Raw genomic sequence first — 101,749 nt, 5'->3', positions numbered from 1 at the left:
TTAGTCTGCTTGAGATCAAAACCAAATGAAGTCTCTGATAGAAGTGGAGCAAAATTTATACCCTCTCCCCCTCATCATTTACATACATGTACATTTTTTTGTAGCTGAGGAAAATGTTATCTTTAAAGGACCCAATCTTCTTCCTACTGTACAGTCATCTTTTGGCTTGTGAAGCAACAGTGGAGGAAGTTTAAAAAGTTATTGTTCATGCAGTTTCAACAGTTTGCAGTGATGCAGTACTATTACAGTGATATTGTGCAAACAGCAACCCGCCTGCTCCTTTCACTGACCCGTCAGGTCAGCCGGACAGTTTGTGTGTAAGATTAATTGAAACAAAAGTGGTAGGTAGTGGGTAAACATCAATTCTTCATTACTCGATTAAGATGTCAGAAAGCAGTGGGAGTGTAGCTGTAGTGGATCGATCTTCAAATGGCAAAACGCTGATACCAAATCAAAACATGGATTTTTTTTATTGTGTTCCCCAAAGTTTTAGGGATTGTGGTATTTTGGAAGGATTTCTGACAACTATTTATCAAATCTCAAGTGTTCAAAAATGGTTACATTTAGCACCAAATCTGTTTTAACTAATTATTGGATAACAAAAGTATCAACCCAAAAACTGATGCGACAAGCAAATATATAATAGGGCATGGGAATGGGCATCATATACTTCCATCATAATGTTCTGGACGTGCTGGATGCTGTGACCTTTTGTAGCAACACGACATATTGTTTTCGCCTATCTCATCATTTTTTCACATTTTTTGTAGCTGAGGAGAATAAAGGATTGCTCAAATCCATTTATCTTTAAAGGCGTCAATCTTCTTCCTACTGTACAGTCACCTTTTGGCTTGTGAAGCAACAGTGGAGGAAGTTTAAAAAGTTATTGTTCATGCAGTTTCAAGTTTTGCAGTAATGCAATACTATTACAGTGATATTGTGCAAACAGCAACGCGACTGCTCCTTTCACTGACCCGTCAGGTCAGCCGGACAGTTTGAGTACAAGATTAATTGAAACAAAAGGGAACAAGTCCATCTTAATATTTTACTCCTTTAATCTCATGATCACCCTGTTTGTCTGAGTCAAAGTTCTGCTCTTCATGGACCGAGCCCAAGACGATATTAACAGATAGACGGCCTCTCCTTTGTCTCTCTGGCAAAGTGTAGAAATTAAACATACATATTTTACCTAGGTAGACATAGACCACAGTCTCTACAAAGAGTTCCCCAAAGTTGGTCAAGAGACATTCAATCTCTCTGTATTCATTTTGTTTGAGCAAGGAGCCCAGCATTTACTGCAATAAAGGAATTTGTTCTAGGTGTATGAGGAGACTCCGGACCCCATTTACAAAATTTACAAAAGTGTAAATTGCACAAAAGAAGCGTCAACGCAGGTTAAAAGAAGTTGGTCTGAGAAACATTGTAGCCAGGCAGATGTTATGAAGTTGTAAATGCATCTGCCTACTACATAGTTAAGCACATATTTGAGATACTTAGAATTTGAGTATTTTCTTCTCCTGCCACTTCATGCTTCTATCGCCAACTTTGGTCATTTTTCATGCAAAAACATTTTATGGTTCCAGTTTCCAAAATGTGCTACTTTTCATTTGAATAATTAGAATTTATATTGTACTACTGTTCTGACAAAACATGTGTGAAGGCGTCACCTTGAGCTCTGGGTAATTGTGATGGCATTTATCAGCATGTTTACAAACTAAACAACCAATTAATTGAGAAAATAATCAGCATGTGAATCATCAAAATTATCATTAGTTGCAGTCCAAACAAAATAGTAATAAAAAAACGCCCCCACCTCAACCAAATACAGTAGCAAAGTCTGGTAAACAACCTTTAAACACCTTGGATGCAGTAACTAGAACACTAAGTTAAAACAAGGCAGCTATATTTCTATAGCACATTTCAGCAACAATTCAAAGTGCTTTACACAAAACCAGTTATAAAAAATAAAAACAGATAAAACAAGAATAAAAATTACAGTGCAGTACAAGAAATGAAACAATAAAGAAATTAACAACCATTTAAAGAAAGGCAACATCAAAAAGAAAGGTCTTGCCTTGATTTAAAAGAACTGAGTTGTTGTGGACCTGCAGTTTTCTGGGAGTTTGTTCCAGATATGAGGAGAATAGAAACTGAACGCTGCTTCCCCTTGTTTAGTTCTGACTCTCGGGACAGAAAGCAGACCTGTCCTACATGACCTGAGAGGTCTGGGTGGGTCATAGTGGAGTATCAGATCAGAAATGTATTTTGTCCCTAAACCGTTTAGTGATTTATAAAAAGCACACCTGTCCTACATGACCTGAGAGGTCGGGGGGGGGAGTTGTATTCATGAATAACACGTACACCTGAACTCACAGATTTCATACTGAGAAGGTGCATTCTAACTTTGAGTGCACCGGTCACACATGCACTTTATGTAACTACTACTGCTTTCTCACAGTAGAAATAATCAGAGGATGAGAGTTCCTCTCGTTTTGTTTAAGATGTGGACTGAAATATGGGAGAATCTCACCGGTGAACGAACACTCGGTGAACGAGTAGATGTGAGATTGAGCCGTCACATTGTAAAAGGACACTAGACCTTCATCATAATCCACAAACACCCCCACCGTCTGAGGTTTCTCCGTCAGTGCGAGGCTGGTGGGCGGTTCGGTCAGGGCTGCGTACTTCTTATCTTCGTAATGCACCGTAACCCAGTAACCGTCATCTGGGCTCAGCGAGAGTTCCCCCTTGCGGTTTGCATCATGTCTCGCCACGCCCAGGTCCCACCCTGTTTTGTTGCCGACCTCCACCTCCCAGTACGACTTCCCAGATGTCAACCTGTTGAGCCCCAGGATACTGCCGAACATGTCAAACCTCTGTGGAGCGTCAGGAACTATCTGGTTCCTTCCTCCATCTCTCACTGTCTTCAAATCAGGGGAAAGAACAAGGCACCGGTGTGCTGAGGCTGGATCCAGCTTCACATCCACTGCAGCGGAGGAAAGAAATAGAAACAGAAGGATGATTCACATAATTTGGGTAAAACTGCAAAACTGCACAAACTGTACGTTGATGCTTAAGCATTTTAGTTTCAATTAATAAACTACAGCAGTCTTTAGATTCAACTGAGCCTCAACTAGTGCAGATTACCCATCATTCTTCTGTGATACAATAATCACTTTGTAGTGGGATAGTGAAGGTACAGCATTAACTATTCGGTGTTGGAAGGTATATTCCTTTTAGGTCATTTTTATAACACAATCAAAACTTACACACAATATCAATGCTCTACATGTAGAAACATTGTTTGGGAAGCAAGATCACAGCTTTTTGATAGTTGCCCCCAAGAAAAAAACACAGAATCAGTTGTTTCAGGATAAACGCCCTAAAGAAACGTGTTTATGTTCAAGTGACACAGTGGATGGTTTGGTAAAGAAACTGTGAGACTTGTTGCCTGGTTACAACCACTTGTCAGTGTGGTCCAAAACATAATGGCGTGCTCACTGGGATTAAACTTAAATTGCACTCAAATGTTGGTGCTCTTGCAGAAAAAGAGTTTAAGAACTTAAAATCTTCAAACCTGCAAAAGAGGAAAATATTCAGGCACACGGGGGTAGAGGAGCAAGAGTATTTGGGAGTTTTTATTTAAAACAAAAGCCTTTTAAGGGTTATGTGGCTTGTTTGTAACAATTTAAAAACACAAGTGTTAACACGCAGGTCTTCTTCCTGACGCTGAGTCATGCAACTCGCCGACCGAAGGTTGCAAGGGTGACGGCCACTATTCAGCTCAAAAAAAGTCAGAAAACCATTCCAATGAATCTAAAGCTGTTCACTTCAGGTAAATTAAGCTAAAAAAAACTGCATATCTCCCCTTTAAAGGTGCCTTCTCAGCTTCTTTAGCCACATACACACTCTGTGTGCTGAAAGATAACTTTGTGCTAATATTTATTTTATGGTTGGGGCTCATCTATAAGAGATGAGGGAGAAAGTTGTTCCTAAATTGTTGTCACTTTAAAAAAAAAAAAAAAACATTTGGAATGAATAATGAATCTATTTGTTTGTTTGCTGTACTGTGTGTGTGTGTGTGTATACATAGATGTTACAGACATGTTTGAGTCTTATATAATCAACCACTTCAGTTGATATCATGTAATTTATTGGCTCTATCTTTGAGTCCATGTGAGGACTATCAGCCTCTCGCTCAAAGTCTTCTGTATCACATATTTGCCTTCATCTTTGAAACTGCCTGGTATATTTCTTTTTAAATGGGGAGGATGAAAGGAATGTGGAGGTATAGTGTTGTGCACACTTCTTTCAGATTTTCAGAACTTAACGCAACAGTATATCCTAAATAAAAAAATTGTTTTCAGACCTTTTTTGTGGATTAATTGAAATACAAGTTTAATCAGCAAATACTCATGTTTCGCCCTATTTACTCTATTTATTTATTCTTAATTGTCGTGAACAAGGCATGCAACCTACATATATATATATATATATACAGTACATATATTTTTTTTAAGGAACGACTGTTCCTTAACCAAATGTTAAGGAACAGTCTTCCTGTAGGTCAACATTTTAATGTTTTGAGTCACACACCTGCAAATGTAGGAATCCTCTTGAGTTCTGTGGAAAGACAATTTGTATTCAAACAATTGACTATGAACTAAATACAGACATCAATATAAATCTATTGAAAAAAACCTTGATAAACTTAAGGCGTTCTCACCAACAGATGAGAGTTTTTCCAGTTTCCGGTGAATTTCTTCCATCATGTTTGATGTTGCAGTTCTTAGCGACCCAAAGCAGAATGAAGTGTCAACATTGACATTTTTCCAATCTTGACAGTCATTCAGGCCTGGAGAAACCTGTGTGACAAATTTTTAATCAGTATAAAATCATGTGAATGAGTCAGAAATACAAAACAGGTCATAAAATACTTGAGCAGAGAGTGAATATTGGTTTAGCTTCCCCCTATCTGGATTTTATCCTCAGATACGGTCCTCTAGCAGAATAAAAACATAAGTACTTACTCAAATTTTAAAAAGGCTGAAGGCTTGGTGTCTCACCTGCAAGTCTGGCTTTTTGTCCAACTCATCAATGGTCTTTTTGAGTTTGTCAATTTCATTTTGCAGCTTCTGGACTAAATCTTGTGCCTCTTTCTTCACTCTCTTTCTCCTGAAAATAGCATGCAGCACGTCAGACATCGGTTAGATGTACTCACTGATTACTCCCCCAACTGCGGCGTTCATATCGTATATTACTGGTTTATATTCTGAGCAACATGTGACTGACCTCTCGTCCAGAGGTTGAAGGGCTTTCTGCCGCGTGTCCTCCACGACTCTCATCACCTCTGAGAACACGTTGTTGATCTCCAGCCATTCAGCATCCAAGCTGCCCTGAAAAGAGTAGCGGACGGTCAGGATGTTGAAGAAACATGGATCAAAACTAAAAAAGTAAATAATCAGCTACGGCTCACCTTGCAGGTTTTTACAGAAGATCTGACTTTAGTCATCTTTTGTTCTCTTGTCTGAATTTCCAGCTCTAAATCAGCCCTCATCCTGTCTTGCCTCGCCTTGAATGAAGAGAAAAAACTACTTATTGGTATGCACACATTGTCGTGACCACTTGCACATACACACACAAGTACAATAACAGCATTAACGCAAGAATTGGGATTTATGAAAAACAAACTTGCTGGGTAAATGAGCAGTCCTCCACGGACCCTCGGACCCAGGCGTACGCACAGAAACAGGTGAAATAAGAAATGCCAACTTGGGCGGCAGATGGATGAAACGATTATTGTGTAAAATAAATCAAAATATTTCCTCTCATTGATGATATGGCACCTTGTATCGAAGCCTCGGCCACAGTGGATTTAATATGTAAAAGTGTTTTAAGTAGTCATTGAGACTACAAAAGCGCTCTTTACGTATCAGAGCAGTTGTAGTGCCAGTCCCTCTTTAAGACGGGTCAGCTCTGGTGTCTCAGTAGAATCTCAGTACCTTTTGCAGTTGTTGAGCCTTTCTCTCCATCTCCCTCTCCTTCTCTCTCTCCTCCTTTTCTGTGTCATTTGGTGGGACTGCTATTTCCTGAACTGTGGTTGTTGGAAGACCCCAGGCCAGTTGCCCCACCTAAAGGATGAAAGCACTCAATGCAAGCCGGACCAAATGATAATAAAATAGCTTCTCAGTCTGCAATGGCTCAATTAAAGTAACTATGTTGGAAAACGGTGCATGGTTACAAAACACAATTCTATAAAATTATATCAGGTAAAAAATAGTAATTTGCAAATGCATCTGTACAAAAGAAGTGGTTCACAGGGTGAAACTGGATTTGCTCTCAAGCGCGACATTGAAACAAGTTGAGAATGCGCTGTACCTGCTGCGCACTGGTGGAGAAATCAAGCGCTCGACGAGCGTTGGCGGTGGTCTGATGTGTTGCGCTGAAATGCTGTGGAGTTTCAAACACTGCAGAGAAAGAAGTTGGTGACCGTCAAACAAAGCTACTTGGAAACGTCTCTATATGTTGTTCCAGTTCTGAGTGAACTACAGTGATGGAGCATACGTGATTTGTTGGTCTGCTGCACTGTGACATCTGCGGCTGTGGGGTTTGTTTGGGTGCTAAAGATCTGAGACACCGGCATCAGCAAAGGCTGTCAGAGAAAAGTGGAAGACAAGATTTCATGGGTCTTACTCGACAAAGCATTTTTAACTTTTTCTGATCACTCAATATTTCCACATCACATCAACCTGCTTGTAAATAAATCTCTATCCTGTACCTGTGCACCGTTGGCGAAATCCAGAGTTTGATGAGTTTTGTCCGAGTATGTGAACGTTTGCAGAGATCGCTCTTGATTTTCCATCACTGTAGGGAAAGAGGACGGGTGATTGTTAAACACAGCTGCATTGTGTAACTCCCAGTGATGTATAAACTATTATTAAAATGCATACTTGATTTGATCATCTTTAGTGGAGCTTCTGTGTCAGCAGGCATCTTTATGGTGGCACGGTTTGAAGACGTAATCTGTGCCAGAGAGGTGGGAAACAATTTGTTGCATGTATCAACTTAATTTGTTAAAAAAAAAATACTGGTAAATTAATTTGTTCATTCAACATTCCATGCCACTCTCATCTGTGTTTTATCAACCTTGCTGTCTTGAATTCAATTATCCTAATTAACTATCTATTACACATAATGATTTATTTCATATAACAGAACAAGCTTTGTCCTCAATTGATATTGGCAATTGTTTGCTTGCACATACCTCCTTCTTGACTGGAGTAATCCAGTTAATTGGTGTACTCTGTTCACTCTCTTGGATCCTTATTCCCTTTGGCGTGCATCCCATCATCCCCTGGTGAGTTCTCAGGCCATGGTAAGACGTCATTTTGGACCAACCACAGTGGCAAACCTGGAGGCTTACGTCTGATGAAAAGTGTGTTTAAGACAGCGTTGAAGAATCACTTTCCACAACACCACATAAAGCCTACTGAATATCTCTTTTGGAGAAAAGACATATTTCCATAGATTCCATAGAAAATCGTTCCTTTTTCCAAGTAAATGCTGTGTTTAAAGCTGCAAACACACAGTATTTAGGAGAAAATGGGGAAAAACAATCTGTGGTTCATTGTACTTTGAAGTAAAATGGGGTTAACACTGACATGGCGGGGTGAAAGTAATGACTACAGTTCCTTTCATAGTTTCTTAAATCCAACAGCTGTCCAACAAAGAAGATTGTCATTGCAGAGCAGAAATTTCTTTAAATGTGTTTTTTTGTTGGCCCACTCTTTTTCCTACATTTGTCCATTTGGAGCAGGTACATTAGAGACACTGGTGATAAAGATAGTACATAACTAAGGACCATAGATGAATTCAAAGAAGAATCACTCGCGTCCCACTCACCAGTCTCGAAAGAAGGGGTGATGATGTTCATAAAAGGGTCTTCTACTTTGATCGGAGGTGCCACGAAGGTCAATTTAGGAATGTAACTGTTAAATCTGAATTGGTCACTCTCAGGGATACTCAATCCCTTCGGTGTACATCCCATCTTCCCCTGGTGGGTTCTCAGGCCGTGGTAGGTCGTAACTTTGGACCAGCCGCAGCAGTTGCAAACCTGGAGGCTCATGTCTGATGTGTTGAGTACCTGTAGAAGTTAAATGTACAGTTTTTATCCATCAATGATGGGTTTCTTTTTAATGCATTCTTCTATGATTTAACAGCTTTGGATGGAATGATGGAAACTATTTTTTTTGCCACAGTTATTTTTTTTTGTGGCAGAAAGATTTTTTACCATTGTCCATCTGAGACTTTTTTGATGCATCAAGTCAGTTTGCTTTCCAGTGCATACCTTTACACATTGATAGATCGATAGATCGATAGAAAGATATTTGAAAGTAAGTACACATATTTGAGTGTGAACAAACTCTGTTTTGACTCCTGTCTCAAAGAATAATTCCCACGGAGGGATATTTTGATAAGAAATAAAACCCAATTTGAATCGTTTAATGCTTAAGTGACAAAGCACCCATACCTTTTTATTTTAGATCTACTGTAGAATGCCTGTCTACATTAATTCATTTCTTTCATATCAGTTTTTTTTGTCTGTGTTGTTTGCAACCCAGATGTGGAGGCCTGAGATTAGACAGTGTTTAGTCGCCCTCTACTGGTACTCTGGAGTATTGTACATACTACACAAGAGTACCGCTTTCCCACTGCTGTGCCAGACACAACCAGGAAACAAAAAAGGAATAGAATAAATTTTTCTGCAGAAAGTTTTTGAAATGGGATTAAATCAAGTTTAACTAATGGGAGAAAATCTTGAAATAAAATGAGATAAGATCTAACTGTATTGAACCCAGGAGGGACATGTTGCACTGCAGAAGGACAAGAAGAAGAACTACAGCTGAATTGACAAATGAACTGAAAAAAAGTACAGAAAAAAAGATAAACCAAAGTGGCTTGGCGATTTGAGACAATTATGTATGTATCAGTATGCTTTGCATAATAAATGCCATCAATCAATGTGAAAAATAGTTAAATTAAACATTGTGTGTAGGCTATAGTGTTAATGCATGCATGAATAAAGAATACAACACTAAAAAGCATGTAATGAGAACGCTACATAATATAAATTTGATATAATACAAACAGCAATACTAATAGATTGTGTGTACATATTCCCTATATACTAATTATTTAACAAATACTATCTGTGTTAGATAAATTGGCACAAAGTCAAACCATCAGAAATCTCTAGAACACCAGCTAAATATAACTTTTATCAAAAGAAACTTTATTGCTACTACTGTAAAGAGCCCATTAAACAATTAGCCAAGGCCACGTCACACACACACACTCCCCACTATGTTCCGAGTATTTTGTACACACCCTGAAAGTGTATTTGCATTGGTGTCCTGTCAGTTCTAATGTCTTTACTGGCAGCCACTATCTGTCTGAGTTGTTTGCAGTGTTGAGGTTATACAACCTGGGCTGTAGACTTCATGGGATTCAATTCAATTCAATTTTATTTATAGCATCAATTCATAACAAGAGTTATCTCAAGACACTATACAGATAGACCACACTCCAGAATTTACAAGGACCCAACAGTTCTAGTAGTCTCCTCCAGAGCAAGCAACAGTGCGACAGTGGCGAGGAAAAACTTCAGGGATGCACATCTCATATTGCTCTTTTTGACAAAAACAACCAAATAAACTGCCCTCTAATAACTTTTATAAACACGTGTTAGTCAAATTCCTTTGAGGCATAAACGAATTTTAATATTAGGCCTATTGCCATTTTCAACCGACATTATATTTTGCAAAACAGGAATATATAGCGTGTTAGGTTTTATTTTTTTCATGTTGCATCCTAATTCTAGTAAACATCGCCAGGTGCTTTAGAGTAAAATAGAAGACAAAGCTGTCCAGCAGCAGCTTACCTTGATCTCTGTAACCTAGACGCTCCTCTGTGTGATCTGTCTCTCTTTCCCGTCTCTTTCTATCCGTTCATCCTCAACGGTTTCAGTTTCGATTTAGCCCAAAAAATCCTAAAGCTTTCCTGTAATCGTCCCACGCGCAACTTGCAACAAAAAATGCCGTGTTATTAAGCAACACTCATCTATAGGATTTAAATGGTAAATGGTGGACAAGGAATCTTGATTTGGTGTGCACTGACTAAAAAGGTAGTAGACCAATATGCCATACTATTGGTCAAATACTCTGAGCTGACACAGGAGCTAATTCAGCATCTCTAACATGTTTATCTGAACACATTTAAACATGTACTGTATAAGGAGTTCAGGAGTACATTTCAGTGGTGGGAAAAGTACTCATATCTTGTGTGAAAGCAGCAAACGGGGGGCAAAAAAGACAAGAAAAACAAAAAAGGGGCAAACAGAAATCAAAAACCAAAAATAAAAAACTCATTTTGCAAAAGGTTAAATTTTCCCAAAAAAAAAAAACAAATTTTTTTAATCCAGTTGAATTCTACAAAATAAAAAAACTAACAAAACAAAAGAAAGGGGGTTTTTACAATTTTGCCCTTCAAGGAAAGGAAAAGGCAAAAAGAAAAAATAAAGAAAGAGCAGTACCAAAAATGTATTTTGGGGGACAAGACAGTTTCCCCACCTGGAAATTGGGGTTTCAGAGTTTAAAGACCACACAGCCCCAAACAAACAACCAAAGAGGGAGGGGAGGGGGGGAGACAGGAGACAAAAGAGCGATATGATTTTTATTAAATGTTAAATTGGGACTTTCATTGGTTTGGCATAAGCAAACCCGGGGGGGCTCATTAGCAAAAAAACAAAACGAAAAAATTAAGGGGCGCTTTACCCAAAAGGTCAACCTAGCCGTTGCAATAGGAATGGGATTCCTTTTAGAGCTTGGGAAAGACACCACCAGAAAAGGGGCGGGGCAAAGCAAATGACAAACGCGAAAATAATTTTAAACCCCATTAAGGGGGGAGCACAAACTGAAGCTCCGGCCGGGGGAGGAGGCTCAGTGCACCGCCTGAAGAACAGAGCCGCCCAAAAACGGTTTCCCGTACTTCTAATACTCCAGGTAAGAAAAGGAGGGGACGGCGCTTCGATTTTGGCTTTTATCTGTCTCTTTTGCGGAACAAAGCTTTAAAAAAAATGCTGACATCACCTAAAATAAAAACTAACATTAAAAAATGAAAAAGTAAACGTGCAAAAAAAAGGGGGGCGGCGTGCACGCCCGCACGCGCCCGCACCGCACACACACACAACACCACACACCACACACACAACCACACACCCACACACACACACCAAAAACACACACCACCACACACACAACCTCCTTTTCTAACATACTAAATTTTTGGGGATATATTTTAGATCACAGGGTTCCCCTTTTATGCTCCCTTTAAATCAAAATGAAAAGGGTAGACTCCCTGAACCAAAACTCAGTAAACTGAATTGAATTCAGCCGGACATCATGAAGGCCCGACTTTCCCCGAACTCAACCTCCAACCTTTTTTGTTTCTCTTTCGGAAAGACAACTGGTGTAGCTGTCAGGGTGCGTCATGTTTTCATAAATTCCAACCACCCCTAACCTTTTTGGGTTTCACGAAGGTTCCCCTTGCGGTTTTCACCGCCCCTTTCCACGCCCAAATTCCACCGTTTGGGTGAAACAAACCCCCCGTCGACTTCCCAGAGGTCAACCTTTTGGGCCCAGGACGCTGCCAAAGCCCCCGGGGCATCCGTTTCCACCGCCTACCCCTTTCTTCCCACAAAAAGAAACAAGGGGATCTGTGTGCGTGGCTGGGTCCAGCTTCACATCCACGCAGTTAAATAAAAAAAATAAAAAATGTAAAGTGCGAGGATTCAGTTCCCCCATATTTATTATTTATTATGGCGGAAAGTTTTAAAAAATTGTCCATGAGTCACCAATCAAACCCAAAACAATGAGCTCAGAGGTTTTTTTTATATTATTGTTGGGTTATTTGGTTACAAACTGTTAGCCCATTCAATGACGTTAGTCCTTTGACTGATACTTTGCAAACATAATACACAGCACATATAGAAATATAACATTATCTATTTGCTAAGAACACTTTCTTCAATGTCTCTAGAACTTAAAGAACACATTTTTGTATTTTTAGAATTTCAAATACCCACCTGCAAACTTAGAAATCCATTTAAGTTCTGTTGGGAAACACATTATTTTGTTAGCGACTGTAAATTACAACTATTGGAACACATAATACAAGACAAATGAGATGTAACGATTGGTAAGTGCATGGACTCACCAATAGTGGAGAGTTTATCGAGATTCTGTTGAATTTGTTCCATCATGGTTGATGTTGTAGTTCTCAGAGTGGACAATGAAAGGCCAAGGGACTTCTGCTTAGCATCCTCTGCAAGTCTCACCACTTCTGAGAAGACGCAGGTGATCTCCTGCCACTCAGCTTTTGAGCTGCCCTGAAAAGGCCAACGTAGTGTTTGATTTAGGTATCAAATCATCTTTGGGGGAAATAAAAAACTTAGAAGTTCAAAAGGTTTCCACTCACCTTACGGGCTTTTACAGATGATCTGCCTTCAGCCACGTTTTGGTCACTCGTCTGGATTTTCTCCTTTACAGCTGTGTCAGCGGTATTTCTGTTTGGCCTTACCTTGATTTATTTTAAATAAAAAGGCTTTTGAATATGGTATGTCACCCATACAATCACATGAAGTTGAAATATATCTGCCTATGGTTTATTAGTTTTAATAGTTATATTAGAAAAATTGCTTTCCTAATTGAATAGGATCAGGTTATAGTAATGTCTGAGTGATACCAATAGCATGACTATTTTAGGATGCTAGTATAAATTACTACTAAACAAAACCAACATTGCCATCCCTCGAGTAACATTGTACTGTAGGCGAGTGTTTTTTTCCCAGAATGCCGAACCCTAACCCTAACCCTGACCCTAACCCTAGCTCTACTCTGCCTCCGATTGGCTGACCCTGACATTCTTACCCTGACCCTAACCAATCCCACTCCTCTTGCCTAAACCTAACAAACCAAACCAATGAAGACAATGCGTGCTAGCCAATCAGAGGGGGAGTAGGGTTGGTCATGCCTTCCTCAGACCTTTGCCATTCTGTGAAATGAAATAGAAGTTATGAACAGAACTAAAGAGGCACTGGTGTCGTACCTGTGTTAGGTTTTGGACCTCCTTGTCTTTCTCCTTTGGGTGGACTGCTGTCTCCTGGGCTGTGCCAGCTGAAAGCTTCTGAGCAAATAGTTTCACCTGAAATTGAAAATAAGTATCCAACTAATTAATGACCCTAGCAACCACCTAGTTACCTCATCAATGTATTATCATTATTATTACTTGAATTATCACATTATCACATGAAACATTGGCATAAGAAGAGTTAAGTTGGCCTGCATGTGATTAACTTTTAGTGGTCAACAGAATTACCTAATTCATACTGAATTAAATCCCATGGTGCATTATGTTTCCTGCTTTCTAGTGACCTACCTCAGTGACGTGTTTTAAAGACGGGTCTAACCTGTGACAGTTTTGGTTCCTCTCTGTGTTTCCCCTTAAGACGGTCTGCTGTTTCCTCTCTTGTTGTAGCTGAAAACATCCGGGCCAGTTCCTTCACACTCAACGCAAGCTGTACACAAATAAGGGTTACACTTTTCTTGATGTCATGAAACATAAACAGGTCATAAATAGTTATGACATAATGCTTTAAAGTCGATTGATCTACAGGCAAGACATTCCAGCAAGTAAAAATTAAACTGTACCTCTGTGCCAGTGGATGAATCGATTTTAGGATCCTCAGTTGTGGTTTCTCCTGAAGCAGGATTCATTTGGGTGGTGGCACCTCTGGTATCTGGTAAATTCTGTAAAAGAAAGGTGGAGGGGTTATGATGTTTGAGGCATTTGGTACAAAATGTCCCAAAATGAATTTGTGTATTCAGCTGCACAGACTTGTATTATTTTGTATCATTTTATATATATTCTATGGCTGCAACTAAGTAAGTAAGCATGGATGGAGAACGAAAAGAATACTGGGGGAATCACTTTTGATTTTTGATAGTCCAAATAGTCGAAAGCTCATTTTGACCGATTTTTGATTTAAAATAGAAAAGGTGACAGTCCTAACAGAGGCACTAGTCCTGTACCTGAGGTAGTTTTGGATCCTCCCTGTCTTTCTCCCTTGGCTGGACTTCTGATATCTGGGCTGTGGTGGATGCTGAAAACTTCTGAGCTAATAGCTTTACCTGAAAGATATTTAGCACTCACATATCCAACAAATATACACCGACACACCCCGGTCTCACACTGTTTGAACTACTGCTGTCAGCCAGGAAATATAGGACTCATGAAAACGAGAACAAACTGACTACAAAACAGCTTTTATCCAACAGCCGTAAGTGCATTGAATCATGCTGCTAAATTATAGTTCTCACCACTGATCTACCTTAATAGGGCTAAGTACAATTTGTAAGTGTGGATGCCTGTACGAGTGTTTCTCCCATGTGTTTTATCATTAATATAATATGTATGCAAAAGTAGCATTTTTTATTTATGTATTTAATTAGGTATATATTACCTTTAGAGATGTTTGGCACTGACAAGGACATATCATTTCATTCTGTTACAATGACAATAAAAATATTGTATTCTAATATGATAACATATGATGACAAATAATACTACTGTATGAAAGGTAACACATCACAGCCCAGAAACAAGGTCACAAAAAATGTAGTCTTGCATTGCCAGACCACGACTGCTGTGTGTAAATAGCAACATCATATTGATCATTTGCTGTATTTTAGCAAATCTGGCACCTCAGTGAGGTAAAAAAAAAAGATTTACAGAGATGTACAGACTACCTGTGACAGTTGTTGTTCCTCTCTGTGTTTCTTCATTGGTCGGACTGCTGTTTCATGGGTTGTGGTGGCTGAAAACATCCCGGCCAGCTCCTTCAACTGAAACATGATAAACACTCAATGCAAGCTGGGCCTCTTGACATCACAACCTTTGTGGTGAAATTAGTTTTGCGCACACACACAGACACACAGACACACAGACACACACACACACACACACACACACACACACACACACAGACACACACACTTTTGTCTTAGACAACATGCTGAAGACAAAGCAAAAGGTGCAGGATGTGTCTGTCACAGGTAGGACTAAAAATGCTCATTAGCTGTTTTAAATATGCTTTCTTTCTCATATGTCATATTTGAGCTTGAAGTTAGGAAAATATAGAGATGTTGCAATCACAGGACACCCTACTGAGCAAATGGAAAATTGTAACATAGGCTAATAAACAGTAAATGGCTTGACTATCATAGTGTGATACCAGTGACTGTGTGTGGTCCTCCCTGTCCTTCTCCTTAGGCTGCACTGCTGTGGGCCAAGGTGAAGGTCTTGGATGCTCCCCTACCGATCTATTCACCTTTAAAAAAAAAGTTCATGAAATTTACATAAAAGAAAGGAAAGTACTTAATTTGCTTATTTTCACAGTCAGATAATTCCAACAAATCTTCTTTACCTGTACATCAGTGGAGAAATCCTGCAGATGATGGCCTGGTGTTGAGTTTGTCCCGTTTTGGAAAGGCCGTGGAGTTGTAAAAGCTGTAATAAAAGGAGATGGTCAGTCTCAGCCTTTGCTGCTTTATTTTTCAGATTGTCACACTTTGGGGCCTATTTCAACAATCTAAGCGCACTGCGTGAAGCGTCTTCCGCAGGTGCGTTTAGGGCATGTCCAAATCCATTTTTGCTAGTTTTATGGCAGAAGATGAGGTCTGTGTGCCAGGTGCATGTTCCAACAGGGTTGTACTAACTGTCTTAATTAATCCTAGGTGTGTTTTGGGCGTAACATGCAATAAACCAGGCAATGTAATTCAGTGTCAAAACCAGAGTGTCATCTCCAATTCCCTTTAAAAGCCAGGCGTGCTTGTACCTCGGCGCAATGCTATTATGATGGCGGATTTGCACCATAATATTTTTATTTTTAATCTTTTGTATGTTTGTGTGCTGCTGCGCGTCCCTGTGTGTGTAACAAGCATGGTGTGGGCGCACTGTGCATGAGCCAAGGTTTACATTTGCTAGGTTTACATTTTACTAATGTTAAAATAACAATGAAATGCTGCTTATGGACTTTGGACCAGGTTTTTGTTGGTCAAGGGTGCAATCACTTTACACTGCCTCAAGATAGCAATGTGCCAATAATGCACCTGAACACACCACAATGTAAGACCAGCACACACATGGGCGTACAGATGCGATAGGTGCATTTGCTATTTAAACAACATGGGCGCTGGATAGGAAACTGACTGACTGCGTTGATCTTAAACTAGCAAAGACACTTTGTGTCGCGCTGGATGCCAGATAGGGTCCAAAATCTAGTTTTGACTGAATTATAATCCTGTACGTAAGTGATTTGGGCTCCTCCTCGTTTGTGGAACTGGCACATGCAGGTTTAGGTTATCCAAATGTGTCTAAAGGTTGTAAAAGTGAATACTTCTCAGGGTTTTACATGCCTAGAGGAATTGTAGCGCCCCCCAAAGATGTTTTAGCCAGCCCCAAAATAAAATCACCAGCACCAAAATAACAAGAGTTGAGAATAAAAATTGCAATTCAAAGCCTCTCTAATCCTCTATGTGTTTAAGAGCAATTTACCAAACAACCATCGAACAAGCAGAACATAAACTTGAAAATGAGAGCTAATCACAGTTTTATCTCCAGAGTCGGACTCTCCCGGTGATTTGTTTAAATATTATTTTTTAAAGCAGTTTTGTTAATTGAGTTATAATAACTCAAGCATAATATGCCTTTTTGTTTATCAAATTGTCAGAAATAACAGGAAAATGCATAGATTATTGTCAACTTAGGTAACAGACTCATTGCTTTTACTGCACAAGGACCAATCATGCTTATTGCCATGTGTAGCCCCCCCGGTCGACTTGTAAAAAACAAATAATTCAATATAAGCCCTTGTGCTGTACTAGGCTTACTAAGGCAACATACAGTACAGTGAGACATCTCTTGAGTAGGGCTCAAATCTGTTGGCATTGAATATTGGGTAAAAATTAAAAAAACACTGTCAGTGAAGTCAAAAATGACTAATTACTTTCCCATCCTGAACCTGGAAAGGTTAAAAATGAATTATAGAGCCTTAAACCCTCAAGAGTTTTGTACCTTTGCCAATGTCGGATCCTCTCCCTTTAGGTTGGACTACTGTTGCTGGGTCTGCGGTGGTTGGATGCTCTCTGACCAAACTCTTCACCTGGAAGATGTTAAGCACTCAGTACTAATACAATACTGATGGAATCCATTAGCCCATTAAAACAGCGGTGCACATCACAATTAACAAAAGGAAAAAACAAGGCAGATATAAGGATAAAATACATAAAAAGGTGCCTAAAATACTTTAATTACTCATATTCTTTAATAAATTAATAATTTGAATATGTTTGATAAAAATGATGACATATCTATCTATGTCAGACTAAAGTTACCCGGGGTGGAACAGGTGGACGCTCCCTGACCGATCTATTGACCTGAGAGATAAAACAGAATAAGATGTAAATTAGAGCAATACCATATGAGGAATAAATGCTCTTAAATGTTCTTAAATATCGCAAGTACTTGCAATTATGTGACAGATTATACAACACATTGAATGTTGAATATAAAAAATAAAGAAAACTACTTCAATATTGTTTTTTGGAACACTAAACTGAACACAAAAGGCACCAGCCCCTGGGTGCAATATCGTAGTCTTTCCTGATGCATTTATTGTTGCGTTTGGATGACTCACTATAAAAATACGATACACTGTGTAGCGCTAATGTAAATTTGATTTAGATTGTAACACTCAGCAATTAAATAATAAACTATGGTAAGGTAAAAAAGCTAAAAACCAACTTGGTTTCATTTCACAGAATTTCACCAAATCTGCTTTACCTGCACACCAGTGGAGGGATCCTGCAGCTTTGAGTTTGAGGCTGCATGGAAAGACTGCTGTGGAATTGCTAACGCTGTGGTGAAAGGAGATGGTCAGTTTTTTTTCTTCAGATTGTTACATAAAATCTAGTTTTGAATGAATTATAAATCCTGTACATACGTGACATGGGCTCCTCCTTGATTGTGGCTGCTGTTGCAGAGTCGGAACTGTTGATGCTCCAACTTCCTGGCATCTCTCTACGGTCAGATTTCTAATAAAGGAAAAAAAAAACTTAAAATAATAAAACTAAAATCTAATTTAAAATGTGTGTTCAAAGCTACAGTGCACATGTTCTGTCTCCCCCATGACAATTTCAATGTAATGAACACTGTTGGCACGTCCATATTATACAAGCATTACGTTATCGCTATATCGATTTATTTACAGTGGCTGATTGAATTTTTTTTTTTTTTTTAAATATGACCAAGAAATTATTATGATAAATGAATATTTAAAAAATAAAAACGGACCGTCAACCATGTTATGAGCGTTGGTGTTGCATAGTTTGTCCACCAGAGGGCGCTCTATAACGTCCCTGTAGCTCAAGTTTGTATTTTTATACATTTTATTTATCAGAACTTTAATATATTTTGATGTTCCACTCTTCTGTTTTGACAATAAAATATTATCATATTATTTTTTCTTTTATTATTTTATAACTACTAATAAGTAATGTTAGGGAAATGTGTTTATGTTTTGCAATGCTTTTTTGGATTTTTTTTTTTTTTTAATATATATTGGCTGATATATCGGCATTTTGGATTTTTTAATGACCAAATATTCGTTTCGGTATCACCCTTAAAAATCCTTTATTGGTCGGACTCTATTCATTAATATCAAAAAGTTATGCAATAAAGCATTAAAGGTGCACGCCACCGTTTGTTGAAATAGTGCCTATCAGGGTCCCCCCCTTGGCTCAATTTTTCTCACAACATGCTAACCGGCAAGGTTAGAATTCCATTCACTACGCTAAGTTAACTAGCGGCAGCGCTGCCGTTGGTGCACTGTGCATGCACGCACTGTGACAAAAAATGCGTAAGCTCACCTATCTACAGCTAGGGGGGGGCTGTGATGAGCCCTATTTCAACAAACAGTGGTGTGTTCCTTTAAAACAAACAGTTAAGTACCTGTGATAATGTTTGGTCCTTCCACTCTTTTTTCTTAGGTCTGACTACTGCCAACGGGTTTGTTGCGGTCGGATGCTCCCCGTCTGATGCGTTCACCTGAAAGATGTTAGTTTCATGTTATTTTTAATACTTTGAATTTGGAAGAATGTGTACTATTCATATAGATGTTTTACTTGTGGATGGGTGGAGGAATCCTGCATCCGATGGCCTGCCATTGAGTTTGTGGCTCTTTGGGAAGAGCGTGGTAGAGTCGCTGTAATTAATGAAGAATCACACTGTGTCTCAGCCGCTTTAATTTTCTGATTGTTATGGAAAATCTGGTTTTGATTCATTATAAGCATACGTACGTGTTTTGGGCTCCTGCTTGAATGCGGCTGCTGTTGCAGAGTCAGTATGGCTGCAATATCCTGCCGTGGCTCTACTATCTTCTCTCTAATAAAGGCAAAAAGTCAGTACCAAATACTAGTATAGCATCAAAATACTATACAAATACTGTTCATACTTTGACACTTCCCAGTCAGAGAATTTGAGATGTTCAGGAAGCTGTTTTACCTGTGGATGGGTGGAGGAATCCTGCAGCTGATGGCTTGCCTTTGGGTGCGTGGCTCTTTGGGATGAGCGTTGTGGAGTTGCAAAAGCTGCAGTGACAGAATATATTTCATTCTCTATCGCAACTGTTTAATAGTTCAGATTGTTATGCAAAATATTGTGTTGGCTGCTGAACTACTGTATAATCCTGTACATACATAATTTGTTTTCCATCTTGATTGGGCCTGTTTTTTCTGTTGAGATGGTACAGCTCTTGGTGCTTGGCCGCAATGGCGCATTCTGTCAGGTTAAGGTGGAAAGTTACATGTCCTTTGATATTGTTTGACACAATAATGATCTAGCACTGTACAGTTGTTCCAATAACTGCAATACTGTTTTGAAACTTGCTTGGAGGACTCATCTGGTTGGCTCATCAATCCAGGTCCACCTATTGGATCAGTAGTGGTTGTATTTTTTCTGACTTACCTTGCAGCTCTGAAGAGATGCATTAGTCTCATCCACCCATGACTTTCTCCACACAATTATTTCCTGTAACTCTGCCTTTGTGTTTTCAAGCTTTGTCTGTATTAAACAAAAAAGCAGATCAATACTAACTTCAACCCTCATGTCATTTGCGTACCTTTTTGATAAGTTTGCAACCCTGTTATTTTGTCCAACATATCACAATGGATTAAAGTAAATCTAGACTACTGTCAAGACTATATACAAAAATATATTAGGCCTTCCAGATGCTTATTCACCTTTGTTTTGGGGCATCCATGCTTCAGACAGGCCCTCTCATCCAGGTTCTCCACAGGTTCCACCAACTTGTGGCCCTTCAACCTTTTATTTGAAGAATGGTTCTCCAGGTGGGTCGAACAATACGAGGCAAGACACACAAGGCAGGACTTCTTAGCCTTTATCTTCCGCTCTGTGCAAATGTCACAGGCCACCTCACCGGGCGCCAAAGTGGACTTATCGTTTTCCTCCTGGGTCTTTTTCACCTGTTCGGCAATGCTTCTCAAAACGATGTTCACCTCTGGTATTTTCCTCAGAATCTGTTTGCATAGGGGGCACAACCTGTCATTTTGCTTGCAACAGCGGTCCAAACATTCCTTACAGAAGGAGTGGCCACAAGATGTAGTGACAGGATCCACAAACAGACTCATGCAGATGGAGCATTCCAGATGTGTCTCCATTGAGACAGTCTCGCTGGGTGATGGTCCAGCGGACGCCGTATCTGTATAAAAAGAAAATCATCAGTGAACAAATGTGATCAAAATCAGACTGAACTGAATTTGTGTGTACTGAATTAAGCAAGCTTGCAATTATTGCTTAATTCAACTTATTTGTAAGAGGAATAATGTCTTAGTTCTTTTAAAAGTTGCATAGTTTTGCTTTTAATTGTAATTTGTCAACTGAGCAACTTATGTTTAACATATGTGTGCTTTATGCTAAGTACAAGCTAATTTGGAAAAATCTGCAAAATGTCAGCACATCTTATCAACCTACTCTTTTTTTTAAAGATTATTTTTTTGGCATTATTTTAGGCCTTTATTGACAGGACAACTAAAAAAATGAAAGGGGAGAGAGTGGGGGAATGACACACAGCAAAGGGCCGCAGGTTGGAGTCAAATCTGGGCACCCTGTGTTGAGACGTAAATCTCTCTCTCTCTTTTAGATCACATCTATTATTGGAAAATTTAAGGTGAAATAAATAAGAGTAAATAATAATGTCAGTTTAGAGTGCACTGGAATCACACGTGTACTCAGGAATCTCTGTGCAAAACTCACCAGCCTTGATAGAAGTGTAGACATCCGGCCGGAAGTCTTTCTGATTGTCTGTGAGTCCCACATGTGCCCACATGTACTGCTGCTCACTCTCCTCCACCTTCACACCCCTGGAGGTGCATCCCATCTTCCCCTGGTGGTTTCTCAAGCCGTGGTAGGTCGTAACTTTGGACCAGCCACAGTGACAGACCTGGAGGCTCATGTCTGAATAGTGGTCTGTTGCGTCAGTTTGAAATATACTTAATAGTAGAGTTTATTTTTTAGATCACATCTATTATTGGAACATTTAAGATGAAATAAATAAGACTAAATAATAATGTCAGTTTAGAGTGCACTGGAATCACACGTGTACTCAGGAATCTCTGTGCAAAACTCACCAGCCTTGATAGAAGTGTAGACATCCGGCCGGAAGTCTTTCTGATTGTCTGTGAGTCCCACATGTGCCCACATGTACTGCTGCTCACTCTCCTCCACCTTCACACCCCTGGAGGTGCATCCCATCTTCCCCTGGTGGGTTCTCAGGCCGTGGTAGGTCGTAACTTTGGACCAGCCACAGTGACAGACCTGGAGGCTCATGTCTGAATAGTGGTCTGTTGCGTCAGTTTGAAATATACTTAATAGTAGAGTTTATTTTTTAGATCACATCTATTATTGGAACATTTAAGATGAAATAAATAAGACTAAATAATAATGTCAGTTTAGAGTGCACTGGAATCACACGTGTACTCAGGAACTGTGTGCAAAACTCACCAGCCTTGATAGAAGTGTAGACATCCGGCCGGAAGTCTTTCTGATTGTCTGTGAGTCCCACATGTGCCCACATGTACTGCTGCTCACTCTCCTCCACCTTCACACCCCTGGAGGTGCATCCCATCTTCCCCTGGTGGGTTCTCAGGCCGTGGTAGGTCGTAACTTTGGACCAGCCACAGTGACAAACCTGGAGGCTCATGTCTGGTTTGTTGAGTGATTTTTTTGTTTATGCAATCTACAGATTTAGAAGTAGAAGCGACAACATTTTAGACACAATTGCTTTTCATTCATTCATTGTTTTTAAGTCTTTTCTGAATGTACAATTTTTCTCTCCAGTTTCTCTAATGTGAGGACTTCTGTTAGGTGTTATTTTTATATATATATATATATATATATATATATAATATATATATATATATATATATATATATATAACACCTAAGAGTTTTGGAATGCAATGTCTATTTTGTGACTCAACATTTCAATGACCATTAGAGGTTGCGGTACATGGAAGTAAGAGAATTAGGATCCATTGAAAATTATTTAAGACCTAGAACACAATACTTAAGGGAATTTAAGACATTTTAAGGCCTAAAATTTGTATTTGGTAATTATAGACCCCGTGGTGGGAAACCCAGATAAAAAGGCATGTGCATGCATGGAGAAAATGATCATAATTTTGCACCACCAAGAGGTTTAGGGTCATGTTGCAACAGCTGCCGACTCCTCCTCTCTGCTGCTGTACTTTCCATACTCAAGGAATCACTTCCATCTATGCAGAGCAAATACTAGACAGCCCTCCTCAGATGGACTGGACATCCAGGCCTTTACTTTCTTATATGACTTACTGACGTTGGATGCAGAGCTACTAAACAACTTTAAAGTCAATTTTATAAGTTACTTTGCCATTAATTCTCTTGTGAGTTTTGCCTAGAAGAGTAAATATGATTATCTATATAGCAATAACAGTAATCCTGATTTGCTCTGATTTACTGTTAAGTCATAATGCATTTCTTTGTACAGTTCTCAATTTTATTCCAAGGGCCATACCACTTGACTGCTACGGTCTCTGCAGCAGGAAACTTGTTTTAAGCAAACTATTTGTCCTTTCAATAAAAAAAAATAAAAAAAGGAAATTCTCTCCTCTGGACTAAAAAGCTGAGTCGTGAAAAATAACCATATGCAACTCCTTTCTTGATTTTAAAGATTGTATCACATCTATTACAATGCATGGTAGTTCAGTAAAAGAAGCTAATGGAAGGCTGTTATTACAGGATGGGTAAGACTACTTACCAAAACGAATAAAAACTAATAACATTTCCATTGGCTTCTTAATCTGGCCGTGGCAATTTAACGGATTTAATTTTCAACATGACGAAGACCAAATATTGACAACTTTTCCGTTATTTTTGAATTAGCTTACCTGTTAAAAAGCCCTTAAAAAAGCTTGTCCTCAGCTCGTTAAATAGCATGTAAAAGAAAATGTGTTGTATACCCTGTGGTCCTCTTCTGTTGTCTCCTCTCCACAGCTGTGAGAACCGCGCTTTTTCCTGCTTTAAGTTTCATTTCTGGGTAAGAAAAGTGACAAAAAACCCGCCAACAGCGCTTCTTCACTCTGCGGCAAGAAGCCCTGCAGCCGTGACTCATCCAAAATGTTGCACAATAAAAAACTATTCAAGTGGTTGATTAAAAAACTTACGGAGAACAAAAAACTTAATTACGTTGGAAAATTGATATTGTTATTTTTATTTAGAGGTTCAAAATAATGTGAAATGACAGCACATTTTGTAAATCAGGATACATTGAATGTAGAGTGCAGCACCCCACCCCCAAGACTAATTAAATGCACGTGTAGACTACTAACATTCCTAAAGTTACCGCATAGGTAGCCTACATTTGACACATTTGCTTTTACAAATTGTTTGCATCATCTATCATAAGTCTTATAAGTATTGTATTCATCACGTTATAGGAGGCACCATTTGGTCATGCATTATAGTATAGCCTACTGTAACTGGAACAATGAATGAACTGACCGTTATGGGGCTGCATGTACTAATCACAATGTTTCACACCACAAATAATCAAAGGTTCAGTGTTTTTGTCATCTTGTTTTACATGTGGACTGAAATATGGGAAGACCTCGACATTAAAGGAACACTCAGTAAAGGAGTAGATGTGAGATTGAGCTGTCACATCGTAGAAGGACACGAGACCTTCCTCGTAGTCCACGAACACCCCAACTTTCTTAGGTTTGTCTTTCAGGGAAAGACGAACTGGCGGTGCTGTCAGGGCTGCGTACTTATCATCTTCATAATGTACGGTAACCCAGTAACCGTTATCTGGGTTCAGGGAGAGTTTCCCCTTGCGGTTTGCGTCGCCTCTTGCCACGCCCAGGTCCCAGCCCGTCTTGCTGCTGACCTCCACCTCCCAGTAGGACTTCCCAGAGTTCAACCTGTTGAGCCCCAGGATGCTGGCAAACAGATCATACCTCTCCGGGGCATCATCTACTTCTTGGTCCTCCCCTTCATCTTTCACTTCTTTCCCATCATCAGAAAGAATGAGGCGTCGGTGCGCCGTGGATGGATCCAGCTTCACGTCCACTGTTAATTACAAGTTGAAGATAATTATTTAACGTGAGGGTTCTATATGTGGTGGTTGTATCACTCTAAAAAAGAAGAAACAGCTGGATGGAGACTGATAACTTTGTTAAGCAGCACTTTACTGTTCATCTCACTGCACCAGATCCACAACAACACTTCCTTCCAATCAGACACTTGCAGAACTTAGACTCAAAAAATGTAATAAACTCAAGGAAATCCACAGAAGTAGATTCTTAACTGACCGTTTAAACACAAATATGTAAAAAGTAAACTGTATAAACATTTTAAATACATTTTTGTAGATTTAAAGTCAAATATAGAAATAATTAGTATATCGTACAGTTATAAGACCCCAAAAAGTGTTTTTGAAAGGTAGTCACAGGACAAAACTGATTAAATCGCATACCTGTAAACTTTGGAACTCTCTGAAGCTCTGTGAAGTGAAATAGTTTTAGATCAGTTAAGTCAAACACTTAGCTTTTGACATTTACCGCCGTGATTGAACTCTTACCAATGGAGGTCAGATCCTCCAGTTTCTGTTGAATTTGTTCCAACATGGTGGTTGTGGTTTTTCTCATGGTCCCGAAAGACAGCGATGTGTCGAGCTCTACCTCCATCGAGTCTTTGAGGTTGTTTGTGTCTTTAGCAGATGGGTAACTCTGAGACAGGGAGAAAGAGAGAGAAAGAGGATATTAACCAACAGGATGCATGGAGAAAGATCTAATCATACTAGCCGCCATTGATTTAGAAGTAATTTGATCAAAATACATTGTGCAGCTCTTCAAAAGACACACTCTCTTTGTCTGTTAAACATATGAGTCAAAAATGGTTCTTTTTTTCTCACCTGAAGGAAAAGGATGTGATCGTCGAGAGCAGCTATATCGTCCAGCTCAGAGACGGTCTTCTCAAGCCCGTCTATCTCAGCTTCCAACTTCAGTTGGATGTATTTTGCCTCTCTCTCCACCTTCTCCCTCCTGTCCTGTACTGGCTTAAGAGCTGCCGCGTGGGCTTCCTCCACAATGGCAATCACAGCTGTGAACACATTCTCAATATCCCACCACTCATTCTCCAGCTGGTCCTGAAAAATGGAAAAAAGCCAGAGTTGTCCATTTTTAAATTTGACAGTGTAATGTTAACCAATCTTGAAGCTGCATTTGCATTTATGAGGGACATTGTACAGTTGTTCCAATAACTGCTATAATGTTTTGAAACTTGCTTGGAGGACTCATCTGGTTGGCTCGGCAGGTCAACCTATAGGATCAGTAGTGGTTGTATTTTTTTGTAACTTACCTTGCAGCTCTGAAGAGATGCATTAGTCTCATCCACCCATGATTTTCTCTTTACAATTTTCTCCTGTAACTCTGCCTTTGTGTTTTCAAGCTTTGCCTGTAACAAAAAAGCAGATCAATACTAACTTCAACCCTCATGTCATTTGCGTACTTCTTTTTGGTGAGTTTGCAACCCTATTATTTTGTCCAACATATCACAATAGATTAAAGTAAATTTACAATACTGACAAGACTAGATACAAAAATGTATTAGGCCTTCCAGATGCTTATTCACCTTCATTTTGACCCATTCATCTTCAATAGGAACAACCTCCTCCTGATCTTCTTCCAGACAAAGTACACAAATGCATCTCTCTCTCTTCCTGCTGTACAGCTCTAAGGGGCGTCCATGCTTCAGACAGGCCCTCTCATCCAGGTTCTCCACAGGTTCCACCAACTTATGGCCCTTCAACCTTTTAGCTGAACAATGGTTCTTCATGTGGGTCGAACAATACGAGGCAAGACACACAAGACAGGACTTCTTAGCCTTCAGTTTAGGCTCCGTGCAAATGTCACAGGCCACTTCACCGGGCGCCACTGCAAACTTTTCATTTTCTTCCTGGGTCTTTTTCACCTGTTCGGCAATGCTTCTCAAAACGATGTTCACCTCTGGTCTTTTCATCAGAATCTGTTTGCATAGGGGGCACAATCTGTCATTGTGCTTAAAACAGCGGTCCAAACATTCCTTACAGAAGGAGTGGCCACAAGATGTAGTGACAGGATCCACAAACAGACTCATGCAGATGGAGCATGTTAGATGTGTCTCCATTGAGACAGTCTCGCTGGGTGATGGTCTAGCGGACGCCATATCTGTATAAAAAGAAAATCAATGAACAAATGTGATCAAAATCAGACTGAACTGACTACTGTGTGTACTGAATTAAGAAAGCTTGCAATTATTGCTTAATTCAATTTATTTGTAAGAGGAATAATGTGTTAGTTCTTTTAAAAGTTGCATAGTTTAGCTTTAAATTGTCCTTTGTCAACTGAGCAACATATGTTTAACATATGTGTGCTTTATGCTAAGTACATTTGTTTTTGATTTGGAAAAAAAAATCAGCAAGATTAGATAACACTTTATTCATCCCACAGCGGGGAAATTGTAGCATTTTCTACAATTAAAGCAAAAAACAAGTAAACACACAAAAACAATTTTTTTGTATTTTTTTAGGCCTTTATTGACAAGACAGCTGAAGAAATTAAAGGGGAGAGAGTGGGGGAATGACACAGCAAAGGGCCGCAGGTTGGAGTCAAATCTGGGCCCACTGTGTCAAGGTGTAAACCTCTATCTATCTATCTATCTATCTATCTATCTATCTATCTATCTATGTTCGCCGCTCTACTAGCTATCCGGGCGCCTGTTATCAACCTACTTTAATGGACAACATGTACACTGCTTACCTATATTGTGCATTTTCCACTAGTGTGGTTTGTTTTCTACTAACCCATTAAGAAAATTAATTATAGATGCAGATGGTCATTGTATTAATTTAATGATTTCTTCACTAGTAGCTGACATGTTTGGATTTCAGAACTTTTCCCACCCAAGAGGATTTTATTTTACTGTACGAGTGAGAAAACTGTTCCTTTTCAATTTAGAGTTTCTGCAACAAGCCACTATTCTATAGCATTTTAGGTAAATTTAAGACTTAATACTAAAAAATGTATTCAAGATGTGAACTGGAATAAACAACGTGTATGCAAGAATCTCTGAGCACAACTCACCAGTCTCGAAAGGGGTGTAGACATCCAGCTGTTTACTCATCGACCTTCACACCTTTTGGCTTGCATCCCATCTCTGTCTGGTGTATTTTCAGCGTATTATACATTGTAACTTTGGACCAGCCACAGTCAAAAACTTCGAGACTCATGTTTGAATAGTCATTTTTTGCCGGTTTGAGACATACTGTAATGGAAGAAGCATTACTTGTGACACTACAAATAGCAAAAAATTATGAAAGACATCAGGTTCATAGAAACTCCTCAAAACATTGAACTTTGAAGTAATAATGTCAAATGTATCGTCACCAACATATTTAAAAGTATGCAATAAGAGTAATATTACCTTTCAGCTATTGTAATGCTCCTTAGCTCCCTGGCTTCCCTCTCCACTCCTGCCTAGTGTGTGTGTGTGTGTGTGTGTGTGAGAGAGAGAGTGTGTGTGTGTTTGTCCTTCCTCTAGTCTGTCCTCCCGGTTTAGGTTTAATTTCTGTTCAAAAGCTATGCCACTTCACTTCCTTCACTAAAAGGAGGCATGCGGGCATGCAAATGACTAACCAAATTATGTTAGTCTGTTTCATGTTGAGCAAGTTTAAACAGATCAAATATTAGACTCGCCAAAATGTTTTTTACATTACAACTTTGCTTAACGTTTGACTGGTAGACTGAAATTGATTACATTCAATAAGGTTCATTTTCAGTTTCTGAGGCAAAAGCATAACATAAAAAACAAGTTATGTTTACTTTTGCTTTGCATGAATACAGTGATTTGGGTTTGACATTTTATTCATTGGTCCAAAAAAGGGGACAAAACGTATACATTGAAACAGTGAAATACTGAACTCCATGTGGAAAAATACAACAGCATTCTACTTTAGCATTTATAGTTGTATTGCCATGTTTAGTTCTTTACAAGGTGCGTCATGTTCCAGTATATTGTTTCTTGAACACATCACACGTCTTGTAAAGAGGTGTGAGCTCTGATGTAAGCATAAATAGTGACCGACTTCTGTAACCTTGGGACAGGGTGGTCAATTTTCCTCACTTTTGGTTAGATATATATTATTTAATATTGTTACTTAAATCCCGTCAAATGCTGTGTTTTTTTCCCCCTTTCTGAGTGCTTACACAGGTTGATTTCCACACATTTTTCTTGAAATACATTACATCATCCACCCATGCATAAGTTACAATCATACAACATACTGTATTCTCTCAGTGAATCCTCCCGAATCAAGTTTTTTTTTTCTTCTTTTCTTCATTTCATCTACTGGATTTAGGCAATTATTATTATTTGAGGTTTACTTTTCTTCTTTAAAATCTATACAAAATTTTATTTGCACAGTTAAATAAAAAGCTAAACAGCTCAGCAGGTACATTCAAATTAATCTGTTAAAGTAAACATTTGATATCTTAAGACACTCAATACCACAGCCATATCTGTCCACTAAATGAAGCTACAGCTAGTAGCCACTTAGCACAAACACTGAGGAGTACAAACAAAATGGCAATTTGAAGTTAAACAAGTACAATGTGTTAATAGTTAGATTTGATGCTATACTAAGATGGATGTAGCCCTAATATTTAGTGGATGTGGTGTTTTTTTCTCCAGAGAGTAAATAAGCATATTTCCCAAAAGGTTGACCCATGTCTTTGAAGCAACCACCATCCCACGTATGCTGCTAAAAACATTCCAGTGCTCTAGAAGGTAAGTCATCACATTAGTCCAAACATTAAGATGGATCGGTGTCAAGAAAGGCATGTAGACAGGAGAGAGAGTGCATATTAAAGGAACAGTGGCTGTGTTTAATGTAACAAATACTGCGTATTAAAAATAAATAAATTGGGATTTCATTGAGCGATATGTTGACTTTCGACCATGGCGCACACCTGTAGGAAGTGGAGGTCGTCTTCAGTCTGTGAGAGCTGCTCCAGCTCAGTGTTTCTGCTCTGCAGCTCACAGATTTCCTCCTCCAGTTGTCTGATGAGCTCTTTGTTTTGCACCCATGCCTCTACAGAGAGCTTCATTTCTTCAACTTTCCTCAGTCTCTCTTGAATGGCTTGCCAAAGTTTCACCCTTCTCCATTTTAGCTTAACCTGTTGAAGAAAAAAAAAACATTATGTCATCAGAACTGCTGTGGCATGTGACAAGCTGCAGACACTGTAACTTAATTACGTAAATAGAAACCAATGCTGTTGGAGTGATTTCAAGAGAGACATAACTTTTGCTTAACAGCAGCCAATGTCGACAACTTAAAAGCCTGATTTTTTTTTTTTACTTTTCTAAAAATACGTTTGACATATTTGCTGACACTGTTTACACGAGACAGATAATCTGAGAAATCATCTTCATCTGCCTCCCCCTAGAAAGTTTGCTTGGCTTTGGTTCAAAAGTTTAACACCCTCGTGAATTCCTTTTACAGCTAAAGAGGACAACCAAACATGCTAAACGAACACTTAATGTCACTGTTTCATTGTCTGCGTTTGAACTCTGAAGCATGTTGCAATCCCAACCACACCTCCATTACTGATGTCAATTTGGTCTTATAATTATTTCTTTGACTGACGCAAAACAGACCTGCTCTTCCTGAACGTCTGATCTACCATTTCCTTTTCAAAAATGCTGTGGGTTCGGTTTGTAATTGGGATGATTATCAAATGAACTGTGGTAATTTTGTGTAATTACTGTATGTAATGAAACAAGGACATGTTTGAAACACCGGTGGTTTTCTCCCAATCAAAACCTCTAAAAGTTGTATCTTTTAGTCATAGAGTTTGTTTATAGTTTTAACCTCCGTTTTTTTTTTTTTACTTTACTGAAGCGGTCCAACAATATGCATTACAAGAAATTGCAGGCATCTTTTGCTTAGCCGTCAGGTTATTGAGCCTCATAAAAACAGTGGAAAAACAAGTTTTGTAAAAAGGCAGTGAAGCTACTGTATTGTTTAATAATGTGTTTCCTGTTGGAGTGATGTTAAGAGAGACATAACGTTTGCTGAGCAGCAGTCCGTGTCAACAACTTGAGTCTCAGTAGGTAACTTTAATAAAATGATGTTTGACATATTTGCTGAAACTGTCATTAACATGAGACAGCTCATCTGAGAAATCATCTATTCCCTGCCCAACCAAAAATGTGCTGGCCAGTGCTTAGTTCACACTGAAGCCTTTTCCTGAACTCATTTCACGGCTAAACAATCACACCCAAACAATATACTAATAAACAGTTTCTAAAAACATTTGAGACAAGAATTAGGCGCTGTAGTAACAGGATCTTGAATCATAATTGATACCCGCTGCCTAGTTTGACTGCATCTCATGACCAGTTGTTGACACTTAAAGACTTCTCGGCTCTGACTTGTTGTTTTCCTGCACGGTGAAAAGTTTCAATGCCATGCAGCAAAACTAGATTTTTTTGTCTCATGTACTACTACTACCATCCAGGACATAGTGACAGTTTCAGCAAAAATGCCTCCTGCAGCTTGAAATGAGTTGCAAAGTCCAATATTTGGGCTGACAAAATCTCTGTCCGTCACGCGAATGTTGCTAGTGTTACAAAAACATAACTGAACTCTTTAATGTTTCCCGGTGTGGTGCATTAATTAGACCTCACCTTCTTCTTTGCAGCTTCCTTGTTGATAGAAATGATGTGATGGCCCCTGTGTTCTGTCTGGGTGCACACGGCACAGATGCACGTCCGGTCACTCCTACAGAACCTGCTCAACTGCTTTCCATGCAGTCTACACACAGAGTCCTCCAGGTTCTTTACTACACTGATCAGAAGATGGCGCCCAAGATCTTCGCTCTGGTAATGTGGCTCCAGATGAGTGGGACAGTATGAGGCCAGGCATTCCAGACAGGACTTGACCGCTCTGTGCTTCACTGGGCAGAAATCACAGGGAACCTCTCCAGCTTTTAAAGGCTCAGCTGCCTCCTCAGTCGCGGCACCAGCATAGAGTGTTTGGTCGGTTTTCAGTTGTGGCCTGGTGGGGAAGAAGGCCTTGCAGAGTGGGCACTGACAGGCCCTGTTGATCCTCCAGTATTCACCTATACAGCCCAGGCAGAAGCAGTGTCCGCAGGGGAGGGAAGCTGGGCTGGTAAAGTCGTCCAGACAGATGCAGCACTTTGGAGGCTCTGACATCAGGTCAGAGGTGTATGTCTGTGTTTGCGTGTGAGAGCATGCATGTGGGTAGAAATGCTGTGGCATCAGCATGCACAGATGATGTATTCCATTGGTTGTCGAATACAGTAGATCTGAAAAGAAAAGAATCCACATTTGAATTACAGTTTAATTTATCAATTTGGCTGGCAGGATCCCTAAACAGCAACGACGATGAAACTATGAGTGTCTCAGTCTTTGTATCTCTTGACAGTATCAAAAGATCAATGGGGGGGGGGGAAGGTGGAGGTTTGGGGTGTGGCCATGACCAACTGCCACTTTGCTTATTTGAAAGCCATGGTGTCTCTCTCTCATGGGTGGGCCAAAATCTCTGGACGGGTAGAGAAAGGGGAGGTAACCTTGCCCCTTATGACCTCATAAGATTCCAGATTGGCCCATTTGAGCTTTCATTTTTCTCAAAAGCAGAGCAGGATACCCAGGGCTCGGTTTACACCTACCACCACTTCTAGCCACTGGGGGACCATAGCCAGGCTGGGGGAGCTCAATGTTAAAAAATCTCAAAGTGAAATTGTCATGTCATGAGACCTTTAAAAATATGCACCCTGCTTTAGAGCCATTACCATATGGCCTAAATAAAGTGGAGCAGAGTCCAGCAGGGTCTGGTATGAGGGCACAGTGTTCAGCGGGAACTTAACAGCCTCAACTGCTCACATTTTTAAGTGCAAAGGGGCGTGGGTTAAGGATGATGTCTGTCCATGGTTAAACAGTAAATCATATTGAAATTTACAAGGGGATGAGTGTTTTGTCGAAATGTTCTCACGGAAGCCGCAGGCATTAACGTAACTCCTGGTGCTCTGGTTCCCACAGTCAGTTTGGAAATGTGTGGAATCGTATTTTTTAATGGAACATCTTAAATTACAGTTGTAAAACAATGTGGATTAGCGGACCTCGAAACTCACTCAATTTGCATCGTAACCGTTACAGAGGTTACAATAATTATAAATTTATATTCTGTGCTGTGTGACTGATTTCGCTGCTGTAACACTAATTTCCCATTTTATAGGATCAATAAATATGAATACTTTATCAAGGCCCAAAAGTAACAAGGGAGGTAATTAAGATAGATTATACGGAATTAATAAAAGAAATCAAAAATGTTCTCTCCATGTCATCCACGTTATGATGAAGATAAATCCAGCAGTGTTCTTTGCGCTTGTACTGACTCGAACCAAACCAAAAACTAACGTTCAGGGAACGTTCCATCCGGGTTATAACGTCCCCTTAACGTTAAGAGAACCAACTGTAACGTTGTCCCGCGGCCGCGCTGTACCTCCCCACAACGCGTGGACTGAACAAAGTCCATTAGAGAGCAAAACGCGCCGGAACCGTGCCATCCCGGTCCGAACCGGTGCACGTCCTCGCAACTCTGGGGGAAACCAGCTGTTAAAAGTTTAAAGTGTTATATAGAAATATAATCTTCAACTTTATCAAGAAGACTTGTTTGGATATACTATAGCTCAGGTTCAATTATATACCTGTAGGTCGGGTATATCGAAGCTGTCAGTGTGCCGTAATGTCTGTAGTTACGTTTCCCTACACTGTGCCAAAACAGTAAAATTATAAATCGATTTTTTTGTTGCTGCTTTTTCCTACGCTACTACCAGGGACATTAACATACCTTTCAGCATTCACGAGGTGCTTTGCATTGACTATTTATGGTTAAGATGGGCGTGGATTAGAGGCTGATTAACGCACGAACACGATTGTTTTTAAACTTTACTTATAAATTCTGGAACATTAAAATAAAAAAATGGCATACCTTTGTGGTGCAGCTACCACCTTTTCATTCCTGGGGCGTCAACAGTGAGGTGTTGCTATATATTATCCGTGTTATCGGTTGGTTCTTATTCCCCTGTAAAGGTAGACACACCTATCCCTGCCGGGAAAGAGGACGGCTCTGACTGACGTTTCCTTAAGGCTCATAAACTGATGTTCTGATAAAGCAGATTAAAGTTCTCAGAATACAGTGGCAGCTCCAAAAAAAGGGCAAAACACGCTCTATACTGTTTGTTTATTTAAGTAATAATTAAAACCACTTGTTATTGTGAAAAAAAAGTCAGAAAAATCCATTTTCATCAAATTAAACTGTTTCCCAGCTAACTACACATTTAAATGCATGTCGGTATGTAGCCTACAGTACGTTAGTAAGTGAATGCATCACCGTTCAGAAGCACTTCGATATGTAGGGCCTACAGGACTTGAAAACAGCATCTGTATCTCTGACGTTGATTCTGGCTAATATTTAAAATATATTGAGTTTAAAAAAAGTCAAATTCTTCAGTGTACATTAATTGTTGCTGTAAATGCACCAGAATTAGCCAAAAGGCTTTTTTTCATCCGTTGTCCCTGGACAGATCTTAAAATTGTCTCCCTAAAAACAAGATGACAGTGAACAATCCAAATATAACAACAACAAAAAGCAGTGAAATAGATAAAACTCTTCAAATCCCATTGAGAAATACTGTGTACAACTTCTCTGATACAGACATTAGGGTTTAAAAAAAATGTATTATACTACACATTGACAACAGAGACACAAGTGGCCGCACGGGTAGGTTAATAAATACATATTCTGCTGACATGTCTGATGAGTTATAAACCAGTTTTTTTGGGGGGGGGGGGGGTTTCCCCAGAGTGTATGTGGTGAGTTCTCTGATGTTCTGAGGGACCGAGTTCCACTCCCGTGCTGTTGTGACTAAAAAGGCACTAACTAAATGCACTTACAGTCTCCTCGAGCCAACCCTCGTGTTACTGTGTGGTGTTCCTGATGTGGAGGAGACGACAGACCATGGATGATTTTGTAGAACAGACAGAGGTTTGAACACTTGATGACATTTTCCCAACTTAAAGGCTTAAGGTTTTGTAAAATGACACAATGGTGATATAATAATCCGAATATGCATTACAAAAACTACACGTAGGCCGCTGTCCAGACTGGAACTTTCATACACACTGTGATAAACTCACTCATTAACTTGTACTGTGAAGGAACTGATGCAGTTGAATACATCACTGCTCTCAAAGCCACCAAACGATAGATAGATAGATAGATAGATAGATAGATAGATAGATAGATAGATAGATAGATAGATAGATAGATAGATAGATAGATAGAGAAAAAAAAAAAGCATGTTACTATGCAAAACAGGGAGGTGCTAGTCTACTGCTGCCTTGATGAGCTAGTTATTGTTATGGTCAGTTATTAGCTCGTTGGAAGGAGCGAGTAAGAATTAGCAAGAGACGAGTCATCTCATTGAGGAGATAGTGATAGATACTGAATACCTATCCCTGCTGTGCTGATAGAAGGCGAACAGCTTCTCTGTGAAAGAATAAACGCCCTCCATATAGTCCACATACACACTTACAGTGCTTGGCTCCTGTCATGACTCTCCTGAGCGTCTGCATGTACAGGTCTGGGTAAACCTTGATCTTAGACCAGTCCTTGGTGTCTGATATGGTGCTCAGGGCCTGCAAAGTCTGAAATGGTTCACAGACACATGATCATGAGTACCACTGGGCTATAGGCAACCTTTGAAAGCCAACCAATAAAGCACAGGTACAATTACTCACTCTGATCATTCAGAAGAGTCTGAATTCCTTTTTTCTGTCATCAATTTGATCTTTGCTTTCTTGGACTCAATGTTTTGCTAAAATTTCAAGACATAAAAAGGTTTGATCATTCCATCCTGTATTCAAGATTCTGAGGCATTTAAAAATAAAGTTTGTTGAGACCCTTCTTCAATAGACTGTCTCATGGTATTTGTGCTCTGTCTCACTACAGAACTCCAGGATCTTCATGATTTTGTCTCATCAGGGAAGGAACTCTCACATGAGGCTTCAGGTGAGCTTCACAATAAGATGTCAGCCACACCAGGCAGGACTTCAGGGCCTTGTACTTCATGTCTGTGCACAAATCACACCTCACCTGCCCCGGTGTCTCAACTTTCCTCTTCTTTATTTGGACTGAAATATTCTCAACAACCACATTTGTGAAGATCTCAGGCCTCCTCATGGAATCTTTTATGACATATCGGGCAGCTGCGTAAATCCCTCTTGTCCCCTTGATAACATTGAATATGACGATCACAATATTACTTCTGATACATAAACTGTACTTACAGTGTGCTTAGTTCTGCTGCTTTCATTCTGCTGAAATACAAGTTGCACGTTGAAGCTTCAAATCCTTACGAACATTCCTTTATTGAAAAAAATTAAACACTGAATTGGTTTAAAAGGCATCACTAAAACAAATGACAGTTACATTATAACTGCCTGCAGTTTTTTTGATATTTTCTTTACACTAAGACAAAAGAATTAGAGTGTCTTTTAAAATATGTCACAGCCTTACGTGATCCGGTTATTGCGTGATAGCTGATATTGCGAGGCCGATTAAAGAAACATATTGTGCATACCTAATGCTACCTTATCTCAGTTAAAAAAAAGAAAAGAAAGCCAAAAAGTTAGATAGGCTCAAAATACTTTATTTCAAAGACCTGTTTACAATCCTGACCCACCCAATGAGTCATATTCCCGTGAGTCATCTTGCACATCTTAGTCCTGCATCCCATGCTTACAGTTCTGTATTTTCAAAAAGCACAAAACAGCAGAAATCTGTTGTAAAAAATGACTCATCCTGCTGTGGTGACCACGGCCACACAAGTCATTGTTTAAGGTTGTACACACTCATCCACATCACAACCAGATAGGGTGCCCTGACACATGTTTTTCATTACTTTGTGGTAATGTCTGAAGTTCTACCATAGACTTTGGAACATTTTGTAGAGATAAAAAATAAAAATAAAAAAATAAAAAAGCCTTTGGTTACCTTGTTTCAAGCCATTCTAGCGTGGTATAGAAAGCCTGCAGGTACACTCGGCTCCATTTGTGCCAGTTCTCGTTAATTTTCAATGAGCTAAGCCACTTGACTATGATTGGCTAACAGCTAGCCAATGAGAGCCTGGCTATCAGCATTTTTTTTTTTTTTTTTTAACCCAGTTTAACTGGGTGAGCTCAGGCAACATGACATTAGACCAACCAGGTTTTGCAATTGTCTGATTTCTCCACCCATTTCTTTTCAGTGGCTAGAGCTGACAGAAGCTAGCAGTTCATTTTCACAACACACACACACATATGGACCTAACATATTTCAAAACATGCAAGTAAAAACGGTTGTGTCAGCGCACCTTTAAGTTCCAGTCGAGTGAATACAAGTTGTTGAGTTTACACTGTTTCACAGTTTACATTGGCATCATTTTTGCTATTTAGTTATATTAATATAGACTACAATAAAGTATTATCTTATCTTACAGCTTGTAGCCCGTTTTATGACACATCGGGAAGCTGTTTTATTTAAAGCTCTGACACCCACAGGTGTTTCCAGTTAATCTGGCTGATTAGACCTCTTCCCAGGACTGTGTGGGTGCACAGAATAATTGACATCTTCCCCATTCGCTTTGTTGCAGTTGTTAGGACAGGACAAATTCTGTCTTTATTATTATTATTATATTATTATTAGTAGACGAAGACGTGTGACCAAGGGCACGTTCAGCCCTGACAAAACCTGGCAACACGTTTATTTAAACTTAAACGGGGGGGGGGGGGGGGGGGGGGGGGTGCATAGAACACACTGTTGAATGCGCAAGCGCTCTGCCTTTCTGTCACCACGAGTCTTTGCTGATTGGGTATCTGTGACGCAGCAGACAGCTGGACACAGCCACCAAACGAGAGAGAGAAAACATACCTGACAGCCCGCTGCCCGCCTTCTGCCGTGGCTTTCCACCGTTTCCGGGAAGCATGTCGTTCAACCCGGAAACCACAGCGAAACACCGTTAAAAAAAAAAAATCAACGTGCCCCGTGTGAATTTCCGTCAAAGCTCTGACCCTCCTCTCACCTGAGCAGAGGTCTAATCAACAAGAATAAATGAAAACACCTGTTAACTCCCAGATTGGACCATACCAAATGATCAGACAGCAGGGGTGGGGATAAGGGCTTTCCTCTAATGTGTGTATTTATTGGTTTGGTAAACTTCTACAGTATAAGTGTCATTCATTTGTCATTTTGGAGGTCTGTTATTTATTTTATTTATATTTAGCTTTATTTTTTAAGTAATGTGTTGTTAACCTATTGTAAAGGTCCTAGGTTTATGTGATTGATTGATTTATTGATTGATTTTTGTATTTTCGTGTCACACCACTATGAAAATCCAGAGATCTCGCGAGAGACCTTTAATTCTTTCATTTTTGGGTCTGGATTTCCAGGCTAACTATGCGGCCCTTCCCACACAGAGTTATGAGTTATGCCACCAATACAACAGTAATTAATTCATCAGCTATATCTCTTTTTGTACTTTAAACCTGTGTTCCTTTACTGTTTGGTCCGCAACACTGACTTTCTGTTACTTCCCGAGTCTCTCACAAGCAAGGCCATATAGGAATTATGGCACTTTGAACAATTCAATACTCATCTCGAGACGAGCCCTGAGAAGCTGAGGCCGAGGCGGCTCCAGTCAATGTAGCCTAGTGGATGGGATCAAGTGACATCATTTGACTGAAACAATTGAGAATATTTGTTTTAATTAATGAACACACTTCTCTTAATTACACAACCTGCACAGCATCAACTACACTTAAATAATAAAACATGCATATCAATCAATGAGATATAAAGGGTTAATTAGTGAGCTTTAAGGGTGCCTTTAGGTGAATGTTTTGGGACAGGAGGCAGGCAAGAGGTTTCACTCTGCTTCCAGATCTTATGCTAAGCTAACTGGCTGTTGCCTCTAGCTGATGCTATATTTACCGTACAGACATAACCGAGATATAAATCTTATGTACTGTAACCCTTGGCAAGAAACTGAATAAGCGTAACAAAGCAAAAAGCTTATTTACAAAAATATCAAACTTTTCCTTTAATTAGTGGGTTGGGAGGTGCTGGTAGGTAGATGGTTTTGTACATATTAATGCTAAGCTAAGCACTTGCTAGATCTAGTTTTATAGTGGAATCTAACTTATCTAACCCTCTGCAAGAAACTAAATATGCATATTTCCATATGCATAACTGTCCTTTTAAGGCTTTGTGGAACTTCCATCAGCTGATATAAATACGTAAGGTGTAATATATGTGTTGAGCTACCCTATACATGTCATACAGAAAACAGTATCTCATCAATGAAGTTTGGTTACCAAAATATACAGTTTTAACTTTCACAAGGGTTTTTCCGTGTGGTTTTTACTGTCAAACTTGTCCTTCTCTTTGCATGAGGCTCTGCCTCAGCAGTAGCCCACAAGTATAACAACTTCTCTCCCAATGTCGAGGAGTGTTATGGGCGGGGATGTTGTTGACACAAAGATCAACTGCTCACCCAATTTTAGAACCTATGCAGCCTTTTTATGAAGTCGTAGGCTCTTTTAAACCTATAGGTGGTGTTGCTGGTTTTTTAACTTTATTTTAGCCTTTCAAACATTTCAAATTGTACCACCTTCACCACAATGTGATCTCAGCCTTTTTGGGATGTTCAGATTACTCAAAAATTAATCTTTTAGGATAAGTGGTGGATTTTGAAGGATGTGAAAGAATAGTTTGAATCTTTTGAAGTGTGAGGTACTTATCCATAGTCAGTGTATTAGTTACAGTAGATGGCGGTCAGTAGTCCCCCAGTGGAGAAGCCGGCAGGGGTACTGACTAAGAAGCTAAGCTATGTACTGCTGTGGACGAAGGGGGCAGTGGCTAAACGTGTTTTAGCCACAAATTAGTCAGTATTCGTTCAAGTGTACACTGTAGTTAGAATAATTAACCACTTTACGTCAATGTCAGACAGCCCTATGTAAGTTTACAGGGGGGAATTGAAATCGTTGTATACATCTATGCCCTCACCAAATGCCACCAGACTCCAAAAATCAAAAAATTTGACCTTGCAGAACTTGGGAATTGCTAGTCTACTGCTCTCTCTGTTGGAGGAAGCAAATGAGAGAAAGAACAAATGTTTTGTCTCACAATGGGGTTATAACCAAAGGCTTACATTTCTTAGCCCAGCTGTACAGATAGAAGTACGGGAACAGCTTCTCTGTGAAAGACTCTCTTGTGAAAGAATGTATGTGCAACTTCCTTTCGACATCATAGAAAGAGACTCTGCCTTCCATATAGTCCACATACACACCTACACTTGTTGGCCTGGGACACAGGTGGAGGAGTGTGTAGGGTGTACATTGAACTCGATATTCAGAACACCTCTTTCCTATGGCGAAGAAGCCATTTTCTTTTTTCGGCGTGACGCTTGTTCGGTCTACCGTCTCCTTTGCAACACCAACGTCCCAGTCCGTTCTCAGGCCCACTTGGACTTCCCAGTAGTGACGCCCAGAGGTGAAGCCCTTCTTCCCCAAAACCATGGGACAGTCGAACCTCTCCATGTCATCAGACGATGAGGGGCTTGACATTTTGTTGTACTTTAATACTTTCCCACATTCAGACACCACAAGGCAGCAACCCGCTGTGAATGGGTCAAAGGTCACACCCTCTGGGAAAATAAAGTTTTTCAACTTTAGTCGTACTTGAATTTAATCAGCAAGAAAGTTAAGTTGATTGAATGTATGACCCCACCTTTGTACTGTCTCATCCTGGTCAGTTCTGTCAGAAGTGAAAACACACAACAGTTATTGGATAGTAATACAAACAGAGACATTCTTACTGGTGAAGCAAGTGCAGCAGATCTTTACCCAGGTCTGTCAGGGTTTTCAGTTGTGACAGGAAAGTGTGCACAAGATGAGTCATGGCTCTCCTGAGCGTCTGCATGTACAGGTCTGGGTAAACCTTGATCTTAGACCAGTCCTTGGTGTCTGATATGGTGCTCAGGGCCTGCAAAGTCTGAAATGATTCACAGACACATGATCATGAGTGCCACTGGGCTATATGCGACCTTTTAAAGCCAACCATTAAAGCCAAACGTGTTCTTCCAGTCATGCTTCTTGACACACTGTCTTGCTGTCTCCTTAAATTAATAATTATACTATTTCCTAAACTGTAAAACTACTCTTTTAATAAATATTTCATGTCTGGCTTTTTGGTCAACTTGCAAAGTGTTCACAGCCACCTGTTTTTATGCACATAAAAAAAACCATTGGATTTAAATATGAAGAGTGAAAATATTGTAAAAACGTTTTTGCAATCCGCTAAGCTGGGGGAAAAAAAGAAACAGATTTTCTGGAAATTCAATTAAAATCCTTTCATCTTCTGACCCACAATTGATTCGGTCGCCCATTACATACATCAAATGACAAAAATATTGTCTGTCCTGGTCTCTCCCTTACATCTCATCATGTTGTGGGAGCACAGGAGCGAGGAAAAGATACAAAAGAAGGGGAAACAATGATGTCAACATGGACTAACCAGCAGAAGGTGAAGGTGGTCGTCACTTTGTGAAAGCTCCTCCAGCTCACAGTTCTTCCTCTGCAGTTGGGCGATCTCCTCCTGCAGCTCCTCAATCATGACTTTGTCTCTCTCTTGGGATTTTTGGAGCTTTGTTTCGATATTTGATTTTAGTTCAGTATGGGCCACTTGTACACGATTCACCAGAGTATTGAAGAGCTCGTCACTGTCATCTACCTCTTTATTTGCTTTTTCCTATAAAGAAAAATTAAGTCAAGTCAGTGGCACAGATTTACATGCAAGTGTAAAAAAATAGTACATGTACATTTACTCACTCTGATCATTTCAGAAGAGTCTGTGAATTCCTTTATCTTTTCCATTCTGTCATCAATCATCAATTTGATCTTTGCTTTCTTGGACTCAATGTTTTGCTAAAATATGACATTTGAAGACATAAAAGGTTTGATCATTGCATCCTGTATTTAAGATTCTGAGGCATTTAAAAAATAAACCTACTTTTTGTTCAGCCCCTTCTTCTTCAATAGACACAGTCTCGTGGTCTTTGTGGTCTGTCTCACAGCACAGCAGACAGATGCACACCTGCTCAAACCTGCAGAAAAACTCCAGGATCTTCTCATGCTTCTTACAAATCCTCTCCTGCAGGTTCTCCAGCGGGTCGATCAGCTTGTGTCTCATCAGGGAAGGAACTCTCCCATGAGGCTCCAGGTGGCCTTCACAATACGACGTCAGACACACCAGGCAGGACTTCAGGGCCTTGTACTTTATATCTGCGCACACATCACACTTCACCTGCCCCGGAGTAACAGCGCTTTCAGGTGTCTCAACTTTCCTCTTCTTTATTTGGACTGAAATATTCTCTATAACCACATTTGTGGAGATTTCAGGCCTCATGTGGAATCTTTTATGACACGTCGGACAGCTGCATAAATCACTCTTGTCCCAGTGCTGGCTGAGGCAGGTTTTGCAGAAGTTGTGACCACAAGGTGTGGTGACCGGGTCGCTGAAGACGTTTAGACATATCGGACACCGGAGATTATCCTCCGGAAATGAAGCAAGGACACTGAAAGATGACATGATGGAATCTGCGGGAGAAAATTGTGTTTAAAATGTGTTCTTCCGTACAGTTAAGAAAAAAAAAGGTAAAAAGTCAGATAAGTCTTAGAAATCAAGTCTATTTTTAGGCTGTGGACAACGTGTGATGGCCAAAGCCATCCTAAAAGTGGTAACCTCTTTAATTTTCTTTGGTTTAGACATTTCTTTTTGGTTGAAGATTGGTTCATGTAATTTCTCAGACACAATATAATAGAGATGGGGACTCAAGTTTGAGACTCGGACTGTGCGCAGTCATGGAAGACTTGTATCATATGGACGTGCCAACAGTGTTGTCAAAACTTAGAATTGCTCATGGGGGAGACAGAAACTATGCATTATAGTTTTAATTTTAGCAATATTGTCACAGTTCACAGAATTGAGGACCCAAACACAGAGATAAGGCAGGCAGGCGGGCGAGAGTTTATGTGGTTTTCTTAACAAAAACAGAATTCCAACAAACAAGGGATCCAAAAAGCAGTCGGCAATAATAACACAAAGAGTCCCAAGGATGCAGGCAAAAACTAATATCAAAAAACATGTCAATAACAAAAAACAGGAAAAAGTCAAATACTAGAGCACAGAGGCTGGAAAAACTCACAGAGAGAAGGAAGACCACAGGGAAGAGTCAAGACGAGACAGGAACAAACAAAAGGAACTGACAAGAGACAAAGGGAACACAGACACTAAATCCACTGGGTAACGAGGAAACAAGAGGCAGCTGACACAAGGGCTGGGAAACAGGTGAGAAACATTAGGCAATCACTGGAGGCGGGCAAACACAGGAAGTAAAGCAAGACACAACAAAGCAGAAAACCCAGACTGTCAAAATAAAACAGGAAACAGAACAGACACTCGCAGGAAGACACAATACAGGAAGTACTACTACTACTACAGGTCACATGATTTTGGTTTCACATACTGTTCTTATACTGTACTTTATTTATTTAGTTGACATTACCAAGGTATCTTTTGTGCTGGGGACATTTAGTTACTTTTGAATTGTCTGTTTCTTTCTTACAACCTTTTATTTCTTTAGAGATTTCAAGTGTTGTGTCCACACTCTGGAACGGGTCCAAGCAGTCTGCTGGACAAAAGGGTGACACCATAGACTGTATATTAATGGACAAAGCACCCGGTTCGGCGAAGCGCTGCAAAGTGGAAGCGGAAGTGCCTTAAACCTGCGTTCTGTCTGAATTCCAGCATGGGCCGACACGTGCGGTTGCAAAAGGAGGTTGGTTTCTGTAGACGTCTATGAGAAAGTGACCCATTAACACACCTCAACTGATTTACTACCTCTGTAAACATTTTCATAATGAGTTTATGGTCTCAATCGCTAGTTTGAAGTCTTCAGCAACACCAAATGATGTTCATTTTTTGATTTATGGCCTTGTTTATTTTAAAAATCTGTGATAAAGCGGGGCGTGTTTTTGCGCGTGGCTATGATGTGATTGCCAGTGAAAACAGTAACATAAAATTGTCACATCCGCATACAGGATGGCTGCGCTCATAACGGCAAACTCGACGACGGATAGCCGATCTCCACAAACCAATGGGTGACGTCACACATGCACTGTCCATTCATTTTTCAATGGTTGGCCTGCAGCAAGAACTGCTTTTTAGGGGAGGTGGCCAAATTGGAGCCTACCACTACATGTCATCTCATGTTGCAGCATTCTTTAAATATCTTGGTTAATGTTACATGAGTAAGTTAAGATTTTTTTTGAAATAGGTGTTTTGTTTTGATTATTTGTAGTTTAATTAGTTAGTTTCATTGTTCATTTCATTGTTAGTTTCTCCTGTGTGTCAAAACCTGGTCTGATATACCAGTTTGTATCCTTTGTTTCTTCTTTGTTAGGTCATTTGTATTTTGAGTTTTTCGCATTAAGAGCTTTATTTACATGCTATCAAGTTGACCTCTTTTATAAATAAAACCATTCCTTGGCTTGCTGCTTGGTCTCTCACACAATGTGAATCCCAACCTCACCCAATGAGTCATATTCTCATGAATCAGCTTGCACATCTGTATTTTAAAAGCAACAACAACAGCCAAAATTTCAAAATTAGTTGTAAAAATGACTCACTCGATATCTGCAGATATTCTGTAACTTCCAGAGTCTTTCACAAGCAAGACCATGTAGTAGTTATGGCAGCACTAACAATTCAATTCTCATCCTCTCGAGACAAGCCCTGAGAAGCAAGCTCCAGTTACTAGAGGGTGTGGTCATGTGACATCATTTGAGAGAAATGAAACTTGAAATTATTCCAAAAGTCCATGAAGCCAGAAAGGGTGACAATTAAGAATATTTATTGTTGTAAATCATGATCACACTTCATACTATTCAGCACACAACCTTCGCAATATCAATCACACTTAAACATGCAATCATGACATCAACCTCCCCCTATTAAATCAATGGGATATAAAGTGTTAATTTGTGAGCTTTAATGGTGCTGTTAGGTGAATGTTGTTGTTTTTGGACAGAGGAAAGAGGTTAGCCTCTGTTTCCAGTCAATTTGCTAAGCTAAGCTAACGGCGGTTGGCTTTAGCTGTAGGCTATATTTACCATACAGACATAACAGAGGTTCAAATCTTCTTATCTAACCCTTGGCAAGAAATTAAATAAGCATAATGTCTATGTAAAAAAAAAGCCTAAAAGCTTATTTTCCCAAAATGTCAAACTTTTATTAGTTAGTTCCGAGGTGCTGATAGGTAGATGTTTTTGTTTATTTTAATGCTAGGCTAAGCGCTTTCTAGATCTAGCTTTATATTTATTACAGACATCAGAAATCAAACTTATCTAACACTCTGCAAGAAAGCAAATATGCATGTTTCCCAAACTATCCCTTTAAGGCTTTGTGGATCTTCCATCAGCTGATATGAATATTCAAGGTGTACACTAATATATTTGTTGAGCTCCACTATACATGTAATAAATATACAAAAAAAAAACAAATAAGGGATCCCATGAAAAGAAGTTTGGCTACCATAAAATGCAGTTTTCATATTAATAAGGATTGTTTTTATTTTCATACTTGTCCTTAGTTTTGCTTGATCAGACTTTTCTCATCTACAGCACAAATTGAGATGGTATCAGAGGCTTTGTCGCAACAGTACAGGTAGAAAAAAGGCAAAATCTTCTCCATGAATGTATCTTTAAACGTGTAAATATGGGTCCGAGCCTTTACATCATAAAAGGACACTTGCCCCTCTTCGTAGTCCACGTACACACCCACTCGCTTGGGCTTGGGGTCGAGAGGGAGCACTATGGGCGGGGATGTTGACACCCGGTACCCCTGGCCTTTCTTCATGGCCAGAGCCCAGTAGCCCTGGGTCGTGCTGACAGAGATCCTGCCCTTTCTGTTGACAGAAGACCTGGCCACACCCATGTACCAGTCGTCCTTGTCCCCCACCTGGACCTCCCAGTAGTGTCTCCCCGAGGTGAAGCCATTGCGACCCAGGACGATGACCACTGTGTCGAAGCGATCGGGGTTGTCTGGGAGGTCCTGCCATGCACCCAGGTGTCTCACCTGATGTCTGTCCTGGGAAAGCTGCAACCACGGGTTGGCTGAGTCAGGGTCCAGAGTGACGTCCACTGCAGAAACATGAGACATAAGAATGATTAATTTTGTTGGAGAATTTTGAGATGATAAAAAGACACCAAATGCAATAAAAAAATAATTACCTGTGTATTTCATAATCTTCTTGATCTCTGTAAACAAAAAATGACAAAATTATTTTTAAACAAACTGTGTCCAGCTTATTGTGGCCTATTATTGCCTCAAATTAGAATCATATAAAACATATGTTGAAATGTTAAAGGAAAGCCCACCACTTTCAGCCAGTCTGCCGATAATTTCATTCAACGATGCCTTCAGTTTGGACACAGATCTCCTGATCATGCCTACACACATGTCAGTGGGAACACTGGTCTCGGACCAGTCTTTGACACAGGGAGGAGTACTAAGGGCTGGGAAGCTCTACAGGGAAATGGAGCACAAGACACAGCTCAATGAAAACAACATCATATACAAAATTTAAATGAAAAATAGCAAGTGTTTTAAGACATCAACAATACTCAGGAAGCTTTTTTTCTTTTAGATTGAGTCCTTTTCAAACCATATTTATCTACTTTTTCAACAAAGATTGTGAGATTGTTTTTCCAAAATGATTGGCAGCCTAAAGTCTATTTTTTATTAATATTGGATTCCATTGCAGTTCAGAAGAGGACACTGTTGTTAGAGCACAAAGCAGATGATGGAACAAAAGCCAATTGAAAAATTCATTTGACCATGGTTACACCCTTCATTAACACATCGGAGATGGAGCTACTCTCCTCTCTGCAATGGTAAGCTACAATTGAACCTGGAAATTTTAAAAGTGGTACCCTTGAATTAGTCTTCCATAGCCAGACCCTCCTTGTCCACACAGCATTTTGAATGGGAGAAAAACGTGCTCTGGTTTATTAGCATTTCTAGAATTTCTACTAGCAAACCAATCACAATTGTACCGGGCAGCGCTGAGCGCCGGACGAAGCAACGGTGCATAAAATAGCCTTAAAACTTGTCTGGGTGGAACATGTGTACGTTCAACAAGTTGTTTTAGTCGTGCAACAGAAAACTCAGATTGGACAAATAGTCTAGCTAGCTGTCTGAATTTACCCTGCAGAGATCTGAGGAGTAATTACCCTTAGCTCTCATAAATCCACCAGAGATTAAAATTCCAACACAAAGAAAGCGGAAGGTAACAGATATCCCGCCAAAAAGAGGGACATCCGGTGGACTTTCCAGCAGCAACAGAGCAATCCCCAAAGTGGAACGTTGTGGATGTAGACTATCCTAAGATAGAGATGCCAAACATCTCAGTCCTGAATGGATTGGAATCTGATATTGAGATCTACACCTTTTTCTTTTCATTTAACTTTAGAGTTATCCCCAACTTTGCTCTTTAAAGCAAAATGCTCTCTCGCCTTTAAGAAGTGAATGTGGTCAGTCCGAGCCACGTTCTCCAAGTCTGTATTTCTCCTCTTCAGCGCAGCGATTTCCTGCTCCAGTGCAGTGATGAGGCCTTGGGCCCAGCTCTCCGTCTGCCTCTGCTTCTCCTCTATGACCGAAACCAGCTCGGCCTGACTCTTCTGGATGGAGCGCACCAGCTCCGAGACGACCTGCATGCTTTCCTCCACCTCCCTCTGAGCACTGGCCTGAATCCAAACAAAGCATATGTTGATTAATTCTCTCTGTGTCAATGCATTTACTGTTGGTATTAGAATTAGAATGCGTCAGGAAGCTCTGTGACGGCGGTTTGTCACTCACTTTGTTTTGTTCCACAGAGCGTTTGATCTCCTCCATCTTCGTCACTCTGTCCTGGATCATCTGCTGAACGTCTATTTCTGTCTTTTTCAGCTGTGCCTGCACAACAGGATTTCACACAAACAAGGCTGCAGACAGGCACAATAATACCATATCTGTCATGGTTTTAGATGCAAAAACACATGGCATGGTCCATGGAGCTTGGGTTAAAACCAAGAACGTGTTGCATGGAGCAGAGTTACACCACAGGCAATTTCAAGATTTATTTTTGACTAGTGGGAAAAAAACACCCAAAATACACATTTATGTTGTGTATATTTTACTACACTTTGTCTTTTTGCACCTGTAGATTTCTCCAAAGTTCAGCAAAAGTTAGAACAAGATAATACCTTATTTGAATAGATAAACATTACAATTTCAAAAAACCTTCAACTTCAATTCAATTCAATTTTATTTATATAGCGCCAAATCACAATAACAGTCGTCTCACAGCGCTTTTCATAAAAGAACAGGTCTAGACCGTACTCTGTGATGTTATTTACAGAAACCCAACAGTCTTAATGTCTAAACTGGGGACATTTCATGGTGGTATCTACAGTATTAATTTAACTATTTCCCTGTTATGTCTCCCCTTAAGATCTTTCATTGACAATACTGACAACACCCATATCACATGACAGGAACATTGTGGTTTCTTAAAATGTCTACCACACAGCACCGTTCAGTATTTTTTCTGCCCAAATTGCAATGCATAACTGCATCATGTGTTCAAAAAGCATAAATTTGGGCGGGAAAAACACCTGTTACGTGTCTAGAAGGCCAAACCAAGAAGACAAGAAGCGTGACAACCATAAAAAATAGTGTCAGTAAGCAGACAATTGTTGTCATCTGGGTGGAATATATGTTTATGCGTTTTAGCTTGATTTGAGAATTATTTAAACTTAAAACCACTTTGAGTGCATCATCGATTACAGTTAACAGACTGTGAGGAAGCTTCATTGGGATGGAAATGTCTGCATACATTTGCCCAACTAAAAAAACTTTTTCTTTTTTGTTGTTGGTCCGTCTCACCTTTTTCTCTGTCCATTCTCTCTCCACAGGGACGGTGTAGTGCGCCCTGTGGTCCGTCTCCGTGCAGAGCACGCACACACAGGTCTGATCCCTCTTACAGAACAGCTCCAGGAGCCTCTCGTGCTTTGGACACATCCGGTCCTCCATGTTGGCAACGGGTTCTATCAGCTTGTGCTTGGTGAACCTGGCGGAATGAGACGTCAGGTGCTCATCGCAGTAGGAAGTGAGGCACACGAGGCAGGATTTGATCGCTTTTGGCCTGCCGTCCCCCAGGCAGACATCACAGAGGACTTCCTGCCAAGCAGGGAAGGAAGAGGACGGAATCGCGAGGGAAGAGGAAGGAGGTGGAGGGGTGGTCTGAGGAGAGGGAGAAGCAGTGATTTGAGGGGAAGGTGGGGGTGATGTTTGGGGCAGAGGAGGTGGTGGTGGCCCCGGAGTTGTGGCCTGGGGTGACGGTGGAGGAGAGGTTCTGGGTGCCGACACAGGGGGGATCAGCGGCGGTAGCTCCTCTAGTAGAGGCCTTTTCTCTCCTGGCTTCTCTTTCTTTCTCCTCTCCTCCTCTTGCTTCTGCTTCAGCTCCTCCAGAAGCTGCTGCTTCTGACCTTTCTCCAGAAGCCTCTCCTCATCCTCCCTTTTCCCTCTTTCCATCATCCACTTCTTTTCTCTCTCGTCTTCTTTGCTCGCCTTTTCCTCCACACTTCTAACCCTGATCTCCTTGAACTGCTCTGCGATTTCCCTCAGGACCGTGTTGATGCTAATATCGGGCCTTTTGGTGAAGGACTTCTTACACATCGGGCACTGGTACAAAGGGCTGGTTTTCCAGTATCCCAGGATGCAGCCCTGGCAGAAGTTGTGTCCGCAGGGGATGGACACAGGGTTAGTGAAGACGTCCAGACAGATGGAGCAGTGCACCTGCTCTTCAGAAAGGTTCCCAGCAGAGGCCATTCCTGCACGGCGGAGAGGCAGGGTCATTTTCAGAGCACGCAACCAGGCTCTGAACGGGGAATCAAACCTGCTGTGATATTCAGGGCGCTCGGGTTAGATGGCGCAATTTTATTTTCGGGTCATTTTCATGCAAATGTACTAAGCAAAGCATGACAGGACTCATTCAGCGTTACAGGTTTATGACAAATGTTTGAAAAGTTCTGTCAATTTCAGGCTGTATACCCAAGGGTTAAGTCAATCATTCTTTACATTATTAGTCTTTGGGGGAGTATTGTTCACTGTTCAGGTTTTATTCTTGTTTATGGGTCTTGAGCCTGACCGATAAAAGATTTTTGAAGCCGATCTGTATTGATGTTTTAGAGTTTTAAAGAATTGGATACCAATTTGTCAAGTGACATTCAATTTTAATATAAACGCATAACATAAGCAAACATTTGTCATTTAAAGTACTGAAATTTAGAAGAAGATATGTATTGTTTGGATGTTTTTTTTAATGTATACTTTATTTTACAGTTCAGTGCTCTCTGGTGGACAAACTGTGTAACGGCAACACAGAGTGAGCCCCAAACATATTTATGGCATTTACTGCAATTATTCGTACTCCATCAGCCAACAGCCACGCCTCTGCCAATATATTTGTGATTAGCTAATGTCTGCTGACAATACTGGCTGCTACAACGTACAATGAACCTTTCCAGATTGACATTTGCATCTTGACCTGAACTGCAAGCTAAATATACCATGCTTGTTTAATCAGTTCATCTGTGCGTGTCTGTGAGGCTGAAAAATAAGTGAGTTTGACTTTTAGCACAAGCAGCTCTCTGCTTCAGCCCGAGGTATTCACAGCAGGCAGGATTAACATGTTTCCAAAAATATTGCTAGAGCCAGTAGCCAGTGACCTGTCTCGCAGTGCTTCCCTGCTCGAAACAATAATCTGGATTATTGTGAAGTGGAATTTAAAAAAAACAAAAAAAACAATTGTAGCTACAATCTTGAATTTGTACTAAAGTGACTGCAACAGAAATAGTCCTTAGCTGCAGGCCACAGCTCTTAAGCCGCAAAAATCATACAAACAAAGCAAACAACACTCCCCTGAGACACCTACGGTGCACAGAGCAGCCGGTGTGACGGTATAGAAATGGAAAGGCAGGAGAGGAGAGACAAAAAAGCAGCGATATGGGGACACTCACCAGAGAGCAGCTGCCTCAAGGCTCCGTTGTACACTGATACATGAGACAGACTGTAACCACTGCAACCTCCAACACACACACACACACACACACACACACCTAAGACCCAAAATATACCCCCCTCCCGCCCTCTCGTTTTACCCAGGATAAAAATGAATACCCCCTGGCCATGGCCCAGAGCTCCGGGAGGAATAGCTTTAACTCTCTGGAGAGTACGAGCGGTTTGGGGGGGCAGCAACACAAGAAGAAGTTCCAGTTTTAAAAAGCTCATTTTAAGAGTTTTTTTTCTTAGAATAGCTGGAAACAATGTTGATGAGAGCAACAAGAGTCAGTTAAAACAGAAAAAGTTGCAGGTTAAAAAGTCGAAACAGTGAAGGGGAACTGCAGAGTTGAGTGATACTTCCCTTCTGAGCTTGTCACTTTCACATTGTACACAGTTATTTGATCCATTGTTAATAGTTAATAAGTGCAGCTTTGAGGAGGACGATCCAATCTTTTTAAGCTCCAGCAGCCTGTCCAGAGCTTGTTCGGGAGCTAAACTCTTTTGACACTAACAACAAGCCAGAAGACAAATCCCTCACACGTACATTGAAAACCTTCTGTATTTGTTCGTGACTGATCATCTTTATTGAAAAATTTAGATAGAAGGTACAAACGCATACATTTGCTATGAAAATACAGAACATGGTTTCATGGTCTTGGATTAACAGAGTTTTAAAATATGCCCTTTGCAAATAATGTTATATTCCTATAGTATGTACAAAAAAACACTCGTTTGGTCCCCCAAAGCAAGCCTCTAGACAGTAAAGTTACATCCATATATTCTTTCTTTACTCATTTACTCAAGTAAAGTTACATTAAGCCTTATAACAAAGACATACACAGTAAGGCAAGTGTCAGAAGTACAAACTCAACTCTCTCCTTAACATGTCCAACTAAACTAGGACTGCAAAAATTCAATTGTGTCAATCAATTGTGTCTGTGTCACAATTCAAAGCTGGCAAGTCTTGTCCTTTACACATTTTGGCACCAAGCTATCGATTTGCTTGGTTACACTTTACTTGAAGTTTTCTACATGACAGTGACATGACTGTGATGACTGTCATGACACATGAATCCTTCCTAACTATAACCTGTCATGACAGAAATGAAAAAAATTACAAAAAGAAGATAATTTAGATATTTTATGACACGTTCATGACAGTGTCATAAATGTAGATACCTTCAAGTAAAGTGGAACAATTTACTTTATATACAACTTGTGATGTGAGTGTACAGTAAGAAGGAACTTTTGGCTACTTTTAGTAGTAAGCAAATTGCAAATGCATTTCATTTTACTCCAATGTGACAGTCAAAAAAGTTTCATGCATGTCACATTTTCTTTCCTCTGATCTAAACACACAATGGTAACACAGTACTAACATTTTATTGCATTGAAACAGTCCATCTATGGGTCAGCAACCTTTTTCAGCGGGTTTTACTTGAGCAAATGCAATAACGTGCCCGTATGATGAGAAAGTGTTGTGGTGGGTAGTTTTGATGTGCAAAATGTACTTGATTTATTTATTAGATTGAAAGTAGTTTGAGGTAGTGCATCAAAGAAAAGGTAAATATGTTGTAAATTTGGCCCATTGAGAAGAAAAAAAAAGACCACTACTAAAGGAGAAAATTAAACATATCTGTGCCTAGCACTGAACTTTTTTTCACCTAAACATGTTGTACAAGTAGAATGCTGGCAGACTCTCCAGGCTTCTGATTGGTTGTTGGACTCAGGTGTGTTTGACAGGGGTTATAACGAGAGGAGAGGAGTTCTTCCCCTCATGGGCCAGACACGGGCTGAAGATTGGGTACAGGCTCTCTTTAAAGGTATCCCTGAAGGTGTAGAGATGCAGACGCGCCTTCACATCATAGAAAGAAACCTGGCCTCCTTCAAAATCCAGGAAGATTCCCACTTTAGTGGGCGGGGACGGCAGCAGTAGAGGCAGGCGGGACTTTGCCAAAGCTTTCACCTCGCCGCTCTTGAGCCACAGGCACCAGTACCCACCCTCAGGACTCAGCTTGATCTCTCCCTTGCGGCGGGCTGAGGCGCTGGCCACGCCGAGCGTCCAGGCCGTCTTGCGCCCCGTGTCCACCTCCCAGTAGTGTCGCCCAGTGCTGAGACACTCTAGTCCCAGGACGAAGAGGGCGGGGCTGAAGCGCTTGGGACCGTCAGCGTGGGCGGTCTTACGCTCTTCATATCTCACCTGGCCTCCGTCATCGGACACCACCAGGCTCCTCTGGGCTGTGGAAGCATCCAAAATCACCTCACCTGCACAGGACAGAGAAAAGCAGAATACGACGCTCATTATACAATGACACACATAACAATTTCTATTATGACAATAATGGGTTGGTTATGTTTGAACATTTCTGCTTGATGCAACAGTTAAAACAACATTCTTATGTTGTTTGTGTCATAAACAAAGTGCCTGAATCCACCCAAAACCTATTATGACCGTCAAAAATGGCCATGGTTCACACGTTGATTTCTACACTCTTTATGTTATGAATTGGCCCAAACTGATGCTGTCCCAAGGAGTGTGTCACTGAATTTTTGCCAAAACAAAGTTGCAGTGGTGGAATACATTCTTAGATTCTTACTTAGCTATAGCAATATCAAAATGTAAAAAATACAAGCACGCACACATTTCTACTTGAGTAAAAATATAGTAGTGTCATTAAAAAGGTAAATATGAAAAGTGAACATATTAATGGATGACAAGGCAAGGCCGCTTATTTGTCTAGCATATTTCAGCAACAGGGCAATTCAAAGTGCCATACATAAAAAGATCAAAATAGTAAAATGGCCCTTTCAGAGTGTAAAAGGGGCCCCTACAGTCCCAAAGGATGTTTTAATCTTGTGCACACGAATTATAATGTTGTACAACAAGATATGACATAATTATCAATGGGGACAAGGTAAAACTTTTTTTTTTCTATAGATGGAGTTTGGTGACCTCACGTAAATCCTAGCTTTGACTCCAACTTCGCAGTCACAATTACTGTAAACCGCTGTGTGAAAGTGCAGGATCTTTCATCTTAATTAATAATAATCCATTTTATTTTATAAAGTGATCATATGTTTTATATGTAAATCCATCTAATTAACTATAGCGGTAAAATACATTGATTGGAGAAAAAAGTGATCTATTTTTATTTTATATCTGAAATGCTATACTGGAGAAGTATAAAGTAGCATAAATTGACGATACTAAAGTAAAGTACGTATCTCAAAATAACACTTAAGTACAGTGATTGAGTAAATGTACACTGTAAAGTGATATTGGTGGATTTAATAGGGGTGTGCAAAAAATCGATTTTCATTTATGAATCGATTTAAGCTCTACAGATTCAAAATTGAATTCCAGAATTCCAAAAATTGATTTTTTTATTTTATATTTATTTTTAATGTTTTAATTGTTTTATCGGTTTGTAATGGCATTTATACTATCCCATGGAAAAAGTAACTACGTGTATATACTCTGAACCATTTTTGAATTGAAAATCAATTTTGACTCGAACCGTGAGCCTAAAAATTTATATCGAATTGAATCGTGATATTTTCTGAATCGCGCACCGCTAGGATTTACACACTAACTGTAACAAACTGGATTGAGCTTGTCTGTGCTGTGAAGAAGTGGCGCCATCGTGTGGAAAATTTGAAGAACTGATCATATTACATTTTGGTCACACTGCTTGAGATTGTCAAAAACATTTTTTTTTTTTTTTTTTAAATAAACTCTTTTTAAAGAAGACCCATTACCCCCCACCCCAGACAACGCATGAGTGGAAACTATGATATGACGATAATTTAATGTACTCACTCGAATAATTCTGCACCTTCCGGAGCTCTGAGAGAGAGAGAGAGAGAGAGAGAGAGAGAGAGAGAGAGAGGAGAGAGAGAGAGAGAGAGAGAAAGAGAAGCAAGTCAGCAAGTACTTCTCCAGCTAAAGAGTCAAAGTCAAAGCAGATGGCACGTGTAGATCTAATCCAGAGCTGGAAATGTTGGACATGTGTTGCTGTCACTCCAAGTTCCAAGTGGGTGAACTGTGCCATCAACACTATCTCCATCTGTCCGACCAGCTTGTATGTGTGCTAGAGGGTGCTGTTGCAGTGATGAGTCACTTTTCTATTTCAAAGTGCTCGTACAGTGACCTACATATTCCTGTTTTGGATTTTGAACAGGGAGAGTTGTTACTGTTACTTTGCACAGGCAAAAAGCACCAAAAAAAAGTTGAAATGTGGTTGTTATTTTTTTATTTTTTTTATATTTTAGTTTCCTGCAGTTTACTTATTCTTATTTTAGTAGGCTGTATACTGTACATCACTTTGAGCATTTGAAAGACTTTTGAGTTCCAAATCATTACTCATCTTTGCACAAATTACAAATTAGTGCATTTATTTATTTCCTGACTAAAATGAGTCTAGTATAAAATCTATACTGTGTGACATTTTGTTATACAAGGGATGGACAAAATAACAGGAACACCTTGCAATGCAATCCAGTCCAAAAGCCCTTCAATCTGAAGCTTATTATGTTTAGTTATTGTTGTTTTAACTAAATAAAATGTCTCATTTGAATTTTTACAGCAGTAGTTTTGTGGTTTTGCTGAATTAGGTGTTTCTGTTATTTTGTCCAGATGATGTTTTATCGTTACAGAGTGAGAAACTCCGCCCTCACCTTTCCCGTACAGTCTCTTGAGCTCCTCCTGGAACTTGTCCATGAGGCTGCTGACGGAGGAGCGGATGGTTCCCAGGTACAGGTCAGTGTTGATGCTGACCGCTGACCAATCGGTGGGCTCCGGTGGGGTCACAAGTGTTGACAGGTTCTACAGGAAACAGAAGAGCAATGTTGTGCAATATGAAATGCAAATGTAATTATCCCTCAGGGATAATAACACACTACAGATGACACAGATGGGGATCTCCAAACAAGTTGGAATACATTCTCACTAAACTCATAGCTGTCTTATGAGTTCTACAGCTTTATGGGGTAAACAATCAGACAGTGTTCAGATGTATCTCTGTACATCTAAGTAAAGGAGCGAGAAAGTGTTCTGAATGTTAGAAGAGTTACAGATATAGAACAGTGATTGTGTTTGTCTGTGTACACTCAACACAGCGTTTGGGTATGTGTGGCTGTATGCCTTCGCTTCCTCTCACACTATCTGGGAAAATTCCAACTTCAAAGACGTCTTTCATGACAGAAAAATCAACATTTTATCTACATAAACAGTCCAGGGCAAATGCACAAGGGGAAACTTCCGTAACAGCTGGCTCTGTTCGGAGAGGCTTTTGATGTTGTCGTACACATCTCCTAGCAACAACAGCTGGAGGTCCACTGGATAATTGGCTGTGTGGATATTATTTGGATGAAAAATGATTATAGAAAAAAGAGAGAGAGATATTTTCAAGAATATATTGTTCCAGCCTGTTGGCTAACATAAAAAAATTGTTGGAAGGTGGATGTCTTTCATATTTCCACTACTGTGAGAGTGGATGATCAGCAGCAGCTTGCGCTGCCATGTCTTAAGGATTTCAGATAATTAGATCCCTCGCTGTGCCCTAAATGCATATTAATTGTGTGTTGTGTATGTAGGCTACACACTGGAAAAATGACTAATGAAGCAATGTTTAATATGCAGGCATGCATTTTTTAAAATGCAGTTGGAATGGGGTCTTGATTTCAAATATTGATCATCAAAAGGTAATCAAAGAGAAAAGAAAGAGCTACACCAAACGCTGGAGAACAGTGGGACATCAATGGAGCATGGTGCAGATGTGTCTCTGCTAACGTCTGACAAGCTTAACAATGGATTATTTTGAAATTTCAAATGTACATAATCAGTGTATATATATATATATATATATATATATATATACACACATATTTACTGTGTATACGCGTTGTATGAAATGGGTTCTTTAATCACAGCCAGTGGGGGAAGAAGTATTCAGATCCTTTACTTTAAAATTACTAATACCACACTGTAAAAAAAACTCAAGTACAAGTTACAAGTGTGTGTGTGTGTGTCTGGGGAGGGGGGCAAATCTGTCGTTGAATAGCAAGATATAGTAGCCTTATCAATACATTAGATGGGATATTTTGAGCATGTTTAAATATGGGGGGGGGGGGGGAGGCCCCTTTAGAAACTGGAAACAGTCTAAACAACTTTCCTTGTAGACCTGTTATATTGTTGGGTCATTTAATTTATAATTTAAAAAAAAACATTTTATAAACCACATGTGTTTTGTGTGCAAAAATATTAATTTGTGAAGTAACTCGTAAGTAAAGCTGTCATATTATGGATTGGAATAAAAACACAATATTTCTCTTTGGAGATGGAGTAGATGTAGAAAGTGGCATGAAAAGAAAAGATTCAAGTAAAGTACAAGAACCTCAAATGTGTACTTAAGTAGAGCACTTGAGTAAATTCATATTTACAAAGTTACATTCCCAATGCGTTCTCACTCCAAACTCGTAAAAAACAGACGTTAGATCAGTGGCTGTCAGCGTCAGAAGCGACTCAACCTTTTCCTTTTAACCTAACTCCGTCAAAGGGGCGCCAATCCCTACCGAGCGCGTCTAGACATGACGCTAAAGGAGACTTTTAGCGTCGATAACAACGCCAAAGGCACCTGACCAAGCATCCGTATTTTACGAGATGGGAGTGAGAATCTGTTGACATTCCACCCCTGATCACAGCTGAATGAGCCATAACATATTTGACCCTCAAAACTTGAGAAGAGCCAGACTCCAACATGGCCGCCCCTGTCTGTACCTGCAGGAAGACCACCCTGTCCTGGGTCTGTGCGTAGGCCTCCAGCTCGTTGCTCCTCTTCCTCAGTTGGCTGAGCTCGTTCTCCAAACCTCGGGCCAGTTCCTGAGCGTGACGCTCGGCCTCGCGTTGCCTCGTGGCGATCAGCTCCACCAACTCCGCCTGGCTCTGCTCCACAATGCGCTGCAGCTCGGCATACACCTGCCAGCTCTCCTCCAGCTCCCTCTGAGAGCTGGCCTGCAAAGGACGGGACATGGTGAACACAACACCAGGGCTGTCAAAACCACACGCAGTCCAGTGCAAATCAAGGCTAATTTAAGTTAGCAACTCACAACGGAGTCGACATAAATCAAATTCTCTACCAATCAAGACTAACCTCAAATGTAGCAAATTAACCAAATTTGCTAGTTTTTATTATTTTACTATTTTAATTTCATCTTCTGAAACGTAGCACCGGCTCTGCTCGCCCGGATCGGAACAGAAAACCAAACAAGAGCGAGTCGAGTTGTACCATGCTGTGCTAAAAACAGCATTGGCTTGGGCTTGGAGATAAATTCATAACAGAAAGCTTTGCTGTATCCACACTGATATTTTCACTCTCCTGTACAATTCGTTTTCTGTATTTCATTTAAAATATTTATTGTCTGCTATACTATGTTACCCTTCTTAATTCCAACTTTATGTGTGCCTTTGTATATGCCCACACCTTTCTTTTTGTATCTTATACTGTACATAAAATCACTTTGAATAGCTGTGATACATGTATCCTCGCCTCACATTCTGTTGTCTATATTTTTCCCATGTCTAGGAGTGACGAGGAAGGCTTAAAATAATACATTTCACCCAATAATAGTACAACAAATGTGGCCGGGTTGGCCCAGTGGGTACAGTACACTTTGAGGTTTATGCCTCAATGCAGAGGTTTGATTCTGACCTGTGACAATTTCCTGCATGTTTTCCTTCACACTCCCCTTACTCACCTAGCTGTCAATAAAAGGCGGAAAAGCCCTTAAAGATTAAAAAAATAATGGTACAACAAATGAACCTGTGAATGCTGCAGTTTCAGTAATCACAGGTTTTAGTTTTGCGTTCCTGTGTCTGTCTGCCGCTTGTAAAACTGGACAAACCGGTTACATTTCAAGGCAACGAGGGCCGGTCTGATAACAGTTATACATTGCAAGTTCTTAGCAACGCCACCCAGCACCATCAATTTGGCCGGCTGTGTCAGTTCCAATGTGCTACTTAAGTTGTTACTAGTGTGGATTGTGTTGCTGTGCTGTGCATTGTACAGTCACTCACCCGAGCATCCCCTCCCCCCCAACCCCCAAAGGCTGGTGGTCTACAAAATTTCCCATTCGATTTTTAGATCCCACTCTGACCCTGTGTTTGTGCAGCACACAGGAACACACACAGGCGTGGTCATCCTGACATTCAACCCTCTGGTAACTTAATCCTCATTGTATTTGTAAATGTTAAAACACAGCACCTGGAAACTTGGGAAATCTAGCTAACGAGAAAGAAATCGACCATTCAAAACCATCAACACCCTCAATGAAATAGCATTTTAGTCATTTTACAACTACAATTAAAATCTTTCATTTATTTGAACAAAAACAGTGTAATCATGTCTTATCCATGACGTAGAGGTTTCTGCTATGAGGGTGTGGGTGAAAACAGGCTGTGGGAGGGGAAATGTCTCTGCTGGTCGACCGGTTGGACGGCCTCAGACACGGACATGAAGTCTGTGTACGCAAGAGAAACAAACTGCGTGACAACTAGAGCACGAGAGGAATGAGAAAGATTATTTCCAACAAAGCAAAGTTTTAATCTACAGTATGCTGGGTGCTCTGAAACTGAAATGCAATCCCATCAACCATCCCGCTCATGGTTTGGATGCTTGGATCAGAGAGCTTAGAGAGAGCTGCTTCAAGTGCAAATAGAGCTTTACCCTGAGCAGACTGGGTAAATATTTAACATATTATGTTTAAAAATGAACATGCAGTACATGAGGGAAAGTACAACAGACTGCCCACATGGAAAGACTTTAAAACACATGACATGTTAAGAACCGGTTTAAAAAAGAAAAGAAAATGCAATTTGGCACAGAGTACTGATTCAACATGAAGACTGATAATTAAATGAATATATTATTAAAATATTACTTCTAATAAGGCCCAGCCTTTTTTTTTTTTTTTTACCAATACTACACTGGTTGACTTAAGGAAATTTAATATGTTGCTAATATAATACGTGTTGCTAGTTTTAGCTTAAGTTTAAAGATCATTGATTTTTTAATGCTACGTTTGCATCACTTTACCACTAAGTTCCATCCTTTGCCTTGTACATTTATTTTGAAATTAGAAATTGAGGCTTTAAATTTGCTGTAACACAGCAATGTGTGTACTGTGTATTTATTGAGACACCCAGTCTTTGCAGAAACATTTAAAGGCTCACATCGACTGGAATAATGAACGCTTTAACAGTAAATCCATAACATGTTGTTTAGGATTAATCAAAGCTAGCCTGAAATTAAAGTCCCACTCGCTTGCTGTGTTCACTTTTAGAATTATGAATGAATGTCATGAAAAGTAGGCTATTGTGTTTTTAACAATTTAACAGTGTTTTTGTCAATGATTTATCTTTTTGTGTTTGTGTTTTTTATACAATACATGGCAATATATCTAGAGGCTTATCCTGTGAACAACACATTTTTAATTACTTGAAATTATTGATGTGTATTTGCTCAACTAGGAGTAACTATATAGTCAAATTAACAAAAACCTGTTTCTCCCACTAAATTCTAAAAGTCTTCTAGGCTTCAGCCGACTCACCTTGATGACTTTGATGGATTGCTTGATCTCCTCCAGCTTCTTGGCTCTCTCCTTGATCAAATGTTTGAGCTCCGACCTCTTCTTACCCAGAGTACTCTGAGAAAAGAAAATACATTTAAAAACAAAAAGGATTGAGGCTTATTAGAATCAATATCGACACTGCCTAATACGGTGGAAATCAAATGGCCTTGCAACTATCAGTGAGGCTTTCATCAGCTGTGTATTAGCCCGGATATAGAATCCAAACACATTCACTTTTTTATAAGTCAAAAGCTAAACTCAACAGACAGTGACCATAGCTCACCATCTTCTTCTTCCACTCGTGGTCAACGTAGACAACGTCGTGGGACTTGTGTGTGGTCTCGGCGCAGGCCGTGCAGATGCAGCAGTGGTCCGAGCGGCAGTAGACATCCAGAAGTTGTTCGTGTTTCTTACAGATCTTCTCCTCCAGGTTGAAAGTGGGTTCGATCAGACGATGAGATGTCAGAGACTTCACCTAAAACAGACACAACCAACTCAGGACAGGGGTTTGCCCTTCTAATCCACACTGCCAGTAATCGGGCTCTGAACCAGAATTGACCACCATTAGCCTACGTTCAGATTCAGAAAACTTTGCTGTCTTTCATGTCAGAAAATTGTCTTCTACATGACTCAACACTGGGGTTGGGCATTGTTTTTGTTTTCACAATTCTGATTCAGATTCTCCCTTTTGATTCCGAAACAGGTCACATGCACAGATAAGGACAATTTTATTTTACTTTAATGGTGATTTACAGTTTTACTGGGCTTTTGTAGTGTAAAGAAACGCACACTTTAGAGGACCGCTCACTGTGTTCACTGCAACACAAAAAGCTCCTGAAAGTACGGTGGCTGCTACGGAAACAAAAAAAACTTGTGTGTGTTAAATTTGCAACTGATGATCTGATTCGAAACCAAAATTTCTAACCTACTCCAACAATCATAATTTTAAAACAATTCCAAGTGGGAACCGGTTGTCGATGCCCAATCCTCCTTAACATACAGTGCAAAGAACAGACTCAGAAAGTAGACATACCATAGCTTATACAAATAATTTCCACAGGTTAAAAATTACAATACGTGTGTGCAGTGTGGCATAGTGTTCATGTGGGTGTGTGGGTCATTACTTTACAGTAAGGGTGAGGCCTCAGTGTACGATATCAACATCAAACTCATATCACTACATAGTGTTATTGCGATTTTATACATATTGCAATATTCTGTGATATATTGCAATTTATTAGCTTTTTTTTTTAAATGGGATAATCAAGCAGACAAACTGATCAACACATATGTGATAATAGATCAATTCTTGGCGTCTGTGTTTCAATACAGTATTGCCACGGAAAATATTGTGATACTATGATGTATCGAATCCCACCCCTCCTTTACAGTGGCTTTTAGTAGCACGCCATTTGAACTTGGATGCTCCGAGACGATGATAGTAATCTAAATGCTAAAGTGGTCATATGTTTATATTTGGTGTTTGAACGTAAAATGTCATTAGGGTTAGCATAGACTGCACAGTGCAACGTGTCTTTTATCTCTGTAAACTCATGTTGTGCAGAAAAGCTTCTTTTTTTTAAATCCCGCAAAATGTTTATTTAAGATTCTAGTTCAAGATTCCACAAAGTCAACTGATACCAAAAAAAGCCTAACATAGAACAATCTTACAATTTAAGAAATACAGAAAAAAAATAAAATAAATGGGGACCAAAAGGGGCAAGGTGAAGAGGAAGGAAAACAGATTTGTTATTAAAAATAATGCTAAAGAAGAAGAAAAACAACCAAAAACAGACCTTTTTATGTTGCCTTAGGTGAACCTCACAGAATGATCCAGGACAGCTCAAACAAGACTTGAGGGCCTTCACCTTCCTTCCAATGCAGGCATCACAGGGAACCTCCCCAGCTTGGGCGAATTCCCAAGACCTGGACCCTGCAGCGGAGCCCCTGGGGCTCACGTCTGCGCTCAGATTCAGGGTGGATCCCCGCACGGCGTCCCTGGCTCCCACGGCCCCTCCAGCTCCCGGGGCCTGCATCATATCCTGGAACTGGGAGGAGATTTCAGCCAGGACCCTGTTGACGCTCATCTCAGGTTTTCTGGAGTAGCTCTTCTTGCACATGGGGCAGGTGAACTTCTTGCTGTGGTTCCAGTAGCCCTGCAGGCACGCCTTGCAGAAGCTGTGGCCGCAGGGTGTGGAGACGGGCTCCACGAACACCTCCAGACAGATGGAGCAGGTGAACTGGTCCTCAGAGAGGACGCGGCCTCCTGGGGAACTCATGCCTGGGGGGAAAAGGGGAGAAACAGGAAGCCATGCACATGTTTAGGACTGCAACTAACAATTATTTTCATTGATGTTTAATCTGTCGATTGTTCTTCTCGATTAATCAATTACTTGTTTGGGATATAAAATGTCTGAGAGTGGTAAACAATGTTGATCGGTGTTTTTCAAAGTCCAAGATGAAGTCCTTAAGTCCCTTGTTTGTCCACAACTCAAAAAATATTCAAATTACAGCCACAGAGGAGTGAAGAAACTAGAAAATATTGATATTTAAGAAGCTGGAATTAAAGTTTTTTCCTTTTTTTCATAAAAAAACCTCCAATTTCTTATCCAAAAAGTTGGCGATTGATTTAATAGTTGACAACTAATCAACTGATTGTCTAATCTTTGCAGGTATGACACAATATCTAGAAATAGTAAATCAAGATTGGATTTGGCCTCCAACTTTATGTTGTGCATGAGGCAAAGATCACACTGTAGTCTTTTCATAAGACATACACTGAAGTGTGAATTGCTGTGAAACTGCCTGAAAAGGGATTTCAGGACAGCTGTTTAGCTGTTGCACTCATAGATTTAAAAAAACAAAAACCTGATTCAATTATTAGACTAAAACTGAAGGTATTTGTTGAGTTGTTTTTTTGTGTGAACAGTCCAACAGTAAGTTAAGCTATATGTGCTGATGTTGGATAGAAAACCTTTTGAGGCAAACTGCAACTGACAAATAATCAAATGAAAACTTCCTTGTACAGAGAGAGAAACACACTGAGGATATAAGAGCTCATGTTGTGTTTGACCACAGGGTCAAAGGTCAGTGTACACAGCTAATCTGTAATTGTTCATTTCATAGACATAATAAATCTTTACTATATCTATGGTTGCTTTGACACTGGAGTTAAATTCAAAAACAAGCAGGAAGTGAATTTAAGAGCGTAGCTCTGTCCACTGTCAGGTGAGAAACTATCTGAGGAATGCAGAAACTCAGGACCTTCTACCTCACAGCAGCTTACTGCTTTACAGTTTTTCTCCATTGGTTGGCTCATTTCTTGAAACAGAAATTACATTCTCAAAACAACATGGACAAACCTCCAAACTACTTGGCAATTTTCACAACAGAACTGAATTCCATCATTTCATCAAATTGCAAATGCCTAAGTACATGCCTCAATGTCTCAGTACATCTTTCAAATGATTAAGTACAGGTAGCCTACATTTAGCACAATTTCCAAGTGAATAGATCTTGCTGATCTAAACGATTGTTGATTCCGTCTAATGGTTGTTCACTCCAAAACTTGTCAGCATCATTCATTGTATAAGCCATTACATGCACAATAGTCTGTTCAATTGTCAAAATGAGTCAAGAACATAATACCATGAATACCACATAGAATCCCTTGGAACATTGATAATTTTTTTTTTTTTCACAGCAATTGACAGTCAGGTGAAACTAGAACTTTACTAACGAAGGAGGAGTTTCACACATCTCAGATGACCAATCAAACAGTATGTTTAGTTACATGACAGGTGCTGTCCATGACTGTGAATGCTCCCAACATGTATAGAAAGATCTTGACAATGCAAGACCAGCACAATTTCTGAACATGGAGGCACCTGGCCAGGTAAATGAACAAGAGCAACTGCTGCTCGAGTAGGAGGAGGCAGAGGAGGAAGAGGAGGAAGAGGAGGAGGAGGAGGAGGAGAGGAGGAGTAGGAGGAGGGAGGAGAGGAGGAGGAGGAAGGGTGCGTGGTGGTGGAATAGGAGGAAGAGGCAGAGGAGCATGAAGACTCATGCTGTCCCGGATGAAATTCGGGCCACGATATAGACCAGTCATCAACCATGGTCTCACATGGCGGAGGCAGGTCGCCGAGTGCAGCCTAATGCCTCGCTCTACAGTCTCCTCCATCATCCAAACCTTCGCAGGGAAAACAGGTATGTTGTCAGTCAATGATGGAATTACTGTATATGTTGTATAGGACAGGACACTGTTCATAGAGCAAGAAATATATGTATTTACACATTGATATTTACCTATTCATTTTGTGTGTGTGGTGTGTGTGGTGTGAACTAATATCTTACCTCAATGCTATGTTACTAAAAATGACAATGAAAAACATTGGACAAATAAACTATTAACTATAGCTAGAATTATAAGGTTATATCTCCACTTGTGGTCGACATGAGTTTTTGACACAATCTGATCCATTAGGTGTTTATTACAGTAATGCCTGTGTGTTATTTTTGTAAAAAAAAAAGAAGAAAAAAAAGATTACATGTAATAGATAAGGCTATATAGAAGATTATACTACATAACGGTTTTGTCAGCTGGATGTAAAAACTTTGATGCTCATATCTCAGAACTACCCTAAACGGAGATAGAACCTTACAATTCTAAGCTCACGCATTGTCGGGTTGTCACCATTGTTAATGAAGGACTGGGCTAAGATGAAAGGTGGATATGAGGGATATTTCCATGTCCTCTTCCATAGTGACAAAATATCTAAACATTCTGACTTGCAGTGCTTACATAATGCTAAAGGACAAAGCATTTTGGGGGCACTGACGGTGTTAAATGAGAAGGAAATTTGGTTTTGACACATGAGTGAACTGTTTTGGGAGAGTATGAGCTTTTGCAGGTGAACCACGGTGTTGTGCCGAACCATCCACGTTATTTTGGCGAAAGCACAAGAGTGTGGAGAACGTCCGGTGTTTTTGAGAAATGGAGCGAAGCAATTGAGAAGGATCTTTGCCATTTTGGTGGCACTGACTCTTTATATGAGAAATGAATTTAGTTTTGAAGCATGAGTGAAACTGTTTTGGGAGAGATATGTGCTTTTGCAAGTGGCTATAGTGTTGTGCTAAACTGTAAGAACGTTTTGCCAAATGATCTTAGAGTTTTGAGAATGTAATTTCTGTTTCAAGAAATGAGCCAAACCAATGGAGAAAAACTGTAATATCTTGTTATTGATGTAATGCAAATGGGCGAAGTTCTACATCAGTATTTCAAGGCTTTTTTGTATATAAATGTGCTGACAGTAATGTAAAGTATTATTGTCTTTGTATTATGTAACAGCCGCTGAGAAATGAATTAGACAAGATATAAACATGTCAGCTAGTGTATCATTTCAGGACATTAAGTCAGCTAAAATAACATGAACACTTGTTAAATATTATCCACATTTGAACATTTTTCTCCTAACGCTTTCGCCCAGCTGTAAGTGTTCACCAACCTAAGACGCTGAGATATCTTTTATTGTAGAGAACTATGTCTGTTTGTTACGCTGATATGTCATCCACATGGGACAATCTACAGTAAACTGTTTTTAACAAAAGACTCACAAAACATATCCTAAAGTAAAGAAGAGTTAATCACTAGTAAAAAAAACAACAACATGTAAGATAAAGTAGAACTCACTCTGCATTGTTTCCTGGAGCAGTGCACTCCTTCACTCCATACACTGCTATGAGTCACACGCTGAGAGGTGCTGCACTCTTCCTGGAACTGGGCCCTCCCACTCTCAGGGTGACACACCCAAACATTCACACATGCCCTCCCTTTGTCATCACACTCTCTGATTTCTATGGCACTGCAGAGTGTGAATGTAAAATCCCAAAACCAACCAGGACGTGCTGTGGTTCTTTTCCTGCTGGAATAGTTCTAAAATACTCTGAATCACTTAAACAGCCAAGGAATGTTGTGGACATAGATAGTAGATAGATAGATAGATAGTATAAGATCAGATAGCTAGATATAATACTTGATAATATGATAGTAAGATAGATAGATAGTAGATAGTAGATAATAGATAGATAGATAGATAGAGATAGATAGATAGATAGATAGATAGATAGATAGATAGATAGATACTGTAGATAGATAGATAGTAGATAGATAGATAGATAGTAGATATATAGATAGATAGATATATAGATAGATACTGTAGATAGATAGATAGATAGATAGATAGTAGATAGAGATAGATATGTATAGATAGATAGATAGATAGATGATAGAAGATAGATAGTATATAGATAGATGATACTGTGATACGATAGATAGATAGATAGATATAGATAGATACTGAGTATGATAGATAGATAGAAGATAGATAGATAGATAGATAGATGTAGATAGATAGATAGATATATAGATAATAGATAGATACCTGTAGATAGATAGATAGATATATAGATATATAGATAGATACTGTAGATAGATAGATAGATAGATAGATAGATAGTGATAGATAGATAGATAGATAGATAGATAGATAGATAGATAGATAGATAGATAGATAGATAGATATTGATCCCAAAAAAATGGGAAATTACGTTGTTACAGCAGCACATGTACATTAGTCACACAAAACAGAATATAAATATAAATGAGATACTTGGAAAAAATATACATACATACAGTATACATGAAATAATAATAATAATAGGAATAAAATATAAGAACAAATGTTAAAGAGTTTTATTGCCTGTGGTAGGAATGATTTTCTGTAGCGGTCCGTGCGGCATCGAAGCTGACGGAGCCTCTTAGAGAAGCTGGTCTTCTGTTGGACCAATGGGGGGGTGGAGAGGGTGGTCAGGGTTATCCATGATAGATAACAGTTTGTTTATAGATAGCAGTTGTAGGTGAGCCGAAATAGCTTTGCTGTTTTTCTGTAGTTTCTGCTTTTGTATAATTCTACAAGATATCACATTCTTGCCCCCCAGACTGTCTTACAGATGATATGTGTATGGCATCAATAACTGTGAACGATTCAAATTCCTGCTCACTGCTGATTACTTGCACTCCCTTTTTTTGTGATAAGTGTCACACTGATTTTCAGTGTCAGGATTTGAAAGGAAATAGAAGCCTACTTATTACTTATTCTTGTGAAAATAATGTGAGATTATCTAAAGGTCCATTTTTTATGTTAGAATGAAAACACTGCACCCTGTTGATCACATATACTCACTTTATTTGTGACGTTTTAGTCCCTAAATCATCATTGGGTAAAATAAATTTAAAAAAATACATCTTATAAAAGCAGATGGCCAAATAAACTACACAAAAACACCAGCAATTATGTGCCCTGATGTCTCATATGAATATGACAAACAATATAAACTTTGAGGAACATACAAACAAATGACAAATTACAAAAATCCAAAAAACAATAAGTAAAATTCCAGTTATGTCAGAGTTATCAGATTTTACTGTACAAGCATACTGATGGTGATATAGTCTGTATAATATAGATTATACAGTAAGTGCCATTAAACCCTAATTATAGCTAGAAATATATTATATTGCCTATGATACAACATGTACTGAATCATAATTTACAATTAATGAGCATGGATAATGCATGAAAGTTTTGAACCTGAGCAGAAACGTTGCTGAAACGTCCAGGTTGATAATAAAGTAATGCGTCATTGACGTGAACAGATTCAAAAGGTTACTTTAAACTTTTAAATGAAAAAAAGGTTGATCTACAAGCAAATACATATTCAAAAGAAATACAGAATGCCTGAGAGCCTTACTGCATTATATTCTATTACATTTTCATCTATTTAGAATTGTCAACTCTTTTCCTTAACATAAATAAAGTTGTATACACCATGAATTGATACAGAGAAAGGTATCAATTCCTTTTAAGGCACAATTTTGTTAGTATGTGTCAGTTAGTATGTGTCCCCACCAACGTTGAACCCCCCCATACCCCCCCCCCCCCCCCCCCCCCCGCCATATTTGCCATCTCAGTTTTTAGAGGAGCAACCTCTTTCTTTTCTGTTGCCACATGGGGATCAAATGTGGGGTAAATTCTGCCTCTAAAGTTGCACTTAGTGAAGGTGAAGATGTGAGTGTTGGCCTTCACATCCAAGAACGACACCTAGCTCTCCTTGTAATCCACAAACACCCCCACCCTCTGGGGAGGGGGAGACAACGTTAAAAGGGAATGCACTCTGTGTGCACCCATTTGCTGCCCTCCATCCCTCTGACCTACAGTCCAGGGAAAGCGAGTTATGCGTTCACTCCTCGTCGCAGTGCCAAAAGCCTCCCAGCCCCCAGTTGGATTTCTCCATCACCCCGACCCCCCAGTAGTGTCTGTCTGTGGTTAGACCCTGCTTTCTGTGAACCTTGCTGGGCCAGTTGGAACATTCTGTTTCTTCGGCGATTGCCTGACTTCTTTCCCATCTTCAGAGACGATGAGCCAAGGCCCTGCAGTGTCTGCATCAATGGTTGTGTCCTCTATTAGAATAGACAGGTTGTGAGAATGTTATAATGTCATTCTTATAATGACACCTAACCTTTAGGTCTAAGAGGACTGCTTTTTAAGTTGAAACAGAATACAAATCACAGAAAAACATCTAATTTAAAAGTTAGGGGTGACAAACCTGCAAATTGCTGTACTTTGTTGTACTCTGCAGGGAAGATAGACCATAATTAGTAATGTAATAAATGATGTTTCTGATGTGATAAATGACAGACTAGTTAAATTACAAAAAAATAGCTCAATTTATCAAGCACCTGTAGTGTCAACATCATCCTGAGTGACAACATAATCACTTGTTGTTAATGTGTGTTTTCATCAAACAACCTTCTACCCATCAGACACTCCAGAGTCAGGAATGATGAGCAACCAATATGATCACATATTTATTCATTTGTAATTTTAGTCAGGAACTCACTTCTAAAAACATTCTACAGGAGCTGGGTCAAAAAACAAAATGAGGGCAAAAGTCAGATAAAAGATTCACACCTTTTTTTTTTTTTTTTTAAATGGTGGAGCAAGCAACATGAGACACAAACACATTAATCACTCAGGTGGTTGTGATCTGAGAGTCAGTCTACTCTCAACCTGGACCAATCAGGAGCAATCAGAGCGGGATGCATGCCTCAATAGAAAGGGCAAAAACATCAAGATAAATGCTATACAGGTGTGAATCACATAAATCATTCAAAAGGCAACAATTATCATAACACTACCATATTAAACACATGGAGAAAAGTAGAAAACAGCAAAATATGACTTGCACCGAAGGGTATAGCAACAAAAGCAAGTCCGACCTACGGGCCAGAAAGGTTCTGTAGATTGAGTCTGAATCACGCACGCCACAACCACCTGAATGAGTGTGTGTTTGAGGTAATGGTTATTAAACCCTCTTATGCCTAAACCATTTAGTATATAGTGGTCTCCTTGTGTACTAATGCTTGAATAACCTCAACCCTGTGAAGCAAAATCAAAATATAGACATCATTTCTCTCAGTAGGATCAGGGCTATAAGCATATGTCTGCAGAAGGGATGTCACATGAGTGTATAAATTGTTACATATCACTATAAAGACAAAAGAAAATACTAAATGGAAATGAAATCACAGAGAGAACAATTCAAACAAAATGTCTGGCTTTTAAAAATTGTTATCCCAAATCTTGGTTATCAGGGGAATGAAAAATAAACTTTGTAACTAACAAAAATATAAAACCATTTAGTTTTTTTTCCCCAGAAAAATCCAATCGGTTTGATCCAAAAAGTTAGTCGTGTCAATGCATTACATGTCTGCTATTTGACATGTGTAGGCCAAATTACAGTCAACCTCCAGGCCTCAGTCTGGTGTCTCTTTATCTATCTGCCAGGACCTTCCAACACACACACACACGCACACGCACACACACACACACACACACACACACACACACACACACACACACACACACACACACACACACACACACACACACACACACAACACAGTAAATAAGGCTGTCCTGTAAGGACTCTCCATTGGGTAACCAAAATCGAGCCTCAAATAACTTCACGTGATTGGTTGCCACAACTGTCAGTCAAGACGTCATTATCCAAGATTGCGCCAGGTTAACGTGAATGCGCGTTTTTGGTACAAAAAGATGACTAATTACAGTAAAAATTCATTCAATCGTGGATTTATCACTCTGGAATACTCTTGTAAGTATCTGAAAGCTACTGTCTTTCAGGCCACATTACTAAGCTTCTGGAAGGGCTTCAAAGACACCTGTTGAAAAGCTGTAGCTAACGGCTACGAAGCTAAAAACATAGCAAGATGGGTTGACAGGTCAAGCAACGTTGAGTGAGGCGATATGCTACAGTGACACTGTCATGATGGATTATAAAAGCTTCTGGATGGCCTACAATTGTTTGAGAACTTCGTGGAATCGGCATATTTCTCCACTTCACAACAACAACAAAAAGTAAGTCTAAATACTGTGTTAAATAAGACATAACGTATGTTTTATCCTGTCGCAGGCGACAGCGTCGACTATATGTTGCCTGTCAAGTTTTTACATATCATTGAAACTATGTACCTTGTATATCAACAATGGCCATATACTGTACAAGCTAAGTCATTTCTAAGCAAAGTGTGGGATTTATTCATTTGCACTTGATAACATTCATAAACCAATGTACTGTAGTTCAGCTCTCATATTGTCCATGTATCATCTGGTTGAAAAAGATAAAACCTATTACATTTTGGATCCAAATCACAGGGCGGATACACAAATTAGTTTTCACCTTCAGTATATAGACTCTTGCCCCTTATGACCTCATAAAATGGGCCAAAGGCTCTCAAAGGCAGAGCAGGATACCCAGGGCTCGGTTTACACCTATCACCATTTCTAGCCACTGGGGGACCATAGGCAGGCTGGGGGAACTCATATTAATGTTAAAAAACCTCATAAAGTGACATTTTCATGCCATGAGACCTTTAACAGATAGTATGTATATAGATATATACTGTATTTACAGATGAGTAAGATGCCGATGAATATAAATGACAAATTGCACAGTAGATTGTGACACAAAAATAACTATGCACAGTGCAGAATATGACGACAGAATCTGATCCAGTGATGGCTCATGTAGAAGAATCAGGTAGAAGTGCTACATTTTATTGTTGTATTAAAGTCTGACCACCGCTGGAATGAACGACCTCCGGTAGCGCTCCTTCTTGCACTCAGGATTCCTAAAGTCATGCAGCTTTGTTATATTGTAATCTTTTTTTGTGTTCTAAATAGCTTGCGTAACAATATTGGATGATTAGACAAAGTGTTCATTTCATATCTGTTCAGTGCTCTAATACAAGTTTTCGGTTAAATGCAGACATCAGTGTTAAATGTGTTTAGAAGCTGCAATCTTATGTTTCCACCACTAGTGGGCAGCCTTGGGCTGGCAGTGAGGGAACAGCAAGCACCAGCCACTTTAAATTCATGTTGCATTTTACCCTATACAGAATCTGATGCTGTCGTCCATGGCAACATAGGAGCACAACGATAGAACAGGCTGAAGTGCTCAGGTTATTCTCACAACATATCCAAAAGTAATCAGCTTTGGGGTGAAAGCTACACCATACTGTAGAATCTAGTTGAAGTCACAATGCAGTTAATGTCATTTTCTGCCATTTCTAGTCTCCAACTTTGAATTATGACCCTCAATATGAGACGCCCGCCGAGCTCTCCCAACGATTGATTTGTTTGCTCTGCAACATATCGACAGCATTGATCATCCTCGTTCAATGTGACAGTGGACGGGGTGGTCCGGTTCTAAATATGGCACATCTCCAGGTCTCTGAGATGTTATTGATCCTCCTCACTTCCTGCAAATGTCACTGCATCTCTATTATCGGTTGCATATCATCGATTGTCTTATGTCTTCATTCTCCTCAATATCCATTGAGAAAATGACTGTGCTTCTGTCTTTCTTCAGCAGCTGTAGTTGATAATATGTAGTCAAAAAGCTGAATTTTCCTTCCCGTACAAAACACGTTTTTCCAATATTTGACAAGTTGTCCCAAAAGAACTTTTTTATTATGTATTTTTTATTTCTTCATATCTGTGGTGGAACTTTCCTGTCTTAACTGCACAATTGTGTGTGTGTGTGTGTGTGTGTGTGTGTGTGTGTGTGTGTGTGTGTGTGTGTGTGGTGTGTGTGTGTGTGTGTGTGTGTGTCCACTGCAGAGATTGTGTCGCATGATGTTGTAGAGCTACAATTTCTTGGAGTGGGGGGGTTCTGCTTTCTCTCCCTGTCGCAGTGTCAGTCAAGGTAAATGTATTCCTCCCTCCCCCTTTTACTCTCTCTTTCTCTCTCTGTCTGCCGGCAGCTCTCTTTTCATCTTTTTTTTCCTTTACCCATCTGCCAGTCTTTTCTTTTTTACTCCCCCTTTGTTCTTTCCATCTCTGTTTTCATTTTCCATAACCCAATCCAAAGGTTCTTTCAGGTTTTATAAATAGAAGCTATACCCTTCTCTTATTCTCTCTATTGCGTCTTTTTTTTTTTTTCTTCTCTTCTTCCCTGCAATCCGGCGCTAAGCAGAGTCTCTGCTGAACCTCCATCTCCTGCTTTTTTATGTTACAATTTGATGAACTCGCAGGTCTTTCTCAAGACAACATAGCTTTAGGTTACCCACTCGCGTTTCCCTCTTCTGCAGCATCCCTCTCAAACACACAAGAAAAACCAGTAAGCTCGCCCTCCATATAGTTTTCTCACATCTCAGCATGTTGCTTCCTCTGCGTCCTCCCCCTTCCAGCTCACTCCTCTGTGTCATCTCCCGCCCTCCTCCCTCCGCTCTCTGGTTTCTCAGAGAGGGTATGCTCTTACCTCCTTCAGGGGATACTGTGCCGCTAGCGGGCATTATTGATAGTCAGTGCAGATTCTGTCACACTTTCTATGTTACTGATAACTTCGCTGTGCACCTGCAACCGGAGGACAAAAACCACAGCTAAAAAAAAAAAAAAAAAAAAAAGACGCCCCTGGATCTAATCATGTAGCGATGGAGTTAAAAGGCAACCGTGTTGCAAGAGCACTTCTAATAACACTGAGATAACATATTAATCCCAGTTGGGAAATTCACTTTGGGTTTGTAAGGGAAGTGAGATCAGGAGCTCAGGGGCTGATATGTGTCTTGCTCAGGGGCACTGAAGCGGACCAGGTGCCCATGCCTGAAACTTGAAAGTTAATTAACCCTGTCCCCATTGAATGGTCATGTAAGAGTATTGGCGTGGGCTGCATGACTGATCGATCATCAGTGACATAACATGCAAATTACATGAGCACCAATACCATTAACAACTGATCCAACTGCTTCATCAGCTTATGCAGAATGAAAGGCAATGCACTTACTGATTTGCTCATTCAAACTGAGTAAGTAAATGAGGTCAGTTCAGTTAGTCAGTTAACTTGCATATTTACCCAAATCTTTTCTTTTTTTAGCTTCTTCAGTGGCTAAAAACATTTTAACCTGTGAAAGTGGATGTGGTTTAATGTAACCAACATTGTTTCTGAAATAGATTAATTATTTTGCCAATGCAAGTTAAAGGAGTTTGACATTTGGCATTTATATCTACACAGTATGGTTTAACAGATTTTTACCATTCAAGCTGCATTTGAAACGTCCATCTCCATTTGTTCTTTTGCAATTTGAAGTGCGAGAATTGCCTTTGCAAATGTCGGCCTACAAGCATGCACTCACACATGCCCTCGGACGATGAGCCTGTTAGCGGCGTATTGGAGGAAATGACCGCCAGTGGCCGTTTAGCTTAGCTTAGCTTAGCTTAGCAAAAAGACCGGGAACACGGGGAAACGGCTAGTTTGGTTCTGTCCAGAAATGACAAAAGAACTTCCCGTAAAACAGCAATGTGTTGTACCGTATTTATTCTGAAAGATGTAACCTGGTAATCAGTGAGCTTTAGGGGCCAGTTGTTCAAAACATTTAATCTGATAATGGTGATTTGGATTTTTTTTTTTTTTTTTTTTTTTCAGGATCAAGTAATCCATCTTACTTTTATACCGGCTTTTCAAAGCAACATTGGTCTGGATCACCCTGATCCATATACACAGTTTTCCAGATTACCAAATCCGGATTACCAGTGCTCTAAATAGGACAACATATCCCAATGTGGCTACCAGCTATTTAAAGAACAGGCAGAAGAGCCAACATGGGGTCACTGGAAGGGTTTCTTATTTTTGTGTTTTGTCTCAAAATAGCAAACATCCACTTCCATTCATATTTCTTTTATGACCTCTCATCTGAGCCACAACAAATAAAAGAGCAAATATACATTAACAAAGACATTGTGGCTATTTTGAAAACGTCTTTAAAAAAAAAAAAAGGCTAAAAGTCCAGTAGTTCACAAAATAAAGAATAAAGAATGTTCCGGGTTCTTCTTCATCTGAGGAGGAGAGACCAGAAATTAGTTTTGACGGGCTCGTCTCTGATGGTTGTTTCTTTAAAATTAATATATGACGAGGAATGACAGAAAAATGGAACATATTATTGTTGTTTGTTTGTTATTGATATCTGTTTGGGAGATTGTTACATGGGAACAAGATAATTTTTACTTAACTATACTGTATTCTTACTCACATTGCCAGGTTCAATAACCCAGCAACACTGTCTCTAATCAGCACCTGTTTACTGGTTCCACTTGTTATTTATACATCATTCTCATTCTCTATTTCAGAGCTGTTCATACTGTTCATATTGTAATATAATATTGATATAATAACATAATACCATTTATTCCAGCACTATGCTCCATAATTAAAATAATAACTATCACAGTTATAATTGACTCCTGTCTCAACCTGTCTATATCGTTTCTGTTAGTGTGTATATATTGTTTGTTTTGTTGTTTGTTTTGTATGTGTAAGCACATTGTGAGCAATGATGATGATGATGATGATCCAAAGCAAAAGTCCTCGTATGTGTCCTCATATCTGGCAAATAAAGCTGATTCTCATTCTGAATAGCTTAATTGGTAGCTTAGGTCTACTTTAAAGTATAAACACTAAATGAAACAAATGTATTATTTGATCAATTTAAAAGTTTTACTACATTTTCTTCCTGGAATCCAGTTTGACATCCAACACCCTGTTGGGATCAGGATAATTCTGTTTTTTTTTTTTTTTTTTTTTATCAAAATGATCCAGATTAAAACTAGGATTGAATTCTGTGATCTAGTCTGATTTTAGATTCCTTCTTTCCCTTTTTAAACAACCCATTTTCAAGATTTGATCCAATCCAAAAATCTGATCGGTTTACCTTTGAACAACTGGCCCGAGGGCTTGACAGAGCCTAGCTAGCTGTTTTCATATATTTGCGGTCTTTGTGATAAGCTAAGGTAACCAGCTTCTGGCAATAACGTTAGCTACATAATACATAATACATAATACCAGGAAGTTCATAATACCAATCTTACAAGTAGAGTTTATTCTGTAAATGAAGTGACTTTTTAACATTGAGTGCAACCCTCCTCTGTCATCCAAATCTCAGCAAGAAAGCGAATAAGTGTAGGTCTATTTCCCAAAATGTAGAACTATTTCTTAAACTTGTCATCATAAGGTACATTATTACCCAATATCTTCATAGCTAGGCTAATGATATTCTCATTAGCCTTGGTTGCACTTGTGCTTTGGGCTATTTATCAATTGTTAGCCTGCTCACACGCCATAGAATAGCAACCGTGGTAAAAAAATTGGTCCGCTAAGCATCAGCCTATCATCAGTTAGCATGCTTATGTTAGCATTCAGCTCAAAGCGTTGCCTCACAGCGCTGCAACCATGGTTGTAGACTCAAGTCTTGTTTTGCAAAGTACCAATTCATTCAGTATCAAAGTAATGAGATTGTCTTGTTGTACGATGTTGAGCCATCTCCGTGAAGCGGCAGCTTAAAGGTCTGAGCGGAGAGATAATGAGTGGAAGATTGGGAAAGTGTGTGCAGAGTAATGAAAGCTAGAAGCTTACCTATAATTCAACAGAACCATTCAATCATCTGCCAGACTCCTGCTCCTGTTGATTTTGGTGTTAGTCATCACTTTGATGTTTTGCACACTACTCCAAAAAAAGGAAAAGAAAATCCGTCTGTAGCTTCTTACATTTTCCCACCTTTTTATTTTTACTCCACTGCGTCTCTAAAGACCGTTGATACATTACTAATTCAAGTCTAAATGTATTCAGCTGTGTGAATGTGAGCCAAATCAACACTCAGAAAGCCAAACCATCCCAGTGGTTCATAAAAGCAGAATTTCTACACTGTGAACTCTTAAAGTCTGTCATTTTTAGACAAAGAATAATTTTTTTTTTTACTCCATTATCCTAAGGAAATGTGTGAGCGTATGTGCCTTCAGTCCCTGCTTTATTTACATTACCGTAGCCTACTCCTGCCTGTTGTACGCTCTCTCTCTCTCTCTCTCTCTTGTTGGTGTGTGTGTGTGTGTGTGTGTGTGTGTGTGTGTGTGTGTGTGTGTGGTGTGTGTGTGTGTGTGTGTGTGTGTGTGTGTGGTGTGTGTGTGTGTGTGTGTGTGTGTGTGTGTGTGTGTTGTCGTCACTGGATGGGGGAAGTGAATCCTCCTCCACTGAATCTGCATCACATCCGTGTCCGGTAATACCTCTCATGCAAAGACACTTTTGTTGCACAGATGACTTGTGTTTTTTTTATTTTTATTTTTTATGTAATTGAGACATGGATGCATATGCATTCAAGGCCAGTATAGGATTTTATTTAAACCATATTCTGCTTTAAAAGGGTTAAAGCCAAGAACCCTGCTGCAGTTGACCGCAACATTAACCCCTTTTCCCTTCAGAGGTGATCTGATCTAATCTGATGGCGTCTCAGCTGATCGCGTCTCTCCTCATCTTGTACAATTGGAAATATTCTCTGCATTTGTCCTAAAGAAGACGCTGAAAAAGCCATGGAGGACAAAGGCGGGCAGCACGTCTTATTGGCATGTGATCATATGAGACATTTTGAGGCTGAAAGGCCTTTACTCCAATCACCGGGATCTTTTCATCATTCCCCATTTGAGCAAACAGACATACTTTTGTTTGTTTAATTGGACATATTCTTAGTGCTTATGAAGCATGTACAATTATCCTTTTTAGCTCCATGAACAAAGCAGGGTGACCTCTGACCTTCTAAAGTATGTCTTCAGTCCACACATACTGTATTTATGGTCAAACATGGACTACTTTTAAATATTTAGCCTACATGCTTGGGTATTGGTGATCAATCAGTCGTTTTACTCAAATTCTCAGTCACACTCTGAAAAGAAATCCTCAAATTGCCCGCCAAATTTAGTAGCTAGAAATTGATGGGACACAGACACCGACACAGTACATAGCTGTAGACAAAATATTACGGCAACACACTTTGGCAAAGGGACCTATAGGCCTTTCCACATCACCTTTTTTGCAGAATAGCAAACACTCGCTTTTTACTTTTATTTTCAAATGGGACACAACGAACGAACAATGCGTTGAGCCTTAACTCGTGGGGCGCGCGCCATCTACGACAACCCGTCATTTTATACCTACTTCCTGCTTTTCTCCCGTTATTGGAGGCCGCATAAGGGCGGCACCACCAGGGCTTTAAATTGACACCTGCCAACCCGCCAAATGCAGGTACAATTTACTTTGGAGGGCAACATTGTAAAGTTAGCAGCCAGTTTGTCTAGTGATGAATGAAGTGAGTAACTCTGTCTGTTTGAATCGGCCGGATCCAGAAAGGTTGCCAGGTTGGTCTGTTGTTTGCCAAGGAATTTGGGCGGTGTAGTGTGTTTGACTTGGAAACGTAATCTTTATCTGGCAACATAATATAAGTCCATGTTCAAGTGTGTAGGAAATACTTTAAATAAATAAGAAATAACTTTTTCACAAAAAGAGGCTCCATCGCCCCAAAAACTTGCAGCTGTTCTTTTTATATGACCATCAGTTTATTCACCTTCATGCTTGTCTAGACTAAGTCTTTTATTTTGCCTTTTAATGTTAACACATGTATTTCTGGGAGGCGGGGGGGGGGCACTAAAACATGCAGGTCCTCCTTGGCTTGTGTGGTATGACACATGTTCACACATTCCTGTGTGTCAAGGGGATCTGGAAAGACAAAGTGTCCTATTTACACCACGCATGATTGAGTGCTCCAAATTCCTAAATTCCAGAAGTGTAATGAAGAAGCCATGTCCTGTGATGTCATCCACTAGCCTGTTTAAACTGGAACAGCACCCAGAGGGGACTAGATTGAAACCACCTCCTGTGGGGACCCTCATAGCAAAGTATCCCCAGATGGGTCCGGGTCAGAAGGAAATTATTCAAGCAAATTAAATTTACTTTAGGAGCTCTACATTTAAGACATCTAATACACCTTTGAAATTGAACATATGTCTAGTAAAAACGCAAATTTCTGTCTAGGTAGGGCCCTTCATTATTACTATAAAGAATTGATAAAAGCAGAGTGTGTAGAGTTCAAAGCAATATGCAGCAAATTTTATTTAGTGCAGAAAACACAGTACAGGGAGTGTTCTTGTGCATTCTCACCTTTTAGCCACCATTTCTGAAAGTCCAACAACACATTATAGATTGAAATGTCAAAATACACAGAGGGAATTTATAGCCTAAAACATACAAATATGGATTTCACATGCCTTAACATCAGGGAACACAACAAAACAAGTCGGGAGGAGTTCACAACAATGTAGTTATCCACAGGAGTTATAGAAACATAATTTGACCAGTAATAAATAAAAGCATCAATCATCATGGTACGGTAAGTGACGATGGAGTAACAAGATTGTTTGGGTTGTGGGATGGGGCCCTGTAGAGCTTCCTGATTGGCAGACGCCTCCCTGAAAGGACAGTGGTCACCGATTGGCCACGCTGTGAAGCAACGCCACATTGTGAACGTACAATCATCGCAAAAAACGCAAACTAAAATCCTATAATTTTTGTAGCATGGTTATTTTAGCGGGATGCACTGGATTTATTCTCCTTCTGGTTTGCTCGACTACTTGCTCTGCGGCACTGCAGACAACATAACAGAAGGGATGCACAAGAAAAGAGTATCTAAATATACATGTTTTTGTCCTCTAAAGTATGGCTTTGATGTCATTTCTAGGCTGTAAAGCTTTGCCCAAATACCCGCTGTTGGCATGCCGCACTAATTACTTTTCACTATCAAGTACATTGTGTTCTTGTTGAGCATAACGCATAGTGGATGTAGATGAACATATACAAGCAGAGGGGGATATTAAAAGTCAGCAAGCATGGATTTGGGGAGACACTGTACAGAGACTGACGTGTATAAATGGTATGTACAAAAGACCTGTCCGCTGTTCGCCAAGCTGTTGTCCGCCGTGACGTCAAAGAGGTTTTTAAGGAGGATATGGGGACTTCACTTAAGCCATCTTGGACAAAGTACTTACGCAGCTTTGCTCCATTCATGATAACAGCAACGAGACAGGCTCTTTATTGCACCCATCCTCTCCTCCCATGCACGCAGAGCATGCTGCATTCATGAACACCCCCCAAATTTGGTTGCCTTCGGGGGTGGGGGGGGGGAGCAAAATGAGGTCACGCGAACAAAGCAAAGCGAAAACAAGGCATTGACAAAGAAAGAAAAGAGAGACAGAAAATAAGATGGGCCAGTGTCCTCATGTCCTATAATGTGGTGCAGTATAGGGGGAGTTAAATGTCTCAAATTAGCTCCAACTCTGAATGAAATATTGGGAAAAAATATAAACGAGGATGATGCCTTGACAAACCTGAAACACACTGAACAACATGCTGAAGTAGCAGGATCTGTCTTATGAAAGCAGCTATGTTAGCAAAGTGCATCCACACTGATGGCTTATTAAGACTTATTAATTAGCTGATTAAGAGAAACGAAAGGCAGGTTATTGGATCGGTATGGTATGGCTGTTAAAAAAAGAAAAAAATAAGTGATGTTACTGCTTGTAAGTCGTGAAAAGAGATTTTTAATTTGACTACATGCAAACTCATGACTGACCATATAGGGAACTTTGATAGCTTTATCAGCTTTCCATTTGTATCAGAATTTGAATCAAACTCCTTTCTCCCCTTTAACACCAGGCAAACGTGTCATTTAAAGCTGAGGCCTTTAGCTTACACTAATCCTTATTTACTACAAGTGGAAAAAAAAAAAAAAAAAAGTCTTGGATGCCATAAGGAACATGTGCGCAGACCCTGCGGCCTTTGAGTTGCAGGGTCACCTTTTTATCTTTACGCCTCAATGATCTCACAGCTTTACATCCACAGGGCTCATCACAAGTCCCGACTCACATTGAAATGACCAGCTCGCAGCTTGGCGTTACTTTTCTTGAGTTGTTTCTGTTGCCAAGCAACATTAAGCTTCTTTAGATTCTGACAGGTAGCTATTTACAGCCTCCAGACAGAGACTCTGTTTTCAATTACATGGATCGGGCTCCTGAACAGTTCCAACGATGAATATTCAGAATCTTTATGTGCAGCATTAAGGTGTTACACGTAGTCATTGTTAAATGTAGAGTAAAAGGACAGACTGCAGGCAAAAACATCAGGTTTTTGTAATGCGCTAGGGCTGTTTTGCTTCCATAGAACATGTCTTAATTCAGACTAGAGGACTTTACAATACATATCTTCTGAGGCCATTTTCTCAAAATTGAGCCAGACATCTCCACTTCAGTAGCATATGTATGTATGTATGTGTTATATGTATATATATATATATATATATATATATATATATATATATATATATATATTCCCACAGTTTCAAATAAACTGAAGTCATAGCGTTATCTTGGTCCTAATTTGATCCTCACATCAACTGCTTTTTAGAATCATCACAATGATACGTTTGGGTCATAAGATTTCAGAGGACATTTGAGACTACCATTCATTTAGCTATCTCAAAGGCCCTGAAAACTTCAAAGTAAACTCCTTTTATTTTGAAGTAAAATGTTAAATGTGATTTGTCTAAATCTGATTGTTTGTCTCACAATTATTGCTTTTTCTTTACAGTTTTTTGCGTTGACTGTGTTTTCCATTGTGTCCATTTAGTCTCCCGAAATTTCTCATGTGAATCAACCAAAAGACTTAAAACTTTGGCTGAACATAGTGTGCTCGGGTGCTTTTTTAAATTCAGAATAAAGGCTACACACGTTTCTGCAAATAGTGTACAAACACTGCCTAAGTGTATAGTGCTCAGAGATGTTGAACAGCTGAATATAAAGAAGGCAGTTGCATAAAGGAGGTTGAATCTCAGCAGTGTCCTGTAAGCTTATCTGAGCTGTTTTCTTACTTGTTAATCCGATCAGCTAAAGCACAAATGTATCTATACCAGACAGGGGCACACGGATTTCAACACTTTTAAACATTTAAACACAAGCTATGCTTTTACTCGAGGTGTCTATTCAAAATGCCTGTTGAGTCAAATCCACCTAAATCCGTATTTACTAAGTCTATGTCAGGTAATTATTAGAATTCACAGTCAAATCCGGTTAAGGGGAGAAAACGGGGTTTGATATCAAACTCAGGTGATGTCGTCAACAAATCTCCCGCTACGCTGCGAGGGAACGGGGGAAGTGGTCGGACGATGACAGAGTAAGAGCGTTTCGGCGGTGATGAAAGCCGGTTGCGCTTTTTTTTCTTCTTTTTTTTTTGCAACCGCTTCTTGTCCTCGAAATAGAAAAGAGGTTACATTCCAATAATAATTTTGGTAATTAGTGAGATTATTATTAAAGCGATTGAGAGTAAGTCTGGCTTTTTTAGAAACAGTTCAGTGTGCTACATACATCTAGGGAGAGGGGACATGGATGAAGCAGGTGTGTGTGTGTGTGTGTTTGTGCGTGTGTGTGTGTGTGTGTGTGTGTGCTGTCACACAATATTTGCAGTATGTGTACATAGTAGGAGTCATTAATTTGTACAGTGTGCTTCCTATTTACTGCTGCAGTCTCATTCAGTGTCTTTCTTTCCGCCTCTGTCCGACAGCTGCCGGGTCTCTCTTTCTTCCTCTGCCTGTCTAAAGGTGACAGGGCTCAGGTTCGCTGCTGGCATCTACTCTGAATCATTACCAAGTGTTTATTTAAGGATGAGGAGGTTTTGGTTACCCACTAGGGCACTGAGAAAGCCAACACCGAGCATGGTTGAGAGCCCTCAGGGTAGACAGACACCGTTTAAATATTATAACTGACTCACGGTGAAGAAGCAACCTGATGCCGGTTGTATGGACAAACAAACGTCTCTCTATATTTTGAGCCTGGTTTCTGGCCTGCCGGAGGTCAAAACTATTCTTTGTGGTGTAAAGGCCATAAGCTGTTGCATGGTAAGAATGCACGCTGTATGTTATATATATAGAGCCTCTGTCAAATTGTTTTAAGAGACCAAACTGTTTAGTCTATCCTGGAAAAATCTTTACTCAAGGTCCCCTTACTACCTTTTTCCAAAGCTTTCAACTGCTTCTCATTCGTCCCCCAGTGGATGGATATAACTCAACTCTCATTATGTCATGTCACAATCTTCGTGAGGACTGAGCGAACTTCATTAGCTGAAGAAGAGCATGAGATGTGGTTAAAAGCCCCAAGAGTTTAAACCACTTGTGATGTTTGCGGCGCAAACCACCCGGTTCATAATTCTGCCAAACACGAGGGCTTTCATCAGTGGGCTCGATCCCCGTTGTTCCTTCTTCGACGATAAATAGGGATTTAACAGACATTTATTTAAATAAAATCTTTCACAATCAATTTAATCCAAATTTCAAAGTGCAAATCTGAAACTGCATCTTGTTTTTGTTTCGAAACGGGTGAGCCATGAACATCAAAATGTAAACCACAACTGACACATGGAGCTAACCATCTAGCCAGCTACAGCTAGAAAAAAGAACCCGCCGGTGACGTGTCGTCACGTTCACTCGCAAAAATGAAGGGGGGTCACCGGCTAGAAACGAGAGGCCTGCTATAGTCTTAATGAGTCTGGCGCAGAGGAAAGTCCTTTTACAACCAAGATGTGTGAGAGAAAACATCCTCTTACATTGCCAGACGTCTGTGCTAAACCACATTGGTAGTTGACAGAGGCAGTGGCGGTGTCGCTGCAGCCACCGCTGAAACCTCTTCAGATCTAATAACACCCACTTCATTACAGCCCCTTGAATAGTTTTAAAACAAGTAGGTAGAAATATTTGACTGGATTTTCCACCAGGGCGCTTATTAATATCAAAAAGCATCAGGTAAAAGATGGAGATGCTGTAGACGCATTAACACTTGATGATCACTAATGTGTCAATCATCGGCCGTAACGCCCGAGAGACGCCGTCTGCCTCCTTTCCATCACTTACTGATCTCGCCCCGCACCGAATTGCCTCCGACTGTGCTACTTAGCAGCCGGTTTCCATGACCACCATCCCCGTCACCCGTGAGATCAGATTGGCAGAGGCAATCCAATATCTGGGCTACTACGTGAGGCGATGCAGAGGTGATTTTACACCTGAGACAGTTAGTCAGTGTTGTTTTCCTCCTTGCAGAGAGAGAGAGAGAGAGACAGAGAACGAAAGGAAGCACGTGATGACGGAGGAGGCGGAAAGAGAAGAAACTAGAGCGTGTGCTTTTGTTTGTTTCAGGGTTTTTTTTGTGCGTTCCTCTTTCATCGTCGTTGAAAGACGTGTGCTTGTTCTGTCAGTCAGCAGAGAGAAGTGCGTCTCCTGTTTTTAAGCACAACTTCTGTCTGCTTGTGTTGCATCTGCCGGACATAGCGAGGACAAGGGATAGGACGTTGCATGTTTTGGGACCATCGAGGGACACGCGGGTGACATGTAGGGACATTTGCAAAGGTTAATTTGGTGATGGGAGGTTACAGTATTTCGTCATGCTAGATTATAAATTCCAAATCCCCACCTTTTTTTTTCCGTCTTCCCCCTCTTTCTTTCTTGCCCACTTCCTCATCCTTTATCAGTCCATCTCTCATGCAAAAAGGCATTTCATGACACTTTGCATAATGAGAATAAATCCTGAACAATTCAATTCTCTGCTCCACCACGCCTCCCCCGCCCCCACCCCCACCCCCACCCCCCCCTGCCAACAACTCATCTCAATTGTTTACTGTAATTCTGTACATCTGCGGAAAGTTTTTTTTGTTTTTTTTGTTCTTTTTTTTCTTTTTGTGTCATTTCATTTTCTTTTATAATCAGTCACTCTACTTCTTTTTCTTCTGGAAACGTCTGAACTGGTTCTGGATAGCGAGCGCTGCCTTCTCTGTCTCCGGTGCCTCCAGGTCGATGTCGACCTCCTCCTCCTCCTGTTCCTGGGGCTTCACTGCTGATGCCTTCTCTGGGGGGGGGGGGGGGGGAGCAGAAGTAGAGGGTGGAGGTTAATGCACAGCAAAGTCAACAGGAAGTGTCCGCCAGTGGATCAATCTGTCAATAATTCTCTTTTTTAGCAGTATTTCAATCAATTTTCCTCTTGACCAAACTAGGTAGATATGGTGAGTTCAGGGACTAATTTCAGACTAAGACCCAAAAATAAAATGCCCGTTATAGCCCAAGAGGCAGTTTGGGACCACTTAAGCCTTTTCCAAAACATCCCCAATTTTAAAGAAGTAAAGATGACAACAAAAACCGAGAAACTAGAGGGGATAAAAGCTACAGACTGTAAATGTAGCTAAGTGACAGTAACAAGTCAGTGTTTGATGGCGCTTTAAAAACCACACTGCTACTAATCTGCAGTGACTCTGGCAAACAGTTGTGTGGACTGTTATGTCAGTTATGAGAAACAGCTCATTTCTCATAAAAAAACAAAAAGGCCATACAAAATGTTCAGTCACCAAAAAAATGGTTAAGAGATGTTCGTTATGTTTAAAGACTTGGCAAATTAAAAGGTTATATTCCAACATGTTTCCTAATCCTTAATTGCCACCGGGTGCGGAACGGCTGTGGATCCGGAGTCATTAGGTTTCCATTAAAGTCAACGTGTGTATTTCCACTGACTGCAGAACCAGCTCTACCCTCTACTCCTCTGGATGGAAACAAACTGTTGTTGGTTTTGTGATTCTATTCTACATAAATTTGCGAGATCTCGGGGGTCCTCAAGACTTCAGCTGTCAGTCATGGCCGCAGCCGTTCTGCAACATATCTGGAACTGGTGGGTACTGAAGGACGGCGGAGCACGCGGCCGACACGCAGCGGAGCCGATCCGCAGACGTTCTGCAACTCGTGGAAATTGGGGGCAAGAGGTAAAAGCCGGGTTGATTTTAGGTAACAAGTAAGGATGATGACAATTTTAAGGGACTGGATTGGGGCTGCACAATATGAGGATATGCGATTGCGATACGATTCACAATTTTGGAAGGAATTGGTATTTTTGTATCATTATTCTCATTTTCATTGAAAAATGTCTAAAAAATGAAAATGATTATAGCGTGACGTTTTTGTGAGAATCTGCACCAAATACTTTTTTCTGTAGTCTGTAGGATAGGATTTGTAGGCTGGGATGTTTCTGCAGCACCACAATACTTCATTCAGAATGGTTTGACACATATTCAGCCCCCCCCCCCAAATGAATATTGGGTTTCTGAAACTTTTTTTTTTTTTATACAAATAGCACTTTTATATAACAACAATACAAGGGCTAAGGCAAACGTCAGTCAATTTTAAACCATTAGGGCTAGGCAAAATGGCCAATTTTTTCCAATTTCATATCTCATTCACAAAATATATCACAATATGTTTTCTGGTAATTCAATAAATAAATAGTATTATGTGAATTACCCAAAGGGTAAAGCCTATTTTTGCATACTGTTGTGTGAGTTAAGTAGCCTTGACTTGACTTTAATACAAAGTACTGTGTATTTTTTCCTGTTGTTAAGAACATTAGTACAAAATTACCACAAGGCGCAATGATCAGAAAGTAAAGTGTCGTCCAAATGACGTAAATATTGCCGCAATGCAGTTTGGCCGTTGGTATTTCAGAATTGAGTAGAAACGTTATACAACTTTATATGCGATAGACGTTTGGTTTTGATGATATTTGTTGTCATATCGCCCAGCTGCAAGGCACCGTAGCCAGTGTGTTACGGCTAGAATGGAAAACCTTCATGAACAGAGGAAGGACAGGGGATGAGAAAGATGAGGAGATAAATGTATGTAGTCTGGTTTGGAGTTTGATATTTAATGAAATAGATCACAAAACACAGAAAAATAATATGAAACATCCCCGAAAGGAAAAGAGGAATATGTGGAGATGGAAATATAAACTGTGTATTCACATGAGACGCAACCTCCTCGCAGTGGCTGATCTAGGCCAGTGGTGCATTGATACACGGTAAATTATGCAGTGTCGGAATTGGTTATTGATGAGAAACGTTGCAGAAAAAGTGAAGCTGCAGCCAACTTTTCCTGGCTGAGACACTGGTGGATCCTGCCAAAAGACTGCCTTGTCTTGGTTGCTTAGATCATGGAAATCAGTGACCTCCATAAAACAGAATGTCAAGTTTTAAGTATTGTGGGAGCTAAAAGAGTGAAAGAGCAGGGCAGAGAAAGAAAAAGATGGAGCTAAAAAGATCAGACATACTGTACATGCCTTTCAGACACTTCTGCCACTTGGTGATGTGTCGGATTCCCTGGACAAGTTTGTATCTCCATAGTGACTGAAAACAAATCTAGTAACCATCTAGAACTTTGACTTTTGATATGTACTAACCATCAAAAGCAAGATGTACTGTAGCACCAGTTATACCCTTTTGCGTGATTTAATAAGTGATTATAAAGCCAGTAATTAAAAAATAAATAAGTACTTTCCTAAAAACTATTATTTTTCTTTGCCTATGCCAATGACTCAACCACAGGCATAATGTGAGTTTGAGAGTAGAAATGAGTACAAATAAGCCTGGAGACACCACAATGGAAACTCTTTAGAGGAAAGTTACTGTCTTTGCTCAGCTCTTGATGATAAAAGTTGATAAAGATGTTAAAGTCTTGACTGAAAAGTTGCCAAGTTGGCTACAGTGACATTGGTCACATTGTTTGCCCATTTTCCTGCAGAACCTTTCCTCTGAGGAGAAAAAGAAAACATGTTTCTAAAGATTATCAGTCCTTATCACTGCCATAATATTGCAGCAAGGCCCTACTCTACTTCCTAGTTACTACCTATGGGATGGGTCAGACACACATAGGGCTTTCACCCAGGAGAACGGTGTCTGTGTCCCTTGTAAAACCAAAAAGTCAACTTTGACTTTTTTAAAATCACATAGGCTACAAAGGTTCACATTCTTAACTAACATTTCTCACGTAATGTAACTAATGCCACTAACTATCTTTACCTTAACCTAACCATGTTGTTTTGTTACCTAACCAGTTGTAGTTGGTTTTGTTTGAATCCACAACAGGACTCCTAGAGTGTTACAAAGTGCTGCCAAAGAGTCTTGACCAATCTAACAGCGACCGTTGTAATTTGAATAGATGAGAACAGTTCTTGGACCTACCAGGAGGTGTAGCAGGCCTCTATGAGGCCGATAACTACTGATAATGCTCATTCAGTGTAATGATAACATTCGAAACGAGTGAAGAGAACAACGGATTTAGGTCTCTGTTTTAGCTACAAAGTGAGGCATCTCACTTCTATACTATCTTTGTTGAGAGTTGCACATGCACAGTATCAGGTAATAACATCAGCTAGCTACTGTTTTTCCTACTTTGGTCAAAACAAGGCAGGATTAGCTGGGAGACTTCTTCTAAACGAGGGCGCGCTTGAGGAATACCTGCAGAACAGGTACATGGAAGTAGTTCTTTTGGAGATTATGGTGAACAAGTGTGTCGTAGCAGTGTTTTGCCATAAACAACAAGCATGCTAGCGCTAGTATGTGCTACGGTTAGCTACGGTTAGCCCCCCCACCCCCAAGAATGAAGGCAGAGGACCTTCAGAAACCGTATCTCACTCAAAACGAATGGGTAGTTTTTTCCCCCCGAGTTTGTAAGCGTGTGGAAGCACCAGAGACACAAAATAACACCCCAAAAGTGCCAATGGGCACTTTAAGCAACCAAAAGCTGCTTGTCCACACTACACCTGTATCTAACTTAATCAACATGCAAATTCTGCTTTTGATTCAATCTAGATTAAAAAAAAAATGTTATTGCAGAAGACCAACACTTCTCAACAAAGCAATTCGGACATCATTACAGAGAGTGTTAAAAAGGATCCTCAAACATACCTTTGTTGTCTGCTGCAGTCGTCTGGCTGCTGTTAGCAGAGTTAGTGGATGCCAGCTGTAGAGAAGAAAGAACAACACTTTGAGCAACACGTACTGTCACTGTATCCATTACACTGTCACATTATTACATGCTCTTGTGTTCTACACCTGAGAGGAACTTCCTGCAACAGACAATTTGGGAATAACAAGCCCACTTTTGAAAAGCATGTCGTGTGATGCAACGTATGCTACTGCACGAAAAGTGCTTTCAGGCCTAATTGAATCGCCAAGTGTCATCATTTTATTAATAAACATTGCAGCACGCACACACAGTGGATAAATCTGTTCTCAGTTCTGTTACTGCCAAACGGTACAGCCTAATAGTCTCATGCTCAGACACACTTCCTGGCAGATTGGATGAAAAGCAGAAGACTGTGTAGTGTCTGCTTGGAACCGTTCGAATGACTGAGGGACTCAGAATAACACATTCACTGTGCAGGGCTGAATAAGAGAGCACTAAATAAGTGTAAGCCAGCTTCATCTTGCTGTATCTTGCCAAATTTGCCACAAGTTTGAAAACAAAGGTATTGCTCAGAAAACTGTATCAAAATGAAGGCATCGGTACTGGTATGGAAAATGTTTGAACGATAGGTTCCGTGACAAATGACTTCCTGTTGCTTATGGATTTTTTGGGGGGAGTGGAAGATGTGAACCCAGTGTTACACTCTCCTCTAAACAGTCTTTTTTTAGTTAAACACTTTGTCTTTCCCTTGTTGAAAATGTTATTTTTACTCAGACCTCCATTAGCTGTCATCCTACTAACAGCATCTCTTCCTCATGCTTCATTTTCTTTCTTTTTTTTTTTTTTCTTTCGACTTCTGTCCTTTAAGCTCTACTTGCGTTTCTGCCACCACACATTTAGTGTTACTCTTGCGTACGTGTGAGTGAGCGAGTGAGTGAGTGATACAGGAGAGAGATGGAAGAAAACTGACAGAGGGACATGGACCGAGAGGAGGCGAGAGATTTTGACAGATTCTGCGATTATGCAATATCGTGTCAGACAGAGAAAAAAAAAAGAGAAGTCTGCGTGTGTCAAAGTGTGTCTGCATGCATATTCATGTGTGAATTTAAGTGTGTGTATGCACGTCTATCCCTGCTTAACTCAGTCCTTATTGCACTTTATGATCCATGTAGCAAATGGCCCATGCATAACACAATCTCCAACAGAGTGTGAATAAGTTTGTGAAGAGAGGCCTGTCATTCCACCCCTGCCAATAACTCAGCGCGTGTGTGTGTGTGTGTCTTTGTCTTTGACTACCAGCATGCATGAGTGCATGTGTGTGCGCTGATGTGCTCATTTTGTGTGGGAGTCTTCTCTGTGCTCATACAGTGTGTGAGCACGACGTGTGTGACTAACGTTTGTGTGCACACGTGCAAAAGAAGCCCAACGGGTCAACAGCCAATCAGGAGGCCCACATACAAAGTCAGACAGGAAACAAAACTAATGTTCAGTGACTGCGAGTGTATACAGTATGTGTCTGGTAGAAGAAAAAGAGAGAGAGAGACAGAGAGAGAGACTGGGGTGAAAGGCATCTAGAAGGAGAGAGAAAAAGAGAGGGAGGGTAAGGTAGAGGAGGGAGATAAGAAATTCAAACAGGCAAGGAGGAGGAGAGGAAGAGACAGGGCGCTACGGAACTGAAGTCGGAAAGACAACCATTTCTGAGCAACTTTTTATATCAAAAATGCAATTTCAAAGTGTCAAATTTAATTTGCTCTAGGCGGTGATGATGTAGTTTGCTTTTGCCAGCTATACTGTAATGGGACTTTTTTTCCCAGCAGACCTTTGCCCTGTCATGGTAGGAAAAGCACAGATGTTACCAACAACACTAACGTGAGCCAAGTGTCCCAGTACAATTGTATGGAAGTGAGTTAGTAGCATGACACTAGGACCATTCAACTAAATAAGCTACATTTAAATAAGCCATCAATAATAATAATAATAATATAAATAATTGTATTATTTACACCTGTGCTTTATGTCAAAACGTCTTCTGTGAAAAAGACCTATGACAATATTATTGTGCGAGTAGTAGCTGTAGCTAATTACCGTAAATTCTGTCCCTATGGCCATACAACATAAAAAGTCTGGTTACTATGCTCTCCTGCTGGTGTCACTAGCGCTTGCCTAAAGGTGGCTTTGAAACAAAAGAAACAGCCGTCTGTATAATTTTGATGATTAATAATGAAAGGAGTGACAACAGAGTGGCCAGTCTTTTTCCAAATAGTTCTAGGGCCTCCTCACTCCAATTTCAGACAGCTAGCTAGAAGTTAGCTAGGTAGTTCTTGAGTGTTATTGATTACACATAGCTGTTAAAATCTCATAAAAGCACATGCCATCATTATTTTAGGAATACAGCATACAATTCGCTGATACAAATCGGATTTGGGGCCTTGGAGCATCTAGTCCTATCTGTCTGTGACACTGTTACGTTAGCTTAAGCAGCTACAGCATAGAGTAGGGGGACCAGAGGTCCCCGGTTTCGGTGACCAGTCCCCGGTTTGAGCTGTTCCCAGAAATGTCCCTGGTTTTCACTGTGACTGAGAGACCTGAAATTGGACTGAAAGAAATAAAGCGTTGACCCAACTTATAGTCACACACACTACACATCCAGGCTCAAGACAGCCAGAGCAAGCACTGCTCAGAGCTCAGATGTTCTACAATGCCCATATTTCTGGCAGCGCGGTAAGACAAATCTTTGCCCTTTGCGAGACAGCTACAGTGGGCTTCTTTCATCCATTCATTTGTTAATTCATTCATTCAGCCAGCCAGCTCTGACGAGTGTGAGTAGTACAATATGCTTAGCAAGCTTTTGAATAACATGCTATCGATTGATGTTAACAATATGAGTAGTGCAATATCTCAACCAAAAGTGTTCTTTTAGCCTAAGTGTTTATCATCTATGTTATAACCTTTATTTAACCTATATGTGTAGGCTGTGAATGATCTACAATTTGCAATAGCTATTGCTAACGTTATTAGCAGTGATACCACTAACAACTAACTACTACTACGGCACACTATAATGACTTTTCAGTTTCACTGGAGCTAGCTACTAAAGGCTCTTGACACACAACCTGACGGCCGACCGTCGGCAGAAAAGGCCGGATCAGTCGGCTCCCATCGGTCCAAAAAGGACACACACCGAAGCAACGCCAACTTGAGCGTACGTTCTGCCAATCCTACGCCCTTGCCTTCATTTGGTGTTGTTTCAATAGGCCTACAGTAGATTGCTTGCCTATTTCTTATTGAACACGAAAGTTTTCTTGCCATATTATATCAGTGAATCAATTATGTTTGGGTTGCTTCTGAAATGTCATTGTTAAAATAATTAACATACTTAACATGCTATTTATTTAACAGGAATTGAGGACTAACAGTAATTAGTTAACAAAACCAGTGGGATTGTTCTGCTTTGGTTCTTGTAGGGAGAGTGAAAAAGAAGGACAGGTGGACAGGAAGACAAGTAAAATAGATAAAAGCAAGAAAGGGCAGTGAGAAAAGAGTGAGAAACTAAGGAAGAGAAGAGTGAAGTGACAAAAGAATAGGTCCTCATTTTAAGTTTACAAAGATTTAAACATCAGGCCTAGGTATTTACGCTTCTGAGCTGAAAATGTCCCCGGATTTTGTCTCCAAAATCTGGTCACCTTAGTGACTCAAAACATTGTCAGACATGACATATTGTGAGCTAAATTAGCTGAATTATTTCTTATCATATTCTATTCATGTAGAAACAAGATAAAAGATTAAATATCGTCTGTACAAATACATCTTAATTAAAACTATGTAGATTTGATGTGTTACTGGCACAGCCTGCCCCCTTTTTAGAGCAGCTTCATAGGTAATCTGTGTGTGTAGCAAATTTGTTATGGGAGTGAGCCAGCCCCAGTGTGCGTGATAAAAGCCAGCACATAGCCACAGCAACAGTTAAATTCCATGCAGTTTAGGGCGCTTAGGTGTCTAGATAAACTCTGGGTGCAGCATGATATTTGTTGAATGGCTGAGTGTTAAGCTGCAGCAGAAAAGTAAAAAAGTCTGTCTTTACGTGATTTTTTTCCCCTCCCATTCTTCACCGCAGAGTTGGCCCAGACTGTTGAAAGCTAGTTACCAGCTATGTGACATGCTCCAGTAAAGAAAAGAAAAGTAAATTAACCTAAAACCAAAGCTGCTGATTTGCCAAGGTATTTAATGGAAACCCATAACAATATTGGTAAGAAAAATCCCCTTTTTTTTTTCTCCTCAAATTATTCAGCCCTCATTTGAGGGAGAGCGTCTTACTGCAGCACTGCAGTCATGCTGACACATCAAGGCACCAGACACACAGGAAAATGTACAAACAGAAGGAGAGGCAGCAAGAATAAGGGGATGAAACAAAAACCAGTGAGACACGGTGAGGTAGAACGAGAGAGAGTGAGAGAGACTGCAGAGATGTGTGAGCGAGTGGGTCTGCAGCAAGAGGGTGAAACACTGCGGAGAGAAGGAGGGAGGCTGTGTGTGTTCAGCGTTAGTTAGCACACATCTCACGGGGACCAGGGACGAAGCTTTGGGTGAAACAGGCTTTTACGGGGAAAAGGATCCTCTCTCAACACTGAGTCTGATAAGCTCGGCGGGAGAGACGTTGGCCTCGACAAACACAAGGAGGAAAACCAATAACCATAGGTGTCAAAGTAAAGGGAGAGGAAGTATGAAAAAGACATACAAATACAAACGGGTGACACATTGTTCACATTTAGAGCACAAAGGCTCCCTGAATAGTTTGAGAATTCACTTCTTCTTTTTTTTGTGTGAAATCAAGCCAATTCTAATGTGCCTTTTTTCTGTCAGTGTCTAGTTTTTTTTGGCAGTAGCTGACCAACAATGTCAATAAAGCTCAGTCAAAGAGCAACTGGGAGGAAAGGAATTTCCAGGGCTGTCGGAATACATTTTTATCTCCTTTCCTTGTCCTATCATTCCCTCCTGGATCCATATTCTTGTAGTGTGTTTGAGGGGCTTTTAGGAGTTCTTATTCAGGATAGTAGTAGTATCGGTATGTGTGCAGTTGGTGACTAGCAAACATCACTATGTGTGAGTGACTGGCGATTAAACAGGTACGCAGGCATCTAGTTGCAGTGAAACGGAGGCGGCTGAAAGTCCCCGGGTTAAACGTTATTCCGAACAAAAGACGTTTTCCTCAAAACGCAAATGAGAATGCGGTTTAATGTCATTTTTGGAAGACTAATTCGAGACACCCCCATACAGTCTGTACCATTTTGGAGTCTACCAACTGTGGGGGAAATCTCATATGGTTGATTTCCAAACCTGTACAGATAAAATAGTCAGATTTAGTTTACAGCTGATCTCAGCATTACATTTATCTGCATTGGTATCTCTGCTTCTCCCCGGGCCTCACCCCTTCTCTGCGGAGTCAATTCAGGGTGGCAGTCAGTTTTTCTTCCCTTTTTTAATAACCAAAACTAAATCTCTGTGAGCTTAAAGAAGGTTGTCAGTCTGTGTGCGAAACCTGCTGGGAAATCCTGCTTGAAAATGGCATGTCAGAAACTCTTTTCCCCTCCCAACCACCATTAGTGTTGAAGGGCACTTAACCCCCTTTTGCTCCAGTGAAGCTGCCGTGTGATCGACAGAAGATTAATGTTACTGTGCAGCGCCGCTTCCCGTTAGAAGTAACTGTATTAATGTGAAGTAGAGCCACCCTATTTTCTTCTCATTCAGCACTTTTCTTTTTCCGGAAGAATGAATCCTAATGCTTCTAATGGTGTCGGAGATATAGCTTTCGGAATCAAGTTCAAAAATTGACCTCTGACCCTGATCTCCTGGTATGAGAATGCTCATATCATCTCTCCATCCTTTGTCTCGTCCTTTTCTTCTCCGGTCCTTTCCACTTCTTCCCTCTTAAGCACAAATTATTAGCTAGCATGGAACCCCCCACCCTCCCCCTGCACCCACTGCTTTTAGTCAGGGATTTCCCTTTTTTACATGTAGCGGTTAGCGCTGTGATTCACGAGTGGCGAACCTCTGAGAAAGAAAGAGAGAGGAAGGGAAAAGAGGGGAGGGAGGGTATAAGGATGGGCGACAGAGACAGATTGCAGCATTTAACAGCCGGCCCTGGGGAGCTGCGGAAGGTGATAGAGAGAGAGAGAAAGACACACATGGAGGAAGAGGCAGGCAAAATAGAGAGAAAGAGACATGCATTGCAGCGAGAGCGTGATAAAATAAAAAGCTTGCAGACTGGCTCAGTGAGTAAGATTGGAACATACACGGTCTATTCAGAAAAGACTCGGCTGGCGTAAATGATGGAGGCACGCGCGCACATGCTCGTACTGTACACGCATATATACAAAGGCAAGAAACACTCGCCCCTCTCTCCTACTCTCAGACAATGCGGCGCACTTCATTTACACCACGGTTTTCCTTCGGGGAATACACCTCTCCGAGCTGTTTTTCTCACACTTCTGTTACATTCCTGGCTGGAACCTATTTTCACCCGCCCCTGATCCCAAAGCCAAGTCTTCTTGGAATAAACATGATAAATATTACACGAGTTGTATAAGGTCCTAGAGAGCTGCTTGCAATTTTCAGGGATGATTAAATCACAACCCATCCCACCCTTCCTGTCTTTTGTGAAACTTAAACTTATAAGTGGAGGTTTCGTTGGGTTTTCGAAGAAGGATTTTGAGTCATTTTGGGAACTATGAATCATCTCTGGGTCCATCTGCTTTAGGGCTGTTTGGATTGTTTTAATTGTTCATCAATTTGTTGATTATGTTCCCAATTAACATAGTTTTGTCCATAAAATGCCAGAAAACATTTCCTGAATTTTCCTGAGCCGTAGTGGACTTTGTAGCTTGTTTTGGCCAAGATAAAACCCCAAAGATATTCAGTTTATTATCACAGACTAATTGAAAGACTTTAATTAATGGAGATGTTGATAGATTTCGTAAAATCTTTTATTTATACGTTCATTCTTACCAAGGCGTCTATGTCCATTGACGACTGTAAGAATCTCTCCTAAACAAATCAGTAAAAGTGTGTTTGCTGCTTCAGTAACAGAGCTTTCACAGTTCTACTTACTGAAGTGCTCCAGTAGGTAGTAGCGCATTACAGAAGTTGACGCGTCCCCAAGCTGTCAGATGTCAGCCATGACAAACGCCCACCCTGAGGCTTGAAGCTGTGATGCTACCAATATGTCCAACAACGTTGCAAAATATGCAAAATATCTACAGTATCACTATAGTTTACATTGCCTTACGCAAAAAGTGAAGACTAATCCAATTTCACTTAATGTTCATTAAAGCCAGCAACTTAATTGGTCTAACATTACCAATCATAATAAAGTTTGTAATTGCTAAGATGAACATAAAATACTACATTATGCAACAACAACGGGACAATAAAGACATTATGAGATAGTTGCATGTTCCCATGCATGAGTAAACATTTTTTCCATCACTACATAATGATGAAATGATAACGTTGTCTTGGGAAACTGGCCTAAAAGATAAATGGGTACCACAAAAGCGCTAACTAGCCCAGAGGGGGATGCAATAATTACATGCCAAAATAAGGTGACGTACCGGATGTATTACTGATTGGTCCACAGGGAGGATGCATCCTTTGTGGGAGGCAAGTGTTTTTTTTTTCTTCTTTGGCTACAACTCTTTACCTCTTTCTTCCTCTTCTCTTACATAACACATGCCCTTCCAGGGGCTATTTTTTTTTTAATCCACCTTATAGTTTGCACAAGTGCTTATGTTTCTTTTTTTTAGCCTGGGCGGACTCATGCTCCTCTCTCTTTTTTATCTCCTCTTCTGCTCTCTACCCTTCAATTTTACACCCACCCAGTTGTCGTTTCCACCTCGTCTACGCTGTGTTCCCCCTCTCTGTCCTCCTCCTCCGCCTCCTCTGAGAACACTCAGAGCTAACGTTCTGTGTTCGGCCGGGCAGCCAGATGTGCGTCGGTGCTGAGTGTGTGCTATTGTACAAGCTGAACATCTGCTCAGAGCTGCTCTTACTGTACATTAAGTGGACCAAGCTGTTAAGCTTTCTGGATGCTCCGTGCAGCCAGGAGTTCTGTTCAATCCAACTGCTGCTTTGCAAGCTTAATTACTGAGTCTGATGGGCTGTAGGTTCTAATGAACTTTAGGCTCCAATGTGATTAGAGTGAGCGCTATATAAGATCCAGTCTGACAAACAGAACAGAGACATAACGATGACAAGATAATGTTTGTATCATGAATGCGTTGTATTATTAAATGAACTTTTGGCTTCAGAAGCTCAACAAGCTCCCTTTTAAGAGCTTAACCTATGCTGTAGGTCCCCTTATGTAGGATAATCCGTCTTTCTGTCCCTCAAAGTCAACATTTTTGAATCCAAGTAAAGAGAACACGATCAACATAATGTGGGACAAAAACAACAAAAAAACATCACATTGCACATCAAATTGTTTTCTTTGACTTTGTGACCACTTTTATTTTTCTTCCATCTGTTAAATTCTGCAGCTCAGCTCCCCTCAGCTTCTGTTCATAACGACCTCCTCATGCTGAAACCCACTGTACCTGCCCACTAAAAATAGCACAATGCCAGTTAATGGCTTTATATAAGTCAGTGGGTGTGGGTCTGAGTGGTGAGCGAGCAATGCAGAAATAGCTATTCCTGGGGGTAGATGAGGATAATGGCACAACTTGTGTGTGAGATGACGTGGTATAGACTAGGGACTAATCAGAAAACACGCAGACCGAGCGCACCAGAATCTGTAGAACCTGTACAGTATTAGGGATGGGCAAAATGGCTTAAAATCAATATTACAACCTACATTGCAGCCTCTTGCAATAACGATATATATCACAATATAACAATTCTAATAGAACCATTTCAGACCAGGTTACATAGACCCTAAGGAAAGCTGCTAAATGTATTATTTTTTTTAAAGAGAAAGAAACCTAGTATGCAGTTTTGAGAACATTTATTGTGCAAAGCTTTGATTACACAACATAATGTTGCAGTTAAATACAATTCAAGTACACTAGTTGCAGAGACTTTATCAACGAAAAAGCTTAAAGTATTGGGTTTCTTTCCTTTAGTGTAAACCATTCTTAAAGGCAGTACACTTTCAAAGATTTTAACTTAAATAAAAACATATTTCAAACAAAGTTTCTTACCTGCAGCCTAATGTAACGCATTTGAGCACACTTGCATGCACGCACACACACTTGCGTGCACGCACAGACACGCACGCACACACACACACACACACACACACACACACACACACACACACACACACACACACACACACACACGCGATGATGAAAGGCTCCGTGGAACGGCTCAACCACAGGTCCGTTGTAGCGGCTTAAATCCGAACTAAGTCTAAATAATGGACTTTTGGACTTTCGGACTTTTGGAGATAATGGATTTTTTCACCAGCTCTCCGTTTCGCTTTTAGCCATGTTTACTCAAGAGGATGATGATGATGATGATGATACGTTGCGGCCGGTTGCAGCTTGTGGCTCTCAATTTTGCGGGTAGATTGCCTTAACATGCATTATCGCAACAGTGCACTATAACCAAGCCAATTTTGTATTGTTTATAATGCATATCGTTTATATCGCCCATTACTATACAGTATGTATGTTTCATTCTAGTGTTTTTTAAATATTGCCGTTTTATTTAATAATCACTTTGGCCAGGGAATCTATTTAAATATTTCCCCAGTAGAGCATAATGCTTTTTCATCATTAAAGGTCCAATGTTTAGGACTTTCTCCCATCTAGCATTGAGATCATATATCGCAATCAACTCTCGCGCCACGCGCTCCAAGTACCTATTACCCCTACGGTAGCCTTCACGCTTCAAAAAGCTGGTCTTTTGCTCTTTTCAATATACTTTTTCTTTTTCTGGGCAAAGAAGAAGACTCCTGTTCCTGAAATTTGGATTTTGAATACGTGTGGTCCTCCATGTTTCCAAGGTCCTCCTTGCCCCATTATACCCATTAGCAGATTAGCAGCACCTGTTAATTTATCAAGTGACAGCAAAAAATGCAAAAGGCGGAGCAGTATATCCTTTATGTCCCTTACCGGCTAACCTATTTCATGATGGCGCATGAATACGGAGCGTCTACCCCAGTTCAGTAGTGCCCTGGCCTCCAGCACTACTGTCAGACATCTAGGAGTTATTTTTGATCAGGATATATTCCTTTAATGCCCATCTAAAACAAACCTCAAGCACAGCCTTTTTTCATCTTTGTAACATGGCCTAAATTAGGAACATTCTGTCTCAAAACGATGCTGAAAAACTAGTCTTTGCATTTCTTACTTCCAGGCTGGACTACTGTAATTCTTTTTTATCAGGCTGCTCAAATAAGTCCCTTAAGACTCTTCAGCTGATCCAGAATGCTGCGGCGTGTAAAAAGAGCTCATATTTCTCCTGTATTAGCTTCTATGCATTGGCTTCCTGTAAAATCCAGAACTGAATTTAAAATCCTTCTCCTGACCTGCAAAGCTCTGAATGGTCAAGCACCATCTTATCTTGAAGAGCTCTTACTGCCTTATTGTCCCACTAGAGCACTACGCTCCCAGAATTCAGAGTTACTTGTGGTTCATAGAAACTCTAAAAGTAGAATGGGAGCCAGAGCCTTCATCTATCAGGCTCCTCTCCTGTGGAATCTGCTTCCGGTCTGGGTTTGGGGGGCAGACACCGTCCCTACATTTAAGATTAAACTTTAAACTCTCCTCTTGGATAAAGCTTATAGTTGGGGAGTGATGAGTCACAGCGTTTGACTAACCCGGCCCACCTGCTTCTCGTCATAGTCATCAGATTCATCTATAATATAATCAATAATATAATAAAACTAGAGAGAGGCAGGGCAGTACACCCCGACCAGGCTCCTCTCTTTACCCTGTCTCTCTTAGTCATGCTGTAATAGTTGTAGACTGCCAGGGGACTTCCTTTGACACACTGAGCTCCTCTCTCCTTTATCTTTCCATTTGTGTGCACCCATGTCCCAGAAAGGCTTTTTACTAACCTAGCTCTGGGGAGTCATTCCCCGGAGTCCTTATGTTCTTTTTCCCCCAACATGTTTCCTCGGATCAGGGAGGCTCCAAAATCATGTTTGCAGCTGTCTCCGTGGTCCTGCTACATGTCCTGCAATGCCCTGTTACATCCTGCTACGCTCTGCGGTGCGGTGCCCTGCTATCCAATGAACTACTACAAACTACTATTTTTAGTCACGGTTCCATTATCTTTTACTGGGACTGACACTCTTCATTTAGACCCCAACCGGCCCGTCAGACACAGCCTACTAAGAGCCTGGGTCTGTCCGAGGTTTCTTCCTAAAAGGGAGTTTTTCCTTGCCACTGTTGCACTGTTGCTTGCTCTGGAGGGAACTACTAGAACTGTTGGGTACTTGTATATTATAGAGTTTGGTCTAGACCTACTGCATCTGTAAAGTGTCTCGATAACTCTTGTTATGAATTGATACTATAAACCAAATTGAATTGATCTCATGCAAATGGAAATGTCAAATTTCAAGCCAGTAGGAATACTTGGAATTGATGGTGGTGGTAAATATTCATGAAAAGGACAAGCTTGTGAACGGGCAATACAGATTTTGATAATGGAAAACTAAACATGTTACACACTGGACCTTTAAAGCTCTTTAGGAAATTCATTCAAAAACACCAATAGTTGACGTTGGCGGTTTTGAATGAATTATCTCCCATGGTGGCACTAGAGGAAAAGTCTGGGGGGCATGCAATTGTCTGTAAAACAGATTTTTGCCAATGTAAGTAGTAGATTTAAAATATTTCACCGGATAAGCGTAACCCTTGACCTGCTGGTGATGAAAATTCACCAAAGTCAAGAAGATTTAGATGTCATGAACGTCTCATTAGAATCCATTTAATGGCTGTTGAGATATTTCAGTCCGGACCTAAATGGTGGACCTAAACAGACACCACTATACCGCTTTTCCAACCAATATTACCACATCTATGCCAGGTTCTTAAACATGGGAAAACCCAGAAGAAAATTTCCCATTGCAGACAAGTATGCCTCTCTGGTTTTTTTCTGGTGTGCCACGTTTCTCTTCACAAAGGCGCAGAAAAACAAGGTTATTAAACACTGGAAAGTGAAAATGTTCCAGTGGTTACTTCCTTTCTATAATTATTCAGTCTCTCTTTCAATCTCGGTGCTGATTTATTTGGAAAGGTTTTTGAGCACTGGACGGTACAGAGCCCCAGAGGGGAAATGGAGGGGAAAAACCCCCCAAAAACATGTACTGGGGACAAACACTAAACTCGTGAATTCGAGTTTGAAAGTCGAGATCTTGAGTTTAGTGTTTGTCCCAAATAGGCTACATGTATTTGTATTTTTTTGTCTTTATTTTTTATTTTTTCCTCCACTCTTACTTTCCTCGACTTTCAGTCACGAGATCTCTGCTTTCATGGAGGAAAAAATTTAAATAAGTAAAAATAAAAACATGTAGCCTACTGGGGACCAACACTCAACTCAAGATCTCGACTTTAAAACTCGAGCTCTTGAGTTTAGCGTTTGTCACCAGTAGGCTACATGTTTTTTTTTTTTTTTTCTTATCCCCAGTACGTTTTATTTATTACTCCTTTTTTCCCTCCATGTCACCTCTGGGGCAGAGGGTTGGACTTTGTGTCTGGGTTGACAAATAGTCGCAGAGGTTTCCGATGGAGACGTCGAGTGCCACAGCATCGCGGCGGGAAAAAACGTTTCCATCACCGGCGATCAGAGCTGGAGCTGAGA

At 40.2% G+C, this 101,749-nt stretch overlaps 6 protein-coding genes and 1 long non-coding RNA gene across 10 annotated transcripts; all 7 read right to left on the bottom strand.

Moving 5' to 3' along the window:
• Nucleotides 1–1,352: 1,352 nt before the first annotated feature.
• On the bottom strand, nucleotides 1,353–28,251 carry LOC116669461 (uncharacterized). Its single transcript, XM_032499341.1, has 41 exons — nucleotides 28,191–28,251; nucleotides 28,002–28,031; nucleotides 22,199–22,398; nucleotides 21,826–22,047; nucleotides 21,448–21,673; nucleotides 20,415–20,893; nucleotides 20,140–20,235; nucleotides 19,872–19,953; nucleotides 19,678–19,763; nucleotides 19,473–19,557; nucleotides 19,299–19,378; nucleotides 19,126–19,221; nucleotides 18,119–18,209; nucleotides 17,959–18,032; nucleotides 17,511–17,552; nucleotides 17,191–17,278; nucleotides 15,542–15,624; nucleotides 15,350–15,445; nucleotides 14,865–14,960; nucleotides 14,148–14,246; nucleotides 13,767–13,865; nucleotides 13,526–13,633; nucleotides 13,165–13,260; nucleotides 12,535–12,636; nucleotides 12,274–12,445; nucleotides 12,143–12,169; nucleotides 10,257–10,264; nucleotides 9,941–9,955; nucleotides 7,903–8,143; nucleotides 7,265–7,437; nucleotides 6,951–7,023; nucleotides 6,773–6,864; nucleotides 6,565–6,652; nucleotides 6,379–6,467; nucleotides 6,003–6,131; nucleotides 5,477–5,572; nucleotides 5,293–5,396; nucleotides 5,067–5,175; nucleotides 4,727–4,865; nucleotides 4,597–4,623; nucleotides 1,353–2,986 (listed from the first exon to the last, which is right to left on the bottom strand). The coding sequence occupies exons 3-41, from the start codon at nucleotides 22,391–22,393 to the stop codon at nucleotides 2,442–2,444; spliced, it is 4,848 nt and encodes a 1,615-aa protein (XP_032355232.1). The 5' UTR covers nucleotides 22,394–22,398; nucleotides 28,002–28,031; nucleotides 28,191–28,251; the 3' UTR covers nucleotides 1,353–2,441.
• Nucleotides 23,920–28,148, bottom strand: LOC116706929 (E3 ubiquitin-protein ligase TRIM21). The gene is made up of 7 exons (XM_032543995.1): nucleotides 27,851–28,148; nucleotides 26,361–26,935; nucleotides 26,088–26,183; nucleotides 25,642–25,875; nucleotides 25,309–25,456; nucleotides 25,204–25,230; nucleotides 23,920–24,797 (listed from the first exon to the last, which is right to left on the bottom strand). Exons 1-7 carry the CDS (start codon nucleotides 27,888–27,890, stop codon nucleotides 24,250–24,252), a joined length of 1,668 nt encoding a protein of 555 aa, XP_032399886.1. The 5' UTR covers nucleotides 27,891–28,148; the 3' UTR covers nucleotides 23,920–24,249.
• Nucleotides 28,252–28,445: 194 nt separating the features above from the next.
• Nucleotides 28,446–33,902, bottom strand: LOC116706936 (E3 ubiquitin-protein ligase TRIM47). 2 transcript variants are annotated; one of them, XR_004336368.1, is made up of 3 exons: nucleotides 31,455–32,112; nucleotides 29,265–29,941; nucleotides 28,446–28,457 (listed from the first exon to the last, which is right to left on the bottom strand). XR_004336368.1 is itself a non-coding variant. In XM_032544005.1 (3 exons), exons 2-3 carry the CDS (start codon nucleotides 32,052–32,054, stop codon nucleotides 29,696–29,698), a joined length of 846 nt encoding a protein of 281 aa, XP_032399896.1. In that variant the 5' UTR covers nucleotides 32,055–32,095; nucleotides 33,781–33,902; the 3' UTR covers nucleotides 28,797–29,695. The 2 variants fall into 2 exon arrangements, 1 of the variants encoding a protein (XP_032399896.1); XM_032544005.1 differs by lacking the exon at nucleotides 28,446–28,457 and adding an exon at nucleotides 33,781–33,902 and having other exon boundaries at nucleotides 28,797–29,941; nucleotides 31,455–32,095.
• Nucleotides 33,903–35,141: 1,239 nt separating this feature from the next.
• On the bottom strand, nucleotides 35,142–36,219 carry LOC116706948 (uncharacterized). Its single transcript, XR_004336374.1, has 3 exons — nucleotides 36,141–36,219; nucleotides 35,592–35,668; nucleotides 35,142–35,498 (listed from the first exon to the last, which is right to left on the bottom strand). It is a non-coding gene; the product is annotated as an uncharacterized LOC116706948 (long non-coding RNA).
• A 3,791-nt stretch (nucleotides 36,220–40,010) lies between these two features.
• Nucleotides 40,011–44,683, bottom strand: LOC116706931 (E3 ubiquitin-protein ligase TRIM41). Of its 2 annotated transcripts, none has more exons than XM_032543996.1 (7): nucleotides 44,577–44,683; nucleotides 41,899–42,485; nucleotides 41,718–41,813; nucleotides 41,404–41,637; nucleotides 40,734–40,881; nucleotides 40,618–40,644; nucleotides 40,011–40,534 (listed from the first exon to the last, which is right to left on the bottom strand). In XM_032543996.1, exons 2-7 carry the CDS (start codon nucleotides 42,475–42,477, stop codon nucleotides 40,011–40,013), a joined length of 1,608 nt encoding a protein of 535 aa, XP_032399887.1. In that variant the 5' UTR covers nucleotides 42,478–42,485; nucleotides 44,577–44,683. The 2 variants fall into 2 exon arrangements, with proteins under 2 accessions (XP_032399887.1, XP_032399888.1); XM_032543997.1 differs by lacking the exon at nucleotides 44,577–44,683 and adding an exon at nucleotides 43,517–43,521.
• Nucleotides 44,684–44,783: 100 nt separating this feature from the next.
• Nucleotides 44,784–51,087, bottom strand: si:dkey-46i9.6 (E3 ubiquitin-protein ligase TRIM39). Of its 2 annotated transcripts, none has more exons than XM_032543993.1 (7): nucleotides 51,009–51,087; nucleotides 48,874–49,820; nucleotides 47,806–47,901; nucleotides 47,463–47,693; nucleotides 46,326–46,473; nucleotides 46,179–46,205; nucleotides 44,784–46,088 (listed from the first exon to the last, which is right to left on the bottom strand). In XM_032543993.1, the coding sequence occupies exons 2-7, from the start codon at nucleotides 49,816–49,818 to the stop codon at nucleotides 45,535–45,537; spliced, it is 2,001 nt and encodes a 666-aa protein (XP_032399884.1). In that variant the 5' UTR covers nucleotides 49,819–49,820; nucleotides 51,009–51,087; the 3' UTR covers nucleotides 44,784–45,534. The 2 variants fall into 2 exon arrangements, with proteins under 2 accessions (XP_032399884.1, XP_032399883.1); XM_032543992.1 differs by having other exon boundaries at nucleotides 45,535–46,088; nucleotides 48,874–49,888; nucleotides 51,009–51,080.
• Nucleotides 51,088–52,389: 1,302 nt separating this feature from the next.
• btr12 (bloodthirsty-related gene family, member 12) lies at nucleotides 52,390–66,497 on the bottom strand. The gene is made up of 8 exons (XM_032543994.1): nucleotides 66,368–66,497; nucleotides 62,475–62,959; nucleotides 60,962–61,153; nucleotides 60,658–60,753; nucleotides 57,830–58,063; nucleotides 55,729–55,876; nucleotides 54,872–54,898; nucleotides 52,390–53,316 (listed from the first exon to the last, which is right to left on the bottom strand). Exons 1-8 carry the CDS (start codon nucleotides 66,372–66,374, stop codon nucleotides 52,778–52,780), a joined length of 1,728 nt encoding a protein of 575 aa, XP_032399885.1. The 5' UTR covers nucleotides 66,375–66,497; the 3' UTR covers nucleotides 52,390–52,777.
• Nucleotides 66,498–101,749: the final 35,252 nt, after the last annotated feature.

The sequence above is a fragment of the Etheostoma spectabile genome, chromosome 19 (assembly GCF_008692095.1).
Source record: "Etheostoma spectabile isolate EspeVRDwgs_2016 chromosome 19, UIUC_Espe_1.0, whole genome shotgun sequence".
NCBI lineage: Eukaryota > Metazoa > Chordata > Actinopteri > Perciformes > Percidae > Etheostoma > Etheostoma spectabile.
The sequence above is the reverse complement of the archived record's forward strand: the minus strand, read 5'-3'. Positions and strand labels throughout refer to the sequence as shown.

Coding starts and splice junctions, on each gene's coding strand:
- LOC116669461 (XM_032499341.1), bottom strand. CDS start 22,393: ATGAGCCTCCAGGTTTGTCACTGTGGCTGGTCCAAAGTTACGACCTAC. Junction 7,438..7,902: donor CACCCCTTCTTTCGAGACTG/GTGAGTGGGACG, acceptor TGTCTTAAACAC/ACTTTTCATCAGACGTAAGC. Junction 5,573..6,002: donor AGGCTCAACAACTGCAAAAG/GTACTGAGATTC, acceptor TCTTCATTCAAG/GCGAGGCAAGACAGGATGAG.
- LOC116706931 (XM_032543996.1), bottom strand. CDS start 42,477: ATGTCATCTTTCAGTGTCCTTGCTTCATTTCCGGAGGATAATCTCCGG. Junction 41,814..41,898: donor AAGAAGGGGCTGAACAAAAA/GTAGGTTTATTT, acceptor GTCATATTTTAG/CAAAACATTGAGTCCAAGAA. Junction 40,535..40,617: donor CAGGATGAGACAGTACAAAG/GTGGGGTCATAC, acceptor TTATTTTCCCAG/AGGGTGTGACCTTTGACCCA.
- si:dkey-46i9.6 (XM_032543992.1), bottom strand. CDS start 49,845: ATGACCCTGCCTCTCCGCCGTGCAGGAATGGCCTCTGCTGGGAACCTT. Junction 47,902..48,873: donor GAGAATGGACAGAGAAAAAG/GTGAGACGGACC, acceptor CCTGTTGTGCAG/GCACAGCTGAAAAAGACAGA. Junction 46,089..46,178: donor GAAGATTATGAAATACACAG/GTAATTATTTTT, acceptor ATGTTTCTGCAG/TGGACGTCACTCTGGACCCT.
- btr12 (XM_032543994.1), bottom strand. Junction 61,154..62,474: donor ACCTAAGGCAACATAAAAAG/GTCTGTTTTTGG, acceptor TGTCTGTTTTAG/GTGAAGTCTCTGACATCTCA. Junction 55,877..57,829: donor ACAGGGTGGTCTTCCTGCAG/GTACAGACAGGG, acceptor TGTTTCCTGTAG/AACCTGTCAACACTTGTGAC.
- LOC116706929 (XM_032543995.1), bottom strand. CDS start 27,890: ATGAGTAAACAGCTGGATGTCTACACCCCTTTCGAGACTG. Junction 25,231..25,308: donor GGAGGATCTGACCTCCATTG/GTAAGAGTTCAA, acceptor TTCACTTCACAG/AGCTTCAGAGAGTTCCAAAG. Junction 24,798..25,203: donor GAGAGTTCCAAAGTTTACAG/GTATGCGATTTA, acceptor TGTAATTAACAG/TGGACGTGAAGCTGGATCCA.
- LOC116706936 (XM_032544005.1), bottom strand. CDS start 32,054: ATGCTGATGCCACAGCATTTCTACCCACATGCATGCTCTCACACGCAA. Junction 29,942..31,454: donor AGGAAGCTGCAAAGAAGAAG/GTGAGGTCTAAT, acceptor TTTCTTCAACAG/GTTAAGCTAAAATGGAGAAG.